General features: G+C 45.1%; 1 protein-coding gene across 5 annotated transcripts; it reads left to right on the top strand.

The window, feature by feature from the left end:
* Window positions 1-11182: 11182 nt before the first annotated feature.
* On the top strand, window positions 11183-104657 carry PRR5 (proline rich 5). 5 transcript variants are annotated; one of them, XM_074825601.1, is made up of 14 exons: window positions 11183-11557; window positions 12012-12094; window positions 12933-13013; window positions 13918-14167; window positions 14471-14545; window positions 34851-34989; window positions 51044-51157; window positions 61547-61627; window positions 68225-68273; window positions 68949-69006; window positions 73276-73367; window positions 75507-75647; window positions 100538-100676; window positions 103508-104657. In XM_074825601.1, exons 7-14 carry the CDS (start codon window positions 51054-51056, stop codon window positions 104056-104058), a joined length of 1215 nt encoding a protein of 404 aa, XP_074681702.1. In that variant the 5' UTR covers window positions 11183-11557; window positions 12012-12094; window positions 12933-13013; window positions 13918-14167; window positions 14471-14545; window positions 34851-34989; window positions 51044-51053; the 3' UTR covers window positions 104059-104657. The 5 variants fall into 5 exon arrangements, with proteins under 5 accessions (XP_074681702.1, XP_074681704.1, XP_074681703.1 ...); XM_074825603.1 differs by lacking the exons at window positions 12933-13013; window positions 13918-14167; window positions 14471-14545 and adding an exon at window positions 27721-27861; XM_074825602.1 differs by lacking the exons at window positions 12933-13013; window positions 13918-14167; window positions 14471-14545.
* The last annotated feature ends 38616 nt before the right edge of the window (window positions 104658-143273 follow it).

A 143273-nucleotide genomic window follows, 5' to 3' on the forward strand; every position in this document is an offset into this window, starting at 1 on the left:
TGCGCATGTACAGCATAGGTTAAAAAAAGTCCTTTTTGGAAAAAATGGGCTCTGAAGTACTAAAATCTTGAACTGTTGGCAGAACAAGGAAGAGCCTGTTCGTTACTCCTTCAGTCCTCAGGCTTTTGCTGACAATTATTTTGGCACATATAACACACAGACAATGATTGACCACACATTTATGCAGCCTCCTGAAAAAAATGAGGATTGTGCTGGTGTTTGATTCTGCAGCCTTCTCTGATGACCAGCATGGCAGAAAATAATAGAGTAAGTCTTGTGTTCCTTTACTTTTAAATTCATGTGTTTTAGTTTTATATCACTCTCCCAGCACACTTACTGGCAGCAGATGTGGCGATACCATTTTAATGTTGACTCCTTTGATAGCTTCAATCAGATCTGACAAGGAGTCTGTTCCTAACAGTTATTTGTTGGGGCTTCTTGGCTAAAGCATCTTCCCAATCTTTTGACAAATTCAGTGTCTCAACACTGTGAATCTCACACCCACCACCCCCAAAATACTGTCAGAGCAAGTGGCTTTCTTTAGAAATGTCTTCTTTCAAAGTTTTGCATGCCGAAAGTTCCTCTTCAGATTTACAAAGTCTAGCTTGTGGGAGGATCTGATGACGTCTTCTCTTTTTATCTTCATCTGCAGCATATCAGTTGTTCCTGCCCTGCAGACTTGATGGCTGAGCCCTCACTGCCTCTGTGTACTAATGAGGCTGGAAAGGGAGTTCCTGTGAGCAGGACTTCACGTCTGTGTCACTACCACACGCAAAGGCCGGGAAGTCAAGTCGAGTCACCGGATTGCCTAGCGCAGTTTGGAGAGTGACAAATATTAACTGCCATCTGCTGACGAGCAGAGACGGCTCCCCGTGACAGACAGTGTCTATTTTGCTTGTTCTTGCTTTGTAGATTGTGTCCCTGTGAGAAGAGAGTAGCTGGGTGAAGAGGCCTCTGGAAGGAGAAGGGATGCTCCTTCCTTTAGGGAGGGATTGAATCTGCTCAAGGAGGAGATTGGCTCTGCCCCAGGGTTACAGGGGGGATCGGAGGAAGTGGCAGCAAGGCCTTGGCAAGGCAGGGATTTGCAGCACAGTGAGGAAGCGAGAGTGCTGAGAGAAGCAGTGAGCAGGCCACAAGCTCTGTGCTGATGTAAGAAAACTTCTTAGAGAGCTGAGGGGACTCTGCAGACAGTTGCAACCCACTAAAACCCTCCAGAATACAGCCTGAGAGCAATGGCCTGTCTTTCTAGGATACAGTGGGCAGGGCGAGATTTGTTTATAAGCCTGTCTTACCTACTGTCTTACCTAGTCACTTGGCATCTTCTGAGCTAAAAAGTCAACAAACCGGGTTTTTGGTTTAATAAAGACTGGCTTTTTCTAAATTTGAGTGCCTTCTAGACTGTCTCTGAGGAGTTCCCTGTGAAAGAAAAGGTCTTGACAGATTCCTATCGGAGCTTGGGCTAGTCTGGTATCCCATCACACAGTCTGGTGGTTTTCATAAAATGAGTTAGCACCCTCACCTGATTTGAATTGAATCATCGTGGTAGGAAATGACACTTTGTTCTCATGTTACCAGACTTAACAGAAAATCCTGAGGCTGAATCCCTAGATCACCATGAAGGTAAGGAGCTTTTCCATCCTCTGTGCCTGGTCTCTGCAGATCTGCTCTCAGGTGCACAGTTGGACTGCCTCTGCCTGGGTGGAGGGACTTCATCTTTGCAAAGCAGGGGACACTTCAGTTCTCTCCTTCATCAGGGTGTTGTACGTGTCTAACACTGAGAAACAGCCTCCCCAAAATGTATCTTCAAGTTTTGCAACGCTTTGGGGTAGGTTATGCTTTCCTCTGTCCTGGGGAGTAGAGGGCACTGCCAGGGGCCTGGGCTATGGTCAGATGAAGTGTGTGATGGAAAGAATAATGCTTCCTTGTGTGGCTTTTTTTTTTTTTTTTTCTGCCTGTCTCTGTTCAGCTGGCACCCCTTGGGGCAGGAACTGTCTTGCATTGTGTGACTGTGTGATGCAAATCGACCGGATGGTCTTGCTCTGCGTTGAGGCTGCTCTGAAGAGGAAAAAGGAGCTTTTCTTTTCTCTGACTTTGGCAGATCAGGTGTCCTGCAGTTGTGCTGCCCCAGGTAAGCCAGGCGGTTGCGTTACCCATGTTGCCTCCCTCAGACACTTGCCAGCAAATCCAGCCCTGTGAGGCAGGAGTGAATGATCAACCTCTCCAAAGGTTGCTTCCTTAGCTCTGCTCTCCCCTCCCATCTCCACAGCTCTCTATGGACTGAGCCTGCCCTGAGCAAGGCAGAAGCACACCCTCCACTGCTTCTTCAGGCGTCAGCAGAGCTCTGGTGCTCCATCCTCCTCTCTGAGTTTAGACTTAGCACCGGCCTTAAGCTTTGGCAAAGGCAGAGGAAAATTTCTTGTGGAGAAGTTCTTTTCTGCCCATACTCACAAACATGCTGGTGTATATTAAGTCCATACTGTCCATGTGAGACAGAAGCACAGTAAAAGGAAAATAGGTACCTCCCACAGGAAAAAAAAAAAACAAACCACACATCAGTGTGCAGATGAACTTGAAAAATGTTATACAATATCACTCTGAAACTCTTCAGTGGGTTTGTAGCTGGTCTAACCAGTCTTTTACATCATGGAATCTTCCCCTACATATTATTCATTAAACAAAGGTATTTATTAGAGCAGAAACTGCAGCACGTGGCATAGATAACATCTCTAGTGCAGGGGGAAAAAAAGCTTTAACCATTCTTTAGAACACACCTTGCTTTTGTGTGAATGGCAGGTACTGCTCCTCCAGCGGCAGGGACAACGTATTCCTGAGGAGTCCAGGGAGGATTTCCACTCTTGGAGCAGTTGGGAGCCAGCAAATGCCCTATTACTCCTTCCACCCACCTCATTCCTCTATGACTGTTGCCCTTAGTGTGCTTTTCTACCTTGTTTTCCTGCAGGTTCCACCCAGTGGGCTTCCAAGTGCTCCTGAGGGGCAGCCTTTTAAATCCCTGCCTTTCACTTTTTTTTTTTCTCTGATTTTAAGGGGTCCACCCAAAGGTACAAATAAAAAAGCCATCCTGCTGGCAAGCGGGCTTACATTTGGCACGTAGGAGGCTGTAGAGTCACTTGGAAGGCTTTACAGTTGCACAGCTAAAAGGAGATTGAAAACCCCAGTTTAGATGAAAGCAGAAATGATTCTTGTACCTGTGTATGTTTTGGCTGCCTGATAATGGCTGGATGGGAGCAAAGGCCTTCTCCAAAGGAACTGAATTACATTGGCAGTGTTTACTGTTCTAGTGGCACACAAGCCTTTCTTACAGTTATTTGCATAGGTTGTTCATCTTTCTGTATTGATAAACGTTTTTCTTGTGGATAGCTTGAAGAGAGACAGTTCAAGGAAATTTGAAAGACAAAAACCCCTTGATGACTGCACATTGCCCCGTGATCAAGGATATTTGTCTTCCACAAAACGGTTCTTTGAAATGTTGTCGTGTTTTGACCAGGGAGCAGAGTTGCACATGATAGAAAAGCTGTCCTTTAAGCAGGAGCATAGATCTCTGTGTATCTACCTAACCACACGGATATGCCACTTGACAGTTTGAAAATATAACACTTGCAGACTTCGAATCTTGACCGAGTAGCAAACTACCTCCTGACATTCTGGTTTGTACAACTCCCACAGTCTTCAGCCATTCCCCAAAAGAGAGGATGCTCATGAACAGCTGGCATTTTCCCAGTCTATATTTATTGCTCCTCTCCCCCAAACTGAGCTGTATCAAGGTGTCTGTAACGCTGCCTCCATGCCTTACATACCCAGTAGAGGCCAGCAGCTTAAACCTGAGAAACTCCTGACCCACAAATATATTGAGTTAATTTGTCATTGCTGTTGGAGAGAGGTCAGCTACGGGTGCTGCTGCAAACAAACGTTAGGCAAGGTATAAATGAGATGGAGTGGGTCTAAACAGTCCTGGGCAGGCAGTCATCATGCAAGCAATGTATCTGGGTACACTGAGAGGTGAAACTTGGGGTTTTTTTATTGGAAGCAGCAGTGGCTGTGCAAAGACAAATAGGATATGCTGTTGGAGTCTTACAGGAATTTCAGATCTTTTTATGGTAATGTTTTTGAAAGAACTGTTACAACAATGGGTATAAGGCTGCAAATACATAGGAATTGTAATTTTATTACTTTTAGTCTAGCATCAGATTTGTAGTGTTATTTATTAAAGTCATTTTGGTATATGGATTTTAAAGAAGATATTATTCCCTACAGCATTACTAGTGTGCTGCTATTAATATTTAAAATCTGTTACACAGGACTGCTGTGAGTTTGATCTTCAGGGTATTCAAAACAGTACTTAAAAAAGAAAACAGACTCTCTTAAGGAAGAGCCTCAACACTGTAATAAAGTCTTTAAAAAGGACATCAGAAAATATAAAGTGAAAAATATTAAAATGGAAGTATTATTGTAAGTGCTTGAAATCACTGTAAATAATACATGTGGGTTCTTTTAGCCAAACATTTTTCCTTAAAGTATCTGTCATTTCACACTTGCCTCTGAGTGTCTCATTGTTCTGGGAGATTTAATCGTGATGATTATGTACCATCTCTTCTCTGACAAAGACCCTTAGCACTTAACAAACCTTTAATGATATTATCAGGTGTGAGAACCACTTTTGCAAGAGGGAAATGCAGCCAGCACTGGCATGGAGTGTGGTGACTGCTTAGTAGAAAGGCAAATGTGCATCACAGTCGTGGAAGGAATAGCTGAATTGGATCCAGTGGTGAAATAAACAGTGGTCCCAATTTATTCATCACCTAAAATCTTAGAAAGGGTGGCCAGAGAAGTCCTATAATCTAGTTCCCTGGACCAGAGCGAGATACTGATTCAGAAGGGCAAGAGCATGACAGCAGGAAACCACCTGCATCATTCCCTGCAGCAGAGCAGTGCAGAAACAGTTTTTACTTCCTGCAACACTTTTCAAGATTCAAAATACTATATATTGTTTTCTTTTTTTTTTTTTTTTTGTTAGCCACTTCTCTTAGCACTTTGAGGAAGTCATCAGCTACAGTCCCAGTCCCTGCCCAGCAGCGAGAGGCAGGAGCAGTCTAGACCCATGTGGAGCAAGATGGAGGTTTGAGAAATGGAGAAAGGGAGGGAGGGGAGAGCGGTGTCTGCAGCCCCGTTACCCGGTAAGGGAGGGTGAGCCTCCCACAGCCCTTGCCAAAAGGGGTGGGAATAGGGTGAGAGGGCAGCAACAGCTTATTTGAGAGGTGCCTTTTGCTGGTGGATCTCGTGCTTTGGTTGACCCAGCGCTGAGGGATCTGGTGGAGTTGGGAACGGTCAGTGTGAGGTTCATGGTTGGACTGGAGGAGCTTCAAGGGCTTTTCCAACCGAGATGATTCTGGGATTCTGGATCGGATGGGGGTACTCCCATGATTCATGTCATTGCTGTGCAGTTCCCTGATGCCCAACAGGAAGATCAAGAGCCTGTTTCTTTGCCCAGTTCATAGCTAATGATTCACACAAGATTCAGCAGTTCCAGAGACAAGACAGAGACAGGTCCTCCCTCAAGCAGCTGAAGTCACAGTTGTAGTTTTGCTCCTACAGAAGCTGTGGGAGACCCGCCTGCAAATTCAACACTGAATCAAAGCAGGAACGTGGGTCCCTGGCATCCTGGAAAAGTGTTTTCGGTCTTTAGGTGCATCGTGTATTCTCAGGGCAGCCTCCCTGATTTGGATCAAAAAGTTTCAGTCTGGATTTGAGACTCTTTTCCTAATGAAAACTTCATTTGAAAACTACCCAATCCTGGCTAGTCTACAAGATAAGATAAAAACAGGAGGAAGGATAGTGTCTCTCTCCCTTCGGTGGTTCACAGCCATCTCATATGTGGGTTGGTGGGTTTGGGACTGTGGGTTCCTGCCAGACTTCGCCCAAGCATGTGTTTAAGCAACACTGAGTGCAAAAAGAGCCGAGATCCCAGTCGGCATCTCTGCAGAGTGCTGCAGTACTGCTACCAGTGACTGTGCTCGGGGCTGACATTGCACTGAATTGCATCAGCAGAGATGCTGGGTTTTGAAATGTCAGCTGAACTGCAGCTCCTTTTCCTTCACTGCTGACTGTCAACTTGAAACATCTGGTTTATTTCGTATATCCTCCAACGCTGGCCAAAACAACTCCAAAAGAAAAAACAGTTCTACTGTTCAAACCTGTTTGTTTATGCTGAATCCCTGGTGGCAGCCAGCTACTGCTGCACTTAGATTTAATTTACCAGAACACTTGGAGATATCTTGAGGTTGGAAAGTTCCTGGACCACTGAGAAGCCACATGAGATGCGATACAGGACGTCTAAGATGCATCTCTGTGGTACGTCGCTGATTTGCTCCGTGCCCTTCAGCAACTCATACCTGCTTTTACATCTATTTTGGTGTAAGTATACTTACATGTATTTTGATGTTTTACCTATTGCAGCTATTTTGCAAAATAGCTATCGATGTGTCGTAGTTTAACCCCAGCTGGCAACTAAGCACCACACAGCCGCTTGCTCACTCCCCGCACCCAGTGGGATGGGGGATAGAATCAGGGGGAAAAAAAACAAGTAAAACTCACAGGTTGAGATAAAGACAGTTTAATAGGACAGAAAAGGAAGAAAATAATAATAATGAAAATAATAAAAGAATTAGAATATAGAAAACAAGCGATGCACAATGCAGTTGCTCACCACTTGCTGGCCAATGCCCAACCAGTTTCTGAGCAGTGGTCCCTGGACAGCCTTCTGCCCAGTTTATATACTGGTCATGACGTCATATGGTCTGGAATATCCTTTAGCCAGTTGGGATCAGCCGTCCTGGCTGTGCCCCCTCCCAGCTTCTTGGGTCCCTCCAGCCCGCTTGCTGGAAAGTCCTTGGCTTACTATAAACATTACTTAGCAACAACTAAAGAAAATCAGTGTGTTATCAATGTTATTCTCATACTAAATCAAAAACACAACACTATACCAGCTACTAGAAAGAAAATTAACTCTATCCCAGCCGAAACCAGGACACAGTGTCTCAACTGGATGCTTTGAGAGAGCCAATTAATTAATGTTAGTGAAGCATTTGGTATTCTTGGATAAAAGGCACTACAGAAAAACAAATTATTATCCCTGATGTTGTAAGTTGGATTCCACTCCATTCCTAAATAGTTGCTTTATCTAAGGCTGATAGCAAAACCCAACAAGCTCATAAAAAAAAAAAAAAAAAAAAAAAAAAAAGGTAAGATACAGTTGCCTGAGGGCATCCTTAATCAGGGAAGATCTTTCCTTTTCAGATGAAAAAGACATCTACAGTGAACAATTTCCCTAGCCAAGAAACAATAAAGAAAAGGCTTCCCATGCGAAGTTAAATAGGTGGTAATTACTTTGCGGCTAGAGAAGGGGTGTGGGAAGAAGGCTGAGACAAGCATCCCACTTGTGAGCCACTTAAGCTCTGAAGGAAGCCAAAGCCCTATGGCTCCGTTAAGAATCAGAAGTTAGAGGTCCTTATCCCAGCCCTCCCACAGCCGAGAAAGTAATTTAGTCATCTCTAGGTAGGTTTCCTTTACCACTAGCTGCGACTGTACGTTTGTACTAGTACTACCCTGTTTAAAATTTTGTGATTATGGCTCATCTTCGCTTCCCCCGAGCTTTCCGTCCTCAGCAACTCTGACAACAATCCCTTGTGTAATTTGAGGAGATGCAACAGCAGAGACACGTAAAACGGGTGTGCACACAAACCCCATCGCTGTGTGCAATAAAGTAAATCCGGCCTCGTGTTAATTTTAGCCAGCTGGTGAAAACTGAGCTTTCTCTGTGCTCTTACTTCATTGTTTAGAAAAATGACTGGTTGGCGAGGTATTGTTCTTGCAGATGGAGGGAAACTTCTGCCTCCAGTAATATCTGTGGAATGAAGTTGCCTGGAGTGGGCATGCTACGGCTGTGTGAGCTGGTAGTTTTCCACAGCCTTTACCCACTATCAGGACATCAACCTTTTTCCATTAACTCATCCTTTCTGCAGCTTTGTGGTTTCCTGTGCTTGTTCTAGTGTGAATTTCCTTCCATCCACAAATTTGTTGTGCAGCTTCTACTTCAGGAGGTGAGAGGTTTGCCCTTGTTCTGATAAGTGTGAACTGCTGAGGGCACCAAAAAAAAAAAAGTGCTAACCACTAATGCCCTACATTTCCAAAAGCCCTACATGTTCTTTCTGCTGCCAGAGCTGAGACATCAAAACCCCGTGCTGCCTCAGCATATCTAGGCACCAGGAAACGCTGGCTTAAAATTAACTTTACCAATCTCTCCTGTCTCTTCGGCAGCACCGGAGTGTCCAGCACGGCGTGGATGATGGCATTTCTCCCAGAGCTGTCTCGGAGCTCAGCAGCGCGGCTTCTGCCGGCTGCACCCACTGCTGGTCGCATCCCCAGTGGTTAACGTCTCTGGCAGGGGTGGCCCTGCTCCTTGCACATATTCCAGTTGATTTTTGCCCTTGGATGAAGTCTCCTCGGTGACACCACCCGCAGGAGGGAAATGGAGCTCATCAACCTGGTGATCTAAGTTACAACCACATCTCGGTCTATTTGTGTGTGATGCTGCTGCTCCCATCGGTCACCCAGTGCAGGAAAACCAAGTGAGGTGGAAGGCAGACAAGGCTTTTGCAGCGTGAGCGTGCCCTGCCAGCTCTGGCACGTGGCCTGCAGCAAAGCTGCCTTGGCGGGGAGGTGAAGAGCAGTGAGGGGCTCCTCCTGCACCGCCAGCCCCGCCGGCGGGCCCCACGCACCTCCTGTTTTGCTGGAAGTACCTTTTTGGACAGAAATCTAAAGTTGGCCCTGGGGAGGGAGGAACAGAAACACAAAGAATGGGGCCGAGCCGCCTGTTGATTTGACTTCTGCTGCCTTCCAGGGCTTGGTTTGGTTGATCATTTCTGGATTTATACAGGTACTGAAGAGGACTCGCTTTCTCTCTGGCTGTGTCCTTTAAGACAGGGAAAAAACCTAACAATTGGTCCCTGTGTACAGATAACTCTACACCAGCCCATTTTGCTGGCCTGGGCACCTGGGCTGACTACAGTTCTAACACTCCTAGTCTGCTCCTCGATGCACTTATGTCAGTGTTGAACTGGTGGGGAGCAGGAAAACCAGCTGACGCTTTCTCTGAACTGTTGCTCTCTCCATGTTAGAACTGTTACTGGTGTAGCTAAACTCTGCCCATCATCTCTTGCACCTACACTAGTAAAAAGTGTAAGCATACAGACCAGAGCTTAATAGTAAGATGTTGCTAGTGATATGCTTGTTTTTTTCTGAAGCAAGTGGATGTATTTGGCTGTTAGCAAAGGATTTGAGTGTATTCTGATGGATGTCACGTCATCTGTGGCACGGAAATTAATTTGAAACCTTTGTTTTTTTCCTGTTGTGAAAACCAAGCATAACTAAATATTTCTCACACCCAGATACCATATCAGGGTGGTATTTACACAAAGTAATACTGCAAAATGAGAGTGCTCCCATAAGGCTCCCTAAGAGAAGGGGGGTTGTGCCTGTGCCGTGTTTGGTGGAAATCAGCTGGGCTGGGGAAGGGGGCAGAGGTCGCTCATTCGCTGTAGCTGTGACCCTCGTAGTCATCGTTAAAATCAACTATAAGTACTGATTCTCTTGTTTTTATGCTTATGAGGGAGTACGTAGTTTTTAAAGCAAAGCTTTCAGAAAGCTTCCAGAGAGAATGTAGCCTGTACATTTTTGTTTTGTTAAGTAAACAAATTAATGTATTTGAGGCTTCCGATGACAAATTCAGATACCAGTTCCTACCAAAGCAGCATCGTTTAACAGTGATTCTGTAACACTTACGGATCAAAGACCCAGCTCAGGTTCCTTTGCATGTTAATGAATTGTGTTTTAATCATTCAGTTTAGACTTTCTAAAAAGGAGACAACTTAAAAGAAAACAGGTCGTGATGAAAATGTCTCTTCCAAGGGCTTTAGTTTGTCCTAGGGACCTACTGTTTGAAAAAATGCCAGATCTGGGGAAGAAACTGCTCCCTGATCCTCAGATTAACTCTTCTTTGCATGCAGGGACAAGGGCGATCAGGGACATTCCGTTCATTCCTCCACCAAAAGTTTAGGAGGGCAAAGTTGTCTTCCCCAGATTTCTGGGTCAGTTCAGCTGTGAGAAATCATGGCTTTCTTCTGTGCAGTAGAGTTTGATAGGTTACACGACCCTCAGACTAGTCACAAACTTGATTGTTTCACAGTTTAATTGCAAAAGACACAATGAATTCTGCAGGTATAAATACCCGGTTACAACTTGTGCACTGCTGTTGTTGTCTTTGCAGTCAGGAAATAGGCACATAGTTTATTAATTGCTTTTAAAGTGTAACAGTGTGCCCTGGACGTGGTGAGGGAGGACTCCTTTGTGGGGTCCTGACTTCTCCTCTATTCGATTCCTTCACCCAGCGTTACCATTAGGCCATTCATTAGTCTGAACACAAACTGGACTAAATCAATATAGCAAGTCTCTGGTGTCCAGCTTCCACTGAGATGGGAAGAAAGCGAAGCACGAGCAGCCCCTGCTGAGATCAGGCCCCGTATTTTGAAGCTGACAGTGCTGTGACCTGCTCTTATGGCCCTGACACCCCTACACAGCCATCGTTGGAGTCCGTCCCTGGGCACTGCCGTTCCCTGGGGCGGCTCAGAACCCAAAGCTGGTGCCTGCCCGCTACCCGCAACGAGCTACGACGGGATGTGGCTGAAACTGGTGGTGGCATCGGTTTGTGTAAAACTTCCTTTGCTTTGAATCCCCGCAGGACGCGCTTTGAATCCCATCGCTCAGATCAAAACTACCAACTCCGGACCGGGCGAAACCACAAGTTCTGACAGACCCCCGGCCGCAGAGCGGACTCCAGCCGGCACCGCGTGGGATTTCAGTGAAACCCTGGCCCGGGCCCGCGGGTCCCTGTGCCGGGGGCCCCCGGTGGGACGGTTGCCGGTCCCCGAGCATCGGTGAGAAACGCCACTTGGCTGGGAACCTGCGGAGGGCTCCTTTGTGCTCCTGTCCCTTCCTCGCAGGGATGAGAGGTTGGATTTGCCTCCTGCGGGCTGTTCCTCCCCTCTCCTCCCCGCCCGCAGCTCGCTGGGGCAGAGAGGGGCCCATCGGCCGGGCTTCGGCTCCGCGCTTTTTCCGCGCAACAACGCGGGGCTGCGCGAAGCGGCTCCGCGCTGCGCTCCCCTGCCAGGCGGCCACGGACACAGACCCTGCCCGCCCACCGCAGAGGGAAGGGGGTGCCGAGGGCTGCTCTGGCGGATTTGGGGGGATTTGGGGGTTTTGAGGTCTCGTTTTCCTCCTTGGCCCCGCCCCGCCCCGCCCCGCCGGCGCGGCTCCCGCGGCCGCGCATTGTGCACCGCGACGCTGCCCCGGGCGGCAGCACCGGCCCCGCTCCCTCCCCGCTGCGGGGCCGCCGGACACCCCACCCCATCCCCATCGTCCTCCTCCTCCTCTTCATCCCCATCCCCACCCTCCGGGCTGGGCCTGCGGCTCCTTCCCGCCGCGCACGGTGAGTTGGGGGGCGGGGGGGGGCGGTCGGGGTCTGGGGGAACCGGCCGCCGCCGGGGCTGTGCCCAGCCCGGGGGTTCGCCCCGCAGAATTTGGGGAGCGGGGGTGGTAAAGCGGGTCTGTCCCTGGGTTGTCGTCCCACCCCCAGCGGACACGGGGTTCTGCTGGGGGGGTGGCTCCGGGACCCTCCTGCCGCCGGGGGGCCGTGGCAGGGCTGGGGTCTCCCGTGGGGAGGGGGAGGCTGCGGGGGGGGCGGCCCCGGGGTCTGAGGGGGGGCTCCCGGCTTTGTTCATCGCTGGGAAGTGCGGGCGAAGGCGGCCCCGGGGCCGTTTAGCCGATTTCGGTTCATTGCAGACCTCGGGCTCACAGGTTTTGCACATTACGTGAATATTAAATCAGTGTTGGTGCGGACGCTCATCCTCCCCCCCCCCCTTTTTTTTTTTTTTTTTTTACAGTCTGAAATAGCTCTGCCAGGTAACTGGAGTTGACTCCAAACGGGATTCCTGGGGGTTGACTGCTCTGAGCCTTATTCACGCAAGTAAGATCTGTGTGCATGAGTAAGATATTTTTTTGCAGAATGATTTTGCACGTTTTCACCCTGAAGTGTACAATCTCTGATGGCTTTTGCAGAAGGTGGGCTTGTCCATTTTAATTTGTGTGTGTGTGTGCAGTCGCTGTTAATTTTGGCAGCTCGTAAGGGATCGTTGGTGAAGGTCCGGTGTCTTCGTTTTCTTCAAGAATACATTAAGTTGGCTGTGCGCCAGCGTTTTAATATTGTAGAAGCAACACGAGAGACAGCCTTAGAAAAAGGATCGAGGAAATGATTTAGCTTTTCTGGTGTTCATCGTTTCCAGCCAGCGTACTTTTAAGCATTTCGTTTTAAATTAGAGGAAACAATCAGCTTTTGTGTTTACCAGCATGTTGATTAATAATGGAAACATAGGTCTAAAGCTAAATTTTGATGCTTCATTTAAAAGAAGTGCTTTTCTTCTGTCTGACATGCCTATTAGCTTTGAGGAAAACAAAGACTGTGAGGCGATAGTTAGGCAGCTTTCTTACAATTTGAATAAAAGAAGTAGTTCAGTATAGGCCAGCTATAGGATCATGGACATGCTTGGCATCTAGTGCGTGGTTGGATGTAGAGCTGTGGTGCTGCCTCCCAGAACTGCTCTTTGTTCCTAACTTCTCCCAGAACCAAAGCACAGTGCATCTAAAACTTAGTTCTGGGAGTCAGGTGAATCCTGAATATAACTCTAGTTTCTCTGTGGTGGACTGTTAATATGTGACTTACTACGAAGCATGTATTGACAGGGATACACTGTTGATCGCGTGACTTAATGCTCCATCTTTCTTTTTCTCGTTAATAACCTAATTAGGGGAAGACTCTGGAAGGAATATGGAATTAAGACACGTTCCCAGTGGATACGCAGTAAGAAAGGCACTGCAAAGCAGGCAGTGTAAGAGGAATTTCCAGACGTACTCCTCACCCAAGACAGAGCCAGATTTTGAACGCTCTTTAGGCTTGTGCTTAGACTCTAGAGTAAATGCCTAGATTTTAGTGTCTTTCTTTTCAGTTCACAAACTTTTGTATCCATAGCTCTTTGGGGGACCTTGAGGGAAATGTATCTGTATAAACCAAATTCTGAGTCTTTAGCACTTAAGAAAATGAAACCCTGAGCACTGCAGAAAGTCTGAGCCTTGGGTTACAGTCGTACCTCCCCCTATTTCCATTCTAGAGGCATTTCCTTTTAATTTTTATGACAGATGGAATTATAGTTGTAAAATGTAGCCACAATAAAGAAAGCCAGTAAAATGACTTTAATTTTTTTTTTTTTAATGTAAAAGCCAGCGGGATTAATGAACAGCTCCATAAATACACGAGATAAAATGCAAAATGGGTAATAGAACTGGAAGTGGCACTTAATCTTTGAACAAAAATAATAGGTAATGGCTAAAAATAGTATTTCCTGTTTCAACAATAGAGTTAAATATTGTGATGGATATTAACTGCAACAAGGTAGACTGGTCCAGAGCTGGAGGCTCTGACCATTCGTATCCACTGACCTCCTGGCCTACTTCTTTGTTTTCCTTTAAAGTACCACTCTTGCACGTGTGTTTGCTAATAAACCACTAATGCAAACCAAAAAGCTGTTCTTTAAAGGGAAAATCGGAGCTTTTTTACTGCATAATAATCTCACTGTGATTTCTAGAACTTATCCTGGTCTCGTGTAGCTCAGCACAGACTGCTGAGCTGTATTCAGGTCGTGCCTCGATCTGCACGAGTGGTTGGTCCCACGCGTGGGCAAGAGCATCCTTGCACCAGAAAGAAAACGATCAGGTCTGTTTCTGATTATTTAACAGTGTTTGAAGTGTTTCAGCATCACTGCTAGATAAATGCCTTCATATTAAGGTCAGTGAAGAATTTGCCTCTCCGATAGCCCTGGCCACAGCCTCTCAAGGAGCTGTTGAATTATGAGAGCTGGTAATTATCTGCCTACATCTGTGGCCTGGGACTCGTTGACACTGAGCACAAAGAAGAGAAGAAAATGACAAATACTCATCCAGAAGCACGTCCTCTTGGAGATGTTTGCTTTCTCCTCTGTTTCTTAGGGTAAGACTGGCGAGTTTGGGGTGTGGAGAAAACAGTGACTAATTAGCTAGTGCATATCTAGCCCTTGAAAGATGGAAAATATGGTGTGGGGATGATTTGAATTAAGTGCTGTTATTCCCTGCTATTAAAGAAATTGCTTGCCTGCTCTGCGCCTCGAGTGGAGTCGTAGGCGATTTTAAAGCATTATTTCAACTCTGGTTTAGGTCTGTTTAAGCAGAAGGGCCAGGGAAAGTCTTTCAGTAGGAAAAAATAATAGGTAAAAATTTTCTTGTTTAAGCCTTTTTTTTTTTTTTTTTTTTTTAGTAGCTGCAAAATCTGTGTATATGGGAGGGAGGAAAAGGGAGTCGAACGAAGCCGAGCAAGGAGCTGTGGTGTGAGGTAAAATTCTGATATTGTTCTCTCATGCCACCCCGCAAATACATTTGCATTTAAGATTTCCGGGTGAGCCAAACCGTAGGGCCGGTGCAGAATGCTAAATGAAACCTGACAGCTAACTGGGAAAACGCTACGGAACGGTGCCGGGCATTCCCTTGCTCGGACAATCGAGTTGGAGATTGTTTCTTGTAAAGATTGTGGCTCTGAAACAAAGACAGGCGCAGGAAAAAAATGAGGCATTGATTGAATTCTGAGCTATTTTCTCTTGAAAGATGTTTACTTTCTGTCACATTATGCTGTGACTGCTGGAAGACTCACAGGAACTGTAAACCCCAAGTCCCTTCCTGCCCATCAACTAGCCACAATATACTCCTTTGTGTCGCTCAGGCTGAAATTCAATCTGCTGGGGGGGCTGACGAGTGGTTCGGGGCACAGTTTTGATCTGAAAGATATTGGGTGTCACCAGGGAGGTACCCTCCATGCTGCGCGTGCGAGCAGGCGAAGCAGCTGCTCTTCTGGGGAACTTGGTGATGCATCTCCTGTACAAGAATTAAATGTATTTATGCTCCATGGTGGCGTGATGTAGAAGCCAGGATGATGACAACTGAGGAAGGAACGTGAAAGGCATCAGAAGAGCTGGGTGGGTTTTTCCCTCTTGGGTGTCTGCAGTTATTGGCAATGAAGTGTCCCTCTGCAGACAGCCCGAAGGTGCAGAACAATCCGAGGAGGCTGAGGGGTGGAAACAGGAAAATAAAATGGACGGTAGGTTAACGTGTGTGAAAGAGCACCCGCAAAGTCACGGGCTGAAACAAATCAAGGGCCACGGCTGCTGCAGTGAGGCAGTAACACAAGGCAGCTCAGCTGTCCCCAATACCCCGGTGATGAACGGAGGAGTAACGGGCTTTACGTCTGCAGCGGGAATGCGTCTGGCTCCCTGGCTTAAATACAGGACACCTGCCCTTGGAAAGCTTGAGAGGGAAGGGAAAGAGCTGATTAGGAGAGTGAGGGGACTGATTTCTGAGGAATGAGTAAAAACACTTAGTAGAGATAGGTTAAGAAGCAAAGATACCAACAATTTCAGGTGTGGGTACTCAAGAGATAATCACTTAGCCTTTGCAAGAGGGTGCAACTAGACTTAACGGACTGCAAAAGAGAAGGTAACTTGAACATCAAGAAAAGCTTCTTGATGGAATGAAGCTAAATAATCTTCCATGAAAAACGCTAGTAGCCTTGTTGGTTGGGGTTTTGTAAAGCTCCGAGAGAGCCCTGGAAAGTGTTCTGCAGGGCTGACAGCTCAGGGTCGCATCTCCCCTGGCTGAACCATGCCTGGGGATTAGGGTGGAGGTTTTAGGAGCAAGGCTCTGTAGTTAAGCAGTACAACTCAGTTGGAGTCAGCTTCTCAGCTCCCCTCTGTGGTCTGCAGGAGGGGATGGCGGCGGCGTTCTCTGGAGCTTGGATTAGATGCCTGTGGGGAGGGAGATGGACTGCGTGAATTAGTAGGTCTTATTCCATCTTTTTAGCCTGTGTTCCAGGAAATACATGAACGCTTACCTTGCTGGCAGCTGACACGCATGCTGTTATTCTGTAAAACAAATGCTACAGCATCTCGTGTGCCTTTCTGACCAGGCAGCGAGGAAGGATGGGAGGAGGGAGGTGATGGAAGACACTTTCCTGTGGTGAGCGCAGCAGGCTGGGCTAGAAACATTGCTTGGTCTACACTGACTGTTAATCTGTGTCCTTGGACCCACGTTGAATCCTCCTCTTGAAGAAAAGCTAGAAAGCAACAGGCTCAGGGTGTTTTCCTGCTTTTAAGCTGTTATCGGGGGGGGAAAAAAAAAAAGATATTCTTGGACAGCAGTTACCTCTTCCCTTGCTGAGTCCTGCGGTAGACGCAACCTGGTGTACTTGCTGAAATGCCAAGAGCAGCTTCCGAGGGCTGCGTAGCTCTGCTGGAGTTGTAGGTGATGCACAAACGGCTTCGAAGGGCTGAGGGCCCTGATCCAAAACGCGCCGCAGTCGGGGGAGAGGCTGCTGCTTTGGATCAGCTCCAGCAGTTCTTCAGTCCAAGTTCTTATGTTTGCTTGGATTTAATCAGTTTCTTCAGGATTAAGGTATTTTTTAGAATGTGGTTCCAAGAATATAAAGAGGTTGCAATTTTGGACTTAATTAGTTTTGTGGTGTTACTGTGTACTAGTGATAGTGTTCCACGTCTGTCTTCAGATACGAGGTGGGTCAGTTCATGAAAAATCTGATTATTCACTCAATACTGTGATGTATGATAACGTACCTCTCCCGTGTGGTTTGGTGTCTTAACATACAGTCTTCCCTCCACCGGATTTCTTGTTGTATCCCAGAATAAACCAGAGTTTATATAAATTAGACATGTTCCTACTGCAGAACAGGTGGAGTTAGAAGTGCTTGAAGATGGTATGTTGTTGCTAGATAGGGAGGGATATTTTTATCCTGATTCATAGTGGCTGCATTAAAGATTTGAGACAGTTTGTCTTCAGTGTGAATGGTTTATTGGAGGTCAGGCAGGGAAAACACTGACAAACAGTTACAGTGCTGGCTTAGGGATGACTCTCCTTTAATTAAGTGTAACTTGAGTCGTAAAATCTCCTCATCTGCTGACTTGGTACCAGGTTTTTGCTTCCTGTGTTGTCCATTTGAAGTGGAAAGTCAGAAGAAAATAAACTATGAAATTGTGTTGTCTTGATTGCAGAGGAAATCAGAAAGATGAGGGAAGTTAAGCGTTCTTCCAGAAGGTGCATTAACCCAACTTGGATGTGCTCATCCAGCCCCTCCGTCAGCCAGTACTGCTGGTTTTCCTTTCACCGCTATATTAATTTTTCTTTCTGTAAAATATTCTGTTATGGTTCTCTCCAGGAAGAATGGAGGGCCACTTCTTTTTTCCTTTGATTAACTACTCATATCCTGATCTAGAGAAATACCAGTGAACTGGTTGAATTTGGCAGTTTTCACTGATTCCAACAAGTAAATTAACTTCCCATCCAGTTGTCGCTGTAGGAGGAATACCCACTGTTGTGTGCGTTAGTTCATACGGATCACTTGGGTTTATAGGATCAGTTACTCTTCAAAGTACATACAGAGAGTCTTGATTCCCTCCTGACTGCTCCACTGGTGGTTACCATGACTCTGTGGTCATGGTTTTGCTTGTTTGTTTTGCTGTGTTTTGTGGTGTGGTTTTTCTTTTTTGTTGATTTGTTGGGGTTTTTTAATTTATTTTAATTTTTGCTCTGGAGGACTAGGCAAAGGCTGCTGCTGGCAGGTTATCGGACTTAACAAATAACTGGGTTGGTTTGGCATAGCAAAACCTCTACTCTTAAATAAAGCATCGTTCCCGGTATAAATAATCCTGTAGTGTATCGTATCAGTGAGGTCTGAATCAGTTGAATTCAGAGTGCCAGGAAAAAGGCATTCTTGTGGTAATTCTGGCATCCCTGAAGATAGAAAGTATTGGAAAACTTGAGAGCGCTTGTTCTCATAAAATATCCAAGCCAGTTTTGTATAACTGAGAAGCAGCTTGGAAAGTTCAGATAAGAAGCCAGATGTTGGCCCAAACTTGTGATATTTGCTTGCACGGATCAAATTTGGCATTACAGCATGCTTCCCAATTAATTCTGTAGTGTGTAATTCCAGCATGAGTTGATTTTCCATTTTATTCTGCATGACTTTTGTTCATTCATCATTATGAAACAATTTCCTGGAGATACTCAGGCTGAAGTATGTGTTTGCATGACTACCAGAGTTGTCTGTGGTTATACAGACAGGAGAGAAAATATTAATGCAGGTTAGAAGATAATTTTTTTCCCATCTACAGCACTGTGAATACCTTGTTACAGACATCGAGGATTTCTCAAAGTTTACCAGAAGGTTTAATTTGAAAAATGGTCCCAGCCAGGAACAAGATGCAAGGTTTATGCTTAGCTTATTTGGGTATAGTAAATTCCTTTTGCTCTTTTTAGGCTCAAGTTTTTAACATTGATAATAGGCTACTGGCATCATCCCTTTTCACTCTTTTGCTGGGAAAAGAGTAGCCAAAAGAATATTTATTAGCTGGTTTAAATTTGATTAGCTTGATTTCCCTTTCATGGAGTTTTAACAGCGTTCAATGAGAGATGCAACTGAACTGCAGAGCCATTCTCTCCCCCAGGATACATCGAGGTCTTTCTTGAATTCCCATGAAGGTTTCCCAATTGTTCACATTTTAATCCTGGCCCCTCATAATTATTTTGTAGCATATGGAAAGTCCTGTAGCTGCTAAGTCTGGTAGCCTTTGTCGTGCTTATTTAACAAATAGTTCCAGTCCCTTATTTATCTGCCTCAGTATCTCTTGTTTATTGATGACTGGAATTTTTTTCTGCCTTTAAACCTTTAAGTTGGGGAGCTAAGACCACCCTGTGCTAGGCAGAGTACAAGCACAAAACAAAGGACAGTCCCTGCCCTGCACATTAACACTTTCTTTTTATGACTAAAGGCGGGAGATTCCTCTTAACTGATCTGTACTCAGCCCTCTCCAGGCTCTCAGTTGCCACTTTAGCAGCATTTAGGTATCCTAGAGAGTAAATCTCCAGTTTAGGGAAAGCAATCTAAAACCCAGCATCACTGTTGCAAAAACAAGCCTTGTTCTTGTTGGAAGCTGTAAAAATTTAAGTTTCTAAAGCCTACCTATCATCTGTGTGCTTAGGCAAAAACGGGATGCTGTTTCTTCTTCTTTGCCTTGCTTTTCCTCTCACTGAAGGAAATGGGCTGATGAATGCTCAGGCAAAATGTGCCCCTCCTATTGCCTGTCTTCTTTGCTTGCCTTCTTTGAACAGCTTCTTTATTCAGTGTTAAACAACAGGAGAACAAAACCACCACTGAAAATGAAGATACTCTTTTTCACAGGATTGCGTGATATTAGGATGTTCTTCTTCCCCCATAAATGGTCAAAGTAGAACGGTTCCTTGCTGGCCTTAAAACCTGTGATGGCAACAAGAATGGTGAAAGCACATTGAAATTACACATCATTGCATTGCTGAGCACGAGCTGCTCTATGTGGAGCACTCTGTGCCCTTTGGAGGCTACAGCCTGGAGTGGGATTTCTGTCGGCAGCAGAGGTTTGGAGGCAGAGCTTGGGGATGTCAGAGGGCCGTTAACTGAACTAGGCTCTTTTCTAAGCATTCCTTGGTTTTCCTTTTGTCTTCTGTACGGGTGCTTAGACATATGCAGACATAGATACCCAGGCAGCCCATGATGTTTAACAGACCGAGCGTGAAGGCTGACCCGCTGCTCTTAAAACAGCAGCCACCCCTCTGCAGGTTCTGCCCCGTGTCCTCCCTAGTGAGTGCCTTGTTCAGGGGATTAAATGGAACATGACCAAGGAACCAGCGCCAGGACAAGAGGGAATGGCCTCAAGCTGCGCCAGGGCAGGGTCAGACTGGCTCTTAGGAAGGATTTCTTTGCAGAAGGGGTTGTTGGGCGTTGGAATGGGCTGCCCAGGGCAGGGGGGGAGTCCCCATCCCTGGAGGGGTTGAAGAGTCGGGTTGACCCAGCGCTGAGGGATCTGGTGGAGTTGGGAACGGTCAGTGTGAGGTTAATGGTTGGACTGGAGGATCTTCAAGGGCTTTTCCAACCCAGATGATTCTGTGTGACTTCCGGAAGGATACATCAGGGATCTAGATGATGCCTTTCTCGTACAGACACAGCTGGTGGCCAGAAGGTATGGGGCTTGCCATTCTTTTGATCCAGGACATTCTTTTGGTGCAGACAGACCCTGGACAGCTGCTGTGTGGTGATCCTGTCGCCAGCAGGTGCTGGGAAGGGTGGATGTGGTTTGTGCTGCTAGGACGTACCCCCGAATGCCTCTTGCTTCATGCTCTTACAGGGAACGTGGGGAATGCTACATAGTCGTGAAGACCAATGGAGCATCTGACGCATCTGCTGGAATTCCTGCTCTTTCAGCCTGAGCTTTCCAAAGCCTGGTGAGATATATCTGCTAGAGCCCTGAAGAGCTCGGAATGGCTATTTATCCACGAGTCCTGCTGAGCAATGTTTGCATAACTCGGGGCAGGGGCCCCAGTGGTTTGAGCTTTGGGTATGACCCAACTCTCTGCCGCTGTATGATCCCATGTAAAGTCTAGAGGCATCATGTCATGGTTTGGGACGGCCGCAGTGATGAGGAGGACTCCTCCTGGAGGGGCACAGGGAGTTTAGGCTTTGGCTGGCCCCCGCAGCTCCGAGCACGCGTTCAGAGATCCCAGATACAAGCACATAAAAGCCTTTTGCTTAGGTTCCCCACCCCCTCGCCTTTTTTTTTTAAACTCCTGCATCTGCTGTGTCGCGCAGTCTCCTGCCTGCCTCTACAAATGAGAAAGTAACGGAGCAGATTTATTAAGCTGATAGATTAAAGAACAGGAAATAACAGTGGATTTAGTGGAATTTGAAGACAGTTCTGACCTCTGAGGAGCACAGCATGGTGTGCTGGAATAAAGCTGAAAGATGGTGCCCTTGGTCATGGTGTCCAAAGTCACGGGGGATGTTTGAAGTAATTTAAGAGAGACTCACTTTGCTTATGTTTTAAAAACACCTTGTTGTTTTGCTGACTCTACAGCAAAGCCCTTATCTTCCTACCTCAGAAACAAAGTACAAAACCTTTAGTATGCTAGTGATGCAGTTCCCTCTCAGACCAACACTTGGTTCTTAATTTATTAAGTTTTTTGCTTCCTGAGAGGAAGTCAAATGGATTGTGGTGCTTTGGGTGATAGCAGGGGGTGCCTGGGAATGGTGAGTCCGGTGCTGTCACAAACAACTCTCGGTGCTCATGGCTTGGTAGCTGCTGAGCGTGGTGTGACGGGCTGGGGCTTACCCTGTCATCTTACAGACTTGAGTAAATTCTGGGAGAGTGCTTGAGTAAGAAATGTAAGTGCAGGGTTTATGTGAACAAGTGTGGAGAAGTCGAGTAACACTCACGCGTTTAGACTTTTGCATTGAGTTTTTGGGGATGAATCTGGTCTTGAGGAGGGGATGCAGTTTGCCAGCCCTGCTGTACCTCAGTGCAGCTCCCTGGTACCGAAGCGGAAGGTGGGCGTTTGGCACAGCACAGCTTGATATGGCTGTGACCTCCTGCCTTGTCCCAGCGAGGGACAGTGGCAGCAGGGAAACGACCTTCCAGTTTTCTTTCCTCCCTCCCAGGAAAACCTGTGCCTTGTGACGTCACCCTTAAGCTAAAGCAGTTTAAAAACTCACCAAGTCAACCCATCACCCTTGCCAGAGAGCAGAAATCTGGTCTTCGTTTCCATTAATTCTGCTTCAGCCACGAAACGCCCTTTGTATTTGGCCCTTAGGGTGATATTCCAGCTGTTTATTTTAAAGAGCCAGTCTGGCTAACGCCTTCTTGGGGGAAGAGCTTTCCTCTGACGGGGGATACCAAGCCTGGAGAGTCCCTTGAGTCCACAGAGGACATTCATATTGAAATAGAAAGAAGCAGAGCTTTTTACTGAATCGAAAATCCCCGTCTCCGGTGTGTTCGCTGGGTGACTGCTGCAGCATCTCAGTTGCTGTGCTCTCGTGGCTCCCTGGCAGCGCCTGGTTTGCATGTTTTCTGTGAACACAAAGGCATCTGTGTTAATCTTTCATTTTCCGGGCGGGTCAGTGTTCTCTTCCAGTCTCTGGCCGCCTCCTTTTTCTCAGCTTTTTTCCAAGGTGGAAGTCAAATTTGGTAAAAACGAGGAACAAATATGTGTAAGGGGGATTACCCCAAGTTTTCAAGACTTGAGAATTACTGTGAAAGGAAACCAAGCGGGGTTATGCCCTTCTTTACTTCTGTTTGATTTCTTTATAGGAAGTCAGATCCAGCCCAGGCTGTGAGTCTCTCATAGCAAGACAGGCTCTTGCACTTCTTTCTTCAGCAAAACCTGTAGCCTTCTGGTCAAATCCCACCAACCTTAGAAAGGCAGCAGATTATTTCAGCTCTTGAAGGACCTGCCTGCAGGCTGCTCCATCACTGAGGAAGATGCACTTGGGGGGCTGTGGGGAAGGGAGTGTTCCCCTTGTCTTTGATTTTGTTTTTCACTTTTGAGGGCTATTTTTGTTCGTGTGTGTTTTTCACTTCCTTGAGCATCGCTATCATCTCAGAAACTAACTTTTTAGAGTATCTTTCTTCTCCTGCCCTTTAATTAGCAGATGAGAGCTACCAAACATCATCCCATGAATATTTCAGCAAACCCGGGACGTTCCTGGTGTATATATAAGGTAAACAAACAGAAGGAAAAAAACAGGAGTTTTTTATAGCAGTCATATAATATTAATAGTAGGCTTTCAACTTCTTCTGAGGCTTCAGAATTAATTTCAATGCAGGGAAGTAATTTTTTAATTACCTTTAAATAGAGCGCTAAGGAATACAAAAAGCTGCCTTGACTCTGTGTGGGGAACGGAGCAGCAACGACTCAGACCATCTTTCCTTGGGGACCGCTGCATTGTAGCTGTGTTGGTGAGGTCTTCAGTATTCAGAGTCGGATACCAACTCTGTGTGAAACAAATGGAGTCTGCCAGCCTTTTGTGGCGTCTTGTAAAAGCCTTTTTCTCCCTCGTTGTTTGAAAATGAAGGGAAATAGGGAGAAATTTTTTGAGTCGTCTGGTTTGCTGCTATGAGATTATGTTGAAACGCTTTCGCTACTCTTTAGTTACCCATGAATGATTGTGCCTAGAACATATCCTGAGAGAACATACGCTTCTGGTTTTGCTTATGCTTAATTACCTTTTTTTGTGCTGCCTTCCCACAGCACCTACCTCAGTCAGATATTGGTCTGTGAGTCTATGACCGAGGCGCCATAGTTTGAGAATAATGCAAAACACCCCAGCAAATAATAGTTCAAAATCTTTAAATACAACTACTTTTACGCTGTTTTGTGGGTGCTTGGGAGCCTGCTTGATAAAACTTGGGAGGAAAAATTGTCCAACTTGTAGTTAATTTTTATTGAGGTGCAGTTGCCATTTAAGCTCAGAGAGCGCTTTCCCCAAGTAAAAACTCTGAGAAACTGTGCTCAGGCTTGTGCAGTCTCTCGAGCAGCTTTCAGATTTGGGGTTTGTGTTCTTTGGGGTTTCCCCCTCTTCGTTCTCTTTGCGTCTGAACCCTTGGCAGCTTTCCAGCATTGTTCTCCGACCTGGCGTGGAGGAGCGGTGCTCTCGCCGCTAATCCAGCAGAGATTGAGCGATAACTTCTGGGAAGGGTTAGAGGCACTGGCTCAGGATAGGTTCAGAGTCCCCCGCCTGCCCACACACCTCAGCTTGTGGTTCTTCCTCATTTTATGTGCCTCTTTCTTACTCAGTGAAGGGAAGCACTACCAAAGCTGGCCATTGCTCTTCAGGATTCTTCTGATTCACATTTTTTTTGCAATTTTTTTTTTGTTTTTTTTTTGTTGTGTGAGTGGAATAATTGATGCTCCAGTGTAAATACTATGGCCCTGGCAAAAGGCTCTGTCTCTCCCTTCATTATAAACCCTACACAGATGATTGTGTCTCTGTATAATGCAGAACAGTGACAAACAAGACTGCAGGTAACTTCATCCTCAAAGCACTTAACAGCCACTAGTGCCTGCCAGCATGGTTTTGATAAACTCTACAATGTGCCTTAATATCCACATTCTTCCTTCTCTTTGGTTATCACTTAAATTTTGCTGTTGTAATGCAGAGTTTTCATAAGATTTCCCCAAATTTGGTTTCATGTGTAGCAAGATCTTCCGGTTGGGTTGGGATCTGAAATCTAAATCGTGTTGCCCTTCAACTACTTGTGATACTCCAGTGTTGCATTTGTTTTCATGGAAGCTTGAAAATTCTCCGACCCTATCATCTTTTGTTGAAGAAGCAGTTTTGTTCAGATTTTAAATGCCTCCTACTTGCGTAGGGTTGTTACCCACTTACAAAAGGGTTGCAGAAATAGTGTTAAAAAAGTTCGTAGGTTTGTGTTTTCCTTGCACCACCAGAAAATTACATTGAGGCTTTTGCTGAATGACTCAGATAAAGCGCAGCAAAGATGCTGTGCTGCCACCCGCTCTACAAGCTGCTGCTGCTGGTTAGAACATGGAGAGGCATCCTTTGCCCCAGCTCTTTCATTCTGCCCCTCTGCCAGCAGTTAAGTCTTGCATGTGTCTGCTTAGACTGCGTGAGACCTCCCTAACCCACTTCAGGCAACATCAGAAAGCTCAGGTTTAACTTCAAAATAGAATGGCTTCTCTTAGTGCTGGTGTGGCTGCTCCTCATCTGCCCCAGGCAGGAGGGATCCCTGGATCCATGACTGCTTTAATCCTCCCGCTTGCGTCTGCAAAGGGATCTGTTTGCACAGTGTGACAGCATCTAAGCAGAAGCTTAGACTGGTTTAAATAAATCCACTTAACACTAGGGCAGCAGTCATGTTTTGGCAGAACTAGAGTGTTTCTGTGAGCCTGGACAACATGTTAGTTTGCAAAATGTTCACCTTTACATTGCCTGGTATTGTTTTTCCAGCAGCTCTTTTCCTCTCCTCTGCCTGGGGAGAGGCGAACACTCGGGGCTTTATGAGTGGGTTTTTTGTCCACGTGTCTGGGAACACGCTCCCAGAGCTCACGGGGTGCTGTGCAGGCAGCAGGCTGCCCGTGGTCTCTCAGCAGGTGGTAACTCTTCCTTTGGAAACAAACCCATCCATCTCTTCATGAGCAAAAATCTCAACAGCCATGGAAATTTTGGTAGGAGTGAAGACATGACAGTGCAAGTCTCTCAGGACAACCTGGCAAATTAAAATGGGAAAGAAAAAGACACCACCACCCAGACTAAAAAGGGTCTTATTTTAAAAAGTTTAAAGTTGTGTAGAACTTTAGCCAAGTTGCGTACTAGTTGGGTGGTCCAGGATAACTTGTTGCTTTTACCAAGTGGAGGAGAATGGGGAAGAAGTTCTAGGTTTTTCTTTTACTGATGAATCAGGGTTCCTTTTTTCCTCCTTCTTTTTGTAGTCAGGATGTTTCCTTTTGGTTAAGCTGATACCAGTTTAGCCCTCAAGATGGTCTTGAGGCTTTCATGTCTGTATGCTCACAACAGCGGCGGGCTGGGACAAAGCACTGTCGTGGTGGTTGATAAAGTGACGTTGTATTCTGGCTGTAGAATAACCAAAGGGAGGCTCTTAGTCATATTGCTGCTGGTGCAGGTGTTACTTGATCATGACTGTACTTATTAGCAGAACCATTGTATTCCACTTTATGTAAGTACATGGAAATAGACACTTAAAATGTGTATATACACACACACACATATATATACACATATACATATTCTAAGTTAGTAAAAAATAAGAGGTCTGGTAGGAACTCCTTGGAGTGAGAAGATACCAGACTGGCTCTTAGGAAGTATTTCTTTGCAGAAGGGGTTGTTGGGCGTTGGAATGGGCTGCCCAGGGCAGGGGGGGAGTCCCCATCCCTGGAGGGGTTGAAGAGTCGGGTTGACCCAGCGCTGAGGGATCTGGTGGAGTTGGGAATGGTCAGGGTGAGGTTCATGGTTGGACTGGAGGAGCTTCAAGGGCTTTTCCAACCCAGATGATTCTGTGATACCTAGAGCCAGCAGCAGTGCTACAGCCTCCTTCGGTCCTCCGCTAAATGCCCAGTGTCAACTGGAATGATCTCAACGGACAAATATATATTAGATTTTTCTCTGATTAAATCGCCAGGCGTCCTGCAGGAACAGCTTCCAAATTGCACTCTCTTCAGCCGATAGGCTGGGTTTTCTTCCTTGATTTCCTTGCAGCTGGTGAGACAAACCAGCATCACACCTGCCTGCCATTCACCCGCCGACTTTGCGGGTGCCAGACCAGCTGTGCAGCAGCAGTTGCCATCTGTCTGGGGTGAGGACAGATTGCTGGTACAGAGGCTCAGGAAGTAATTAGAAGGCGAATTTAATTTGCTCTTCAAGCATGTTGAGGTCCAAGTATCTCTCCCTCCCCTCACCGAAAGAATTGGAGGGGGGGGGGAAGGAAGGAAAATTATAGGAGGGAAATAAAGGGAGGAGAGACTTGAGCTGCATCCTCGCCATCTGTCCACCTGGACGCACGCAGCTGCTCCACCACTGACAGGTTGCTGTCTCCCCACCCAGCACAGACAGCCAAATGACTTGCACCATGAACACAAACCACTGAAGATTAATCTGGGAGTAAATAGCCTGGTCAGAATAAACCGTACTCAGAGGCAGAGACTCTAGCTGCTCAAAAACCTTCAATATCCTCTTCCTTCTTCTCTCACTTCTCCCTTCTCTCCACCAAAGATTTCCCCAGAATTTGGGAGCCAAACAGAATTTCAGTACATGTGCTTTTTCTGGATCAAATCCCGTACCTCTGAATGCAGCAGTCTGGAACATTAGAAAGTTATCTAGAAGCAAAGGGGAATGGCCAGTCAGAGCTAAAGCGGGACTACTTCTGTGCTTAAAATTAGTTAAGGATGTGCTTAAATGCTTCGTTAGCTCAGGACCTCCATCTGCTACCTGGGGCTGCATGGTTTCTGGCAGTCCCAGCTCCAGGGGTATGTGGAAGATGCCCTCCTTTTATTTATTAAGAATATATATTTTGCATCAACTGCTGTGGAAAACATGGAAGACAGGCAAATGTGGACTTCAAGGTATCTCAGTACTCAAAAGCAAAAAAAAAATGGGTTCCCCCGTGCGAGGTGTGTGGAGCCCACCTCTCCTCTCCAAGAGCCGCAGGCTCCTCAGGGTGGTCTCACAACCACCTGGGTCCTGATCCAGTATCTGTTGACATCGATAGAAAAATACCTTGTGTACCCAGTATAAAAAAACCGAGCGCAGCACTGTGTTCTGTTTTCCTCTCCTGGTGTTCCGAATGATCATAGAGATTTTCCAGAGCTTGGTCACTGACAAGTGTCCCTTCCTGAGCCTGAAGGACCATTCGGGCCGTTGTTAATCCCCAAGAATAGCTCTGCACTCGAGTCATCACTGAGAAATTGAATGATGTTTAGAGGCTCAGGGTGTCTCTCATAACTGTTTAGAGAGGTGCTGATGGGACGACAGTTTTTACATCCCCAGTATTTGCACTGTAGGACTTTATTGATGGCAGGAGCCCAAAAACACAGCTGAGTTGAATCCAGGTGCTTTTTGTGATAGTTCTGTAATTGCTGCTGCTTCTATTCACATCCTTTTTTTTGAAGTCAGTTTATTTCCTGCATAAACCCTTCTCTATGCACTGCCTCTGGCATACCGAGTCCTGACGCTGCTGCACAGTTTATCTCGCCTCGGGCTGGTTCAGTGGTGGAGGATCGATGGAGCCACATGAACTTGCCAGCTTCTGGGTAAGTCCAAGCCCAACATCCACATCCCCCAAACTCTGGCAACGGAGAGATTAGAGACCGGGGCCGTCTTCTCCCAACAGTAGTTTATCCTCTGCTGTCCAGGCACGTCATCCTCACTAGAGAGGAGCCCAAAACTTCTTTCATATCCTTTCCCCCTTTTATTCTGCAGGGGTTCAGGCAGCAGTACCCGCTTTGAGAACGGCAGCAGATGCAGGCTGGGGAGCTGTGTTCTCATGTTACTGCGTTTCCTTGGGAAGCTTTTGACTAAGCAGCTGCCGTCTCATGCATAGTCAGAAGCTGAGTCTGAGAGTGTAGTAGAAACGTCAGAGGAAATATAAGAAGTCGCTGCCTCCAGCTATTTGCTACCTTTCTTCAAAATCTGCAGGGCTGGTGGAGCAGAAAGTTATCTCAGTATTGCATCTGGCAGCTTCCCCGGCACCTCACCTTCCCTGGCAGTGGAGCTGACACCACTGGATTTTGCACAAAAGCAGAGTGTAACACGCCCCCTCTGCCAGCTTTGCTTTGGTAGAGCAGGGGAAGGGGCAGAAGGGGTGGTAGTGTCGTTTCTTAAATTTCTCTTCACCATCTCGGAAACCATCTGTAGTGACCCTAGGATGAACTGCCTACTTATTGTTCTTTTGGTTTTTCTTTTTTTCCCTCTCTTCCTTCACATTATTCAGTGCAACTGGCAATTAATTCTGCTTTCAGGGTGTATGACTGTAGAGAACTACCTGTGTAAGGATCAGACTATCTGTTGTTGTTGTTTTTTTTTTTTTTCCCCCCTCAGCAGTCATGTGATCCTGGAAACTGAGAATTATGAAGTTTCACATTCCTTTTTCCTAATCCATGCCACCCAAGCAAAATTTTCTTTTGCAGCCAGGGACTTGTGAGCATCTCTTGTAACACTCTGCTACAGGTCATGCATATGTCTCTAATCTGGAGGCAATGCTGGCATCATTAGGCTTGGTTATCCCTACTGTGGCCATAAGTAACCCCAGCTTTGCTCTAAAAATAGAGAAGCGCGAGTGGCTTTTGCTCTGGTGTGTGCCTGAAAGGTGCTGAGCTTGGTGGTTTGAGCGGAGAAGTCCGTGTTGGTGTTGGTGGCCCTTAGAGCACGTCCAGCAAAGTCTACGGATTTGTGAAATGAGACAGATAAAGTTGCCAAGGGTGTTTGTGGGCTGTGACCTTGTCATTCTTTTTGCCATGCAGACTTTAAATTCTCGCTGCATGGGAAGTCGCTTCTGGCTCTGCTTTGCTGTCCGGTGCCTCTCTCCCCCTCTCCTGTTGCTTCTTTCAAAGCTTGCTTCTCGCTGGCCGTGCCAGGGAGCGAAGGGTCGGCTGAGAAGGCTGAGATATGTTTCCCTGAGCTGGTTAAGAGTCTCAGTTGCCCGGGATCCATCGGTCTTTTAATCTCTCCGTAGAGGGTTGCTGCTGTTCTTAATAGGAAGCTCCTGTTCACGGCGGATGTTTTTCACCTTGGCTTCAGAAGCAGCTGCCTTAAATGTGATCTGGCACCCCTGCAGAGAGAGGCTGAGCGCTGGGCTGGGAGAGGGGCCGGGGTTTGGATGCCTGTGGGCAGCACCTTCCCACCGCGCAGCGATTGCTTATAAATAGGAAGACAAATTGAAAGGTTCCCTTTTTGGTTTTCCATCTCCTGCAGTTCTTGGGAAGGAGGAAGGAGGCCAATAAGACATGTTGGCATTTTAGTGAAAGGCAAAGGCAGCTGAAGGAGAATGCCTCTTTTTTTGAGAAATGTTGCTGTAGAGATTGTGCCAGGCTGCTGTGCAAAAAAAAAAAAAAAAAAAAATATCCTGCCTGGACTTGCTTGGTTTTCAACTACAGGGGTGTCGGAGCTGACAGTCCCTGTCCGTGAGATTGCCTAAAGTGACTGAGCCAGCAAAGGAAACGCAGCAGGTGCTCAAGTGAAATTCTTCCAAAATGCCCTCGTTTACACTCACTGCACCCTTTCCCAGTAAAACCCTTCAAATGCTGCTTCAAAAATTCATGAGTTTGAGTGCTTTAATGGAAGCAAAGGAGACACCTTTCTGTTTCATCCTGAAACGGCCCGTGGAAAGTTCAAAGGGAATTTTTAGTGTCCAGTTCACCCACCCAAAAACTCTTCTCCTGGAGCTACCTGAAGCTTTAATGTTTTACTGAAATTACTGTGGGATGTTGACTTTCAAGTGAGACCTGCAAATGGGCAGCCTGTAAAACCAAGGCACTAATACATCAAATATGAATTTAGCTTAAAATGATGCACGTTATGAATAGGATTTTCCAGTCTTTTCCTGCTGAAAATGTTGAATATTTTTCTATCATTTTCATTAAAGCAGAGCCAGGGCAGTGCAGAAGGATGTAAAAATCTCGATCTATAAAGACATTTATGAATTTGAGGGGCGCTGCTGTCAGGATTTTTGTTTTGTCTGTTAAGTTGTAGTCACCCCTTGAAAAATGTGTTACTGTTCTACCTCCACAATTAAATTCACAGCCTGCTTGCGGTGTGAAGATGCTGGCAGTGATGCAGTTGCATTTGCAAGCTTTGCTTGGGAGGTGTTTTCACGTAGCTGAATATGAATTAAACTTGGGGTGCTGTGAAATCCAGTTCACAAGGTGCTCTCTGCAAAACGGAGCATCGCCACCGGTGGCTGGGCACGCACGCTGGCGGTTATCTGCGCGCCGCTTGTCCCTGCCATCCGTTAGTCCTTATGTTTAAGGTTTGGTCTGTGGGAAATGGAGAATGAGAGAGGGTTTAAATATGAATTATTGGAGTTTTGAGTGTGGGCAGAGGTTTTAAGTAGGAGTTTTGAGTGTGGAGAAAGTCATAATCTGAGATGAGAGGGGGAGATCTTTGGGGGCCTTCAGACTAAGCTGATCCTGTAATTAGCCCCTTAGTTTCATTTTTGGTCTTTGTATGTTCTTTTTCTTTGTCTCCATAGAGTTGAATTTGACACTTTTTAATGCAGAGCTTTCTATAACTTTTTCATCTGACTTCTTTTAAGAGTAACACCAAAGATTTTTGGGATAAATTACCGCCTTTAGGTTTCTATCTTCATAAGTTGATGTCCTCAGAGATGGAAAAAGAGATTAAGTGTCAGTGTTGGAGCAGAAAAGAAACTCAGCAATACATACAACAGATACAGACTGTCAGCAAAAAAAATTCAGCTGTGAGAAGTCAGCATTAAAAACAATCTTCTTATTTGTTTGAGGTACAATGTTGCCCCAGGGAAAGTCAATAGGGGCTTTCCTATCTGTTTCTGTAGCCAGAATTCATCAGAATGCATCCTTTAGTTATAATTTGAATTTATAGTATGAGCTTTAATTCCATTGAAGTGGAATATTTTTTTAAAGGAGAAAGATTGGAGAAGTAAAGCCCAGAAGACATACCGACATCTTTTATCTCTGGGGAAAAAAAAAAAAAAAAAAAAAAAGAAAAATATTTTATACCTACAAATCTTTCACAGGTCTGAAAGAGTGAACCAGGTGTTTGCGAAGCTGGGTAGAGCATAGGCTGAACCCCACGGTCTTGCTTGTTGGGACCAGTTGTAGACTGGCTTGTTAAATGGCCGAGGAGGGGAAGGCCGAGAGCGCAGAAGGCCACTTGCTTCATAGACTGAAATAAGGCTTAGCTAGCCCACAGGAAAATCTACACGATGCAACTCGAGGAATGAAGCCAAGAGTACAGATGGTACATTTTACATTGATGTCTTTTCACTTCATTCTTCCTATGCACTTTTTTCCACGCTTCTGGCTGATTGAGCCGAGCTTGCAAAACTCTGAAAATAGTGACCAAGCCTTTGCAGTTCCCAGCCATCGATATGCTTCCTGGTCATCGCAGCCCCAAATTAAAATCTTCTGGTGGAAAACGGTCCGTAACGGTGCTGCTGTGGGTTTTCACACAGCAGGCCTTGATCACGTCAGCCTGCCAGGCTGATTGTAGTTTAATTGCAATCACCATTTCCAGCCAGTGTGTTGATTCTTGGCTTGCACCTTTGTAGACTGCAGTCACTGAAATGATAGAGCTGATTTGCCGGCCGCTCACGGCTGGGCTGAAAGACATACGCAGTCATACCCGAAATTAGAGTCCGTGTGACTGATTTCTCTGGCCGTAGCTGGCTGAGCCGTAGGTGTAAGTGGGGCAACTGCGTCAGCTCCACTGAAATACTGATTTATAGCAGCTCTTGTTGTCAGTCCTGAGAAGGAACTGCCGCTCCCTTCACTGAGCAAGTTCATGCTGTCTGACAAATGAATTTCACCCGCACTCACAAATAATTTTAAAGTACGGTCACTTAGAAAAGGAGGGCAGTTATATTAATGTATTATGTATAATGCACCTGTGATGCATGATCCTGTGGTCTACCCGATATTTTTGAATATTTTCTAGCATTTGGACAACTAACCTCTCTGCCAGAAGTAGCATTTTGGATTTGAACAAATTCCAAAATAACTGCTTTTTGAGCTGCATCACTAGCTTTTCCTCCTGAGCCTCACACACAGAATATACCTGGAAATCACACTGCCCTGCGGCCCAGAGCAGTTTGAGCTGAATCTGGATTTGTGGCAGCTTTGGGGGTCTAAAAACCTCTGGAGTGTGTTTCTTTCCATGCTGGTCAGGAGGTCTCTAAAGCTACAATGCGATGGGTACATCTGCAAAAGTATTTTAGGCCTTTCACAGTGATTCTCCTCAGAGACTTGTATTGCCGCTTTCCCCGTAGCGAGGTGGAGGGATGGGGAGGTAGTATGCCCCTGAGAAAACTGTAAAGCAGTTCTGAAATTCTGCCCCTGGGAAATGCCTGCTTTAAGGCGTGGTATCAAAACTTGATAACAAAAGGCTGTATGAATTCTTGATTTGCTTTACCTGCCAAAATAACACACTGATTGCTCAGCTGGTGTGAGGAATATGCTTAATTACAGACTCCTGGAACTTCTGTACAACAGCATCAGGGGTTGGCTTTTTTCAGGCATTCTCTTTTTCCCTTTCCCCTGAACTATAAATAGTTTCATAGAGGATATTAGATGAAAGCAAGATAAATGTAATTCAGAAAGTTAAAAAAAAAAAAAGAAAAGGTATACTTCATGCATGTATTGACAGAATTGCTGAGCTTTGATCATCGAAGTTAGGTTGATTTAAATGAAAAAGGCAGCGGAATTTTATTCTGAAATAACCCCCTCAAATCCTGAAGAATAGCACTGTGATGTTGGTTTATTATCCTGGTTAATCAAATTATCACAGGTTATAAGCAAAATGGAGGATTTTTTTTTTATCTGCTAGCATAGAAATGTCAAAGCAGGATCTCCAAGCAAAACACTATTTTCATACCCATGAGCATCTCATCTTTTGAGAACCAAATAGTTGTTATTGCACTTTTTGTCCATAATCAGTGGGATTTCTCCTATACTTTAAATTAGAAGATTAAGAATCTTCCTCAATTTGCCTTCTAAGCAGAGAGGAGAAAAAAGCCAAAATTCAAGACCTATTATTTTAGGTACGTACTTTAATAGTATCCACTTCCAGCTGCGATCAGTTGGTCACAGCTTTTGGAAGCCCTCAAGGTCCTGACCGCTCTAGCAGTTTTGGCAGATGCTCCTCATACAAACCCAGCTGCATCAAGAAGGCTCTACTCCCATACAGCTTGCTTTGCTTGGAGTAGTTTTTTGGATACGAGTCCAACACCTCGCTGTGTCCAGGGGGGTTTTTGTTGGCACAGCATCTTTGTACCCAGTGTGCTATGCTCGTATCTTGTGCTTTTGCTACACGTCCCTCGCTGCAGATTTGTTCACGTGTCGTCTCCCAGCTGCACGTGTGTTGCTGAAAAAGTTGCTTTCCCTACCTTGCCCCCACCCAGTACTCAAAAATACCAGTTCGTGGCTCTGTAGCCCACAAGCTGCAGATAGTTTCTCCCATTCTGCAGGCTGTCATCTGAGCTCCTTAACGCATTGCAGTCAAAATGCACGGACTTTGCACAACACCCTTATTTAAACTAACACCTCTGATTTTGACTAGAATAAGTGGTAACAGAATGAAGCTCACACCCATAGAGCAGACAAAAGGTGGGAGTATAAGGGGATTACTTACTTCTCTCAAACACAGGAAAGATTAACCTTACAATATATATTTTTAAACACATGCAGTTATTTACATCATTGCAAAGTGGATCTGAAATACAACAAAACAAAAGCAAGAGGGGTTTGTACGGAGGATAAACGGAGCCAAAAAGGACATCTATATATTCCTAGTTAGATTTAGCAGTGTGTTAGAGCTGGTACTACTCTAGGCAAAGTGCAAGGCATGAAGAGCCCTGCTCAGAATGACAATGTGTGTGAATACTGCACTCTGTGTATATGTGTATAGAAATTTTTTTATAATTGTGTTTTATATTGACCAGTGATTTTTTTTTTAAAAAAAAAGCTTTAAATTATGAACATGTTTGTATTGTAAGTTACGTAATCACAAATTCTGTGCTGCACCAAGATACCCACTCTGGTGTTTTTTATTGTGTTAACAGTCATCTTGGGCACTTCGAGACCCAGGCGGTGACACTACAACTGTCATTTGAAGCCCTAAAGAATGCATTTATGCTATTTCTAAATGATGCATTTAAGACTGTTCTGGGCCTTATAGAGCAGCTGCTCTCCAAGGGTGACCACTGCAGATCATGCAGCACATTTCAAACCTTTTTCTGTCACCTCCTTAGTTCTGGAACCCAGAACTACTTGCACTGTGTGTGCTCACGGAAACTCTCTTGTCCTCTTTAGTGCTAAGTGTAACTCCTGGTGTTGGTGTCAACGAGTCACTCCCCTCAAAATAAAACAGAAAAGGGAAGAGTGCAAGAAGTGTTTAGCTCTGTCAGTGATGAGGTGGAACAGCACTGATTATTGCACTTACTTTACTTCTGTATGTGTCATGTGTGGGCATATTAGTAGACTCTTGAGAAACAATTTGTAGAATAAAAGTATTTGCAATACTACTTTTTGTTCATCTTCTGTTGCAGAGCTGCCTTTTTTGCAAGGGGCTGACTTTTTTCCAACCAAATTGTGTCGCCTGTCAAGAATTTTCATGTGACTCTCGGAAACCTGCTGTGGAGTCTTCCCTATTTGCTATTCAGTCCTGTTTTCTTCTCCCTTTAGCAGGTAAGCACATGTTTCTTCAACGCTATTTGCAACTGGAAAATGTTTCCATTTTCAGACACCTGGAGAGTTCATTTTGTTGGACTCACTAGGGTTAACGTCTCTTCCAAAATTTCCCACAGAACCCGCTGTATTTTCTGCCATAGAAAAATATCTGAGTAACAATGCAGTACTTCAGGATTTTTAACATCAGCTCGTGTCAGTCTATATCCCTGTAGCTTTAGCGCAGCTTAAAAAATGGTATGCATGAACTTTCAGCTGTGAATCTATTTACAGCTGAATCAGGGTTGTGAGCAAGCAATATAGAAAATTGCTTGAAATTCTGCTCTCTGAGAGAAGCCTCTAAATAACTTTATGTCCTTGGGGAAAAAAGCCCTGAAGTAGAGAGCCAGAATGGGTGATGCAAAAGCCCGGGTGTTACCCATCGCGACGACCTGGAGCTGAATGAGAGCGTTCAGATACTCTTCACCAAGATCAGAGTCAGACAGCCGTTGCAGAAACAGATTAAGCCGCCCCGGCTGCTGGTGCACTGAAGCAGAGGAGGAATTCTCAAATGACCTATATATGATTGATGTATATGTGGGTGTGGCAAGAAGTGGCACCGAACAGCTGAGCGGTAGTAATATCTTACACAGCTGCAGCTATTTCTGCAGAGGTGCTTGGCACAACCCTCCCGAGTTCCTTAATATTCTTTGCTAGAATTGGGTCCGCGTTTGAGATTCAGTGTTTTTAGGAAGGAGGAAATTTTTAAAGATTTCTTGAAATCACTTTCAGTAAATGCTAGTCATTAAAGTAGAGTGTGTGGGGGTGTGTGTGTGTGTGCTTTTATGTGAAAGGAAAGTAAATGTGCTTAATCTGTCTTTGGTGGTGTTCTGTTTTTCTTTTAGCTTTGTCATCGCATGTAGTAGCTCTTATTTCTTCAAAGCAACTTAGAAATTTTCTCAGAAAACAATTGCCAGTTTCCTGCTCCAAAAGAATTTTCTTTCTAAATATATTAAGAGACTTATTTTCTCTTAAAGATTTATTTACTTTATCACTAAGCTGCAGAATCTAACCTCTGCCATGGCCTCAACTTTTTTTTCTGTGTTTTGAGCAAAGAGGCCTTTTCTAAAGGGTTCGGCCTTGAAAACTTCTGTTGTGATTTACTTGGCGGTACTGCATGCTTTATTCCCAATTAGTGTCAGGTGGGAAATGATGGGAATGCCTATTCCGTGCTACCTCGTTGCAGTGGTAGCTGGATTTTGCTACGGTGGCTTCTTGGTCTCATCTCAGGCTGCAGGGGTAAATGGTCCCTTATAATCTTCAGCTCCCACCGAGGCCTTGCGCTGTAATCCAGTGCAAGGCTGTGACCTACAGCAGAGTTTAGCTCAGTCTTTAAACTCGACACAGATGTTTAAAAGGGAGAGAAATCACTTTTATTTGCGCTGCACTTTTGTCCCCCCAAGGATTTCCGGGGTGTTGTTACCTACTGCCAGCCTGCGTTCCCTGAGAAGTGCGTTAGCAGCACCGGTAGCGAGAGGGGTATTTGACAGCTGTGTGTTGTACAACGGGAACCTGATAGTCCCAGGTCGTGAAGAGTATGGGTAGAGGCACCGCTCTTCTCCTTCTAAGTGATTCCTCTGGAAAAGCTGAGGGAAGAATCTGGGTATAACTCAGTCGGGAGATCCCTGCTACCTCTGCCCATGTTATTTCAAGCATACCCAGAAGATTTCTGCTCCTGAAGTTTACAACCTTTTCTAAAACAAATACTCACGTCTGCTGTTAACTAAGTTAGCAGCCTACCAACTAATCTGTTACCAAACATGAGTTCTGTCAGCAGCAGCTCCAAATACAGCTGCTAGGAGGATTCAGCCATTGCCAGCAGAATTAAAAGCTGCTGTAATGCTTCACTGAAATATTTTGAAAAGCTCACTGTGATCACTCCATCTTTTTGTTCATTGTTAAACTTTTTATTCTTGGTATTCTAAATAACTGCCCCTCAGAGTAAACGAAGAGACATGTGCATGCCTTCGGTTTCTAGCAGAGCATTTGCAAACTATCCCACTGTAAACTGTTTATAGATTACTGTGTAATCCGTGACCTTACTATGATGGGCAGTCAGATCAGAGTTCCCACCACACAAGGAGACGTTATTATGTCTTGAGCAATTTAGCACCACCCTGACAGAGTGTTTGTTGGCTGGAAATACCAATGCCTACGAAAAAACACTGCCTGCCTGCTGCCAACCCAGCGTTTTATAACCACTTGGGGTTTTTTCATTGCAAAAGTCATAGCTTCTCACTTACTGGCAATATAATAGATTTTAAGTGATGCTTATGGATTTAAGTGCAGCATTGTATTCGAATTTTATATTCCAACAGTGTGCATATTTTCACAGTTACATTTATTATTTGCTCTTCCTTGTGGTATGATATAATTTAAAGGTTTTAGGAGTCTGGTCCTACTGTAACAGGGACCACAGAAAACACGTATGGAAGGTTTCAGGTCCCCGTTAGTTTACATCTGTGGGCCGTGGCCTTTGCCAAACAGTTGTATGTAGGTTTTACATTCTGGATGTGTTGAGTCCCATATTACTCCATGGAAATGTCACAGGTTTCAAATCCAGCACATGCAGAAGCCTTGGCATGGCCAGGACCTAATCAGAAACAGCAAAGTAATGTGTTTGCTGTGCTCACAAGGAGACAGTAGGAGAGTGTTGAGGTAACAAAGGACATCAGCGATATTTGCTGTGTCACAGCTGATAAGCACTCAATCTTTTCAAAATTAGTATTATGAGAAGTTCCTGGTAAAGTTTGAACTCTTGGTTTGCTCCCTTTTTTCTCCTCCTGCAATACAAAGAGGAGAAGCTGACAGTATTTTTATTTATTGTTCAATTCTCCTTGTCCACTGCTGGAGCAGGTGTCACTCTTAGTTCAGCTATTCCCTAAAATTTCAGCTGATTCCGTAGACAGAAGATGCTCTTAACCAGCAAATCCCATTTGCCTTTCTGTTGAGGCTGTTCCACGAAGGCTGCAAACTTTGCCCTTTTCTCTCAATCCCACAATGCAGACTCTCCTAGAAATACTCCTAATTTAGTATCTCCCTACTTGAAATACCAACTGAGCTTGTAAGTTGAAGACATCTCCCAAAGGCCTCCTCATCTAGGGTCAGAGCATGTACTTGAGGAAGTAAAACATTCATTAATTGGATGCCAGATTATTTACACTTGTGTCATGATCAGTCAGGCAGTAAGAGACTGAGGATGACATTCATCTCATCTAATTTTAAGTATTTTGGCTTGGAATATCATATCCATATCCGAACTACTCGCATTATGTTCTCTTTATAGTCTGTGGAGAGAACAGGCACGTCCCCAGCAGGACTTTCCTGACCAGGCTTAAATACCCTTTGTAGGATGCGATGAAGCGCACCCTGGATGTGCCCAGTTTTCGCCAACTCCAGAATGAGGTCTGGATTTTCCTGTATGTCTCTACTTGTGAGAAGTACATACCCCACTCCTGATGTCTGTCACCTCATTTCCTAGCAGCTAGTGCTGAATGAGCCTAAAAAATGGAAGGCCGAGCTAGAGGGACCTGAACTTTATCACAAGAGTGTCTTAATAGCACCTTGCAGTTCTGACCTCGCAGGTTACTAAGCTGCTGTCACTGCGGTCATGTCTTGTCTCTCTTTACAGCTCTTATGGAGAATTTAGTCAAAAAGTAGGAATTCTTTAAAATGTTATTCCCAGTTTTCTTCCATTTCTTATTTACCATCTCAGTAAAATACAGGCAGTAGTAAAGTGTAGATCAAAGTATAAGTATTCTGTCTATTGGTCTGCCTATCTGTACGTAAAATAACTATCAACTATATAACAGCTGAAGTCTTACATTTATTACATTTAATTTTGCTATAAATAAAGGAAGGTGAAAATAGTATCTTTCATTCCTCTCTTTTCCCCAACTTTACACAAATGTGAACAACTCTCATAGAGCTGAGCAAAGGAGGAGGAGTCACCTCACTGAGGTTTGAATTATCTTCCAAAAGTTAAATAATGAGCATTACCGAAATAAGGCCTTAAAAAAATCATATACCAGGCACAAAAAAATCATGATGTGGGCTTGAAAATTGATTATTTTTTACTTCTTTATAACTTGTGTTCTGCTTTTGAACTGAAATGGGACTGTTTCAGCACCTGATGTTGAAGACTAGATAGCATTTCTTGATAAAGTACTAGCAAAAGTATGTAGCTAAATGCAAGTGGGTCCTGGTCATATTTTCATGAAACCTCCTAACTAGGACTTAACAAAGTATCTAATAATTTTGGATGCCTTTGGGTTTGGCCCTCTCATAGGGAATAATTGTTACGCAGTATTAAGGATTCAGTCTTTAAAAATCAAGTCTTCTATACTTTTTTTTTTTTTAATGCTACAGGCTACCAACAGTAGAGTTGGAAAGCCTTTTGACTTTAAAAAAAAAAAAAAAAAAAGCTTCAAAACATTTGAACCAAGAAGATTTTCTGTTGAAAGCATAGGTAGGAAGCAATACACTACAGTAAATGAACAGTGAAAATTTTTGGTTTATTCCAGTACAATAAGTTTAGGTCCATTTACGTTTCATGTACACACTAAATTCTTGTGGTAAAACTAAGGAAACCCAAATGGAGTCAATGAACCAAAAAACTGGATTAAAAAACCTGTTTATCTTTATGCCAGTCTGAGTCAAAAGTTCAGTTCTGGATACTCTCCTTCCTCAGAGTGTTCAAATCTGGATCCAAAAGTTTCTGTTGGAGCCAATCTCTAAATGAGATGACTAATAAAACCAACATCATGACACACATATCTCCTTTTTAACATGCAGAGTATTAGCTGAGGGCCAGGGTTGGTTTAGATATATTTTATGTATAAAGTGATTCAACTCTCCCTTCCCTGTCCTCCTCCCCGTCCAGCCAAATCTTTGTGCTGGTTCCTACTCTGCATAGGCAAATATTGCAGAAAGGAAGATGGCGGCTTTTTTTTTTTTTTTTTTTTTTACCAAAAAGGTTTAAAGTTTTGGTTTACTTTTTTTTTTCCCCGTGTTCATCAGTCAAACTGAACAGACGACTTAAAAATTGATGGAAACGAATGGCATCCAAAGTGCCACGGTGCATTTTATAATGGCATTCAACTGTGATTACAGTCCCACAGACAAAACATTTTTGCATTTTCTTTTCTTTTGGTGATTGACTCTCTAGAAGGGATTCACCCCTTTTAGGAGAGAGAATTCACTGGTTTCATGACCTTTTATTTCTGCAGTAGAAACGGGTGAACTCACTTGAAATAAATACAAACCAAGCCAAAACATTACATAGGACAAAATTAATTCCAGATCTGACCTTTCTGAGTCTTAAGGGAAAAAAAAGAAAAGAAGAAAAAAAAAAAAGGTTGCATGTTTCTCTCTTTTGACTGGTGCCCTACAATTTGCAAGCACCAAAATATCATGGCAGGGACTAAAGCTTTATGGATGTGTGTCCTGGTGAAAAGCGGATGAATGGCAAAGCTGGAAGACTCGCAGTGCTATGGCTGCTCCTTAGGTGTGCACCAGGAGCGTGGTGGGGGAGCCCCTGCGTTACCAAAAATCATAAGCAAGAAAACTCTCCAAATCAAATAATAGTTTAGAAAGCCGACAACTCGCAGAGTTAGTAATTTTCCAAGTCCATCCTCTCTACGATGATTGGTTAGTAATTTACATACAATTGAAATACTGCTGACACAATGCTTCTACTACTGTGCATGCTCAGGGGAAGGGTCTTTGCCTGGGTAAGGGTCATCTTGACCTGTGGGTGTGATTTTTCTAGTATTCTAATAAGGGTATTCAGCGAAGGATACATGAACCTTGGGCTTGCTTGCCAAGTTGGCACTGTATCCTCTTCAAGGTCTCATTGCTCTGTGATGTCCTTGCTCACAGGTGGTTACCTACCTGTTCTGATTTAGGGATGCCTTTGGCTTTAATATATACAAAGAACAACTTTCTTGATCTAAGCATAATTTTGCTACACTGTTCTAAAAGTTTATCCTTCAACACTTGCGGCCACCTGGAAGTTCCCAGATGCCCTGGCTGGTTTGAAGCTGCTGCTAACACCTTGTAGCTCTGACCCACCTCACCACCACCGCTTGTGGTGGCGGCTGTGGCTCAAAAGAGCAGGAACGAGAAAAGCGGCGCTTAAAAACATAACGCTGGGTTGTCCCCCATTTGATGCCGGGCTGTGGAGAACAGAGCAGAAGTGTGAAGCAAGGAGGTTCTGTTTGCTTGCCAGGGACACGAGAGTGTCCTGCGGGAAGACTCTTCCCCCAAAGAGGGATTTTTGTCCCCCTCTAAACGGGGTGACCCGCCACTGCTCCTGCGAGCTGTCTGAGGGAACAGGGCACCAGGGATGGGCCCTGCCTGTTGCGTTTGCCCTGCTGCTGCTACCCTTTTCATGCTATCTGGAAAACCAAAAGATGGACATCTTCTATTAAAAAAACTCTCCATGACAGAACAGTGGTTGATTTATAAACGTTTGTGGGAGTTAAGCAGTTTCAGTCACGGGGCTGCCAGCCTAGCTGTCAGGCAGTGGGGTCACAGCGGGCCGCCCTGGCTGCCATTTTGTGTGGCCTCCCCGGAGACAGTGTGAGGTTAATGGTTGGACTGGATGATCTTCAAGGTCTTTTCCAACCGAGATGATTCTGGGATTCTGAGCCCAGTGCAGGCGCCTGGCCAGCACGGGGCACTGCGATGGCGGCATGCCCTGCCCTGCCGCCGGCATCGGGGCGATCGGGCCATGGCCTCTGGCAGGCAGTAACAAAATGGCTCCTTGGCAGCATCTCCTCAGGTTGGGCAGCGGTCATGTGCATCCCACCCGAAGGAAGCCATAACAAGTTGTGAGGGGGTCTGTCAAAAATTTAAAATCTGGTTAAAAGCAATGTGCCTGGGAGCATGCCTTCACAAATGGTTTGGTGCAGTGTTTATTGGGGTTTTTGGGGTTTATAGGGCTGTTTTCAGGGATTCCTCCCCACGCACACAGCGGTGGGAGCGCTCAGCGCTCAGCCCACGCTGCTGAGGGGGACACACAGGCCCCGCCCAGCCCGGCCGCCCTCCCGGATGTCCTCTTCACTTCAGGTTTTCGGCCCTTCAGGTATCATTAGGGTGAAACCTGGCGTGTTGCTCAGATGGGTTTGAAATTAAAAAAAAAAAAAAAAAAAAAAAGAAAAGGTAGGCGGACACAAATGGGTTTGTCAGATTTTAAGAGTCAGGGTGAGCAAAGGCTGCAGTTGCTCCATGAGGCCGAGCTTCATCCGTCCTCCTGTGATCCTCCCCTCAGCGATCACCCTGCCCCACTGAAAATGTCAATTCGCTGAGATTTGGTACCAACCTGTTTATAAAGGCCAAAGAATCGTAGAAGGACTCGAGACAGAGATTTGAGTGTGGAGCTCACCACAGTCCAGGCTTCCCTGCTCATGAGAGGTTTTCAGTTTATTTTTTCCAGTGATGTTCCCAAAATGGAGCATGCTCTGGAGGAAGCGGTTTAAGCAAGTGCTGCCTGCAAAACCTGGGACTACCTGGCCTACAGCTTTCTGTATGAAGGAGCTGTGCATCCTAGAAACATGGCCCAGGCCTTTTGGTACCAGGATCGCAGCGATCCCAGAGCATCTGGGAGCCTTGCTTGAGCTAGGTCCTTCAACCTTTCTGCTTCGGAGCGGGGGAGCTCAGTCTTCATGGGCTTTCAAACTGCTGGCCCTAGAGCAGCAAGCCTGAAAGACCCTGGATGGCTCGCGGCTCCAGGTGTCGTGAAGCCTAAAACCTTTGTGGTCCCAGCAGGGAGAGGGGGAAAAAGGAATTTTAGTTTTCCATACATTTAGAGAATTTGAGCTATTTTGCAATGGAAAGTTAATTAATATAGCCTGAGTTTGGAGAACAGATCATTGGAAATGACTAAAGGAAGCCTGGTGAGTGAGAAAGCTGGAGCAGCAGGACTCATCAGGAATGACAGGAAGGATATCACAAAGCTGCTGAAGATGCACAAACCTTCTGAATGACACCTCCGTTCTTCCACCACGTCCCTCAGCAGCTTGAAGAGGCTGGTGTTTATGCTGACTTTAGGGAGGGAGGAGTACCTCAACTAGTTATCTAGTGGTTGCTACCTTGTGAGAAAAAAAAAAATGTTTTCTGGAAGGAAATGTAATTTGCCTTACCTTCTTGATAACGAGGCATTTCTTCCAGATGATAACTCAAACAGTGATGTCATGTTGATGTCTGATTGAAGATTGAGACTGGCTAATGAGCTGGAGAGTGAAAGGAGTTTTTCCAAAGCTTGCCGTGGAGTCTAAAAAATTCCAGCACTCTGCCCTTTGAGATAACTTATTTCCCAGAGCATCCTGAAAAAACACTGACGTGATACACACTGGGAGGTCAGTGCTGGACCTGCTGACCTGGTGAAATGAAGATTTAAAGGTACGAGTGTAAAATAATTTGTGTGATGAAGGCCTTTTTTACCCTTGCTGTTTCCACTGCCCGGTATCTCAGTCTGCAGGGACTGTCTCAGCATGTGTGTATAAAAAGATGGCAAAAGGTCCCCATTTTTTAGTTCGTAATGAAAGCTCCACTCTGCCGAAGGCTACGGAGTCCCGCTACATAGCTAGATGCTGCAATTTTGAATTATCTTTAAAAGCTGTCTGGCGATTTTTCCATTCAGAAAAATATCCTTGTGATGCCAAGGGAGAATGATAAATTTTCTGAAAGAATTCATTTGTATGGAAGGCCAGGCTTTTGTGACTTTTACAGGACTTCAGGATTTGTTCCTGAGAGCTATAGTACTGTTTGAGAAACAGAAGCGTAGTACCACCAGAGTCAAAGATCCCCCAAATTTGCAGAGCTGTGTCTTGCATTGCTCAGTGCTGAAGTGACCTCCCTGACTTACGCACAGGAGGTGGCAGTAATCTCAAGGCATGGTTCGTGTTTCCAGCCGTGCTCACATTCTCCCAGAGAGTATCTCACCAGTGGTATCATGGCTTTGAGTGTAAAACCAGGGTATTGCTCATAACTAACAGCTGGCCACCAGTGCAGTTTATTAGAAACTTAGCTAGTTGCCGAAGCGGGTTCTTTGTTTTGGTGACCTTCCAAGGCAATCAGAGCCTTCTTGGAAGACCTTGAATCAGAAATGTTTGGATATAAGAAAAATAGCACTGCACAGCACACCATTCTGATCTCCCAGGGTTCACAGATTTGGAAGGCGCTGTACCATATATAACTGTAGAAGACAGCACTGAGATACTGTAGCTGCTGCATCAAGGTCATGGTGTTCTGGGATCCAATTAAAATTATGCAAGATAGGCAATTTAGGAAAGAATTCACATAGAGCTCAGGAAAGAAAAAAAAATCATATGCGTTATGAGCTCAGTTACTTTGTAAGATTAATTTTCGACTATCTCATGATCTTGTAATAAGAGCATGAATTATTTTAAACGTTTGATTTGCTTATTGATCAGAACTCTTGAGACCTTGCTTTCTAAATCACAGTTACAGGTTTGACTTCCACTTAACAGCAAAGTTGTGGGCTTGCCTTGGAGTATACGCTGGCTGCAGTGGGTTGGGAATTCAGTGGGTGGGCGACAGTGAAACCTGGAACAGGCCCGTCCGATGCTCAGAAACCCACCTCCTTCCCTGGAGGTGACATGAATGGAAGGTGACAGTGCCGTAGGTCCTGTCATCCAGGGCATTGATCCTCACCTCCTCCAACATAACCATAATGCTTATTCAGATCACTGCGCTATCTTTAATTCCCAGAAACTATAAAGAGATAATGAGGAACGATACTGCAAGCTAGGGGAATTGCCATTTGATGGAAAGCTTGATATTTTGGATGGGGGTGTAACAGGCTTATTCCTATCCTGATTCTCTCCTAATTCCTATCACCTGAAGGACAAAGATAAAAGATTTAGCTATCTGCTGTATTTTAAGAACTGCTTGTATTGTTACGCTCTAAACTAAAATCTGCTGCTGGCAAAGGGATTTCATGGATGCTTTGAGCAAAGGTTTCCTTACAGGTATTGCTAGATTTACGACCTGCGTTAGATTATGCTGGTGACTGGGGACTTATTCTGAGCTCAGGGCCCTGTTTTGCCTGTTGGAGTACAAACACCGAGTGAAAAGGGTAAAGAAGAGCTAAAGAAGAGCTCATAGTCCAAACAGGCAAGACGAAGACTTGTTTCCCTTAGAGTCAGACAAAGAGTGGTTTGCAAACACTGTGTTAATACCAGCATTTTGGTCTCTTTTTTTCTTTTTCCTTTCCCCTTCCTTTTTATTTAAAAACTTTGCTGAGGAAGAATTAGCTAACCAAGAAAGGCAAAAAAAGGAAGAGGGAGCACAGGAGCAAAGGGTGACAGAGAAGTAGGAAGGGAGCAAGGTGAAGAGACTGAGAAGCTCAGTCAGTGACCAGATATGAAACGTGCAGCAGAAAACCGTGAAAAGAAGCTAGATGTGGATGGTTGCTGCAGCCCGGCTGTCCTTTGCTCAGACACAGGTCTCTCTCTTCTGCTGGTAAAGTCTCCTGGGCACATTCACATGGTGCTGCCTCCCACTGAACAACTCTGGGAAGGGAAGGTGCAGGAAATGGGCCCCCGTGATTACGGGTGGCCTTGTGGGGTGCAAGGCACTGCAGCAGCCGTGGCTGCCTGCGGGTCAGGGCTGAGGCTTTGTAGGACGGGCTGCACAGGCAGGTGTTGTTGCAGAAATGGTGAGGGGGGCAGAGCATCCCTTTCTGGCAGCAAAGGACTCTTCTTAGATGTCACCTTCTGTTTGCTTAGGAGGGAGATACTTGCGTCTTGAGCGTTTTTTTCTTTTTCACAGCACAAAAGACAACACCCCTGCGTGAGTTGAAGGAGCAGAAAGCCCAGCTCTGCCTAAAGGGAGACAACTGTGGTCATGTGGGAACAACTAGTAACAGAAGTACAGGAGTACACAGGAGGTGCTTCAGAGGTTGGGGAGATGGCCCAGGGAGCCCAGGTGCCCTCCTATAAATCAGTGTTTGACTGTGGTGAGGGCAGAAATAAAGCAAAGGACTAGCAAAGCAACGCCTGTCCCGTGAGCAGCCTCAATAAAGGACAGGCAGAAACTGTCCTTGAGAGTGTCTGTATCTCAAGGTTGCAGAGAGTCAGTGGGATGGAGGGGGAAGGGTGCAAAATAGTGCCTGTTTGGTTTCATACTTTCTGTATTCTCTTTATTCTTTGTTTTCTGATGATAAAAGAGCTTTATGTGGATATTGTAGGAGAAGAATTGATGAGTCATAAAGGTTTGCAACTTCATTTCCCCCCCTGCTCTTTTTATTTTTTTTCCTGATGGTCACATCTCCCTCTTCCTTTCCGCCTTGCCCCTCCTCTGCTGGCGCAGCAGGACGTGCTGTGCCTTTAAGAAGTGTGGTTTTTCAGAAGACTAATTCCTCAGCTTTGGCATGTGTTGAGGCATGCCCTAAGTTTTGTGGTGTGGTTTATGAAAAACTAAAGTGCATTTGTCTAGGGAGGTTTTTAACTCCTTTCTGCTGTAGATACACTTCACCTCTTTGTTCTTCGCTTGCAGAGCGTACACCATTCAGCATTTCCATAGGGATTTCTGCTCTCTTCTCCAAAAGAGGAGGGGAGATAAAGTGAAGCAGCGAGTTTGTTTTGGTTTTTTTCCCAATTAAAATTTATATTTATTGACTTGGGTTTTGCACGGCAAAGCTCTGGTGGATAAAGCTGAGGTAGCAAATTCTCTTGCTGATTATATCCTCCCACTGGCACCAGTATCGCTGCAGCGTTAACCTGTCATTGCAGTAGCAGAACGGTGTAGCCAAAGACACGTTGACCTGTAGCAGTCATAGTGTTGGCAGCTTTATTACGAATTTCATATATTGTGAATTTCTTCATGCTCCCGTTCATGAATGTTACTTTTTTCTTCCTTTCCCCTCTCATCATGGCCAAAGAGAAACTTGTAAGGAAATGATACGATTGTATTGTAAAAATGAACATAGCGTTATGTGAATAAAATGATGGGGGGTTTTCTTTTATTTGTTGTTTTGTTTTGTTTTTTTTTTTTTTGAAAATCTCATTCTTTTGAAACCAAGTGTATTTTTTTTAGCATTTGCTAGGGGCTGCAATGCAGTCTTCAAACCACGGCTCCCAGTGAGAACGTTGTTGCAGGCATTACAGGCATACCAGGAGGTAACTATGGAGTTACCCTTGGTGATTATTTTAAAAGCCGTGTTTGCTACGAGGTCCTGGATCTGTATACCAACGTTGTCTTGTAATAACAGCATAAATCCTCTTGGGCTGTCAGCCTATATTCATGTACCTGTACGTTGTTTTAGGCCTCCAGATAGCAAGTCAGTCCAGGTGAGCAGAATTCCCCTATGTCTCCGGCACCGTGGCGGCTCCAGGACTCACTCTGCAGTCACCCGCAGGATGTGGGCCCCACAGATGAAAGAACAGTTTCTAGTAGAGACAGGCCTGTTTTTATGAGGAGAGATGTTGGAAGGGAAGGGAGGGAGCAGGAGGTAGGGCTGGATGTGCCTTCCACACTGAGGTGCTTGTGTGGCTTTGATTAAGTCACTTAACCTTTGAGCTGCAGGTTTCATGTGAGTGAAATAGTGGCATTAGCACTGTGCATGGCATGCTGGGATTAACTGAATTAACGTAACAGTACTTTACAGTCTCAGCTCTGTAAATGTGCTGAGTGCAGTTGTTCTATTTAAGAAGCTTGTAGTGCTTGTTATTGAGCCTACGGGAGGGCCCCCGCCAATCCCCTGTCCTCCCCTCCCTCCCAATTAGTCCGGTCAGTGCTCTTATCCCTCTCCATGACCAATAGCGAGCAATCTCTGCTGCTTAGCCTCTCGATCTTGAAGCAGTGCTGTATTGCGACAACTCTCTTCACAAGTGGCCACAGAGGAACGGTCGCACCGCCAGCCCCGGTGAGGAGCTCTGTCTTCTGCACCGCCTTCCGGCCGCCCGGGCCCAAGGCGTCCCCGGCTGCCCCGTCCCTGCAGCATCCCCTCGGTAGCGTGCTGGAACGGGAGGTCGAGGTCCTGGGATCTCTTGACATCTCTGCCACCTGCTCGCGAGGTGGCCTGGGCAAGTCACGTCACCTTTCTCTTCTTCCCTCTTAACGCCGAAGTGCGGATCCCAGCTTTTACCTTCGTACCCAGGAGCTGCTCGGGCTGAATTAATGAATGCCGTGAAGTCAAGGATGTCCGTGGACGCACAGCACAATGTAAATGTGAAGTATTGCTCTGTAATTATGGGTGGAGGTAGCCCTTGTTGAGAATGATTTATTTTCTCATAAATCAACATTTGATCTGGTGGAATCATAGGAAAGAGGAAGAAGTGTAACGAAAGCCCGTCCTCTGTTACCTCAATCTGAAATTTTTCAGGAAACTGGAAGGCTGCCTCTCCCATGTGTTTTGTGCATGCGCTGACTCTGAATCTAGTACTGGTTACTGAGATTGATGGGGTGGCATAAAAATAGTCTGACTTCTATAGGTGTAATATTTCAACATACAGATGGAAAGAGGTCCTTTTTTTTTTTTTTCTTCTCTTGGGATTCAGCGTTTTATGAGGAGGCAGAGTGCTGCTTTTTGCAGCGTTGTCTGACGTGTCCAAGGTTGACACAGCAGCTCCTTGGGTTCAGTCAATTAGCTAGTTGGGGATTTTAGGAAGAAAGCAGGTGAAACGTTATTATGTAGCTGCTGACATACCGGCGTCATCAGGGTACAGTTTATAAAGTCTCCGGCGCTGCTGTGGGATCAAAGAGTTAAAAATTCCAAGGGTTTAATCCAGTATAACAACATTTTGCAAGGCCCATCAAATTCACAGCAAGTGAGAAGCAGAAAAGCAACTGAGTGAGGAGGAAAATGAAATTAGATGGAATTATATGGCCACAGGTTTATCTTAACTAGTTGTTTCACTTAACAGGGTAGACGCACGTTCATCTGAGCCCTCAGCAGACACTCAGCCGGAGTTGTGCTCCCCTGCCCTCGCAGGCTGCGTTATCCCCAGGAATGGAGTGCCCTTCATCCGCTTTGAACAAAGCAGTGTTCTGCTGTATCTATTTTTGGTCGCTGATTTGTATGCTGTAGAAGCCCTCTCATTCCTTAGAATACAGCCATATATTGTTGTGTTTGTTTTCCTTTTGCTGCTGCGTACATAGTGGATTGTTGTTTGTTTGTTTGAAGGATTTAAACATCTGGAAGAGGCCAGGGATAGCGATGTCTTTGTGCACAGGTTAGAGTGGAGCTGCAGGTCCCTTTCGAAGCGAAACGTTATGTGGCATCTACAGTGATGCTCATTTGTATACTCGGGGGTTTTGGTGTGGGAAGGACAATCAATAGAACACTCATGCAAGCAGCTGGATGAAACCGCTGCTGCTCAAACTAGCACAAGGTAAAAATGGATTTATTTCCCTAGGTGGTTCTGCAGCTGGTTCCCATGGAGGTAATACCAAATATAAATTTTGGAAGTAAATACTTATATGCAATAAGCTTAGCTGAGTTTGGGTGAGTAGTGAGAGGAATCAGTTTTTACTGAGATGTGTCAGTAAATGATGCACACAGGGCAGATCTCGCTGTGAGAGATTCAGTTCTCCAGTATTGTAAGCTTTGCCATATTAGTTGGACACGAACAAATTCAATTAGAGCCTGAATCTAGACAATAAGTTATCACAGATTGAAACAGTAAGAGGAAAGGGGTGGGGGGGAAAGAAAGGGTAGGTTCTATATTGCAGCCCCTTTCCGGTGAGTGGAAGGTGACTCTGCCAGGAGCCCTCCCGGCTTTTACCCGACTATTTGCAGACCAGTGCCGTAGCAACAGAAGAGCAGCTCTTATGCTCTGGCTCAGTCTATTGCAAACAATTTCTTTTCTGAGAAAGCTAATCGCTGTTTTGTTACATTACTTCCCAGCAGATGAGCCAGGCGCTTCTGAATTTAAACAGAACCACAAGTGAGTGACAGCGAGCTAAGCATGGGCTGGAGTCTTGTAGCAGCATATCCTTCAGCTCCAGTGCTGCAGTCAGAGAGAGAAAGATTTTTCCTTTGAAGATAAGACACCTGGGGCTTTTGTAGAAATTAAGTATGCCCCGAGTCGTGCAGCTGTTATCTCGATTTAAAAAAAAAAAAAAAAAGGCAGAGAAAGACAAAGCGTCTGGCTCTTCTACGCACCACCAAAAATTCCTCAAAACGCTAAAAGCGAAACCAAGCACTTTTCATTCTGCAGTTGTGTTGCTTGCGAATACTTTCCATCTTGTGGCTTACGTGACACTCTGGGGCAGAGCAGGCTCCCGGGCGAGCCGTGGGGCTGTCTGTGTGCGTCCGGGCGAGGGGGAGTGCGGGAGTGTGCGTATGTATATGTATGAGCGAGGGAGAGCGCGTGTGTGCGGTGTCGTAACGTGGCAGGGCACAGGCAGTTATGAAACTTTCCAATAAAGTCTCAGTGCGTCAGTATTGGTTGCTTGGGTGTTTTTGTTGGTGGTGGTTTTTTTTTTTTTTTCTGCCCGTTGCCCTCCAGTTTCATTTCCATTTATGAGGGCAGAGAGGGAGAGGTTGAGAAATGGTAGCAGACCCCCCCAGGGCGCTGGGGGAGCCGAGCAGTTCCCACGACAGGTGGAACACGCCGCCGCCGCGGCACTGAGCAGGAGTCCCGGGTCGCGGTGCCCGGGGACAGGGGGAGGGGACGCCCTCGCACTCGGGGCAGCTGCGGTTGCAAGGGGCCCCTTCAAAGTGCTGCAGCAGCAGCCAGAAGTTCCACTTTTATTTTTTTTTGAAAGGACTGGAGAAATTATTAACCACAGTTGATGACGTCAGAGTTGATCTGATTAAAGGTTTGTTTTCTTGCTGGCAGAGGTGTGCTCCGTAGAGACTGGTTCTCTCTTCTTTTTTTTTTAAGTTTCTTTTTTGAACAGCAAACGGAGGGAACTGCTCGCACTGCTGCCGCTGCTGCTGCCGCTGCTGCTGCTCCAGCTGCGTGTGTGTGTGTGTAAACAGGATGGTGTATCTGTAGCCGCCACGCGCAAACACACATTTGACCATGAGGACTCTTCGCAGGTTGAAGTTCATGAGTTCGCCCAGCCTCAGTGATCTGGGCAAGAGAGAGCAGGCAGCCTTGGATGAGCGGGGGACCCAGCAGCGACGGGCCTGCTCCAACGCTACCTGGAACAGGTAAGGTCTCGCACGATGTGCCGACTCCCCCGTAGCCTCTCCGCGCTCCCGCGGCCGGGATTAACGTGTGAGTAGCCGCTCCGTCGGCTCGCGGGCTGGGCTGCCTTGCTCCCAGCTCGGCAAGGTGACGGCACGTTGGGCTTCTGCGTTAGCGTGTCACGCGTCTCCGAGTTTGCGTTCGAGTAAAAGACGGGAGCGGCTTTTTTCCCCTTGCTGTTAACCTTTCTCTGAAGGCTGAGAGCAAAGAGCCTTTTCCTGCAGATGGCTTAGCCTGTTCTTCCCTGCCAGGACAAGGACTTATTTCACATGGTCCAGCTACTAGATATTCTCGTTTGAGGTTGATTTGGTTTATTAGTTTTAAAAAAAATCTATATATACAACTATTAAAATACATTATTTTATCTGCATAACTATATATATTGCTGGTTGTTGGTACGGATACGCAAAGTCTACTCAGTTTACTCACATTAATACAAATATCTCTGTGTACGTGCGCGCGCAAGCACGTGCGCTTTGGACAGGGAAAAATAAGCCCTGATTGTTTTCTTTATTGTGTTTACACATCTGAATTTTATTAGTTTGACAAAAAAAAAAAAAACCACACAAATATTTTGTTGAGAATGTGTCACTTAGCACAGATATTCAGAAAGCATCTTAATGACCGTTTTGGTGAGACTCTTAAAGATGAGTCTAAATCTCTCAGTTGTTAGGAATTATATTCTTATGTCCTTTTTGAAAATGAAATGTCATCTCCTGGGTCACAGCTTGGAAAGCATAATTTGTAATGTTTTATAATCCTATGGCAGTACAGCTGGAGGACGAAAAATACGAGTGAACTATAGACACGTTTATGAAAGGTATTTGAGTTCTGAGCACAAAAAAAATAATTACAAAATCCCACATCATCTGTCCCTCTCACCACTCAATTTGTGGTTTCATGCCTGCATTATGAATTAGTTGTTTACTGCCAGCAGCACACCTAGCACTGAAACTGCACCGTTCACAAAAGAGTTTCTGCTCAAATATTGTGCTCTTCGTATGACGCGGAGTTGCCCCCGAGGTCTGGATGGTGATGGTAATTAAAGGCTGGGTTGGACCACCTTGGCTTATGCCAGTTGGGGTTTCACTCGGCCAGTAGCCCCATGGGAAGCAGCAGGGAGTCAAATGCTCCTTGGTGTGAACCAAGGTGACAGAATACGATCCCCAAAGCCTTTTTGTGATGGTGTGCTGACAGCTTTTGTTGGCAGGGATTAGCGTTTCCAGGTCTTGCTTGCGGGGAGGGAGCTGTGCAGGCGGATGTGAATGGAGAGCAGGTCAGGCACTGGTCTTGCTCCAGGCTGAGGGGCTGCTGATCCTCACATCGGAGGGTTTTCCTAAGTGAGCCGGAGCAAGAGTTTGTTATTTTTAATTTGGACAGGACAGTTAGCGCTCTGGCCAGAAGTGGTTGCTGATCAGCAGGCTAGACATCCACACATCTCATCCGAACAATTAGCCAACTGTCCCGTTGCCTGTTCCTGGAATAGGTGCCCGCCAGTCGTCCTGCCACCAATTTTTTGGTGAGAACTCAGGCCTAAACGTGCTCTCCTGCCACAGGTCACCTTTCCCCCGGGCGGGTAGCGCCGGGCCATCCCTGCCGTTTGGTGACACGGGCCTCTGAAGCGCCTCAGGAGGCTGGCAGGGCGGCTGTCCTGCGGTGGGCATCGCGTGCCTGCACAAAGAGCTGCCCACAGCTACGGCCAGTACCGTGGATTATGAACCCGCTGCACCGCATGAGCAAAGGGAAGGCCCTTTCTTTCTTATTTAATAGTGCAAGGCTTTCTCCTGGGTGGAAGAGAGTGAGGGTAATTCTTCTTTCAGGCGCAAAAAGACTTGTATCCTCGCTGGAGCTTATCCTCAGGAAAGCTGGGGCTTAAATGATGTTGGATTAGTTATATTAAGAATTTATCCACTGTCGCTTCTGCCTATCACTAGTGCATGCCCATCTTGGCATCAGTAACAGGGTCTGGTCTTGAGGGAGTCGGTGTTCAGCTCTCCTGGAGAGACCCTAATGTTGGTGTGGCAAACTGGGCGTCTCAACCTGGACTCCCCAAGAATCTCAGGTGGGTTTTGAAAATCTTGGGCTGTGGTTGGGTTTTTATTTGTCCCCTGCAAAATTAAAACGCCCCAACAGAGGACTAGCACGCCATACATTGGTTTATGGGAATATTTCTTCCGAATGAAAGGATTGCCTGTGCTGTTTCGTTCTGTGCCACATCGAGCGTAAGAGCTTGCTGATGGAGGAAGTGACGATGCACCAGCAGAGCTCTTCCCTCTCACCAAGCCTGGCTGTTCTATATTTAATTGTCTGCTGGTTTCTTGCCTAATGTTAACAGCTGTGCCTGGGTGGGGCAAGTGTGTATCTGCTTTTGAAAGAGGCTTTGAACCAAGTTCATCAAAACTGATGTGGGGAAAGTCAAAAGCACAACCCCAGAGCAGGCCCGGCCCCACACGAAACTGCGGGTCCCACGCTGAAGGTCTGAGGTGGAGCGAGGACGCTGCCTCGGCCCTGCCGGGGACCCCGCTGAAACTGCGTTTTGCTGGGGGGGGTTTCTGCCAGGTAGCAGCTCTGTCACTGTGGGCTTTTTCCTGAGGAGGATGTGTGGCTCCCCTTCTGCAGCCGGCTTGCGTGTGGCTACAGCCTGGCTGCCCAGCCACGTCCCCTTTGCCACCGCTGCGCTGTCTCAGCCCTCAGACTGTTTATATCGGAGGATTCCTGCTGCTTTCTTACACCAAGGGAGGGCAAACTGCAGGAGCCTAATCGCAGGGTTCAGGGTGCAGCGGGCACGTCCCACTCAGTGCTAGCAAGGACGGTCTCTTCCTCCCTGATAACTTTCCTTCACCTCCAAACTAAAATGCTGTAAAACTTCTCGACGCTGTTAAATCAAAGGGAAATCGGTGCCGAGCAGCTGTCTGCTACTATGCAAATTAGACTTTAGAGCACGGCTTTTTCTGAGCTTGCTTTCCCAGGAACCCCAAAAGATCTGTACATCAACACACCGGCAGTGCACGTTAACTAGCAACCAACAGCAACATAGTGGAACAATACAGTTTCGTTACAGCTCACAGAATTTGCATTGGATTAAAATAGCTTCGATTTTTTCACTAGCATTGTCTTCAACTCCTTTTCTCCCCCTTCCTTTACTGCTTCAGGCGAAAAATGAGGGCTGAATGCTGACTAAACCAATTGGACTGAGAAACCCAGGGTTTTTAATCTGGAGCTTGAAAGCTGGGGGGCGGGGGGGGGCCCTCTCAGGGCAAATAAAATCCATCGCGAGGTTTTCATTCTGACTGAGCTAGCACAGACTGCCTAATCAGGAGCTGGTACTGTCTGAGTTGTGCCGGGGGAAAGCCTCGAGTCAAAGGCACTTAGATCCCCTTTGGTGTAAGAAAATGGGGAAAATTGACGGAAACATGAAGGAGATAGCAAAGGAAAGGCGAAGAAAACACGGATGAGATGCCTGGGACATTAGTGAGATCAGCAGTAAATCCAAGGAGACGTACGGAATCAGAAAGAGTTTTATGGTTTGGGCTAATTTTTACAGGGTTGTAATAAGCACAATAACTTGCCGTAAAGTAATTTTTACAGTCATGGGAACCATATTTCATCTTCTAATTAAAAATGAATGTTTTTTCAGATCACAGGGAGGCTTTTCTAGTGGAGAAAACATTCCAGACCAGCGTATTTATCTACGACTTCTACTGGGATATTTTCTTTCTTCCAACATTTAGTGTTTATTTAGAAATATTTTGAAATATTTCTGCCTGTCTGAGGATCACCTTCTTTTTCTTGACCCTTTCTTTGGAGCTCTCTTGGGAGCATCTGGCCGTGTGTGTGCACGGGGGGCAGACAGAGCCGAGCTGTGGGGTAGGGAGGAGGAACAGGGAGGGTGAAGGGGACTTCCCAGCAGGTCGAGCCACCGCTGCACCGTGAAGCACGTGCCAGCCTTGACTGCAGTAACAGAAAGTGGTGGTGGTGGAGAACTGCTGCTCCCCGTGGCCCTCCAGACATATTTATACTTGCTTGAATGCAGGTATAATTGGAAGCCAAATTCTCCTTAGTCCTCTGCTCCGTAGATATATTAACTCTTAGTAACACCTCAGGGAAGTCCCTTCACCTGTCTGTCTCAACTTCTTTACACGTAAGAGTAATGTTTACAGTTGGTGATGTTAGTGAACTAATGCCTCTCAAACTCTTTGAAGACGGAGTTTTGCAAACCGGCTTAATTTCACTTGTATGATCCAGTGTGTAATTGCAGCCTATCCCTCTTTGCAGATTGCTCTACCTTGGGTGGAAATTTCAGAAACATAAGTGAACGAGCAGCTGCAAGCTTATTTTGAAAGAGTCGAGGCCTCATGGAAAGCCTGTGGAGTAGCAGCTGGACTGAAGCTGTGCTGAAAATGGGCTCTCCCCAATTGGATTAAGCTAATTCCGATAAATGAGGTTTTATTTTGGAGCGAGGGTGTCTTCAAGGAGGTTCTGATGCAAGTCCATCAGGTTAATTATTGTTAATTAGCTAGTCCCATAACTGTCCAGAGGAAATGAACCCTAATTCACTTAGTCCCTTTTGAAAATGAAGATGTTGCCTTTAACTACCCGGTACTTGCAGGGTGTGATTATTCACACAGTATTGGTTTTGCTCAGGGACTTCACCTGGAGCTCTGGAAAAGGGAGAATTTGCAAACACTAAATGATAAACACTGCGATATTTTCACTCGTGCTGTTTGCGTACAAAGGTAGTGACTGCTTTAGAGAACCAAAATCATCTGCGTGCTGTGCATGAAGGATAACGTGGGCCAGGAAGCACTGAGCTGGGAGAGCCATGGCCAGAGTCGAAGCAAACAGAAGGTCAGGATTCAGACAGACACGTGTGAGCCCAACTTTGCAGTTGTTCCTCAACTCTGTGGACAAACTGATTCTGACCTGGCAGAAAACTGTGTTTTAATCACAATAGTTTTTTCTTCTTGGCTGCTTAAAAATGTCAGTGAAAGAACAGGGGTGGGTGGTAGTTCATGAAGTGCTGGAGGGAGCCACCCTCCCACCCACCGAAGGCAGTGGTGTCTGCCTGGACAAATAGCAGCTCAAGGGAAATGTAGGGTTTGGTGGTGTCGAGCTACATAGGTAGTGGCTTTCTATTATGCAAAATTCAGAATAATAAACCCCACCCTCCCCGTCTTGGCAGTCGCGCTGTTAGGCTGGTTGGGAGTGCTGTCAGTGAGCATCTAACTTTGTGCTCTGGGGCTTGACACCTCCCGGATCCCTTTGTGCTGAAGCACACGGTGGGGAAGGTCTGAGCTGTGTGTGCTGGAGCTGCCATTCCCCATGTGAGTCGTGGAGCCGCCGTCTCCTCTGGAGGATCAGGCAAATCTGCAATGAGTAGTCTCTCCAAAGAGGTGACATTTCTTAGGCTGCTGGGTTGATTTTTGTTGCTGTGAGTGCCTTCTTGGTTGTAGGTAGGGTTTTTTTGGCAATCTGTGGCCACTGTGGGATAGATAAGTACAACACCTTGCCGGAGCCGTCTAACATTCTGTCTTCATTCTAAAGGCAACCTCCCAAAACAACCCTGGTCTCTGCAGGTTTCTGGTCCTGCTTTCCCCTCCTACAGTCAGCCTGCTCTAGCCATGCTTCTCTCTTCCCTGCCCACCCACTGACCCGTGGGAAGCCTCTGCCCTGCTGCTGGTCTCTCAGAATGTCTTCTTCTAGTTATAGTCTTCAAACCAAGAGTGACCCGTGGCATATTTTTAATGGAAAGGTGTCTGCACAATATATCTTAGTGCTTGAACTCGGGTTAAATAAAACTGCCACAGCAATTTACTCTGATTCATACCAGTTGAGGAGCTGGCTAATGAATTGGTGGTGTGCTTTCAAGAAATGCTGTCATCCCATCACAGATCTGCCTTTTCTCACGGTGTGAGGGTGGCTGTAGCTTGTTTCAAAGGTGCGCTGCTCAGGTGCACAGAGCTTCCAGGTCCCCCTCATTCTGGCAGAAGGTACTAGCCAGGGAGCATTAGGAATTGCTCATTTTCTTAAGCAGAAGAAAGTGCAGCGCTGCAGGAGTAGGAGGTTACATCTGCGCTTCTGCGGAAAATGTGTGTGTTGGTACAGTACAGCAAACCAGAAGCATTTATTAACCCTGGACATACAGTGGGAGGTCTGGTCTTGCTGGGAGACTGGAACCTTATTCAGTACTGAGCTTGGGCAATTCAGGAACTGACCTTTTTGGGGGCTCTTTATTGTCTCTGCAGTGCTGTGTTCTTGGGCACACATTTACACACGCAGCAACTACAGGGAAGGTGTTCAGAGTAGTATCAGTGCGTGAGAGCGCCCATTAGTAACTTAAATATTGTAAAAGAGTTACAGAAGGGAGTTTACAGATCTTTTTCAGTTCAGGTTAACGATTAAAATATAAGTTTAATTACATATATTATTGACTTAAGCCTCAGTGGAGGCTGGTCGCAGTCACAAGTAAAGGTGATCCACCCACCTCAAGCATCTTGCAGGACTTCTGTGTGAGCAGCAGCTCAGATTTTCTTTACACCAAAAGGTTGTACCGTTCTGACTAAATGCTTTTAATCACTCACAGAAACCATAGCATTACTTTGATTTAAGCAAGGGTTGGGTTCGTTTCTTTCATTACCTTAAGGTCACTAAGAAGATTTAAGCTAGGTTTTTATTACCCTGACACCAGTTTATGCCACCGGTAGCATCCTGGTTATTCTGACTCCTCTTTGTTGCTTCTTGAGCAAGTGTGAAGGGCCAGATTACGGCGATATTCCCATGCAGCCTGGGCCTGTGTGCCTGCACCCTGCGTGCCAGCGCTGCGATGGCAAGGAAGGGTGGGTGGTCAGCGTAGCGGGGCCAGGACTTGTGTTCCAGACAAGGCAGTTGTCCCTTAGTGCAAGGGAGATCCCAGGCAGATGAAAAGATCACCACCAGGATGTTTTATGTAGGTACAGTTCTACTACACACTTAAACGCTCTCAACCTGTCCCCCTTAGTTCTTGTCAAAAAAGCTTGTCCTCTCTTACTTTTTTGAGGAATAATAACGGACCTGTTAAGCTGGAAAGAGAAAACCTCCCCCTCGTTTAGAAAGGAGTGCCAGAGAGAAGGGGAGAGAGCGTGTTGACTTTTAGGAGAGATATTTAGTCATTCTTCTCTGCAGAAGGCTGGCAGGGAACATTGCAAAGTTCATTTCCGAATCAGAAGAGCGTGTAAAGACTGCTTGTTTTACTCACTACATTAATCGTACTTCACATATTACTCATAATATTAAAATACCCAAGTCGCTTCGCTGTATACTACAGACATTTAGCTGCCAATTTTCAATTAATCGTAAATTGAGTGTGTCTGAGCCAGCCAAAATAAGCTGGGTTGGATCATGAGTCTATGTCTGTGCACGTGGGTGTAGGGGGGAAAGAGGGACCACTGTGCCAGGGGGAGTGCTTAACACCTTGGAAATATTGTCAAAGGAGTGAAAGAGAGAAGAGGATAATGGTTCCTATTTTTATCTGCTTGTGCATTTCTCCACAGTGGGTCATACCCTTCACCTGCCACTTTTAATTTCCTTTTTCCACAGAGGAACGTGGCTGAGCTTTCCTAACAGTGCATCTCTCCGCCGCTCGGCGTTGTTGTGTGCCTGCATTTTGAATCTCAGGGAATAGCGTCGGGTTTACCTTCCAGCCCAGCCCTCTGCTCCTGGCAAGCGTTGAAAGGGATTGTCTTACCGTGAACCTGGGAAGGTTTAATGTGGGTGCCGGGGGTCCCCAGGGCCCCCCCCCAGGGCCTGCAATGCTATCCCCTTGCAGTGGGAGCAGCCACATGGGGCTGGCTCTGGCCCTGAGCCCACCAAGCTTGTCTGTCAGTGGGAATCAGGCTTCCTCCCTCTGGAGACCTCACAAAGATCCCGCCTTTAGCTCTTTTTCACAAGACAAGGCAACCCTAAGTCCTGGTACCTCCAGGATGGGCAAATCTGGTCCTGATTTTACTTTCCAGAGCTCCAAAGCTGGTTGCTGCTCCGTTGCACCAGACTCCAGTGCAGTGTGAGCAGGGGGAGGTCAGCTGCAAAGCTCTGAAAAACGATATTGCGGAGTCACTGGTAAAACCAGCTCCCCAGGAGGGATGTGTATGCTGTAGCTTCTCATTCTTGGAAGATCTTTTCAGATGTTCTAGGGGTGAGATTCAATTTGGTGGCTCCTAAATACACCTCCTGAGCATCCCTGAGGCTGGTTGTTGTGTTCCTAGCTCCTGCTGAGTACAGGCTGGGGAGGGGACAGGCAGAGTGAGAGACACCCAGGGAGGTGGTGCAGAGCAGGAAGGCTTCTGCCCTGTGTTTTTTGTAATATGCCTTAAGTTGTCATCTCCCCTCCTCAGATGCAGCCTTAAATGGGAGGAACCACTTGCCAAAATCTGTATTTTCCCTTTGCAGTTAGCAGGATGGTGAGGGAAGAGGAGAAAAAAAGTGGCAAGGATGGCATGTAATACTGCTATTGATAATCACACTCACTGCTTTTCTTATGATTTTCATAAATGCATCTTAAAATACCCTTTAGTGGTCAGTGTCGTCATCTTTATTTGACACACGGGGTAACTGAGTCAGAAATGCAATAACTTGCAGTCACTGCCAGTGGTGGGAATGGCCATTTCAGTAAAAGCAGTCGTACTGGAAATGGAGCAGCAGCAGAAGGAGCAGTGGAGCAGATGAAGGCTTCTTTCTTGTCTCTTGATCTCAGGAAGCTAAAGGATCTGTGTGCATGTTGAGTAAAGGCTAAACTCAGCCTGCAGGATTTTTTTGGTCACTAAAAGATGCTCCTTCTACCCCAGCTGAAACCTAAAAGACCTTCATGTTTTGGGGAACTTCCACTCCATAGTTGAATGCGGTGGAGGTTGCCCAGCGGTTCCAGGAGTGGAGGGGTGGGGATGAGCTGACAGACGGAGGGACCGTGTGAGTCTTCTTCCCTTTGGGAGGCAAAGCGGTGAGGCTATGAAGGTGACACTGGGTCGGGGAAGGGGAAGGAGACTTCTGCTCCCTTCTACTAATGCTGGAACAGGTTTGGTCTCACCTTTCACCGGCATTTCTTTACCTTTGTCCTCAGACATAAGCTCAGTGATTTAGACTCATGTGTCATCACACTAATTGTGTCAGGTGTATTTCAGGAGCATTTCAGAGCTTCATCTTGAAGCACATACTCATTTCAGTAACCCTTTGAGGTGCACTCTTGTTAAGTTCCTGGGACCTGTCGGCATCCCTGCTAAGCACGTGGTTGTCAGGTACCTGCAGTACCTGGCAGGTTTTTGCCATTCAGTGCCCTAGAATTTAGGGGGCTGGTGACCATACACCCCAGGGACGGACAGCATTGGGTACGGGACTTTCTGTGGAGCTCAAGAATTTTGTGGTCTCAATCCTGTCTTGGGTTGCGTCTGGTTGCAGCAGAAAGTCACCACCTTTAAGCAACATCTGCCTGCGGCACAGTTACAAATTACATTGAAAATGAAAAGGGAGTATTTTTGGTAGGACAGATGGTTGGCTTATGCTGAGCACATCGCTGCCTCTCTCGCCGTCCTCCTTAGAAACTCTATAGACGCGTTGTTCTTTCAGCACAGCCTTGGTTTTCCGTTAGATGAATCAAGAGCATAAATCTTTGTGAAATGAGTGAGTGGTAATCAGAAACAGTCTTTGTAACCAATTGCCCCTTTTCTGTTGTTTCATTTTTGAAAATGAATGAGAGATTGGTTAAATTGACTTAAAATTCATAATTTTCCAGTGTTTCTTTTATTCTTTTTTAAAGAACTAACCATTCTTGAGATTATGTTCTAGTAAAGGGATGCTATAGTTGTGAGCTAAAGTTCAGGTATAGTGCCCAGCCTGCATAAATGCTGATTTGCTGATAAAGAAATCAAGTAACCATAGCTCAGACAAGTATATGCCAACAATACTGGGAATAGCATCACTGATCTCATAGTGAAGCTGTTAATTGTCTCTGGTGAGCCATAGAGACAAAAATATGCTTTCAAATGTACTTAATATATTAATATATTAAGAGTTATACTTCATACACTTCAAGCACCTAAAATATATAAGCCTAAGTTTTCTGAAATTACTGATTTCAGGTTGTCACGTCCCGTCTCACACAGGTGTGCAACTGTTAAAGTTGGAGCAAATCAAAAAGAACTAATTTTCAGAGATGTCATCTGTTTTCTAGGCAATAATTCCCTTTAAGGCATCTGGGATGGGGTACCATCAGTGACTTTTAAAACGGTCCTGCAGTGTCTAAGCAGAGACGTTAGGCTTGTTGTGGAAGTGATAGCCTTCTCAAGTGTGATCGGGTGCTAATGCCTCCTCGTGTCCTCTTTCAGTATCCACAATGGAGTAATCGCGGTGTTCCAGCGTAAGGGTCTCCCAGACCATGAACTTTACAACCTCAATGAAGGAGTCAGGTAAGACACTCATCTCTACACAAGGTGTTGTTAGCCAGCGTGCACAGTACTGTTTGCTAACACTCGCATTTGAAAACTTCTACACCAGGATTAATAGTTGGGTTTTTTTTTTTTTTCCTCAGTGGTAGTTTCAACCGGTACGGTCAGTTTGGCCTCAGCGAAGAGCTGATGCTGACGTGTGTCAGCACCTCGCTGCCTGGCGAGAGCCAGGTTCCTCCTGCAGAGGAGGTGTTTAGCCATGTGGAGGATGGATTATTTCAGAGTCTGTCTTAACATACTGAGTTGAAACTAAGGAAGGGAAAACCTGGACCCCTGTACTAATGCAGCCCTAGTCCACCACAACAATGCTGCCCCTTCCACAGGTGCCAGGCCTCGCTCTGAGGTGCCTCCCTTGCATCTGTGGAGGGTGTAAAGCCTCCAAGTGCTCAGGGTCACATGGCAAGGAATAGTGTCCTGCCTGGTGGTCCCTTGCATCGAGCTGCAACTTCCACACAGGCTGAGCATGCTGTAGATGTCATAAAGCTGTCTTGTCAGCTCAGTGACCTGAGGAATGCAGTTTAAGTTCCTATTTCTTTCTCGTATTGTGATGATACTGTTCGCAACAGACTAAAGACAGACCAGTGATATGTACAATGGAGACTTTATTTCCTAAAAAAAAAAAAAAAAAAGAGGTGAAAATCCTACCATTCAGTTTATTTAAGCTAGAGTTGCAAAGAAAAGTTTACCAAGAGATAAGGCGATATCTGGATTTGCAGCACTTTTTACTACTTTTTCTAGCACTTACTATTTACTAAACCCTCTCTCACTGACAAGGGCAAAGTAGCAGATTTCCTTTTAGAAATTTGTCCCAACGCTTTGAAGAATAAACGGTGGAAAAGAAGCTGCACTGACAAAGGACAGACAGCTTATTACATGCCCTGGCCATCTTCAGATAAGAGCCTCAGTGATTCCCTTTCCCTTACTGTTTATTCCCACTCTATCCAGGCACTGGAGTCTGACAAAACCCACAAAATATGCAGATATTCTGGAATTATCTGTCCCTGTGTGGTTCCCAGTCTGGGATAGCTGGTGCAGTCTGGTTCCTTTAATTGGGGGAATATCTTCAGAGGAGTCCAGGTGGATGACATTTGGCCTCTGATCTCTCTTTTCCCCCTCTCTCTCTGTCTTTTTAAAATCAAGAGAAACTTACTCTCCAGTTATTTCTTACTTCTCTGGGGAGAAAATGACATGTAAAGAATAGCTTTTCTAGGATGGCTGTCAGTTAGCATGATCCATCAATCATTTTGAGTTAGTTATTGGAATAATGGTTGATCGTTATTACTGTAAGTGCAGTTAGGATTCTTCAGCTTTATCTGAATGACAAAAAATGGTAGTTCTGGGCTGAGATTTCCTGGCCCAATGCACTTGCCTCAGGATGCTCGTCTGCTGGTGAAGGACAGAAGAGGAAAAATCATCTGCTGATATGACAGAGACAAATATAATCTTGTATGAACCAACAAATAGAAGATACATAGATGTTATTTGGTGAAATGTGCCCAGATTCTGCTTTTATTTACCTGGGTATAAGCCCTACAGCATGATGATGCTTGCTAATATAGTTGTGCTGAATTTATTGCAACATCCCAGGCAACCAAACAGGCAAGCTGACTGCAAACAGAGTGATTTTTTTTCCATTTTTTGGTGGGCTTTGCTGCCTCATGATAGGCCCATTTCTTTTTGTCAGGGTAAGGATAACGCTGCTTTGTTGTTATCTCAGCTGATCGCTCAGGTTTGCTGTGCTTGGGGGAGAACAACGTGACTCATTCCTGAGCTGATGGACAAAAATATTGCGAAATCTCGAATGAGCCAGAAAGCTGCTGTTGTAAATGAGGCATCAGCAGCGTAACTCTCCTGGGATGAGAGAGCCTTTGGCGAGGTGCAGCGTGGCTTTCGAGACTGGGTCTTGTCTACTGCTGCTTTGAGGTTGGTTCCTCTTGACATGAACAGCCTTCTGATTTATTGTCAAAAGGCGTCCATCCTCTCAGTGACAACTCTTGAGTTTGTTTTTGTCAAGCTTCTCGTGCGTGTCCCGCCTGCTTCATTCACAGAAAAAAGCTCAGATGAGAAAACCGCGAGTGGGCGAGGAGCACACGACAGCCGGAAGATCTGTCTCTAGAGCAGGGCATGGTAGTGGTATTTTTTAAGCATGCCCGTTCCCACGTGCAGCCACAGCCTCTTTCTTTCCAGAAGCTGCTGCACTCCTGCTGTGGGCTTCATTTTACTGCTGACCGCAGTCGATAACGTTTTAGGGCCTCCTGACTATTTGCAACCAAAGCCCTTTTGCCTCCCTTAAATTCAGCTCAAAACCTAACTATGAAACTACGGATTTGACACAGACCAAAAATATGTGGTTTAATCCTGTGGTTATTTAATTCAAAATAGCTTTGGGTTAATGTTATTGAATGCAAAAATATTTGATTCATAAACATGACCTCAGAAGTGGAACAAGTATGTATTTGCCTTATGATTGTTTTAGGTGCATTTTCCCCACAAGTACCTGAATAAAAAGAAACAAATAGTCATTATTTTCACTGGGCAGAATTTGAGTGTGGAAGCATTCAGGTAATTGGCTAGTATTAGTAACTTTTTTCAATGGTTACAGGACAGTGAAAGAAGTTATTTTATTTTACCACTTTAATTAGAGTAGATTCAGGGATACTTTTCATAATTAAACCCTGAATATCCAAGTTGACTCTCAGACCAGGTGTAAATGTTTGAACAGTTAGGTTATGCCTGTAATATTTGCACACCATTGTTTTGACTCAGGACTGTCACGTATATTCATTCCACTACTGTGTGTCACATGTGCAAGCAAATACGTGTAACTTCCTTTTCTGAACATACGTCTCGAGGCTTTGAACTCTGATTATGTGTGCACTGATTATTTAAGAAAACATCAGTGGGTGCAAATCTGTACAGGACCATTTACTTTTTTTCTGGGTTTGGCTCATAAAAGCTGCCACTCGTTTACACCAATGCCTTTTGACACCATTCTTGCATTCCGGCGTTAGAAAGTGGCCTTAAATATGGACTTATGTAGCACTCAGAAGCCCTGTTACCAAGAAAACCAGTGTGTGGTTTCAGTCTCTTTCCTATTGCTGTAACTCCCGAATAACTCTGCTAAAGCTAATGAAGTACAGTCGGGAGGTGAGAAGATACTCCAGGAACTGGGAGTATCACCAGTGTGTGGCCTGTACGTTACTATTTCTGAGCCCTTACTGGGGGATTTAATAGGGGATTGATGCAGAAGTCAGGTAATAAAAATCTATATGCATGTACTTAGTATTTCTCTTGGTGCATGTGTGTGATAGTAGTAATCGTATAGTGCTTTTTCCTTTTTCGTTTCATGTACCATATGTCATTTCAGAGTGTTTATTTACACCACTTGTAAATCAAGGAAGAAAAAGAAGGAAAGGGAAACACAGTGGAAACAGGATGTCCTGTATTAAAGCTAATACATATTTATAGATGCCTCTTTTCTGAGTTTCAGGATACTGATTTGATGCAAACAAAGCACATTTTAGTGGTATTTCCTCTTTTGCAGCAGGAGTTCAAACCCAGTAAAATCACTTGTTTCCATTTGCTTCATTTAATTTTATTTAACAGATATTACAGAGAGTTAGATTTTCCATTCTGAGTCACACTGCAAGAGTTAATTTCAAAATGAACCAAAGAAGCTGCAGCAGGAAGATACAAAAAAGTGAGGAGCTGTTTTAGCATATTTTAGCAAATGTGAATTTATATTATCATCTTAACTTTTGAAGTCATTAAACAGGCAATGAAGACCTGATACCAGTGATACAGGAGCTTCATAGGAGCGCAAAGTGACTGGCTTCAAAATCAGATGCACTTGAAGCGAGGTCTGCTCTCTGATCAGGGATCTCTTTTAGGTTTAATCCAATTTTTACCTGGATTCCACCATGATGTCCACATAAGGTTATTCAGTAATCTGAGTTATCCAGGATCTGACAGGTGACAACCTAACTGATTTTTGTTAAAGGAAATTAAGCAAGGATGAAAAAATTGCAAGCGATGTCTTGGATCCAGTTTTGTTGTGGATCTCTTTTAAATTAATATGGGTGCAGAGAACATCAAACACCAGTGTTCTGATGTGGCCTGAGGGCCTGACTATTTCACTAGAAATTAATTAAGTAGCGTGAAGTATCTGTATTATTAGGGATTCAGAAAGCAAGGCACATTAATTGTGTTGTCAGTTCTTCTACCCTGTAAACAGAGATGCAAATGTAGCCGTAGTGCTGCTTGGTGTGATGCACTCCAGTGCATATCATTAACTACAAGCTGGTCATTTGGTTCATCTGCAGCTGAAAAAATGAAAATGTGGTGGGATTTTGTTTTATCAGAGGGCTAGTTATTGGATAAGTAGAACATTGTTTTGTATTTTCTGCCCTAGATGCCAGGAATTATCAGTAGAACCTAAAATATGAAATGAGAAAGTCTTTGCAAATCACCTCTTCAAGGCTACGAGGAATGTAGGACCAGACTTCAAAGAGCTGCTAGCTTGAGGAGAGGGTAGAATATTAAGAAAAACCTGTCAGCATAAAGTATCAGTATTTTTTTGAAATAGTGGCACAAAGAGATATCTGGGAATAAATTACCAGAGAACTCAAAACTGCAACTTTCTTGTTATTTCAACCAAAAAAGGGTTTATCCATCCATGTTCAAAGTAAGAAAAACCTTTAGTGCCATGGCTTGCGATCCAGAAAAAAATCACACCACTTGGAGAGTGTATTTCCACCTCCAGTAAGCATGCCATGGTCTGGCTGCAGCATCCTTGTACTCATTGACATCCTGTTAAGGCTTTACGACTTCAACAGTCTTTGGGGGAGGTCGGTTTTAACCCCTGCCAAGGGATTGTCAGCAGGTACTGTTGAGGATGGAGTCCCAGGGCACTGCAAGGGTTGTCCTCTCCCATATGTTGCCACAGCGTGCCAGGGGACTAGCCATACAGTGGCCATTCATGGCAGTGACAGACCTATGGCCAAAGCCTGAGCTGGCTTTGAAAATTTTTGTCCATAGGTAGTTCATCTGAATTAATCAGGTTTCTAGCTGAAAAGGGTTTTGATGCTTAGGGGCGTCTGAAAAGCCCCTTCCTTTTGTTTATTTTCTATTTCATTTATGTCTAGAGTGTTTCCACAGGGTGCTATGAGATCAGTGTGGACATGTGCTTAAGGATAAATAAATAAGATATTGTATTTCGGCCTCCTAAAGATTGACCTGCTCCTCCTTTCCCTGAACTCTCAGAAGATCTCAAGAGACTGTGCTGAAGTGTGTTGGTGTTAAAAAGAATGGCTCCAACTCCTGCAGACTTTTTCATGGAGCGTAGGGATATGCTGGACTTTTAAAACCAGACATGTATTTGTTTGTTAGTTAAATAATTTGATTAATTAGTTATTTGTTAGTTAAAGACATAACCCAAAGGGATAGATGATAACATGCTACTGAATGTATAATTTACATAACTACCCTAATTGAAGCGTGTGGTTAGATTTTAAGTGGAATTTGACCTCATTTCTTCATGGGACCTGGGGTGGTCACACAGAGACAGGTTTCCAAAAGGGCTCTAGGCCAGATTTGCACGTGTTCAGAAAACCCAGCTGGGGCTACAATTCTATAAGGTCCAAGCTGTCATTTATGCAAGTCAGCAGTGACCTGAGCGCAGAGAAGCATGTCTAGCATCCCACGTGTGGGACTTAAATGACGTACAGCTTTCTAGCAGTGTAGTGAGTTTTACCTGGATACAAACATTGGGCTTGCGGATCAGGTTGAATTCGGGTTCTGAATTTGAGGCTTGTTTGCGAGAGATTTTTTGCATGGGAGTTTGGTTTGCTCTCTGAGGTTGCCTTGTAGGTTTTAGTGTAGTGGGATCATGAAAGGCAGGGTTAACTGTTACATTCCTACCTGCTTTTTCACTGAAACCGTATGAAACTTCAGCTGTCGTGAGTCTCCTGAGTGGAAGATCGTGACCCTTTCAGTGAAAACTGGCCGAGTGTCACACCTGCGACAAACCCCACAGAATGTCATCTTGCTTCAGGTTTCTCTCTAAACATTTTGTCACAGCTCTTTTTTTCCACCTTGGGCGGGACAGGGCTGATTCGGCTCTGAACGTGTCAGCCTAAGTCACACGCTCAGTTTTTGGCTCAGCCCCACAGATGGTCAGAGAGCACCAGGAGTTCTCCCACGTCTGCAACACCAGGTGCCACTGAAGCCCTGGCTCAGCGGGACAACAATTCAAGCATTTTTAAAAGGATTAGATGTAGGATGGAAAGCATCCTCTTTCCGTCGAATCTCAATTTTCTTTCATATGTACTCAGGCAACTGAGCCATCTAAGAGCACAGCAGATATTTTTCAACACACAGAAATGCTGGTTGGGAGTCTTGGTACTGTTGACCCTGTTTGCTCTATTGTTAGGCATTATTGACAGGATTTGTGCTCATATGAAAATATTTTGCTATTAGTGACTTCCCCTTTTCCATGCAGTAGACAGCTAATATGATTTGCTGATTACACAGATCCTTTTCTTATTCTTTTTAATACAGGCAATTATTGAAAACAGAACTGGGATCCTTTTTCACTGAATATCTACAGGTAGGCATGTGTTTTCTTTCATTTAAATCAGATTTTGTTGTATGCTACTGAGCAAAATCATTTTACCCACTCTAAATGCTGGTCTGGAGCCCCTTGAAACCATTCAGAGATGTCCACTGACTTCTCTGTGTTCTGTCATCTATTGACTAATGAGATTTTATATCTATATATAGTTAGATAGCGAAAGCCCAAGCCGTGGAGTGGATTTGTGCAGTCACTGTGTTTCTGTATGACATTGCTGTCTTTCAGCAGACTCCAGACATTCTCTTTTAATTTAAAATTGAACTTCCCGAGTAAACCAGTTAAGTTTGTTGCAGTATAGCTACTAGGAAAGACATTCAGTGGTCAGTACAGACTGTCCATTGAAGCAGTATCCTTTCTGCTTCTCTAAGACAAGAGAACATGCTTTGGGGGTCAGCCGTTTGAAGTTTGAGAAGCACTTTGTACCACGCAGAATATGTGCTGTGTCCTGAAAGCAGTAGGTGATTATATCATCATCTGACGAGTGTCCCAAGTGATTTAAGCAAGATGGACACAGGAGGAGTCCTTTGATGACTGACTGTTAAAATAAAAGACGCCCGTTATTGTCAAAAGTTAAGAATGAACAAAATGTGAGATGAAATGGCTGTAGGGAAGTACAGAATTGAGTAAAGATAGTCTGTATTTTATTTACAGAATCAGCTGCTCACAAAAGGCATGGTGATCCTAAGGGACAAGATCCGGTTTTACGAAGGTAACTTGGATTTTAGCATGGCTATCTATGTCTGTCGCAGGAGTTTTAGCAGATGCGTTCTGGAGGCAGCGTGATGCTTTCCGCTCTCTTCCCGGGACTGTGGGTTAGCTTGTGTCAGTCTGTTGTTGTGTCCTGCCTTGGTGTTCCCCTTGCCCTTCACCGGGGAGAGGCGCTTGCCTAGAGCAGCAGCGAGGGACTATAGGAAAGATGACCTCCAGCATGGACACTCCTCCTCCTTCGGTTAGAGCCTGCTCAGCGTTAAGGAAAAGTGGAAAAATAGAGTGAGATATCTTAATAAACAAAAAACTAAGCACCGAGATTGCAGTTAGGTGAAGTGTCTGGCTAAGTCCAAAATAACACTGTAGGTTATTTTAAGAGTTATTCTGGATTCACGCGTACATAAACGAGGTCAGCCACTGTCTCTTTTTTGGAGTCAAGGCTCCATTTGTCTATCTGCACCTTCTGGAGATGTCCCCTTATAGAAGTAAACATCGAGGATAACCTCCCCCCTATGTGTCATTTTACAGTCACCCTCATTTTGTGTCTTATGCTGTTGTACAGCATTCAGATGTGCCGCTGTGTCCTAGATGTAGGCATACAAGCTGCACCAGGGGAAGTTTAAGTTGGATATTAGGAAAAACTTCTTCACTGAAGGGGTTGTCAAGCCCTGGAACAGGCTGCCCAGGGAAGTGGTTGAGTCACCATCCCTGGAGGTATTTAAAAGACGTGTAGATGTGGCACTTAGGGACAGGGTTTACTGGGATTTGGCAGTTTGGGGTTGGACTTGGTGATCTTAAAGGTCTTTTCCATCCTAAACGATTCTATGATTCTCTACGTCATCAGAGGGTGAAATGGTTTCAGAATATCTTCAGGAATTATTGCCCACGTAAACAGCCTGAAGATCTTTGGGCAGTCTTGAGGCAATTTTAAAGAAATGCATCTTTCCTTTTCCAAAGCTGCAGTCATAATACCACTTAGTCTAAATACACTGTTTAAACAGTAGCCTGGAGACAACCATTTCCATTACTTTCAGCTATCTATAAATCCTAAATGTGACCTTTCATTACTGACAGTACAGTTGATCAGATTAAGATGGTGCTGTGGGACCCAGCTTTTCTGATGACAATAGCCCTGAACACTGCAAAAAGGAGAACAAATTTCACGTTAAAAAATACCTCCCAAAAAGTACCCAGACTCTTTAAGCTGAACAGAATTCCTCAGTTACATGAAATAACAGCTTGGAGAGCACAGGGGAGCTGTAAGGATCTCAAGGCCTTCATAGCTGCTTTGTAAATCATAAAGGAAGTTGGTTTTTAGGTATCAAATCAGCAAATTAGATGCAGAGACCTACCGAAGTCCAACCCCTTTTTTTTCTGGTTTTACTAGCTTGAAAATCAAAAATACTATCTCTGATGTTTGAGATCAAAGCTGAGATGAAAAACTGAAATGTGAGACCACTAAATGGCTTTCAAATGTAGGAGCATGTTTAGCAAATACAAAATTTCAGCAAGCTGTTAAGTTTATTTTGGTTTTGAATTTGGTATATCATTTTGTGGTTGCCCTTTAACATCTGGTCAGAAATGGTGGTAAGGTGAGAATTAATTTTTTTTTTTTTTCCAAGTCCATCCTCGGAAATTCCAGCTCACTAAAAGGGGCAAGTTACCAGGAGAGGGTAGCTGTAATTTAGGACTCTCATTCAGAGGCAGAGGTTTTTCTGACAGACAGCTTTCTGTTAGCTGTTGACTGATGTGAGTTTCCAGGGTTGGAATTTGGGTTTCCTGGCAGCAGAGGCAGCAGCACCCCAGAGTCCATCCCCTACTCAGTGGCCCCACAGCTCCCAAAACACCTGAGACAAAGTTGGGAGAGCAGAAATCTCGAGAGCTCCCATTCTGAGCTGGGCTCCCTTCCTGGGTCTGCAGCAGCAGCGGTCCTGCCCTCAAACCTCAGGTTGTCCCACATCCCGTGGTTTGAGTTTACCTATCCAGTTGGTGTTGAAGTTTTCAAAAGAGGAAAAAGGTCACTTCAGAGCCCACTTTAGAGGGTTTTTGTCCTGCAGGAGGTTTTGAAAATTTTAGCTTTTGTTTTGAAACGATGATTTTTTTATTCTTATATTTCTTTCAGAAGTTTCAATTAACTTGTAGAAGCGCTGTGAAAAGTACTATATGCATTTTTACATCACACAAAACTGGCTATATTGTGCTTCCTTAAAATAAGCATTTAGAATAACCCAGCTTCCTGGAAATGCTTATGGTAAATGTAGGGATCTTTGCCTGACGGTAAAACAAACATATTCTTGAAAGGACACGGTAAAACAAACATATTCTTGAAAGGACCTGGAGTGAAAGATGCTCATCGTCAACAAACCGTAGGAATTCTTCCACAGCCCCCAGCAAAAAACTGCCTGGCAAAGGCAGTTAACTCGGCAGCCTTTCTGAGCTGCTGTACAGAGATCCATCACTTCACAAACCAAGCTGCCCACAGGATGAAAAGAGTGTGCGACAGTAGAGGCATGTTTATCTCAACAGGGTAATTTGACTTCATGCAATTCTAGCAGCAGGATTTGAAAAGGACCAACGTTCAGCGCCCACACCTGGAGCCAGATTTGTAAGGGCTTAGTTTCCACTTAACCTCAACTCGTGGGCAAGTAACATATTTAACTCTTTTTAAAACTCTGCCCTCAAGGCATAGAGCGGTTGGGCTCCTCCTTCATGACTGGATTTAGATCTTTGAAACACTTTAGTGTTTCAGACACTAGTATATGGAGGTTATAATGCAACAGTATTTATTATTATTATTATCACTGCTACAGCTGCTAGGAAATTTTGGACCTGGTTCCCTGCTGTGTGAACTAATGCAAGACAAATTTTTAAAAAACACCCTTTTCAGTCTTGTGCATGAGTGTGTAGGACAGAGAGAACTCCTGCCTGGTGGTGCAGAAACGAAGACCTTGGCGTGGTTCACAAGCCAGCAGCTGCAGTAGAGCATGGTGATCCACATTTGTCACTGAAAGTCATCAACCCAGGAATAATTCAGGAGTTGCAGATAGGCTGGAGCTGGTGCTGTTTGTCACGTGCTTTATAATGCAGGGAGATCAACTATCCCATAATAAGGATTGGCACTTGGCTAACTTTGAGCATAGATGCTTTCATGCAGAGTCTCTTTGTGATATGTGTGTAATTCTGGGCAAAGTGTTCCCTGACTCAGGCCCTAAGTAATGCTGTAATACAAAAATTAAGAATAGTATCTGATTCTGACACCAATAGTAATATTGGTTGATTGCTATGGAATTTGCTTCCTGGTAAGTCATACTCTTGTCTGAACGCCTCATAGTCAGTGAGGTGTTTCTCTCCATAGTACTTGCTGATGGACATGCAGTGGCACTGCTCTCCTTTCATAGTTGGGGCAGGGGCGTTTTTGTTCCCCAGAAAGCCAAGGTCCCACAGGCCCTTTGGGGAACAGGGATCTGAAGCCAGCAGGCACCTCTCAAGCCAGACTTCCCATAGATCTCAGCTCCTGCATTTGCTTCTGTGTTTTACAAAATGTTCTGTGAGGAACTTGGTGTCTGACTTGGTTGTATGGCCTGGCCAGAGCTTCTCCAGTCTCCACTGGGGAGGCTTCCACTGGGGACAAAGGCCTTGCTGGCCACGTGGAACTTGCATCGTAGGAGGTTTTGTCTGCATCCTTTAAAAGTTACAGTAAAAAACAGCTGCAACACCATTGTCTTCTTCCATAGGTCTTGGGTGAGACTTTCTATGTAAAGTGGAGATACAGGGAAGATAAGGGATCGATTTGAGGGGACGCTTTGTGGAGCATCTCCACAGAACCCAGCTTGCTCTGCTGCCTTGCAGCTTGGAGGGCAGAGGGGAGCACGGTGGGGGAGATTTCTCTGCAGGAATGCTTCCAGGTTTAACCTGCTGTCTCCTCCTCCTACTGCTCTCCTCCACGGTCTTGTCGAGTAGCTATTACTTCAAGAAGAGGAGGAGGTAACCTGGGCTATTAGTCTTTATTCTTTACAGGGGTTTTCTGAGTAAGCTTTAACCTCAGAGTCGCTGAGTTTACTGGGACTATTAGATGTGTCACCTGAAAAGACAAATACTGAATGATCTGATACACCGACAGGAGTACTAATTCCATACTGCTAATAGTAGCTGGTACATGATTCATCTTTGTGTATAATAGCAGATTCACATTGTTACCTCCATGTTTCAGTCTCTGCAGTTAGCTGATTACAACCTAAACGGTTCACTAGTTTGTTTTGTGTTTTTGCAGGGCAGAAACTACTGGATACCTTAGCTGAAACCTGGGATTTTTTCTTCAGTGATGTCCTGCCCATGCTTCAGGCTATTTTCTATCCTGTGCAGGTGAAAAATTACTCTGTTACTATAGAATCTTGAAAAACTGGAAAAAGCAACTTTACTGGTTCATCAACAGATTGATGCAATCCTTAACTCTCTCTCCTTGGGCCAACCTCCCAGTGCAGCTGTTCTGTATAGTCATGTCATGCAAATAAGTTACTTATGCAAACAGGTTTGAAGTGCTTGGGTGAAAAAGATGAAGGGGAACTCTGAGAACAAAAGTGGAGTGCGGGGAGGATGCTTAGTCCTCCTGCCAGCTCACACTAAAAGTCAAAAAAGGCTGTGAATGATAAACTGAAGTAAGTGGAGCTGTGTTGACTTAAATATATGCATTTCGTTCTCTACAACATGAATTTGTCTCTGAAGTATCTCCACTTTTGAAACGAATTGCATTTCTGAGATCAAATTCTGTGCTACTCTAAGTGGACGGCAATAGTCAGTGGAGTTAGACCAGTTTACATGAGCACAGAATACGACTCTGGTAATTTGAAATCCACAATAGGTACTTGATCTGATTGGGATGAAGGCTCAGTCTTCTAATTTAGTGATGGCCACAGGGTGTTCTTTATCACTTAAGTCCCAAGGAAGTCTGTACCAGATAGGTATATGTGACCTCCTGGAGTTGTTCCTAGGTGCCTACAGATTTTAGAGGCAGCTTGGTGCCTAAACATATTTTGGGAAACTTCAGAAACCTCCCATTTTTCCAAATGGACTTTATGCCTAAAATGATTGTCCGAATGTTAACGATATTACCATTTGCACCTGCAGATAATTACAGGCATGAGGTCTGAATTCAGTGGAAAAGCTGCAACTTTACACAGAATTTGATTCTGAAAGAGAAGACCTCTATAAACATACAGGGCTACCTCACCCATTGACTTGTGTCTTACCAGTAGAAACTTTAAAACGATAGAAATAAGATGGTATTAAAAACCTGTTAGAACGTGATGGGAGATTTTTCTGAGTGCCACATAATTTAAATTCAAGGCATTTGGGCACCTAGAGATAGAGGTAGGCTCTCAACCTGGTTTTCCAAAGCTCTTGACTAAATTAGAACTCACTCAGATGTTTTTGATAATTGCACCAAATACCCGTTTTCACTGTTGTGTTCCTGAGGCCCTTGAAAATAATTTAGCTACACAAGTCTCCTCACCATTCAGATGGAAATAATTACTTGAATTTTCAAAGGAACCTAAGTCCCATGTAATTTCAAACAGATCTAGGTGCCTGATGTTCTGAGGTTACTTCCAAAAGCCCAGCTGGTGCTCATGTGCTTTTGTAAATTCTATTCATTAGCAAATGAAGCAGATTTGGGGCCTTCTTTTTTCCTTCAGTATAAATAATTAACAAAGTGAAAGGAATGGGTGGGGTTGGGTCAGGCTTCTTTATTCCAAACTAAGATAAGTCAATACCAGACTTTCCAGAAGCGTTAATATTTGGCTGGCAGTACTTACAACTGAAAGCAAGAATATATATGTACAGCCATATATACCCAAGGAAGAAACCCTGATGCCAGAAATTATTTTACACCTCCTCGCAAGGCAAGCGCTGTTAATCTCCGCAGGCAGAGCTAGCGAGGTATTCTTCGGATGAGACTTTCTTCAGTGAGAAGGTATTCTTGAACTGCAAAAAGGTGTCTTTGAAAATGCAGTATGAAACTTCAGTTCTGCTCCTGCCTTACAGTGAAGTCTGCCAAACTGTAGAGAAAAGGAGGATTCACAGGTGGGCTGAGTCAGGATTCCCACCAGAATTTGAAGACAGTACCCAGCCAGTACTCAAAATCTTGAGAAATAATGAAAATTCAACCCTTTTTCAACCCTGCTTTTTTTTTTTTTTTTTTTTAAAGCATATGATACATTTCATTACTGTTAAAATGCAAAATAGTCATAGATATCCTGTGCTCAGGTGTGATTCCCCAGCCCTTCATCATCTTCACACCCAGACTCAGCCTTTGTCTGCAGCCAAATCAGATTCACTGTGCAGACTTGTAGGCTGCTCTGTGTCCTTTGTTATGTTTCCTTTGCTTTTCATTCAGGTTTACTCTTCTTGTAATCCCTCAGAAGTGGAGGAAGGAATTTTGATGGAGGATTTGAAACTCGTTTTTACGCTGCTCATAATCCCTCTTGCTTTGTTTCTGCTTCTAAGGGGAAGGAGCCCTCGGTTCGGCAGCTGGCTCTTCTGCATTTTAGGAATATAATTACCCTCAACATTAAATTGGAAGATGCATTATCACGTTCCAGAGCCAGAGTTCCACCTTCCATTATTCAGATGCTGTTAATACTCCAGGTAAATTGGTTTCTTTTCTCAGGCTGTTTTTATCTGCCTTTCTGTACAGTATTGCTGAAGTCTTCTTAAGCAGTCTCTGATCTTGCTCATTCATTGAAAACGTCTTACCCAGAATGCCAGAGCTTCTGTGCAATTAAACGTGGTCCTAATATCTAAAAGCAGGGACTATAGAGATGTAGATTTCATGCCTTAAGATCCAGAGGGTCAGAGAGTGAAGACTCGTTTTGAAACTGTGGGCCTTTAAATACCAGGTTTTGCAAGCAGACCAGTGTATGTGGCAATAACATGACTTCCATTAAATGCTGCGTGGTGCTGCATTAGCAGTTCTGGATATGAAGCTGCATGTCTGGAGTAGGCAACAACATGAATATGCAGTTTATGGTTGAATCATGGTCATATTTGGTCACTGGCACCAAATTCTGTCAGAGCTGTTGATACCGAAACATTAAGACTGGATACTGGTATTTGCCTTCAGTGTTAGATTATTGGTTTTTTGATAGTGAGGAGAATCAAGAAGAGGAATTCCAGACAAAAGGCAAGTTTAAGATTTTTTTTTTTTTTTTTTGCTTAACTAAAGAAAAGCATAAGCTTGTGTTGAGGAGAAGGGTAATGAGGCAGAAGGGAGGGAGAGAGCCAGGAGTGGATTCTTCGGGGGTGAGGAAGTTGAGATTTTCCTGGCTGGTGACTTTGTTTATAAACAAATAGATTCACAGCAAACGAAAGGATATAGTTTCTCACACTTAAAATGTTTCTTTGCCCTTCGTTACCATATGAATTAGTTCTGTGTCTGAAATTGTTCTGAAGAGCAGGATAATCTAAAGGCCAGTGATGAAAAGGGAGCCAGGAGTAAGATTCTCTCTGCTGGGTCAAGAAATAATATTTGACCCCTGCTATCGCAGTGTACGTTTGTTGGAGTGTGTAATGGTGTGTTTAACCTGGTTTTCTCAGGAAAAGATACTTATGTGATAGGAGTGCCTGCTTGTCCCTTGTCTCCCTTCTCCCTAGCCTCCGTCTTGCCAAATGCTTCTTGAAGCTGCTGGCTGATTGTGGCACAATGACAGTGATATCGGAGATATTAAGATTCCTGGAGGTTAGTGTCTGGAGAGAGGAGAGGAGCCTCAGGGAAAAACTGGAGCACGGGCTTAACTGCATAATGAGACATCAAAGAATTCACATAATTGAACTGTGAACCCAGCAGTGTTAATAGACACCTGAGACTCCACGTGAGAGAGGACCATTGTGAAAACATTAATCCCAGGAAGGGTGTCTGTCAGGCCTCATCCCTTCTTAGATGCAAGGTAAACTGTCCATTCGAAACCAGGCTTCAGCAGTGTTGTTGCTCACAGATCTGCTAGCTTTTTTGTGGTTTCTTCTTATAAGAGTCTGTGCTGGCTATGGGCAGGATCCGGCTTTGAATGAATTCAGTGGTGAGGCGGGAATTGAGTAACATCCTGATTTAGAAAGTTCATAGGAGGTGATGTGGAGTCATTTGCCAGGATCAGTGCTACAAGAAACAGTTTATTCACAAATCTGCTTTCTTCAACAACCAGAAGTGTTAACAAGGTGGATGCCTGTTTAGGGTAAAAGGCCAAATCCATCCTCATTGCAAAGTTGGTGATGGAAATCAATAGTGAAATGAGAGGGGCTTTGCCCCTCGGTGTTTATTCCTGCACACGGTACCTATGGTTGTAGGGTGGGGATGGTGAAAGTCCTTCCTCAGCAGTAGCTCTGCCAAACGTGTGGTTTAAAGGCTAATGGAAATGACAGGAAAAGGTCAGAGGAAGATCTGGGAATGAGCTATTTACATGCTTAGCAGTGTTAGTCAGTAACTGGATTTCAGAGCAAAGTCTTTTTCCCAAACTCAAATGTCACAGACAAAAGCAAATTTTATACATTTGCAGCATGATAATGGAATTTTCTTGACTTACTTTAACTCAAACATGTGAATAGGACTGAAGAGACGTAACAATTCAGCTGCTCAAAGAGCACATGGTGGACGTTTGTGTGTGAATTTCCCAGCCTGAGAGATGATGTCTTGACATGGACATTGTCTAATCCCTATTTCTGCCTACGGTGGATATCTCTGCTGTAACAAACTCAGTGACACTGGAGCAGACTCCGGTGGCTAGAAGATGAGTCTGGTGATGTCGACCCTGGACCACGTGTTGAACTTGGTGCTAAGTTTCCCCGTTTCTGTCCTTGACAGCCATGTGCAGCTGTGTTACGTAATTAAGGAGTAGGTCGTGTTCTTCAGGACAGCAGCTGTAATGTTAGCTGAAGGTCACAGGTTGAAAAAGGCCCATGCTGACACGCACCAGTCTGTCCTGTTAGACTGGATTAAAGCGGCAGAGATTTGGTAACTAATGCAGGGTGCATCTGGTATCACTCATGTTTTAGCTTGTTATGGTGTAGGAGAAGAGCTCGGTCAGTTTGTCAGGAGAAGACACTTTCCTTCTGGAGGGGAAGGGAAGCTTTTTGAAGAGGAAGTGGAAGCTGCAGCAATCCTTGGACTTTTTCAGGAGGCGGGTGCTGATTTGGCAAAGCTCAGTAAGAACACGTTTTACCTGAGCTTGGGTTAGCTTCGCTGGCTTCAGCATGTGAGTGATTTCATTGACCTCTGTGAAGTGACCGACCTAGTGCAAGTCACACACATTCCTTGCTTGCTCAGCTGGCCGTGCTCTGGCCAGGAGAATAAAACAGTCCCTGCTGAAGACCTCCTGAATAAAAGAACTGAAATGAAGTTGCACCCCTTACTTCATTGAGTGATTGATTTTTCCTTCTTCACATCAAATCTTTCTTGCTGCCCGCAGTAAGCTGTTTGTTGGCAGCGTGCCTACCAGCCATGCATTTAAGACCCTAGCATGTGGTACAGCACCCACCCCAGTCCTCTGGCATGCAGTGACATGAGAGACGATAGACATTGGGCAGAAGGGGTCCCCAACCTGACACATACCTCACAATTTGCCCAATATATCTCAATTTCTTTGTGTTTAAGAAATCAAAGACTAAAAAAAAAAAAAAATAAGGGTGGGGGGAAGGAAAATCTTTTCTCTATGCAGTCGCTTTTTGAGGGAAAGAAGAACCTCCATTTCTGTTACAGGTTTTGTAATAGCAGATTGTACATCTCAAGCTCTGTTGTAAGATACCCTCCATTTAGAGGGTCAGAAATTAGTCCTCGGGTTAATTATTAGACTTGGGTTCTCCAATCCAGCAGAGCTGCTTCTCACCAGTGCTATAACCTGGTCTAATCACAAACCAGCAATCTATCGGGAAAGCAGCAGTCCCCCAGAACTGGAGGAAGGAGTGATATTCCTGTGCTGTAGAAGTCAGTGGGAGTTTTATCACACCTTGGAAGAAGGGCCTTGTACCACTCAAACTTCCAGTTGCCAGCATAGTCTGACCCAGTTACAAACTGAAATGTTAATCCTTTGTGGCTGCTTATAGGCAACGTAAGCTGAAGTGCCTCCAGAATGCTCCTGTTGAAGTTGCAGGGCCTTCAAGAGCAGAGTCGTGACTGAGAGAAGTAAAAGAACTAAAACTGCTTTTGGGCACAGAGCGACGCACAGGAACTCACGTAACTACACGGAGTTGTCAGTCTTGCCTCGGTGACCTTTCTCTTTGGGTGAAATTAGGAAGGTGGAGGGAGAGGGATAAACAGAAGGAGAGATTAGAAAATAATTTTCTTCTTTATGATCTGTGAACCAAAGAGAGCAAATCTACCACCGGAGGATAAACAATCCGACTTACTCCCCAAAGCATGTTGTCAGAGAAGACCTTTGCCACTGAAACTGGAACATCTTATCTCCAGGTATCTCTCCTGAGGTCTGAGAGAGTTGGAAGAGAAGAATTAAAGAGTGTTTATCTGCATCTTTTGGTTAACATCAGGATTATTTGAGTTCATAGAATCTCTCTGGGTGACCTGTGGTATTTAAAACCCCTAGAAGAGCACAGCACAATATATCTCATGCTGAGGGATGAGGCCTCACTAAACATAAACTCTGAAGAGAAAAATAAAACCTGTGGTTTCCTTTTTGGCTTCTCTGAGCTTCATTTGAACTCCCTTGCCTGTTGTCATTCTCTGTAAAGGAAGACAAAATAAATACATAAGACTGCCCAGTGGGACCTATTTGTTATCTCTGGAAAGTTCCTAAATGTAGGCTCAGCTCCTTGCACTTTAAAGGGGTGGAAAAGCACATTGCAAGAGCTGAAAGCAAAATGCAGAGTGCTGTTTTTCCATCCCAGCAGCCGCATAGCAAACCAAAGGCAGCGTCGTGGTTAAAAGCAAAACAACCTTTGCTATGAGAAAACTGCAGGGTCCTGCCTGTGGAACAGCAGATTTGCTGTAACGCTCCAGTGTGTGTCAACTGGGGTCAGTTCTTTATGGCCATGGGTTTTGGATTTGGCAGTTGCTTTTGAGAGGTGGTCTTACTAAGTCTCTTAGACCTGAAGCACAGGTTGAACAAAGGGGTGTGGGCATAAGGTTTCAACGTGCTCTTAATTTCTCTTCACCTTTTTCTGAATTCCTGGTTTATAAGACACAAAAAGTAGAAATCAATAAATAAATGTATCGTAGACCCTATTGAAATATAAATCACCGTATCAAAAACCTGTGCTTCCCCTGGGTTGTGCATAAATGTGTTTTCTTCCTTCCTGGTGAAAGGGTGGGCTTGTCTGTCTCATTTGCATCAGCCCCATGGGCACGTAAGGAGTCAGGCAAGAAATCTTGCAGCAAGAGCACTGCCTGACACAAAGGGAAGAGTCCTCTATTGCTCTGTGTTGACAGATGTGAAACTGAGAATCTGGCCCTCAAGATTTACACCTTAGAATATTTTGTAGAAAAAACACTTCTAAGCAATATCCTGCCTTACTGTCTCTATCAGCAAGTGCAGTTTGCAGTAATTAAACTGGCAGGGGTTTGTGTTATCCTGGGATGAATTTGTATTGCCATGAGTTTTAACAAGGCACAACATTCATTTGTTGTAGGAAGAAGATCTTTTTGAAAGAAAATCTTGACCTTTTTGCTAGTGAGGAGTAGTTGTCATGTTTGAATTTGAATGTCTTCATATGGTTTTTATTATTGAGCTAGATTTCTGGTGCTGGGAATCATTTCCACATGGAAGTGGCAAAAATGCTAGAACAATTTCATCTACATGTTGGGGTGTTGCCTCAAGGAGAGAACTATTTCATCTACTTGTTGGGGTGTTGCCTCAAGCAGGTTGGGATGTGCCGTGTTAATGAGTATGAGACAGGAACCTGGGAACTGACCGGAGAGTTCAAAAAAGTGACAGCAGCAGTAGCCTGAGTGCAGTGCAGGGGAACCAGAAAGGCCTAAACGTAGGTTAGAGCGGTGCTGATACTTCGGTGGGCCGACGGCGCCAGGCAGGAGTGCTGCGTACACTATTTGTACTAACCAAGGCACCACCTTCACTCGCCTGCGTGTTAGTCGAGCAATTCCCCTGCCATAGCCTGGTGAGGGCAGGAGTCGGTGACAGTTGGTGGCTATCTGTTTTTCATTTACAAGCTGTAGGTTTATAGTTAAGCAGGGAAACCACATCAGATGCCTTTTCCCTCTATAATGGTTTTAGCTCTCTTTCCACCTGGCACTTATTTCATGGCTCACCACAAGTATGTTTTCTCTAGGGGCAGAGATAGGGGGAGAGAGTGTGGTTGCTCTTAACCATTCTGTAAGCCTGACTGACGGGGCAGTTTCAATAGTAACTCAATGCAGCCCGTGTTTCTGCATCACAGATCTTGAAAGGTCTGCACTCATGGGCCCTCTTTGTACCTAAGACCAATGGAAGTCCATTGCCATACGGAAGGAACAGATTTAATTTGGAAATCGAGTACCCTTCAAAACTACCTCTCAAAGTATTTGGCAACACTACACGTTGCCACTTCTGTAACCCTCAGAAAAACAGGAAAGCAACATAAAATGTTGTTGTTTTGCTTTGTTATATGTGAACCTGTCTCATGAACACCGTGGCATAGTAATTCAAATGTGCATCTTGTCCCTCCTCTTAACAGGAAGACAGTGTTCAAGGGAACGTGCCCATAACCTTGTCCATACCAATTAAACACCATTGTTATAGAAGGCAATTTGCAGTGTGCAGAGTCCCTTTGGGCGGATGCTCACAGTGCATTTTAGGAGTACCTCACGTTAAGTAAGATGTCACTTCAGTGAGGGACACCAGTTAGTTACCCAAAGGTACGGCTTCAGCTGGAGCTGGCCAAACGCTGCAGCAGTTGTCTAGAGTGCCCTGAGTTAAGCTGTTACTGTCCCTTGTGTCCTCTGCTCTTACTGCCCATTTTCTGCCTTCCGCTGGGGGAGGTGAGAGTACTTGCTTGTCCTCCTTTAAAGAACTCAACACTTGGGGCTAGAGCAGACATGCATGGAGTTACCGTCTCCCTGCTGTCTACAGCACCCAAGACTACCTTAGCCCGCGATAATTTACTTGTGCAACTTAAGCATGAGTTGTTTCAGCTCAAGTCAGTTAGATACATGTTTAACCTTGGTGAAACCAGGTTGTCTTTCCTCAAATATATGAATATTAGGAAGTATTTCTTTGCAGAAGGGGTTGTTGGGCGTTGGAATGGGCTGCCCAGGGCAGGGGGGGAGTCCCCATCCCTGGAGGGGTTGAAGAGTTGGGTTGATCCAGCGCTGAGGGATCTGGTGGAGTTGAGAACGGTCAGTGTGAGGTTAATGGTTGGACTGGAGGATCTTCAAGGGCTTTTCCAACCCAGATGATTCTGTGATAAATATATGTCTGTCCCCTGGAGTTTGCCTCCATTAATGAAACTGGCCTATTAAAACCAGTACAAGTTCATTGGCAGGCAAATCCTTAATCCATAACAAAATAGAGTTAAATCAGTAAAATCATTCCTAACTTGAATTAGAATGTCCCTGCAGACCCTAGAATTTTTATCAAGTAAGAGGGAGAAGGTTTTAACTAATTGCATTAGTTTGTGCAAATGTCTTTTGTGGACCCTTTTGGGCCAGCACACTAAAACTGGCATAAAAGATAGCATAGAAATTTTGACTGTTAAACAACTCTGAGCAGGAAACGTTCCCATGGTGCAAGAATCCTTTGAGGCAGGGTGCTTTAATGCTGTAATTCATGGGTTGTCTACAGGGGGAACATAAGAAAGTTAATCTAAGCTACCTTTTAAAGAAGATTAATTAAACCTCATTAAAACTCTGTATGGACACTCATTCTGAGAATTAAAGGGGTAAGAAGGGAGGCGAGTTAAATTAATGACACTTCAATTCTACATCAGAGGCCTAAGCACCCTTTATCTAAACAGCTTTCTGTTCTTTAGTGAATTATCATTTCATTTTCCTGAGTGTCCCCAAGTAGACAAAGCCACAAGGGAATTGCGGCTGTTGAATCGCCCAGGGCACCAGAGCGGGGGGTCCCTGGGAGGTGGCAAGTACTTCTTGGCTGTTATGGCCAACCAAAGAGCAGGGAGCCATCCCAGGTGCTCCCAGCACCGTGGGTGATACCCACCAGCTATGGCAGCGGCGACACCCGGCACAGGAGGGGAGGACCCTTTGCTCTCCGTGGCTGGGCTGTATCCATGCAGGTAGCAAGGTCAGCCAGTGCTGGGGCTGGGGTCACCGGTGCGTGTCTCATCCCTCACGGTGGGTTACAAGGGGGGTGAATCTTGGGAATTCCCCAAGAGCAGAGCCGCAGGGGGAGCCGAGTCACCACAATGACTCCGAGGAACAATTGTGCTGGTGACTTTATTAACTGACCGCTTTAATAAGTGAATGGAGGCAAGCTGGCAACAGTCAACTGATAACTGTCCAGAGAACAAATATAGGCACTTTGGCCATGAGACTGTTTTCCTCATAACCCATCAATGATCACCCGATTGCAGTTCAGTTCCTACAAAACTTATATTCATGAATATATGTAAGAGAGAGAAAGCACAAAAAGAGGAAAAAGAGGAAGAGGGGATAGGAAAAGGGGAATCACCACCCTTGGATCCCATGCTGTTGCAGAGTAGCCAGCCTGGTCTGTAGGTGGTGGGTTGACACAGACACACGTGGGGTGTTGCCTTTATAGTCTTCCTTAGGTGTGTGCAGTAGGTTGTTCCAGAAGGTTCTCATTTTCTCTGGCTAGTACCTGCGCAGTTTGGCAAGTTCTGTCTCTGGGCAACAACAGGAGGGAGGGGGAGAGAAACAGCCCACTGTCCCACCTCCTCAGAGCTCGCTCCACTTCCCCCCCACAGGGCACCCACTCGAGTTGTGGGAGACACCCTCTGTACCAACAGTTTCTTGTTTACCAACAGTTTGTGCCAGTGCAGCACCTCCTGTTCTGTCCTGCTGCGATTCACCGGGCCCTGCTCACGAGAAGAACAGCAAAAATCATTTCCACCAGAAAGACTGTGCAGGGCTGTTCCGTAGTGTTGCGCTGTGGTGGTTTGACCTTGGCTAAATGCCAGGTACCCACCAAGTCACTCTATCACTTCCCCCCCTTTCCCCTTTTTTTTCTCAATAGGGCAAAGAAGGGAAAGAAAATAAGATAGGAAAACAAAACAACCCTTGTGGGTAAAACAACAGCAGTTTTAATATAAGCAAAGCGAAGCAAAGGTCCGCGCGCGGAAGCAAAAAAAAGCAAACAGATTTATTCTCTACTTCCCATGAACAGGCGATGTCGGGCCTTCTCAGGAAGCAGGGCTCCCATACGCGGAGGGGTTGCCTCGGAGGACCAAGGGTGACCCCACCCCCTTCCTCCTTTCTCCCAGCTTTATACTGAGCAGACGTCATATGGTCTGGAATATCCCTTTGGTCAGTTCGGGTCAGCTGTCCTGGTTGTGTCCCCTCCCAAGATCTTGCCCACCCCGTCCCACTGTGGGGGGGAAATGTCAGAAAGAGCCTTGGTGTTGTGTAAGCACCACTCAGCAGTAGCCACAACACCAGTGTGCTATCAACACCCTGCCAGCTCCCGACATAAAACACAGCACCATGAGGGCTGCTACAGGGGAAAACCAATTCTGGCTCAGCCAGACCCGGTACATGCGCACACGAGCTTCCCCATGGTTTTCAGAGATGAGACAACGTGGTTTCCAGTCAGATCTGAGCTGGGTGTGGAGCGGCTTGGATAATCCCTTGTGCAGGTACCACCCTGCCCCTGGTTTGCAGTGCCTGGAGCGTTCTGGCTGAGCACAGGGCTAGCACAGGGCTAGCACAGGGCTAGTGGGGAAGCCTCCTGCTGGGAGATTTCGTGCCCATTTTCCTGCTTCTTGAGCCTTTCCTGCAGCAGACACGGGGCTGCGCAGCGCTCGCTGGATTTTGAACACTGGTGGTTGCTGGTCACACCGCTGCTTCTCCCATCATGTTGCTGGCTGCTTCGCCACCTTTTACCTTCCCAATGTTGCCTTCTAACTCTCGTCCTCCCCCGACCCCAACTTATTTTCCCACAGAGCAGAAGGGAGGAAGGCAGAGAAGTAGCTGGTGTCGTGTTAGTCACATGGAGGACAGCCGGGAGCTCATCCTTGCAGGCAGCTCTTTTCTCTGATCTCGGTTCCCCCTCCTGACTTTGACTCTGCCCATAAACCAGGTCGAGACTCAGTGGCAGCCAGTTGCAGAGCGCCAGGACACGCAGCGGTGTCCCCTGGTAGCGGTTCGCTCACACCGATGTGATGGGCAACTTTGTCAGTCATTAGAAAGGAGTAAACGAATTGTTTAGAAGCGCCTCTGGCAGCTGTTTGCTTTCCATCAGGAGTGATTTCTCCTGGGATTTTGGTGTTTGCTTGTTTCTGTCTGTGTTACAGAATTTTGTTATTATGGGAAGACGTGTTTCTATCTAAGCCAACAAGGTGATTAAAACAAATTATATAAAATGTTCTACCCTCTGCCTTCTCCTTAGAAGGAGCACTGAGAAGGGAAGGAGCTGTGAAAGGTGTGGAAGCTCCTGCTCTGCAGTGCCACCCAAGTGCCATCCCCAGGCCTTTCCCCTCCTGCTCGGTGGTTGCTGGTGCCAGAACCACCAGCCCGTGGGGACAGCGTGTGCCAGGCTGGTGGCACAGGGACCTGTGCAGAGGGTGACTGCTTTGTGGTGCATTTCTTCCAATAATAACAAGCCTGTGTGCTGCAGTCTGCAAAAGAGAGGGGAGAGATTGAATGAGTCTCTCGGAGGCATCCTTTCTCCCATGGTGAGTGGACAGGGTTAATTGTCTTCTATCAGGAATTTCACAGCCTGACCCTCAGCTCTGCTGCAGAAGAAAGAACTAAGTGGCATGGTAATACGTGACACATACTGTGAAATTCATTAACTTGCCCCTGCCTGATTATTACAAGCAATTAAAAGGTAAACAGTCACCTGACAGAGCAGGATTCAGATTACATTATTTGATTTAAACCATTATCTGTTGGGAGCCTCCTCCTGTTCCCAGTGAGCTACCAGGTGGTTGCAGCAAAACTTCTGCAGCACCAGGTGACGACGATGTGACAGGTCGTGCCTGCGAGTCGGGCGTGTGGGCAGTCAGGGCCAGCACCCCCGGCACGTCACGGCCTCGCTGCCAGCGAACTGGCTGGCCACAGTGTCGCTGGGAGGTGGGGTGGGGGAAACCAGGGATGCAGGGAGGGGAGGGGACTGCTCCTCACTCATGTGCTCTTCCAAATGGATCCAGAGGCCTCCGGTTTGAAGTCATTAGGCAGGGGATTGCACTTCAGTGGTGCAATCCAGCAGATGCTGGCAAGAGGAGAAGCTGTCGTTTAGCCTGGCTGAAATCTGTCAGAAAGGTGTTTTGCAGAATGCAGCTGTTGTACTTGGAGTGGCTCTCACATAAAACCAATTAAATTTCTTCTCCTTGAGCAGCTCAGAGCTGTCAGTTGCTTCAGTTACTGGTTGTATCTCCAAGCCTCCTTTCTTGCTAGCACAGGTAGGCAAGAGCCTTCATGCACCAGGCACTGTATAAACACAATGAAAATATGAGTTGGCACTAAAGATTGTGCAGCCTGATGCAAGAGAAAGTAGATGAGCAGAAGGAAACAAGGAGACAAACATACTACAAGTGATGTTACAAGAAATAGTACACCATTGGCCTTAGAGGTCTAGATGTCCTCTAGAGGCAATGTGATTCTTCTTGTCCTCTTGTTACGGGTTGCTTGTTCAGCTCCAAGAAAAAAAAATACATCCCTCATTCCTCCTGTATCACTCATGAGCCTTTCTTGTGGTTTCCTTGCTTAGTTGAAAAGAACAAAACCTTGGAAGAATCAGTGGGGTATTTCCATTGTTTCTCAAAATGTCTGAATCACATGAGGACAGATGTTTAGGCAGTTTGAAGCTAATGCAGCTCTGCTAAAGCCTGTGTATAGTAGAGGGGGAATTGGGAAGCAGTTTTGCTTGAAAAGCTCTAGAATATGGTTATATATGGAGCTGCGTTGTTAACATTTAAAACAGAAGCAAGGAGAAGGCCTGGGCTGTGGAGGTGGCTGTGTGATATTAAATTAAAGCACCAGCCAGCGTTGAGGGGAGAGGGAAAAAAAAAAGACCAAAAAAACCCGACTTTTGTTTCAGTCGTAGGGTCGTATCGACAAGAGGTGAGTCAGGGCATCTGTTGGCTTCAACCAGACAGGTTTCCACTGCAGGTAGATGTTGCAAGAATTGCTGAATGCTGCTGGATTTTGCCGGAGCGTGGGGTTGCCAGTGTGCACGTCCCGGGTGGGTGATGACGATGAAGGAGGGAAGGTTGGTCCTTCAGAGCCACTCCTGCGATCCCATCCCTAACTGGGTGCTGTTTGCATTTGGGGAGTGCACTGCTCAGTGCTCCCTGGCTGTAAACTCAGGTTTTGTGTGCAAACACCGCTGCGGGTGGGGTCTGAACCACGTGCCTTCGTAAGCCAGGCGAGATCGGGGCTCTGGAGGTGATGTGCTGCTTTCTGGCTCACAGCGATGAGTTGTTGGTGATGAAAATGGTGTCGCTACCAGAAATAGCAAAAATTTCTAAAATCCAGAAGGCGCAGCTGACATGTCTGCTCAGTCTATTCAAGTGTATTTCAGAAGAGCAGAAAATTCATGGCGTAGACTCAGTCACCTGCAAAGGATGAAGCAGCATGGAGGATGCTGAGGGATGAATGTTCATTAATGATTTAAAAGGGGAGTGTGGCTCTGAAAGGCAGTATCAGAAATCCTCACAAGTAGGTAACAGCAGTCAAGTTAATGTTTGCAGCTCTTCAAAAGAGTTTCTTGGATGTCTTTTCAAAAGAGCCTGGATGCACTGAGGGAGGGCTCTGCCATCCTTTTTTCTCTTTGAGTACCCACCTGAAAATAAATGCAAGATGGATTTTCTTGTAATAAATGTTAAATGAGAAAACATTCAGAGCCAAGATTAGGTAAAAGACTTCAATGCTCAGAGTTAAAAGTCATCAATTCCCCAGCAAGGTTAGATGAGCTTAATGTGTATAGATCAGCAAGAACTTCAGGAGGGAGCCTAAAAAGAAATGAAAAGATTTATTCTCTTGGACATTAAAGATCACATCTAATTATTTGGTAACTCACAGGGTGATCTCCACATGGGGCTGCACACACGCTTCCGTGCGCGTGTGTGTTTGCCTTTGAGTGTCATGTGGCAGTGCTAAAGCATTTGTAAATGCAGATAAACTAACTCCAGCTCCAATTTATTCCATAAACAGCTCTTCAAAGACACTCAGCTCTGCATAGATTCATTTGGTGGGTTGTTTCAAAGTCGCATTAGCTTATTTGACTGAGATGATTGCAGCTCTTGTCTGTGCCCAGGGGAGTCACTTAGGTGGGAATCAGACAACCTCTGGCCCTGAGACTACGAAAGGCAGAAATGCATACCATTATTTTTGTTGGATCTTTATTAGCAAACTGGCTGTTCAGCTTCTGCAGGACCCTAAGCACTGTAAGCCTCAGAGTAACTTCCTTACTTCTAATCACTTCATATCTTTTACTTATCTTCAGTCTTCATCTCCTGCTTTGTCTTTCGCAGTCTCATATAAAATGTTTAATAACAGTTTAAAGAAAAATAATACATTGGATTTCTGTGGGTCAGGAGAAGACTAGCTTGTTCTTAGTGTTTGATCCTTTCGGGAAAGAAAAATCCTATTGCTATCTTTTTGCAGCCAAGCCATTTGAAAAACTCTCACCAGCTGAACACAAACCGTGTCTGGGTGTTTTGTCTTCCTTATCTTTTGTCTGTGTCTCAGTGCCACCAATGAAAGAAAGAGAGAGACAGAGCAGCTTCTCACGCTGACATTGACATAACTTGGCACTTGCTGGAGATTAAAGGGAATATGACAAGATCTTTATTTCTGAGGCAGTCACAGGGATCTGAAGTGCTGACTTCTGTCAATATGGGAATGGCAAGCTTCTCTGCCTCTCCCTCCCCTGAACACTGTTGCTATGAGAAAAGCAGGAGGCAGAGATGAGACAAGACATGATTTAACCCTTCAGATATTCTAGGCTTTACCAGTGGCTTAGGATAAAATGACGAGAGGAAAAAAAATGTGAGGCAACGCTACCGAGGGCTCATAATGATACAACTGTGAATTGTGCAGCTGCATCTGTCCAACATGTGCAAAAAAGATACTGGTGCCCCAGAATGGACCTGTAACACACAGGGCACAGCCTCCCGTGGTTGTAAACCAGTATACAATCATTAACCTGACAGGGGTTATTTTGACTTAAAGCAATTTGAGAACTTAACGTACCGGTCCTACTTTCCACACTTCCCCCCGCGTGAGATATACCTGTTTGTGAACACACATAACATAGTCTTAGAGGTTGACTGAAAGCGAGTCCATTATGAATTCTTAGCCCCCTCCACCAGGCTGAGATAGCCCTCCGAGAGGGGAAACTGCTTTCTTCCAGCTTGTTCCAGTCTGCAAAGGTGTGGCCCCCATTTCTCCCCAGCCCAGTCACATTTTCTCGTTCTGCCTTTGGACTGCTGCAGACAAACCCCCACGGGGAAGAGGGCACATGTAGTTTAAGTGGATCAGGTTCAGCTTAGTCAACACAGGCTTGGACAAAGCAACATTAAGTCCCCGCTTGAAGCAGTTTTGATCCTGTTTTGAGTCTGTTTCCTAAAGGCTAAAAAATGTCTGAGTTGTTTGCTTGGGATGAAAGTGGCATGAATCATCAGGGAAACCGGGGAGGAAGTACCTGAAATTTTCTGTCCTGACAAACACAGACAAGTGGGCTAGAAGCAGGAGCAGGAGGATGAAACTCCCAGTCCTTGACCCCTTTCTGCTCCCAGTTAGTTTGAGGCAGGGCATTTCTTTTTACCCAGATGTCTCTTCAGAAGTGGTCAATTGATCTTGTAGTCCCTCTCAGTGAGCTCCCAGAGTTTACTCGACGTTTTTATGGGACTTGAAGCTCTCACATGGAGAGTCCTCCAGAATTTCTGAGCCCCATTGAAGCTAGTAGAAGAACATGAGCCAGCAGTGGGCCCTTGCTGCAAAGAAGGCAAATGGCATCGTGGGCTGCATTAGATGAAGTATTGTCAGCAGGTCGAGGTCATCTTTCCCCTCTACTCAGCACTTGTGAGGCCACACCTGGAGTGCTGTGCCCAGTTCTGGGCTCCTCAGTGCAAGAGAGACAGGGACATACTGGGGAGAGTCGAGCAAAGGACCATGAAGATGATAAAGGGGCAGGAGCATCTCTCGCGTGAGGAAGGGCTGAGGGAGCTGGGACTGCTCAGCCCAGAGAAGAGAAGGCTCAGGGGGATCTTATCAATTGTTGTAAATACCTGAAGGGGGAATGGGAAGAAGATTAAGCCAAGCTCTTCTTAATGGTGCTCAGTGACGGGCCCAGAAGTAATGGGCACAAACTGAAACACAGAAAGGTCCGTCTGAACATAAAGAAACACTGTTTCCTGTGAGGGTGACTGAGCACTGGCACAGGTTGCCCAGAGGGGTGGTGGAGTCTCCCTCCTTGGAGACATTCAGAACCCATCTGGGCATGGTCCTGGGCAACAGGCTCTAGGTGGCCCTGCTTGAGCAGGGGGCTTGGGCCAGAAGACCCCAGAGGTCCCTTCCAGCCTCAGCCATTCTGTGATTCTGTGAACATCAGGATTTCATCAATATAAGTAGAAAAATTCATCACTCTCCTTATGTCTTACCTGTTTTCACCGTTTCCACCCTTGCTGGCTTGGGCTGGAGCGCCAGCTGATGTCAGTCAGCAATAGTTCCACTTAACTGCAAATAACATTCAGAGTGAAGCTGAATAATTGTTGCCAACAGTCCTCTGATCCTTCTCTGTTGGACAGCAGAAGGGTTCAGCATGGCACTCGCCTCCTAAATAGGAAAGGTGCAACTACACAAGAAAAGCACTTAGGAAAAGCGCCAAAGTCACCATTCTCTCCCCCGCTCAGAGGACTCAGTAGTTAAGCTGGTTCTTTATTTCTGGAAACTAGTTATTCTATCAATTATTGACCATCTTCATCTTACTGGTTAAATAATTTCTAGCACAGATTGTTTATGCTTTAGGGCTACTGCAAAGTCCTATGCAGCAAGTTTTTATATCACTATTTGCCAGAAGCACCGATGTATTCTACAAGAAAGCCTGCACTGAGCGTGCCCTATTTCCTTTTTTAGCCCGTGCACTTCTCCTGCTACCACTGTTAGCAAGAAAATGTTGAATTTAGTTAACTTTTGGTCTGACACTGCATGGCTGATTCTACACACTGTGTTACCCTTGGTGTCACGATTGCAAAGGCTGAGAAGAATCCATTATCACATCTGATACCTCCATGAGTTTACTCATGAGTTTGCATTTACTCCATGTGTAAATGGAGGCCAGGTGCTCCTCCCCAAATGTAGTTCCGTTTGTATAATACTGGGGGATTTGCTCTGCAGGGTTGACTCCCAGGGAACAAGGTGGGCAGCTGGGGCTGGGGGAGCGCAGTATCTCCACCAGCTTGGGCTTCCTGATTTCTGTTGGAGCCTAGGGCATTCCTGCAGGGTGTGTCAGAGCAAGATCTTTGAGTTTTTCTGTAGCGTGCTGTGCACATCAGCTGGAGACGGCATCAGTTTGAGCGGGAAGCTCCCACGATGATGCTCCGCGGTGCAGTAGGAGCAGAAGCTCTGAACAGCGGTGCGGAGGAGAACAGCTTCAACTCTTTGAGCAGCAGTTGCTGCTCCGAGAGCCCCTGTAGTCTCCTCCAAAGCACGAGGCAGGGTGGGCTTGGTCGGTGAAAGTGCCACAGTGCTGTAGAGAAAACAGAAATTCTACACACCTGCGGACCACTCCTGAAACCTCTTCTCAACAACAACATAACTTCGCTGCCGTAGGTTTGTGTGTGAGCATTGCAAGAGCAGGAAAAATAAGATGATTAGCTTTTAGATGATATTAAGTATGTGCGCGTGTCTGTTCAAGGGAAGATGGAGGGATGCAGACCTCAATCCAGAATGTAACCCATAGCATAACTGGGAGCACATGTTGTGCCACCAGTGGTGCACATGGCAGAGACTGGTGGCCCATTTGTCCCCGGTTCCTCCTCACAGTGATTTCACGCCTGCCCTGAGACCACAGAAACACAGAATCGTCTCGGCTGGAAAAGACCTTGAAGATCCTCCAGTCCAACCATGAACCTCACACTGACCGTTCCCAACTCCACCAGATCCCTCAGCGCTGGGTCAACCCGACTCTTCAACCCCTCCAGGGATGGGGACTCCCCCCCTGCCCTGGGCAGCCCATTCCAACGCCCAACAACCCCTTCTGCAAAGAAATCCTTCCTAAGAGCCAGTCTGACCCTGCCCTGGCGCAGCTTGAGGCCATTCCCTCTTGGCCTGGCGCTGGTTCCTTGGCTCAAGAGACTCATCCCCCCTCTCTGCACCCTCCTTTCAGGGAGTTGTAGAGGGCCAGGAGGTCTCCCCTCAGCCTCCTCTTCTCCAGACTAAACCCCCCCAGTTCCCTCAGCCGCTCCCCATCAGACCTGTGCTCCAGACCCTGCACCAGCTCCGTTGCCCTTCTCTGGACACGCTCGAGTCATTCAATGGCCTTTTTGGAGTGAGGGGCCCAAAACTGAACCCACTCATCGAGGGGCGGCCTCACCAGTGCCAAGTCCAGGGGTAAGATCCCTTCCCTGTCCCTGCTGGCCACGCTAGTGCTGATACAAGCCAGGATGCCATTGGCCTTCTTGGCCACCTGGGCACACTGCTGGCTCCTGTACAGATTGGTCTGTGTTGCTCAAGTTTTAGAAGGCCAGATATGATGCAATCAGAGGTGTTACATGCGCCAAAGTGGGACAACAAGTAGTCATGGCCAGTAAGGGCACTGGTTTCCAAATCTCTTCCAAGGAAGGCTGCTGCTATCTCTTTGACTAAAATAAGAAGCAGATCTTGCCGTTTATGTGGTCACCAGGGCGTGCGCTGCAGTTTGCACACCCATATCAGTTCTCCACCAGCGGTGTTGGCTGAGTCATGTGTGTTTTCACTATAGATACTGCTCTGTGTCTGCCTTGTGGTATGTCTTGTGACTTTTAATTTCAGTTTTCCCTGGGAGTAGTCGGGCAACTGTTATTACCCACTCTTTGTCAGATTATCGCCGCTGCATGTTTCTTTCAGTCATATTGATCTGACCCAATGCCAGTTAAAGAAACGTGGTTCTTAATGCGTTTTTCTTTCCTCTGAGAAATTTGCTGCTTTCAAGCAGAAAATAGTTACATTTGTTAGTTCCTTTCCTGTGTGGTTAAGACAGGTCAGTACACGAGGCCAGGACCTCACTTTGCATCTGGACCTGACCCTGTAAATGCTTCTGGCAGCGCGTTTCCTTCCCGGTAGCAGCAGGTCAGGACTGCTTGAGCAGGCAGTAGGTTACAGCTTTTTGTTGGTAGTCCAGGGTGGAGGCCAGCCATCGAGGACACCCCAGCGGAGCCAGGCTGAGGACACCCCTGCAGACTGAGGGTCTGGGTGTGTTATTTGGCCATGAGCTGAGCCGTACCCAGCTGCTCCCTGTCCCATGGACAGAGGACTTCGCTCTTCGGGGCCATCAAGCCACCAAGAGTAACGACTGCTGAAACGACTTCATTATATAATCCAGAAGTCTGGTTTTTACTCCTTTCTTCCCTGAGTCCAGAAGTTTGGTAACCCAGGATCTAGCTCGCAGCTTGGTGTGTCCCCTGTGGCAGAGCTGCTCCCACATCAAGCACCAAGATGCGCTGTGCCTCCCCCAGTGACGTGTCCGCTTCTGGCAGGGTGCTGGGCTTGCATCCCCTCTGGCCTGGGGGAAGGCAGGTTTTATCTATGTTTTCTTTTGTTATATTTGATTTTTCATTGACAAGCTGCCCAGCAGTTTGACAGTTGAGCTGGAAGGCAGTCTTCTGCACCAGTACTCGCTCATGTGAACACGCTGATCAGCCGAGGCGGTAAAGCTAAAGTTTACTGCTACATCATTTAATCAATGATGAGTGTGTACTTCAGCACATCTGCAGTTGCAGGTGGACATAAAGGAGTTCCTACTGCCACGTCCAGTTGTTAGGGCACACAGAGACACTGGAGATATCTTTTAATGACTAATTTATTAGGTAAATGGTCCTATAATACTCTGTGCTAAAGGGAAGCGAAAAGCAACTGAGGGATATCACCATTTCTAGATGTTACTAGTGGTGGGTGCTGTTAGTCAGAACTGGAAACTGTACAGTGACCTTTTATAAGTAGTCGGCAAAACACTAAATTACCGCTGGTCTGTTAAAAGCAGTAACTTTTAATTTAATTTAACTTTTAATTTAGCCAGGATGTCTAATGAGACATACCAGACCATCAGCAGCGTAAAAAGTTTTTTATGGCTGTGATTCTTCGGGGATTGCTTCATGTCTGGTTTTTTAGCAAAGCCTGAGGAAGTGAAGTAAGCCAACACCAGGTGAAAAGTGGTGGGAGGTGGATGATTAATTTCTGGGCTCCTTTGCAGCTCGCAGCCTGAACGCCTCCCCGACGGGCTGGGCTGGCAGCCGTGTTTATGGTCACTTCAGAGCATTCATTTGGAAGCGCTGATACTATCCAGTTATATTTTAGGTGTTGTTTTTTACCAAAAATGAAAGGATTTTGGTTATGGTGATGAGTGAAAAGACAGAGCCGGAGCTTCAGGGAGTGTGCAGTGACAACAGTCTCGCTGCGCAGGGACAGAGGCTACGGGCAGGCTCACATCTTACACTGCGTGGGATGGGTGGCAGGTCTGCCCGCCTGCGTGCCACTATCACTGTTCACTGCCTGTGAGGAGAAGCACAGGGTGCTAAAATTTAGCATAACAGGATATAGAAATTTATAGTATAATAGGATATAGAAATAGGATATAGAGTTGTGATTGTGGTTGTTTTATTGCCATGGTAAAATACAGCAAGGACATTTATTTTTTTTTAATAAAAATGGTGGCAAATGTTGCCAAAACAGCCTTTAGGTTTCTGGCAGCTTTGCAAGCCATGTAGCCTGTGCTTACATACAATGTTGATAATGGCTTAATAGTATTTTTTGTTAAAACATATGTTCATTAAAAAATCTTCAAAGCAATCCATCTTTGTTATACGGTATGCGAAAGATTGAAGTAGTAAACCTTAGCCTCAGGCAGGTTTTAAGGTTGTGTTTGAGGAGGACTCTTCAAACCTTTAAATGCCTGCCTGGAGTGGCCTCCACTTTAGGACCACTTTAAGGCTTAGAGAAGTTCTATATATTGGAAAAGGAAACTGTGGCCTTACATGGGGTTACAAACCCCTCAGCTGTTCTTCTCAACATATCTGTTTATTAGCAGTGCCAAAAGATGAATTTATTCAGTCCTCTGTGCTTTCCTAAGAAGGCCTCGTGCCCTTTAAAAACTCAGTAAGAGTTTGTGGTTAACTTATGGAATTAACAGGGATGGAAATGTCCATTCTCGCTGACCTCTGGTTTTGACTCATGGGGTTTTGTTCCCAAACACAAGGAGTGGTTTGTTCCAGCAACACTCTCGAGTGCAGCAGCGGGGGACACGCACGCGGCCGGTGCCGTGCTCCGGCACACAGGGCTGTAACCTCAGAAAGTAGCCACCTCAGTAACGCGTAGTCTTTAGGGTATATGGCCCTTCTGGGAGTGCTTACGGATTTACAGATCAAAAAATGTAGTGCATAGGGTCCTTTTAATGCTTTTGAACTACTATATAGAATTCCCTCTTTCTAAATTATTTAATTACAGGTTACTGAAGTAAGGGACTTGGATACTGTGTTACATTCAGAAATACACGTCTCTGTTCTTGATGCTGAGCACAGACCTTTTCCGTTTGCAATGGTATTCACATATTCAGGACTCAAATCCCCATTATCCAGGCCTTGAGAGTAGGGCAGACTCTTGTCATAATATTACATTATAATCCTTCCAAAGATAATGAGGTGACTCTCGTTGCATTTCAAAACAGTGGGACCAAGATGAGGATTTGATCCAGCAGCTGCACTGTTCCAGAAGTACTAAGATACTTGCAGTTATTTGATATTGAGCTATTTTGGCCCTCAATTGAGAAATAAATAGGTCAGGCAAGGCCTTTGAAAGGAATTTAATAGATACATCTCACACTTGCAGGGAAGCATGAAACTCTCCTGCTAAAATGAAATTGGGTTCATGAAAGGTCACAGTTATCTTTTAAAGGAAATTTTTGCATGTCTGCAGAGCAAATATTGCATTCAAGATAAGGGTAGAGTCTCTGTTTTACTGATAATGCTCCAAGTTTTCTTTTTTCCTCCAAATTACAATACAGCTGCCTGCAAGCTAAGCAGCCAGCCTGCTAGATATGACTTTTGCCTTATTGCTATATAATGACATAGCAAACTAGTAAGGCATCAAGCAGTAAATACAAGAAGAACCATGAGCTGCCGAAATAACAGGAAAATACTTTTTTTTTTCTGTTATTCTATTGGTGACTTTTAAGTCCTGCCATCAATTTTTCTATCGTGACACGGATAACAACCCCAAGTTGGTTTTACTCTAAAGCTAATTTTTGCCTTTATAAACACAATCACTTACAGATTTGGGAAGGGGTCTAAAAAGGACTTCATATATGTTTAAGTATATGTAGATATCCATGTAGATAGCTGCAGGGATGTCTATACATGTCTGTCTATCGATCTGTATTAACAGAGAGATATATTTGCATACAGATAGTGCCACAGCAAGGCCCCCTCTGGCTGCTCTTCAGCTGCACCAGCCACGCCTGGGGTTCACTAAAGAAGTGAAATTGGAAGAATTGCAGAATTGGAAAGCCCCACTTCCTCAATAGGGTTGTGGGGCACCCCTGCCTCTGTTAACTGCCTTTGGTGTGTCGCAGCTAACCTGTTGTGGGCTGATGTATGAGCCTGCAGCTACCTTCTTCCTGGGCCTTGGTCCTAAAAGCTCATGAAGAGGAGCAGGGGCTGCCTTCTACCCTATGACCCAACCTGTGACAGCCTAAGCCCAGACCTTGGGGTCAAGACACTTCCCAGCCGTGTCATGTCGACCCAGCTGGCTCTGGGTCAGGGGACAATTGGCTTCGTGGGTGGCACGCAGTGACGGCAGCGTGGTGCTGCTCTGCCCTCGGGCAGGGTCTGTGGACAGGCAGAGGTGCCCCCAGCTTGCCCTGAGCCTGCAGACACTCCTCTCGGCCACTCGTAAATAAGTGATGGTGTCATTCAGGTCATAAAGTTTAGGTTTGGAAATCTGAGGTAGATCTTACTGAATATTGGGATGTACTTGTATTTGGTTAAATAGAGGCCTGGAGGATGTTGGTCATTAAATAACACAGCAGAAAGAAATGCAGGAAAAACACTCTTTTACAAGCTCAGGACATGGTCTGCAGCCTGTTACACTCCTGCTCTCACAGAAGCTCCACACCGAGAAAATGGTTTAAGGGAACTGCCCCATCGGGCGCCTGCAGGAAGACCTGGAACAATGGCCAACACAGGAAGGATGTCACAGGTGGATACGGCACGTTTGTGCCAAGGTGCAGAGCAGAAGAGGAGTCACCACAGCTCCAGCGGATGCCAGATGGTTTATGACTTTTCAGTATGTTTTGAAAAGCATCCCGTGGATGATCGCGGAGCTGAGGAATACGACCCATGGCGGGCTGGGTTAATACTGGGTGGTTTTACACTGTAAAGGTGGTATTTTCTGGCCTGTTCACTTCAAAGGTTGGGAATTAAAAGAGGTTGAAGTGAAAAGGGGGGTAGAGATTAGCACCGCTCTTGGGAGAGCAGGAGTGAAGGCTGAGGGCAAGACTGAAGAAGCAGCTGATGCAAGTGGATAGGGAGTTGGGATTCTGAGAGAAGAGATTGTTTCTCAGGAACAGCATCTGCAGGGCAGCAGTGGTGGGGACGAGGTGAGTCGGTGCCCCAACACAGCTGCTCCCCAGCCCTGTGACAGGGGGGGGTGTCACAGCAGCTAGAGTGTGAGGGTCAAGTCTCCATCCTGTCAGCTCACCCCAGGAGCCTACCCCAACCCAACAGAGCTGCTGGAAGCCTCCTTGTATCCCTGCCAGAGCAGCAGTCAGTGCAGAATACAGCTTGGGCTTTTGAGGTGTTCGTCAGGGAAGAAGGAGCCTATAGCTGAACAGATAATTCACAACCAAGAGGGAAACCAAAAGAATCACAGAATCCCAGAATCATCTCAGTTGGAAAAGCCCTTGAAGCTCCTCCAGTCCAGCCATGAATCTCACCCTGACCATTCTCAACTCCACCAGATCCCTCAGTGCTGGGTCAACCTGACTCTTCAACCCCCCCAGGGATGGGGACTCCCCCCCTGCCCTGGGCAGCCCATTCCAACGCCCAACAACCCCTTCTGCAAAGAAATACTTCCTAAGAGCCAGTCTAGGAAAACCAGAACTGTTCAGGTATGTAAGGCCGATAGGAAATCAGACAGTGTTAAGATGCCACTGGGCAAGGACACTTTTATCACTTGTACAGCGTCGCAGTTCTGCTAGTCATAAGAGTTATTTTGTGGGCAGCGTGGTACTAGTGAATTACTGGGTTTCGTTCTCCAGAGTTGATATTTAGCCACCCTCTTTCACAAGTATCAAAACCACTTAAACGGCAGAAGAGTAAATAAAGCCTTACTACAAAGTCTGGGCATGGGCAATGCTAAATATCCCTGGCTTTTGTCACTAGCATTATATATTATATAATATTATATATAATATTATATATTATATATATTTAGGGTTGACATAGCACTTAAGGATCTGGTGTGGTTGAGAACTGTCAATGTTAGGTTAATGGTTGGACTGGATGATCTTCAAGGTCTTTTCCAACCTTAATGACTCTGGGATTCTGTGATATCCCGTTTCAGAGACCAGTTGTGCAGAGGTGGTTGGTGTGGGAGCCCGGAGCGGGTGGCCTAACGTGCTGGCCTTTGCCAGTGGGTTATAAGCTTGATGCAATCATGAATATGTAATAAGGTGGCAGGTGTGTTGCCCTTCTGAAGGCTGGAAAGATCTTGGCTAAATCTCAGAAAGACATGAGGGGAAACCCTGGAGCAACACAACAAAAATTGAGACTCTTTCTCCTGTTATTTGAAATGTTTTCTCTGATAGAGGCCAACGATGACTTGGAAATAATAGATGCACCTTCACTAAGTCTTCTGAATTATTGCTATGTGATTTTTGCCTGGTTTAAATGAGTTGAACAGCTCTGGGCTCATTCTGCTATTACTTTGGTGTTTGCAAGCTTTCAGATTTGCTGCATATGCCCTTGGGTTCTTATTTGGATTTGTGATTCTCCCAAGGTTTTACAGGACATAGCGCATCCCCGAAGATTTTTATTCATTATTTAAAACCTGCAGAATTGGAATCCAAATTCTGTCCGTTCTCTGTTATTTTCCATTCATAAACTTTGATCAAGTAAGGCCAGGCGGCATTCAGTCAGCGCAGCAGCCAAGAGGTGAAGTAAGCCATTCACAAACACTTTGCAGGCTGATAGCCACCCGTAGACACTGGTTGGTGAATCACACCGAGCAGCCAATACCTCCTGAACATCGGGATCCTTTCACAGGCTGAAGGAAGTGTTGTAGTTTTACTCATTTGATCTGCATATCACTCTCTGGAGGCTTTTGTCCAACAGGTTTCTTTTTTACAATAATTCAGGGACGTATTATGAGATCTGGAGTTCTGCTAAATTCGAGCAGCCTTCTTGCTGAGTATGACATCTAGGATCTTAGTTCTGCCACAAGATAGGTCAAACATATGTCCACATAGGCACACACTAAAATATGAATGTACTTTGCATTGCAAGAGGAATCCTACACAGGAGTATACGGGGCTCTGCTCAGACAAGGCAGGAGCACACATGCTGCAGCTGTAAATGGAAGGGGGACTACAGTACCACGGGGTTTTCCTGTCACCTCTGCAGCCTTATAAGCCCATTTGTGGGTAGAAGAGCAGAGCTAACAGCTAAGGGCAAAAGATTTTGCCTATGGGTGAATTTTACCGTGCTAGTTATAATGTGACTTCTGCCTAGGTAGCGGCAGGTGCCCAGGAGAGGATGAGGAAAGGGATACAAACCTCTTCACTGTACATATTTCTTGTTGAAAACATCCTGGAAGAAATATTTCTAAGTCTCAGTTCCAGCTTTTTCTTAACCCTGTTGGTATTGCTTAGATGGCAGTGACACCCTGTGGTATCAGCCGCTGGTGCAGCACTCGGCGGTAGCTCGCTCAGGAAGTCAGAAGGTTGCAGTAACAAAAAGTCCAGGGTTGTTTGTAATTCATTTTCACAGACCTCATCCTCCATCCTCCCTGGCGAGTCTCTCTGGTTCGACTCCCATTTTCCGGCCTTACAGGGAGAGGAGTCAGCTGTAGGAACAAACCAGTGTCGCATCGCGGTGCGCCTTCGCTGTATAACTTACCGAAAACACTCACTGCTCTCTGCTTGCCCCGGTGAGCAAGGAGAGCTTGTGCTTGGAGGGGGCAGTGCTCACCTTGGGTGTTTTTTCTCTTTCAGGGGGTTCATGAGTCAAAAGGTGTGACTGAAGATTATTTGAAACTGGAATCCCTGATCCAGAAAGTGGTTTCTCCTTACTTGGGCACATACGGTCTGTATTCCAGTGACGGACCCTTCACGCACTCTTCCTGCATCTTGGGTAAGAATAACAGAATAAGAGTAACTTCACCAAAACCTTGGTCTGTGCAGGGCCAGGGCTCACACGAGAGGAGGCTGCCAGTACTAACACAGCGTGGTCAGGCTCCTTTTCTCAGGCCATAGCTCTTTGCAGTGTGCAAAGTCACAGTGAAACTTGCTCATCGTAACCGTGCTCAGTAATAAATCTGTGAATCTAGAGTGTGTTTAGCATTTCCATTCAACCTTTTAATGAGGGAGCTTTAGCACAGGATGCTCTATGGACAGCAAGAGGAAGAAGCAAGAAACCATTTCTAGAGTGCTGAGTAGTGGCTGTTAATTAGTGGACAAAGATCATACAAGGATGTTTAAAGCAGGGAAGAGAGTAGGAATTTGTCTTAGAGAAGACTGACTGATAAGCCTTCAAATATGTAAAAGCTTCCTGCAGAGTGGAAGGTACGAAGCTCTTCTCCATCCCACTGGAGATAAGAAAAATAGAGTGGACCACACATAGCAGGGGAAATTCAGATTGCACGGAAGGAAAAATCTCTTCATGCCACATAAACCGCCTCTGAAGGCTGTTGAACCTTCACTGGTAGAGGCACTGTATACCTGGCACATATACAGGCATCCCTAAGGAGCAGGGTGGGTAAACATGGTCCTGCCTGGTGGCAGTGAGGGACCTTCTTAAGTCCCTTCCAGCTTATTATCTAAGATTCTTTGAGCTCTGAAGTGTTCAGTGACTTCTGTGAAGGCAAGATTTGGCCAAGGTGAAGGTCTTTCGAATATCCCGGGTAGTAATTCAATCTGTTGAAAATGTGAGGGGGATGCTACCAGTGTAAATCAAAAAGGAAATGTGGTGGTACCTGAGTATTTTAATGTAAATACTGTGATGGTCTGCTTGAACAGAGAAAATGGGGGAAAATAAGTTCAATTGTGTGTTTTCTATGCAGTCAATTTAATCTGTTTGCTCGTCAGAAATGGCCAATAAGGTAGATGATTTTCCCTTGAAGCTGAGTGGAAGAATGGTTGTACTGCAGTAGGCGTTCAAGAAGCAAATCGGTTTTATGTGAATAAATAGAGGCTGGTTATTTATGGAAAATGGCTCAGGATTACTCCTTTGTATTCATTGCTTGCCATTAAAAGGCCACAAGCATTTAAGTGGACCTCCAAATTGATGTCTTCTGAATACAAGTTTTTGTATCTCAGGACAGAAAAAAATACACCCAAAGAGAATAAATCTCCGGTGAAATGGATTGTTAGAAAATAAATGTATTACACGACTGCAGAAGATAGGAAGGTTTTGGGGCCTGGGCACTTCCCCTTGCTGTGGTCTGGGGTGTAGATCACTAGCAGCACCCCTGAATAGGTCTTAGTGTAGTGAACCTGGATCCAAGGGACCTGAGTACGTAAGTCTCTGTTGCTTTTAAACTAATGCATCTGGATCTGTCCAGCTATTTTTGGTAGTGTGATTTAAAGCTGTGACACGCTGTCCTTGGGACTGGTGAGGCCACTGATCTCCTTTCTTCCCAGTCCGACCAGTACACCCAGCCTTCCCTTCCCACCAAGCCTTGGTGTGACCAAAAAGCCAGAGTTCCTGTGGCAGGGCAGCCCCAGGGAACCTTTTCTGTTTGCCAGGTCAAACTCCTACCAAAGAAAAAGTCCAAAAGTGAACTTGGCTCAGCTGATTTCACAGCTGAGGCAGCCACAGCTGCAAAATACAATCTTAAGTACAGAAAATGGCTGTTACAGCAGTACAGCATGTGATTGGAATTTAGGTCCAGGTAAGCACATAATTATAATTTTAGAAGAGACTGGCATTTGTAAAGGGAATTGTGTGGTTTGCAGGGGAACCTATACCAACACCCTGGTTGAAAGCAGAGAATTTGTATGGAGTGGCTGTGGTTGACCTCCAGAGTGTAACCTGACTCCCTTCTCCAGCCGTGCCCCTGTCATGGGGATGGAAAAGTGAGAGTGGCAGGAAGAAAGCTTCAAAAGTGAGACCTGTTGTTCACACAACTTTTACTTTTAGCACACGTGAGTCTGAGCACTGGGGTCTGCAAAAAGTTGGCACGATGGTCAAAAGATGGAGCTGCTGGAGAGCACTCCAGCCCTAACCCACTGGCGGAGGATCTCCGTGCTGACTTGCTGCCACCTGCTGCTCATTCTTTGGAAAGAGCCCCCTTGGTTAACAGCAGCATTCAAACAATCACTGCCGGATGGAGTGCAGGTTTGTTCCCCAAAAAGGTTGCTCTGGGTGCTGCCCTCGACCAGTCAATGTTTCCAAACACTCTCAGTGCTCTTGCCTTGTGTGGTCTCTGAACGACGCTTTGAATCTAAATTTTTCCACAATTATTAGTAAGACTGCCTGCCTTAATCCTTGTGCCCCAAATCTGAAGAAACTTGATTTTCCCAGGGTGGGTGGAAAAGTTAAATTTCAACGACTGGAAATCAGAGATGACCTTTATAGCCTGAACAAGAACAGAATTGCACTTTCTGTTCTCGTCTAAAGAAAGTCTTTGCAGTTGTATATCAGGTCTCCCACAATATTTACTGCTTTACTCCATCTGCTGAAGTTGTACGAATATAAGGGAATCTTGGCTATTGTTTGCAAAGGTAAGTTTGGGGTCTTCAAAGAAAAAGAAATCTAAAGAAAATCTAAAAGAAATTGAAAGAAATCTAGGAAACCTGTAGCCTATGGATCTACAAAACCAGCAAAATGTATTCTTTTATAAAAGTTTCTGTCATTCAAGAAAAGCTCGTGAATATTCAGGCCTCGACTTTTCATTTGAACACTCATAATTATTAGTACCCAGAAAATAGGAGATATTACTCTGGATCTTTCTTTGCTTACAGAGAAGCGGTTCTTCAGGCGTTCGAAATCGGGTGACATCCTCGCCAAGAACCCCGTGGTGCGATCGAAAAGCTACAACAATCCTCTGCTGACGCCAGTGGCCGAGTATGAAACGGAGGGCATGGCTGCCAACGGAACGGGCATCCGAAGGCACTCTGTTTCGGAGATGACCTCCTGCCTGGAGCTCCAGGGCTACTCCAACCTCACCACTATCATGGACAACGGTTCCAAGAGCTCCATGACAGCCACGAAGAGCTCGCTGTCGGGAGAGCAGGAGAGGCCCAGCGCTGGGTCGGTGCAGTGCTCTAGCAAACTTGGCACTGCGGAGCCACAGAAAGGACTCTTCCACTCCATGGACGACCCACACAGGTCTTTTGAGCTGGACAGGGACCCTTCCTTGATACCAGTTCCCTCTTCCAGCCCTGAGAACATAGTAGATCAGATTTTGGAGTCAATTGACTCCGATTCTGAAGGCATTTTTATTGATTTTGGCCGAGGCTGTTCCAATTCATCCGCGTACAATGTGGATGTCAACAGACAGAGCATCATGTGAAGGACACTGGGAGACAAACCTTGGGTTTTAATATTATATATGAAAGCTACTAACATGTTGAGTCGGACTGTGGGCGAGCTCTCTCTGTCTGGGTCAGAACCTCTGCTGTAAGTCATCCCAGCTGTACTGAAGTGCACAAACACGAGTTTACAGCAGGCGGGAATCTGCTGCGAGGGGGAAGGAACTCCGGCCACTTCTCCCTGTCCTCGTTGCTCTGCAGTCAGATTTCCTCTTGTCTTTATAAACTTAGGGATTACACAAGCTGACAAGTGTCTGGTAAAATGCTATTAGTGCAGCTGGCAGTGTTTGTTCAGTAAAACAGCCTAGCAAATAGCTGTGTTCACTTTTAATTTTCTCAAGAGATTTCCTGTAGACGGCAGGTCGTTCTTGAACTGTAACACCTCAGCCAGAGCAAAAACATACCCTTTTAAAAAAAACAAAAAACCCCAGAGGCTGTGGGCCTTCGTGCCACAGAATAAAGTGATAAAGAAGTCTCTTTTAATCTTTTTCTTGTACATCTTGTATGCACTCCTTTGCCTAATAGTGAGTTAGAGTTCTTGAAGAAAGGCAAATAAACAGAAATGTGCTGCCTGATGTCACGCAATGCCTCATGTCTCCTGTTCTGTTTCACAGCCAGTACCTTGTGTCTGTGGGAGAGTTGTCTTGAAACTGGCCTTTAAGGCCGTGTTAATTTGCTCTGAACGTGGCACTTCCAGGAAATCTGAGTGCTGTCAACTCCTGGAGCATCCATTGTGTGGAGAGATTCCAGTAGAATTCAAGTTATTACTTGTTTCCTAAATAAATAAAGATATGGCCTCTCGGTGGAAATCCTCATTATATATTTATATTCTTGAAGAAGTACAATAATGCATATGCTGTCAGTTATGTATTGATATTTGGGGAGTGTGAACCTTGCAGCTCTTCTCGTCCTGAGCCCTCCCAGCTCCTTGATTCTCCCTCGCAGTAACATGGTGGTGTGAGAGTGGTTTTACAGATGCTGAAGTGAAGTAGAAATCCTGATGCACGACAGATTTTTGATCAGATGGTTTTGCAGTGAAGAAGGAGCTACTTCAGGTCACTCCACTCCCTGGAGGAGAGAGTCAGTCGGTACCTCCTGAGCTGCTCGGCAGAGACTGGTCGTCGCTTCGGCCTGGCACATCTGGCACTTAGCTCAGGTGTTCAAGGACTCTCCAGCTTCGCTCTGCACTTGCACTGCTGACCCCAACATTTGCCAAACTCCCCAGGTTTTGATTACATTTCTAGGCTCAAGGCCCCACTTCTGATCCTTAATTTCCTTTGGCCTCAGTGCTTGATCTTTTGGAAGGTGTAAGCTCAGTCTTTTGCTACCGCCCTGCTTCACTGCTGGAGATTTCAGCTTCCAGATGGATGTGCAGACTCCCTGTAGCACCAAGATTTGAGAACTTCAGAAGCCAGTGGAGGAAGGAGCCCCATAAATGAGGCAGGGGGTTTGGTGTCTGTTTTGCTTATTTGTGTTGGGCGTGTTCAGCTGTACAGGCTCCCCTACAGGTAGGCACTGAAGTTAGGTCATACATAAAAGTTTCTTTCACACAGAGATAATAAATAATTGCTTTGATGTCCCAACAGTCTGAAACTTAACAGCTGGGGAACATGCCTGGATGGGACCATCCGCTGTGGGGCAGAGCCAGTGCGGAGGGACTTAGCACCAAGTGCAGAAAAGCAGTAGAACGTACCCTCAGCGAGAGCAGCTCCAGTGCCTGGGAGGATCTTTGAGATCCAATAAACAACTTGGGATGCAGGCACCTAACTAGCCCTCTGGATGTGCAAAGGAGTACTTCGCTCCTGATGGGGCTGAGCGTGCTGGCAGCTTCCTCACCTCTGAGGTTGATCAGGTTCCTGCCAACTGGTTGGTGCTACCAACAGGTGTTTAAACACCCTCCCCTATCTGGGGGGCCACGATGAGCCCACGGTCTCAAGGCACGGTGGGTGCCACGTTTAGCCCTGTGCAAACCACCGGAGAGAGGAGGTCTTGCTGAACTTGGAGCCAGTCATTTCCAAGTGTCCTAAAGTGTTACAAGCTCCTGTGCTGGTGCCCTCAGCCTCTACCCTCGTTCCTGAATTTTAGGTTGGAGAAAAAGAGTATCCACAGCCTTGTTCTAAGTGCAGGGAGGAGAAGAAAGATTCAAATCCCTACAAGAAAATTAAAAAAATAAAGTGGATCAAGGCCTCCGCACACCTTCTTCCTTTAAAGAACATTAAATGCGGTAAGAGTCATAAGCTTACTTAATTACTGGGGAATATTTAAGGAGAGTTTCAGCTGAAAGGAGAAAGGGAACTGCTAGGACCCTTCCCACCTGAGCTTTGGTGAGGTTCATCCCCTCCCCTGTGACAGGAGACCTTGAATCCCCTGGTATGCTGGTGAGGAACTAACCTCTCCCACCTTGCACGCATGAAGCTAGTGAATGAAAATCCTCTTCTGGTTGCTTTAGAAGGTTGTCTAGGGTTCAAGACAGGAGTATTCCTCACAGCCACCTCGGAAAACCTCAAAGAGAAGCAGGATTTAGGAGACAGTCTCATCTTCAGTGTTTCCTCTTGGCCGGGGGAGGCAGCCTGGCACCTGTTGTACCAGCCTGTTCTTGGACACGTCACCTTTCCACATGCTGCGTGGGGAACCAGCTGTCCTGGAGTGTCCTTGTGGCATCGCAGCCCGGCACTTCCAGTCCAGCCTTTACATTTCTAACTCTTACCCTTAAAGCGGGCTCTTTAAGGTCAAAGCTCTAGCAGCAGGAAGAGCTAACGTAGGCTTAGCATGTAGACTCTTTAGAAGATACAGACGGAGGCCTGTTCACCTGGGCTGTGTTGGAGAAGGGCAGAAAAGCAAAGCAAAGCAAAACCCAGCCCTGCCCTGCTCCACCCTGACCCCAAAACTGTGATTACCAGCTGTGATAGGGTTGATGAGTATTTAAGGAAGTTGGGTTCAGCCCTGGTGGGATTCACTGCTTGTTGTTAGGTGTTGGGATGATCTGCTGAGCTGAAAAAAGACTTATATTGAGCCTCTTTAGGATGAGGAGTATCTCAACTGGCTTCAACTAAGGTAAGTAAACCTGGTGATGCTGTAATGGAACAGGCAGAGCTCTGCTGCTGTTGTGGTTTAGAGCTTGCTGAACTAAACTTGCCTCTGCTAGCAACTGTATTTACAAAAGTGTTTTGTCTGCTGCGCTAAAGCTCTTCTGCTGGGGTAATGACTACAGAAGGAGCAGATGTATTCTGACTCCAGGGGTTCAAGCTGCAGTTTCAGGGCTACTTTTTAATTAAAGAAAACATTATAAACTCAGCAGGCTTGCTACGAAGAGCCTGAAAATCTGAAGTCAGAGTTAAGTTCCCTACTGCAATGGTGACAGGGTGGCATTTTGTCTCTCCTTCAAGTTTATGTTAAAATATGCAGGCAGATATGACCATAAGCTGAAAAACTGGGTGTGGTGATGTAGCAAGTTCACTATGAAAGCCACCATCTCTCTCTGTTGTCCTCAGAGATGACGTTTCTCATCAACTCGTTCCTCGAGAAGTGACGTGGCTGGGGGCACTGTGGACTCTGGAGGAAGATGTAGGCAGAGCTGCACTCGAGCTCTGTGCGTTGAGCCTCTGTGCAGGTCTGGTTTGTAGTTGCAGGCAATCAAAGCCCAGTGTTCAGTGACTTTAAACACTGCACAGATGTGAGACTACCCCAATTTGTGATCCTTCTACTAGTAATCCCAATGCAGATGAGTCAGGGATGTGGTTTTAGAGACAAGTCATGGAGTGATTACAAAGGAAGAATGTGTATCAAGAATAGTGCAGGTTCTTGCTAAAATATATTTATGAAGTGATGGCTTTCAGCTTTCAAATGCTGCTACGTGGCAGTGTCCCAGTGCACCAGTGATACTTAATCTTTGTCCCCAAGGGGGCATTCCCCGTATGCCAGATGTTCCTCTCCACCCTTCCTTTCTTCCGATAAGCTGTGGCATTTTGTATCCTAACCCAAAAATCAAAAGGTCTCTGCTCTTTCCCTGGTTGGGACAGGTTCCAGAACCCTACGAGGGATAATACAGAGCAACAGGTAGTGCTTAAAGCTCCTGTCATCTGGCACTGCAGGGTGAACATTAATGCAAGTGAAAGGAGCTGGGAGATGAACCTAATGAACAGCTGCTGAGCTCGGGAGAAGTAATCCAGCTCCCTGGAGTGCAACTGGAAGTAGCAGAAGAATTGGCTGCAAATAATGCTGCCTAAATAGAGGGGTTTTTTTGTAGAAATGGGGAAAATGACTTTCCATTATTCAATTAGCTCCTGGCAAGCTGGCTTTGATAGTGCTTTTGACTAAAACAAATTGCTGATGCCATCTGAACCACTAAGCTGTGGTGACAGAAGAGCTGTGGGCCACCTTCTAGGACCACCATACAGACATGTGAGTATATGAAAATACACCTGTCTAAAGGGACTGTCCCTACATCTCTAACCAGAGCTTTATTAGGATAATATGCTGTAAAAACATCTTGGAAATAGAGATGTCAGAAAGCTCTTAATGCTGTTTCAAGCTCTGTTCTGCAGAGGTGTGACTGTCATTCCAGAACTTTTCTCTAAGTACCAAAATTTGGAGGCGGGGAGCAGAAACTCAGATATCAATGGAGCTGGCAGTGCTGCAAATCACACATGCAGCCTTTTTAATAGTACACAAATCCTTGCCACCGTGCTCTCCAGGAGAATAAAATGCTTGGTTTACAATGGAAGTCGTTTGCACTTTTCCACAAAGGAAAAAATACACTTTGAAAAGGGGAATAAATACATTTTGCCTTGAAGAGCCTTCTGACAGCCCTTTCTCTTCACGTGGTGTGGTAGTAACAGCAGCAGATTGCTGTGCTCTGTGGTTTGCAAGTTCCTTGAGTGTTCTTCTCCTGCAAAGGAGGAGACGGTGCCTGGGGCTGGAAGAGCACCTCGAGCTGGGCACAGGGTGGAAGGTGCCAAGAAAGCAGCTGCGCTATTGTGCCTCCTAAAATCCCACTCGGGTTAGAGCTACTTGTGTTGGAGTTTGATTAACTAGCAGCAGGCTTCAGAAAGCCACAGAGCACCTGATGGGTTTTGGGCTGGTGCAGCTTAGTTGCCAGCCCACCCTTCGCAGGAGGGTGATGCGGAGAAGAGCTCCAGGGAGCAGCTGCTGGGGTCATCCAAGCTGGCTCCTAGTCCCTCCATAGGGCCTGGAGGACCTCAGCTCCAGCCTGTTTCCAGCAGATTAAGGAATCTCTGAGGGGTGGAGACTATATCAAATGATTGAACTCCCCAAACTATTGAGAGAAGTCCTAGGAAGTGGTTCAAATGTTTTGTGTGGTTCCAGGATACTGCAGACAAGCAGACACGAACTCTCCTTGATGCTGTGTGTTGGCCTCATTGCTCTGTCAAAATCAATGGTTAAACTCGACTGGTTTCATCAGACTCAGAATTAGGCTGTCATCTCCCTGAAATCCCCTACCTGGCTTCAAGTTGCTGCTTACTCCTCTGTATTGCCCTCAGAAGCCACTTTTTGGGGTGATCAGCAGAAAGGAGTTCACTTTGACCCACTATCTCAAGGTCATAATTACACTGACATTTTAATATTCTTCAGGCAGGTAACTTGGCTAGTAATTAAATAAGGAAAATAGCCTATTCTTTCACAAATGATGCACCCCTCAGGTCTCGTGTTGCATAATTGGATTAGCAAATTGGCTGCTTGCCTGCCTACAGCAGGATTGCCTACCTGGGAGAGGAGCTGCCAGGACGGTCTGCCAAAGCCAGAGGAGGGAGGGAAGGAGAAACTGGGGGTGTGAACAGCCGTGGAACTGCCGGGCTGACAAACCTGCCAGAAGTTCAGTGTTCATGAGCTGCCTTTGTAAAAGGAGGTATCAGAGGCTACGCTTCTATTACTGAGGGTCCGCATCAGCATTTTCACTTTAAGATTGCTAACTCTTCCAGAATATATTTATTTCCTCATTATTTTAGGATGAACTATTTTTTTCCCTTCCGAAAGCAAATAGTTAGTCTTAGGCAGAGTTTTAGCTAGATTTCAAAATGCATTCCCTTTATAAATCCCAGCCCTCTGAGCTCTGGGTTTGGAAATCAGGATTTGGAGGGAATTCTTAGGGCACTGTTGTTGTCTTTACAATGAAGATTAGTCTTGGGATCAGATTGCTGGGCTGGAACTCAGATAATGGGCTGGCTTAATTCCATGTCCTTTACAGGCTTTTTGCATAGATTTAAGTCACTTAATAGCTCTATACCCCTTCAGAAAAGGGGATAATTTCTTATCTGTCTTTTGCCTGAAGGATTGTCTGTTGCTTGAAGGTTTCATGATAATGCACGCACAACAAGAGGAGAAGAGGCAGTGTATCAGAGAACGATTGAATGTAAATCAGCAACGCAACCCTAACTTTTGTGTGTGTAACATCGTTGCCATCATATTCTTTCCGCGTAGCTGCATCACTGATTTAGGTCTGTACATGCTAATTAATTCTTATTTATGATCTGTTGCCTATCTACCTACATGCCTTGTTTGGCTTTCCTCCTCGGCAGCAATCTTCACTGACGTGTTTCCAACGACACCAGTCTCTGTTTCTTTAGCTGATGTTACCTCTTTAATACTCTGTGAGCTTTGAGTGGTTTTTTCTTCCTTCAGTCCGTGTTACTTACTGCCCATTATTCTAAGTAGTTTATGTCCCTCTGAAATTCCTCGTGTTCTGTCCTGAATATACTCAGTAACCCCCAGGAGCAAATATCCCTGCTTCACCCTTCATCCATCTCTTCCCATCAAAAAACTGAAAGGCATTAGGCTTGATTTCCAAAGATGAAAATTAATCTTCACACTTGCAGTAGTTTTGTGGAAAATTGAGATCATAATGTTCTTCATGATCACTCCAACTGTTTTTTCCATATACAGACGTAAAGGCTGCTAGTTTGTAAGTGTTTGGATCATACCCTCGGGCTTATTTTAAAATATAGGTATGGTACTTGTGCTCTCCAGTTCTCTAGTACAATGTCTCTTTCCTAAATACTCCATTTGTTGTGTCTTATTAAAGCCACTTCATTCTTAAACCCCATGCATATGCAGCCATCTGGGATGGTAACAACATTCAGGAGAAGCTGGTAACCTCTTGGGGGTATCCCCAGGCGATCTCTTTACAGGGCAAGATAGAGTAGTAAAGGTAGAAATGGAAACGCTGCACCTAAAAATTGGAAGCAGAATGGCCTGTGGGTGCTAGAGCAGAAACCATAGCATTTCCCATAGAGGAAAACCATTTAAAGGCAAAACTTAACTGACTTCAGATGCAGCTAAAACCTCGCCCCGTATCTGTGCCAGCAGCTTTGTAACATCCCTGTTCTTAAACCTTGTTCAAGCCTCCCTGGGGGAGGAGGGTGAACAGAAGTTATTCTGAAGAAAAAAACTGTACACAGCTCTGAGTGGAGAGTTTTGTAAGGCTTGTGAGGGGAAGAATTTGCCAGGGTAAGGGTGGAAAACATTTTCTGTTTCACTAGTTCAATTTAAATCCTGATTTGTCATACAAATGTTCCCAATCTTTGGCACAATTGGCTTTTAAAATTATTTTTAACTGTTTTTTGTGTCATCCACTCCAGCAGTGAGGAGTGGTGGCAGTTGAGTGCGTTGTACCACCAGCACACCAGGCAGTGCTCAAGTGGGTAAAAGCTTTCTGAAGAGAACTCCAGATTTCCAGGGCATGTTGACTGAGAGGAGGAAGAAAGGGCTTTGTTGCACGAACATTCCTGCAACTCCCCAGCTGCTGCTCTGCGCAGCGAGGGGGGAGGCGATCAGCTGCACTCTCCAGCATATGATGAACGCTGCCAAGAAAAACAAGCTTGGGGCATTAGTTATTTCCCAAATTCCCTCCTCCCCTCCTTGGGCCGAACACCAAGGACTCTGTTCATGCACCAAATGGCGTTTGGGTGCCCAGACCCAAGGTGGCATTTGAAGTTTTACCGTTCAATCCAGACACAGCCAAACCTATCTGTGTCGGTGCTAGTCCCCCGCCTCCTCTTTTTCATTGGCTTCCTATAAACTGATGAATTGCTGGTTATTGACAAACAGCTCTAATGTTTTTAAATTGGTTGTGCATGGGTCAAGCCCTGGAAGGGGCTGTAGATGCATCCACAGTGGATGGATCTCTCCAGATATCTTCCACCAGGCTCGTCCATGGAGCGTCGGGGAACCTTCTGCAATGGGAGCCTGCAAGCATCCAGCGCAGCTCAGAAGCTGGCCCTGTCAGTCTGCAATTAGCAAATGATGAAGAAATGGAGTAAAACTGATGCCACACTTAACAGGGAAAGAAACCACACGTTGATGTCTCCTGCTTGCACGTGCAGTCTGGAAGGACCACGCACACGGTTACTGCGCAGGTGCGAGTGAATCCAACTTTCTGTCAGCAAGAATCACTTAATGATTTGCTCACGCTGAGGAACTGACTTGATATTCTACCTTTTGTATCTTCCAAAAGTTGTTCATTAAGTGCTGTGTGTGGGAGGGCGTCCTTGGCTGGTAATGCTGCAGTTCAAGTGCTTCATTTTAAATGCTCACAGCGGATGTATCACTCTTGGTTCAGGTTGTAGGAGTATTCAAATATAGCACCAAGTCACTGCTAAACAGTCTCATACGTACAAAGATTTTTTTTTTTCCCTTATTATTGAAACTATCATATATTTTCTTCTGACTAGTTAAGTAGAGTTCAGGGATTTCTGTGTGTGGTAGGTGGGCTTTTTTACTTGGGGTTTTTTGTTTTTTTTTTTTCCCAGAGGATGCTTTAAATCAAACCTGAAGTCCTGCTTTTCTGCTCTTGGCTGGGATTATCTCTCTGTCTTTTCTAATACAGATGATGACATGGTTCTTATTTCTTCTTTTGTACAGTAAACTGGCCAGCTAGCTCATTGAGACACTGACAAAAGCTGACCACTGGCTTCACGTATGGAGATGCTCCTTCAGCGGTGTGCCAGTGGCCAGGCTGTTTGTTTAAGAAGGGAGAGATAACTGTGAACAGGCCTGACTCAAAGTGGCTATGCTGTTTGTCCTTTCCACTGCAATTTCTCTTTTTCCTCATCAGTCTAGCGGCCGTTGCCTTTCTGACCAATCTTGTTGACTCTACAAGCTATGAAGACAGACATTACAATAATCTTGTTGAGGTTCAGGATCTGTTTCTTGGGCTCCTTTTTGCATGGCCAAGAAGCCTGTTGATGAGGGAGGTGAAGATGGCAAGGAGATGCACCCAGAGCTGAGCGTCTCCTTGGAGCTACTCCTGCTGCAGCCCTGCAGGCTTGCAGAAGACAATTTCTCATCTCATATGGTCCAAAGTGAACAGTTTCCTCCAGCAACACCCCCTCCTCTCTCTTCTCCAGACCAAAGCTTATGTAAAAACTGCAGAGTAAGGAGTCTACTCAGCATAAACACTTCCCCTTTCAGCAGAGGCTTTTCAGGAGGGCTACTCCGTGCAAGGTTGGCTCATCCACTGCCACAAGCCAATGTTTTCCCAGTGCAGGAGTCCAAAGGCAATTCTTGGAGGGCAGATCCTTCCTCACAACTGCTTGGGTAGCAATCAGTCTTCAGACTAAGATCTTCTACAGTCTATTTCTGCAGGATTTCTATGGCCTCACCTCTGTGATTCCTTGGGTGAGCAGTGATATCAAGCCTACACCATCTCCTATTGGGATGAAAGGATCCTGCAAGTCCACTTCTTTGCCTCTCTCCATGTGCTCTCCAGGCCAAAATGCCTGGTCTATAGCAACAGACCAAATAAATCCACATTCCTGCCTCCAGGTGCTGGCCCTCAGAAAATCAACATATTTAAAATGTTAATTTAATACTGACAGTGGCAGTGCTAGTGCTTTCTAGACGATGGGGGCCTTCCTCGCTGGAGGGCTGTGGTGGAAGTAGGGTTTTCTCTGGTCCAAGGTGCAAGTCCTCTTCTGGGACACGCTTTCTGCTCCAGAGCGGTGGCTTGGTGCCAGCATGCACAGTGGAACAATACTCAGAAAAATGTTAGTGAGGGTTGTACAGTTTTGTGAGGACGGGTCCTACTGCCCCTAAAGAAGAACCGCCCCATTTATTGATTCCAACAGCTCAGTCCTGAGCCTCTCATATCAAGAAGTGTACATCTCGTAAGATCGCTCATCGATAGACATCGCTGCTTCTTCTCAGGCTCAGTGGTATCACAGCTCCCTTTAGGTGCTTCCTGGGTTTGCAGTGGATTAGAGCTCATTCAGTATTACTGTGTTACTATCCAAACTGTCCACTGGATTGCACCATTGCTCCAAATAAATGCATCTGAAAGCAATGCGGCATCTAAGAGCGGAGGAGCCAGCTCTGTATATAAAAGGCCTTTTGTGTTCTCACTTTCCAGAGTCCCTCGGAGAGAACAGCAGTAACATGCTGAGCTTGCTACAAGAAAATCAGTCTCTGATCTAACTTGTGTCTTCATCTGTGGGCTGACGGGGACTGAGAAACGCGACAACCTTAGGCCCCTTTGATTTCCTTGAGCCCTGGTTCCTGCAGCATGCTCAGCCATGCACGCCCTGGGGATGAGCTGGGCAAGAGCTGCAGCATGGTCATCTTCACATAAGAACACCCCTTCTGTGGTCTCTCCTCTCACGGTGAAGGCGAGAAGACCAGGCAACTTGGAGAACTAATTTCTCTTTTGAAAGACCCTGATGAGAGGAAGAAAGAGCAGAGAGGCAGCACAGAAAGGCGGAGTCCAGGTTGCCCAGCACAAGCAGGGCCATCTCCTGGGACGTGGGAGGCCCTTTTAATGAACTGGAGCACATAGCTCTTGCTTCCATCCTGCACATCACATCTCTAACCCTGGAACGCCTGGAGTTGCTGATATCTTCCCTCTACCTCAGCCCAGGAGCCGGCAACCTGAGACACAGGCAATGCCTTGGGGCTGCTAAAGCTCAGTAGCTAAAAGATCCATTTTTACAGAGAGATTCGATGACCCTCCATTTTTTGGGCCACATTTTGGATTTGGACCACACATAGCCCCTCTGCCTCAGACCCTCTGCAAGGCAGGGAGCTCTACCATCGGCGTTCAGGTCCACCAGTGGGTCTCCTCTGGGGTCTTTGGGGGAGGTTCCCCAAACCTGACCTGCCACAGCTTGTGTTTATATTGGAGATCTCTGGTCATCCAGTCATCTGGATCCTGCTTTGTCTTGCCTTGGTGCTGTTCAGTTGCCATAAGTCTCCAGGTGGGCCACGACTCCCTGTTGTGACTTGGTTGGGCTGCCTTGCAGCTCTGGTTCATTTCCTGTCCTGCCCATCACCTTCAAGCCACAGTTGGAGCATTTCTCTGGCCCATGTGAGGTGTCCAGGGAAGGCCCCACAGACTCCTCCACAGGCCCCCGGCAGAGCAAATGGGTAGGTAGGTTACAGAGAGGCGCGGAGGGGCTGGCATGGGGTTGAGAGCTGAGGGCCAGGGTGTCCCCAGCAGGGCAGTCCCTTGTTCCTTCCCATGGGCGAGTTTCCAGGATGCAAAATACTGTTACTAAGGTCACAGGCACTGCGACTCAGAGGCAGCCTCGCCTGATCCCCCTGGGTTCAAATGGCACGCTTTTGCTCTGAGTGGTGAAGGAAATGAGGCAGTTGACTTCTAAATTTCCCAGCATCTTTACTCGAAACACGTAGTTCTGTATCTGCAAATCAGGTACGTGAGACCAGTGGTTGTTACTGTGCTTTCTGCCTTGGCACAGCATTTCAGCTAAACATTTCAGCTTAGTTCCATTTCTTTCTGTGTGCCTGTGCCAGAGCTGTGCCCTCTGTGCTTCTGCATGTCTAGGCTGGGCTTTTGGTACCTTCTCATCTCCCCTGTGCCCTGCTGGTACCCCACAGCTCAGCAGAATACTGCCTGTTTTCCTCTGGTGACACTGCTCCTCTCGTGAATCTTAACTTGACTGCTTGTGTCTGACATCTGTGATATTAACTCCATGAACCTTTCTGACAATGAGATAGACTGTGTTATGCTGAGCAAAACCTTAATGATGAGAAAAACAGCAGGGATGAGCCACCTTGGTGGCTTTTCTGAGAGATGAGGAGGAGATAAGGCTGCTTGCACAGAGTCAGTACAGCTGTGGGAGTGGGAGAAGAGGTGGCACTGGAAACATGAGAAGAGCTTTTTGCTTTGCTTCAGGTGGTGCAATGGGCCAACGCAACTAAGGGACACCCATCCCCAGAGCACGCAAGGAGGGGAGTGATTATACTGCATCTGGACATTTAGCTCGTGTATATCTGGTCTTAAGGCAAGGCAGACTTCAAAACAAATTCAGGTGGAGGTGCTTAACTCATGTCTAGCAAGACATATTAATTGCTTTATGCTGTGCCCCAAGACCTTGACTAAACTAAAAAAAACTTCACTCCAATGCAAGTCAGTGGGATACTTGTATGTACAGAGAATCCAAGAATCTGTACAACGTACTCCAGCATTGTTATTTTAAGAAATAAGGGTAGAATGTGTATTTATTTTGCTGAAAACCAGATATATTGTGCAAACATGAAAGTTAAGCTTTGCAGTCATTGTTGAGTTGTAATTTAAGATGCCCTTAGGAAACGCTGAGTTCAGAAGGAATCTGTATCTTAAAAATATATCCTCAGCGTAGGTAGGAAGTAACCTAGCGTTACAAGTTGCCAGATATCTGTGATTGTTTGAGACTATTTGATATATCTGTTCGGTCTTTTTCAGGGATGCTTTGGATGATTCAATTAGGCTTGCAAGAAGGTTTAACGGTTTGTTGTTGATAAAAGCTCTGTGCTGCTATTCCTGGCTGTGATACAAAGAAAGGTCTGCAATATTTGTCTGAGTAATGACTGAATTTAATATATATCTTAGAGCATGAGATAATAGGTTTTGTGCTTTTATTTATATGCCATTCGTGTGGTAATATATTGAAGTGCATAGTAGCTGTTTTGTTTTGCAGACCTAGCTTAAAAAGCAAAACTACAGTTAACTCACTGATGTTGGGCCACCATATTTTAGATGCTATGAAGGTGATTATTGTGCTCAGTTTTTTAAATCTTTAGGCATGAGGGGAAGGAAGATATAGATAAAGGCAAGGGCAGGTGTAGAACTCTGCTGCCATTTTACAGTATCTAGAGGTAACGTGGGACAGCATTCTTACAGCCTAGGCACATGGTAATGTTAATTGTGTCCTTCCTTTGGGAGTTTCTGTTATTCCTCTTAAGTAACCAGCAAAAATGATCCAGAAGTTCAAGGGCTTGTCCAAGGCTATAAAAAATCCGATCTAAATTCATGATTGAACAGATTGTTTCATAGTCCAGTGAACACACAGTCCTCCAGGCTCAAGCATGAAGTAGAGAGCTGGGAGATGCAAACGAGACCCTGAGCCATGAAAACCTGAGGACACTTGTAAGGGAATTGCAAGGAGCTCCCATCAGTGGAAAGAGGCTAATTCCTGGCAAACTAAATCCTGATCCTCTTCCCTTTCAGAAGTCCTTCCTTTTTCTAGCTGTGCTGGAGGCTCACACCAAGGTGGCACAAGGCAGCTGCATCAGACGGTGCCAGAAGATGCTTCTGCCAGCTCCACGTGCTTGCAGCGCCCAGGCACCTTGGCTGAGCAAGCCTGCATTGAGCATTGCTTGCACAGGTTCTGCCAAGCAAAATGGTCCAAATCTGAAGTGGTATATTCACTTTTCAGGCTCTTTTCTGTCCTGCGCCACATAAGGATAACTAGGAAGAGCACAAGATGAAGCCTTTCACAAGTGGCTTTCACCAGGCTGGAGTGACAGTGTTCAACATTGTTCTCGGTTAGGAGGTGACATCATACTTCTTCCCAATGAAGGCCCCCCTCTTTCAGAAGGACAGACTGGCCTCCTGCAACCGTAAGTGAGGTTGCCCCGAGATATCTCAGGACAAGGTTTCCTCTCTCTTTGGAGGAGATGGAGGTGGCTCTGAGTCCTCCTGGAGAAGGAGCATCAGAGTTGAGGCATGGGACTGCAGGTCTCTGCTTGTCCAGGAGACTGAACACAGCCCTTTTTGAAATGGATGGAGTCCAGTCATGCTTGAGGACTCTCCAAGGAGTTGTGGTGATATCACCACTTGGAAAGATGCTCAGTGAAGAGGTGAGCAAGGCCAATGACGAGGAGTTCTGCTGGGGGTCTGGGAGAAGAAGATGGGAAGCAAAATCCTGAGCCCTACAACAAAATGCCGCCCCAACTCTGGCTATTGGTCAAGGCCCACTGCTGACAGAAGAGTTTTTCAGGGGTTGCTTTTCCTTGAAGGAGCAAAAGCAGCCCAGCTCAGCCCATGTCTTCCACCCAGCTGGGGTCTTGGCTCAGTGCAGCTCAGCAGCCCTCTGCAAAGTGGCCTTGGAGGTCATGCAGGGGCCTCTGCCCTTGATTCTTTGAAGGACCACTCAGTCCGGCGTAGTTCAACTCAACGCAAATGTATCTTGTTGATCCAAATCTCTCTTGTGTGGGTGCACCCCAGCTGCAAAAAAGGGAATCGGCCCTTGCCAAGCATGTAGTCAAATCACATCTTTCCCATTGATCCCCACCCGCTGCTTCCTTCACAGGCCTAACCAAGCTACAAAGAAGACAGTCCATCTGAGGCTCCAGATTATCTTTTGCCCAGCGCCTTTCAAAGCTCTAGTGGTCATCCACCTCCTGTGCCAGGCTACCCAGAGAGCCGTGCTCAGTCTGGATGGGCACAAAGGGAGTGCTGGCCACGGAAGGGTGGCAACAGGAACAGTGTCCTCTCAGGAACAGAGGTCTCTGCATACACCAAGCCAAAAAAATGTCAGGAAGTTCCTGCATGGGTGCGGGAACAAGTCAGGACATAAAAACTGATTGATTCTCCAGCATGTCATCAGCTTGGGGCTTGTGGCTGTAAGAAAGAGCTCTTGAGCACTTCTTAGGCATAAATGGGAGTCTCTGGTCAATGGGTTTCTCTTTGGGAAATGTGCCTCAAATGTTGCTCTCGGAGCAGGTTCTTTAGCTCTGCAGCAATATGCCTGCCCTGTTGTTACGGATAAGCCCTTGAGGAGGACCATCCCTGGGAGAAGCATTGCCAAAGAGGCTGGTGGACAGTCCATTCAGCTGGAACTTCCCACCATCTACATTTAAAAAAGAAAGCAAAACAATGGTGTACCTCCTGCACTTCCAAAAGAGGTGGCTTTGTTGTAACTGAACTTATGTTTCATTCTTCGGGAGAACCAAATCCTTCGTTGGCTTTTTGTGCCTTCAGGCTGTGACCTGGGAAATGCACCCAGTTCTTGGATAGGGTGCTCTGAAGATAAAGTCAATAGAACAAGGCTGGCTTTTATCTTGGGGGTAGTTTTGTCCCTCCCCATGAAAACATCACCCTTCACAGCCATTTTCTCGTTCTTGTACCTGTCTTGCCTCAAGCCCAGCACTGCAACCGAGTCAGCCAGGAGGAATCCACCAGAAGAGGAAGTTCACCGTGCCTGCACAGCAGCACTGAGTCAGAATTTTCTCTGTTACTAACAAAGTTATAGAGACAGACATGGGGCAGCCTCCCATGTGAGCAAAAATAATTGTATATGCAAAGGTTATAAGGTCCTTTCCAAGGTAATGGCTGTTTCTTGTTGCCCAGTAACTTACACTCTGTTTTGCATGAATGTATTCTTTAAATTTTTATTGCATTTTTCCCTTATATATTCCCACATACACTAGAAAATTTTCCACTGGGAACCCCACCCCTCGAGTTGTCCCTGTAGGGCAGTTAAAGGCATTGCCACAACCGGCCTTCCTCCCTACCTCTCTGCTGATCACAGAACCCCCCCAAGGTATCCCGCAGAGGCAGTGCTGGTCGCTCCTGTTCCTCTTCCAGGGCTGTAGTCAGCACTATAAAGGAACATCTGCTTTTGTTGTACTCAATTCAGAGCTTATTGGTTTAAATTACACAGGCTTAATCAACTGAGATGTGAATCTATTCCCTGCTAAAAGAGCACAGGCATGAGGAGAATGAGGTGGAAGGGGGGAAAACCAGACAGCGGTTCTAAAAACTTCCTAAAACAATCATAGTGGGATTTATCAGATTGGCTTTCTCAGTTTTCAGCCCTCTGTGGTTCAGCAGTGCAGCACATCCAGCTGTGAGGCTTGTAGAGCCAGAAGAAAACTGCCACAGCCAGGGGATGCAAAGTGCTGAGCTAATAAACTCACCCTACCAGTCACACTTGTTTTTAAAAGTAATTGTAAACCAACTGGACAATAGGAAGGTGGAGCAGGAGCTGCTGGTCCTTTCGCACGTAGCATAAGCTCTGTGTCATGTGTGCTGGTAGAGCTGACAGGAATGGGATCTGTGCTTGGCACGGACTGTAGTTTTGTGGGTAAGTTTGCTGGTCGTATGAAGGTCTGGTATTAGGCTGCATGGAATCGTGTGCTCCTACAAAAGCCACTTTGCTTTGTACTTCCAAGGGAATTGCAACAAGGTTTTTCTAGAAAGCACTTGAAAAAATACTTCTAATTACAAGTACTTGCTGTACGCTGGACTAATTAACAGCATGAGCAATGTGATGGAAATTCTTTAACCTTGTGAACTAGAGAAACGGGCTTGTAACAAACAAGGACAGCAGTGTTTAATCCATGACCTGACAAGGAAAGCAGAAGCATCAAACTGCACTCCCTTTGATCGACTTTGTGCAGCCAGACATCAGAGATGCAAAAAGGGACAGAATATCAAGTGGAAGGAAGGCCCCCCGAAAGCCTTGGAGTAGGAGCACGCTGTGAACTCAAAGCTATGTACAGAAGATCAGACTTTAAGTTGAGATTTTCAAAGAGACCAAAAAAGAGCAGAGTGGCAGTATTGCTTGTTTTTCATTCGGAGTGGAGCAAATAACTCTCAGGTGGGATTTTTCTAAGATTTCTAACCCACAGGAGCTCAGTCTCATCTCTCAGCTTCCACTGAGCATTAACAGAGCGGAGACGTGAGTGGGTATAACCAGCAGAATGTTTTTTTCTTTTTCTTTAGAAGCGTGAAGACTGTTTTGAGGCAGGAACTGGTCAGTGTCTGATGGTTGAATACGGGGGAGGAACAAGATGTGAAACTTGATTTCTCATTTCTTTTGTCTTCGGAGCCTTCTGAAAGGTCATGTGCTTTAAAGAAGGGCTTGGCTCTGTTTCCCTAGATTTAGGAATTGTAGATTTAGGATTTCCTAGATTTAGGAATCTAACTAGCAAATCATTCGGGTTCTCAGCAGTACTGGGTCAAAGCTCTTCAAACTCATTATCTGGTTCTTAAGTCAGAGAAGGGAACACTTCTTTTTTCCTTTTTGTACTCTCTGTGTGTCATATCTGGCAGGGGCTGGGTAGTACCATGAAAGGCTTTATAAAACCAAAACTGGCTGTTAATTAGGAGAGGCATGTACATCTGTCTGCATTTTGTTCAAGGCAGGAACACCAGCTGCAGACACATGGATTCTGGGAAGAGTTTCTCCAACCATGTTTCCCCAAAGCGTCCTCCTCTGATCCTGCCTAGAAACACCATCTGCAGAAAGCTTTGTCTGGACTAGAAAGTATTCTTTTTCAGTAGTACCCAGCTTACTATTTGATAGGGGTCCACAGTCCACCTATAAAACTACTGCCAAAAGTGTGGCCAGGGGTTCTCTGCAGAGAACATTTGGTTTTGCCACTGCTTTTCTTTCCCCAGATGCCAGGGGTCTGTTGGATTCAAAATGGGAAATCCTTTCACTAAAATGTAGTTGTAATACTTGCGAAGCAGTGCTGAGGCGTGGGGATGTGCAAAGGGCTCGAGAGACGGTGAAGTAACAGCAAATCACTGAATTCTCCCCCCTCCCACTGGGACCACTGCAAGAAGTGATGCAGACATGAACGCTGCAGGCTGCACACGTTGCCCCAGTTAAATAGAAGGTTTGAAATGAAGTTTCTTTAAGAAAAAAGTTCTCCCTCAACCTGCGAATCTGAGAGACAATGAGCAAAGATGTCAGTACCTTGTTAATTAGTAACACCAAATAGAACTCTACGGCCTGGGCATGCTCCTAACCCAACTCAAAGTCAGTGGATTAATTCTATTTTATTCCACACACCCCCCTCCATTTTAAGTTAAATCATATTTTAAACATGTAACAATGTGGGGGGAGAGAAAGGAAGAGATGCAGTTCAGTTGTGTAGTTAGTTGTATGCAAAGAAACAAGAGGTAAAACCATGGTGAAAGGTCACTAGCTAGCACCAGTTAATAAATGAGATCAAGGCCATAGAGACATGGTACTTAGGAACTACTTATTTGAGCTATGAATCTAGTCTTCTACTCATATTGGTTACACCTACTGACACATAGTAAAGCCCCTTGAGTTTTTGGGTTGTTTTTTTTTTTCTTTTTTCTTTTCAAGGCAAACCTGTAGTGGGACAGGAGCTCATGCAGTATCTCAAAAGCAGGGCAGTTGGATGCTTATTCTCCACAGATGGTTTGGATGCTCAGTGGCTTAAGAGTCTTGAATAGAAATAAAAATGTATGTCCCTTAAAGTGTAAGACCCAGCCTGAGATCTTCCCAGCGGCTCCACACCAAGTCAGAGAAGGCAACTGATTGTGCCTCAGCTGAAAATTAGAATCCACTGATCCATTTGTCTAGTAGAATTGCCCTCAAGTCTACAAGCTATTTCTCACCCCCGCTGTGCACATGCTTTCTCCCACAAAGCTATCGTGTTCTGATCACTTGCTTTTTAAACTAATCGGTCAAGCTGTCTGCACTACTCTAGCTTAGCACTGATTCAGCTGTCTAGAGTTAATCCACCCTTAACCGGAAACTTTGCGTTAAGTCCTTCTTACATGGCATAGAAAGTGAAACTTCAAAGATAATGTGAAGGAAGCCAGGGCAGACCTAAAAAACCCAAAAGAGTAGTAGTTGTACACGGTCTCATTTCTGCTGTATATGGGAAATAAAGTAAATCTAGCAAAATAATTTAACTGGAAGGAGAGGGGCAAATTGAGGGCTATTTTCTGACTAGCTGCCAACGAAGGTCTGAGGTAGTTAGTTCTTTCTGAAGTGAATGGGGTGTCTTCAGTTATTCAGACGCAGCCCTTCACATCTGGAGGACAGAAGATACAAAGACTTCAGACTGCTTTCTGCTCACCCTTGTAGATGATTCAGCCAGTATTCCGTGTTTAGTATCCCCAAGTTATGGTCCCGCCAGGTTATAGCAGTGCTGAAGTGGACGGTGCTGGAAGGAAAAGGAGCTAAGCTGTGCAGTGCTTTAGTTGGTCCCTTCTCCAACATGCGGCAGAACGCATTCAGCAATTTGTTTAATGCCACCGGCTGTTGAGAAGTGGGAGAAAGGGTTGTTGCTACTAGTTTTTACCAAAGCTACCTGATTGCATCAGCAATAGCGTGGCCAGCAGGGACAGGGAAGGGATCTTACCCCTGGACTCGGCACTAGTGAGGTCACACCTCGATGAGTGGGTTCAGTTTTGGGCCCCTCACTCCAAAAAGGACATTGAATGACTCGAGTGTGTCCAGAGAAGGGCAACGGAGCTGGTGCAGGGTCTGGAGCACAGGTGTGATGGGGAGCGGCTGAGGGAACTGGGGGGGGTTTAGTCTGGAGAAGAGGAGGCTGAGGGGAGACCTCATGGCCCTCTACAACTCCCTGAAAGGAGGGTGCAGAGAGGGGGGATGAGTCTCTTGAGCCAAGGAACAAGCACCAGGACAAGAGGGAATGGCCTCAAGCTGCGCCAGGGCAGGGTCAGACTGGCTCTTAGGAAGTATTTCTTTGCAGAAGGGGTTGTTGGGCGTTGGAATGGGCTGCCCAGGGCAGGGGGGGAGTCCCCATCCCTGGAGGGGTTGAAGAGTCGGGTTGACCCAGCGCTGAGGGATCTGGTGGAGTTGGGAACAGTCAGTGTGAGGTTCATGGTTGGACTGGAGGAGCTTCAAGGGCTTTTCCAACCGAGATGATTCTGGGATTACAGACTAAATTGTCAGCACGTTTGTATACCTAGGCATGGATTGACCAGGGCAGGGGACAGCGGGAAAGAACTTCTTCCATTTGCTCTCCCCACACATTTTCTGCTTGCTGGCTCGTACTATATCCTGTGCTCCTGCACTCTGTCCTGTGCTCCACGTAAAAAGGAGCGATCAGAAAGCAGACACTGCCTGCACGCGCTCCCCTGCCCTGCTCCAGACACCTCCTAGGCAGCAGTGTCATCTGTAGCGTGGACAAGGGAGCACTGCGTTGCTGGCAATCAGATGGAGGTATGTTTTATTTTAACTTCTCTGATCGTTATGTTGGAAGTGATTCAGTAGCTTAAGAAGTTTAGCGACAAGCGAGGTACATATTGCCACGGTGTCAAAATGCTGCACTCTGCTTCGAGTGGTCGATCTGTAGCTGTAAATGCCCCAGCCTCTTCCCAAATGCTGCTTCTGCTTCGAGTCTCTCTGCGGTCACCTGTGTGCGGTGTCCTTGAGCAATAGCAGGACATCCTTGAGAGTCATGATTTCTTCTTGGCACTCCTCCATAAAGCCACACATCTCACCTCCAAATCTTTCTACATGACCCACTTTATTGCAAAAATATCTCAAACAAATCAGCCAGCCAAAATGAGCCATAATTACTGAGAGCAGATGTTTCCTAAAAAGCCACGTGAAGACCCAAACTGAAATCACCTTTGGGAAAAGTGCTAGCTACACAGCAGCTAACCTCCGAGGCCCTTTGATTTTATTTCCTTCTTCTTTTAGTCATTTCTTCCTTTTAGCCTCTTGTTCACAATCTAATTCGGGATGTTTGAGGGCAGAGCATGCCTGTGTATGAGGGCTACTGCATATAGCACGTTTCTGCTCAGAACCCCTCCCATACCATTCTCCACTTCTCTTGCAAGGACTCCTTTTTCCCTCTTCCAAGCTTTCTAATGACTTGCAATTGCCTTCACTCCCTTTTTAACTCTTTGGGTTTGAGGGTTTTTTTTCCCCCCCACTCAGTACTAAAGTTATTAGGGTTTCACCAGAAGCTTAGGTGCTAGAAGCATCACCTGATGCTTCAGACAGGATTTGGCATTTTACAGCTACCCCGTTAAGCAAAGAAGTGTCACCCATTTGAGTATTGTGCCTCGTACTCTGCTTGGGTGAGTAATATCAAGTGTCCACGCATACCACGCTCTCCAGAGAGCTTCCCCCTTGCTCTTGGGCTCCTCCTGCACAGACACAGCTTGGAGATGCATGCTGCCACCCAGCGCTGTGCTGATTCACTGATTTATTGTAATTGGTGCCTTGCAACATCCTCCTGCCACATCCAAAACCTCCTGCTCCACTGAGCCAACTCCACCTCATTCCTCCAGCCTTAAAGACTGTCAAGGCAGGTGGAACCCAAAGTTATGGACTAAATGAACTCAGTAGACATTTCGGAAGGATGGCCCATAGACTAAGACCCAGGAAAAGGGGTGGTGATTCCTTAAAATGTATTTGGAACCTGAGCATAACGTAAATGGTATGGAATAAGGGGTGGAGACTGTCCTGGTTTTGGCCGGGATAGAGTTAACTTTCCTTGGGCTGAGAGGGAGCACAGCTGGAGGGCCGAGTCCAGATCGATCACTGGAGCATCCCATGTCATGTGATAGATATGATGGATATTGACAGAGCAATGCCACGGTATTTCTAACTGTTGAATGGTGATGCCTGGTGCCTTGTGCCCTGAGCTCACTGGTGCTTGTCCCTGGGCATTCATCTCCACAAAATAAAAAGCACGCTATAAAATAAAATAACACTGTCAAGAAGGAACTACGTTGGAGGCAGACTGCAGGGAGGGAGAGAGGTTATCAAAACTTGATTCCCTTTTGGATTCTCTCCTGTTACGGGCTGCACAGGCCTTCCTCTTGCCCTTTAAATATTTGGCAGCCAAGTATCATGTGTTGGGGTCATCCTTCTGGAAGGCCATCTCTTGTGTACAGACTTTTTTGAATTGGTAGAAGACACCATAAAAATGGCTTAGTGACTTTTGACAATGACTGGGAAGGAGGAACTATTTTCTGTCGGTATTACATTATATGTCAAGTAAGAACCACAAAGAACTTGCTGACAATTCATCACTTGGAGGATTTGTTCATTAATTCTTTTCTCGGTGTGAATTTTGTCCTTTGGGAGGAATAAGTGTCCCAAAATTTGTGTCCAGAGAAGAGGAGCAGAGTGGCAATCTCATTTCCATTGCCCCAGCCGTATCAGTCTAACATGGAGCAAGAGAGCTGTTTTTCCTTTGGTCTCCCCGCTGAGGTGGTTGCAGTAGCTGGTGGTTGTGGTTCTCTTGGTACAGATTACAGCCTTCTAGAACTGGATTGATACCAAAACAGACTACATCAAATCTGTTTTAATTATCCAGCTGATATCATGGTACTGGTTCCTTACATAGTCCCTGAGCCAAGGCTCTCGGATGCTATAGCTGACTTGACTTTTGGAGGTGAGACAAGTGACTATTGTGTGTGGAAACAATAAATTGATTTACAAGCCAAAAGAGCTTTCCTATCCAGAGCTGCTAGGCTCCTCCAGATGGACAGATGAACCATTAGCAGTACAGAAAACATGGCGTTCTTAGGCGAAGATTAACCTTTGATAAAGCATAAGCAGAAACAGAAATGGGGTCAAGCAGTAATTTTCACTAATATTGGACTATGTTGCTCTCTTAAGAATAAAAAGTAAATCGACACGTTAAGCTGAGAGGAGTTTTCACAAAAATTTCTGGCAAACTATGGAATGAAGTTCCTGCCCTGACTCTAAATGGACAGTAGGTTATCTATGAGGAAAAAAAAAGAGTATTTTATGCATTTCCTCAATCATGAATGAGGGCACATAATGGAAGTTTCAAAAAACATTTGGTTTTCATGCTGTGCTGATCCTCTTGAAACCAGCAAGATTTAAATGGCCGCTATGCAGATGAAGAAAATCCCATTCTTTGATCTTTGTGCAAAGAAGTGCACGAGAAGCCCAGACCAGGGATGAAATTTGGAAAACTATATCCCTTACTCCATTAAGTAATTCCACCTAAGTAGCACTAATGACGCGCCAGCACTAATGTGAGCATACAAGAATCTGCTCAAAGGAGGAAGCTCCAGCGCTCCCTGCCTGCATGGACCCGTTCCTCTTATTTTCTAAATGGCAGGCCTGGTTTTGATCTCGAGATCGAAGAACAGTGATGTTTTTGGGTTGTGGGAGTTTTTTTGTAAAGAAATATTTATCTTTTCTAATATGCTTCTTCCTCTCCAGAAAACTTCTTAAGCTGTATCTCCCTTTCATCACCAAAGCAGGAAAGATGCTTTCATCTTCCATCTCTAGTTATACTTCTCTCACTTCATCTTTAAAAAAGCAAAAAAATCCCCTTTTAGTAGCAATGCTGTTCAGAACTTTGGGCAATTCTTTGCCCTTGGTAATCTCTCTGTCTCCTGAAAGGAAACAGGTAAAACCTCTAATTTGAAATGGATGTGATAAAAGATCTGTTCTCAGCTTGTGGGATGCACAAAGATAAATATGTACTCTGCAATATTGGCCTACACCACCTAACAACTGCAGAATGGAGGATGTAAACCGCAAAGCGGGGAATCTCTTAAGATAGGAAAGTAGCAAAGATTCTCTTAACTTTGATAATTATTTTGTTCTACCCCGAAAGAGAAAGAAAGAAGGAAAACAAAACAACCACACAAAATTGCTGGGGAACCTGAAAGCGCCTTCGCAGCACTGAGGGCTGCCACACTAGCTTGTGTTGTACAAAGGGGATGCTGCTGATTTCATTTTCCACAGTGAAAGAACAATTTAAAAAATGTTAAGGCATATGCAGATGTTCAACCTCTTTGGCCTAAATAACGTATTTCAGTAAGAACGTAAATGCTCTCCTTCTCTATTTGCATTTTTGTGGATCTTCTCCTCCACGGTACCTAAGATTTTGCGGGTGGTAAGTGAAGAGAGTTCTCCATTTCCCTAATCACTGTGAAGCACTAAGAGCCTCTCGAAGAGGCTGCAGCACTGAAAAGAACAGAAAAAGGGGTAACCTATTGTTGTTACTCGCACGTGTTTCTTTACCTTCAAGAGACACCGTGTTTGTGATTGTTTATCTGTCTCTAAACAGCTTTTCTACAGGTTGGGGTTTTTTTCTGTTTGCTGTTTATCCTATGTCCTGTACGTAAGGATTAACTATACAAGTAACACAGACCCAGCTCTTTTCTTACTACCTTTTAATCAAAGTCTTGTAGACCAGAAGAAAATTCTACTACTTTGAAGCGCCCACTCTTTTCCAACACTTAAATTCTGATTTTGGCTCTACTTACTTTAGTTTATGCCAGACCAGGGCAAACTGTACAAAACTGTTACTAACTCATATCAGCTGAACCAAAATAAACTTGGTTTCAATCAAAATAAGCACGCAGGCAGCCTTTTGCACAGGTCTGACTGATTCTGGTTAAAATCCTACATCTTGTTGGGCCTTGTTTAAATGAGATACTCAGAGTGAAAGACCTGAGCCTAAGGTGGGTTCTGGGTTTAATTACAGTGTCGGGGCCTGACTACAGACAGGAAAGCTAAAAGTGCAACAGCAAAAAAGGGGAAGAAAATGGAGACAGAAGGGTATGGGTTATATATTTATAAACTAGGTTATTATTAATAGTTTAAAATATTTTTTTTCCCACTAGAAAGTGTTTTCTATATATTCTTGTCTTGCAACTAAACGATGCTTCCTTCCCACTCCTGCAAGTTTTTTTCCCTCCTCCAGAGCCACAGTGCCTGTGACCTTGCGTTCAGGAAATACCAGCTGAGCCTTTTTTAGCCTCAGTGTAAATAGCCGAATTCAGTGCTGTTACATTTTTTCAGCTTTGTTTTACAAGATTTACAGACATCGAAACGTTACAGCATATTTAAGCACTGAGATCAGTTCAATTGTCCTTATCTTTTTGTTTAATAAATACACAGTGTTAACTCTGCTTTGTCAGGTTGGGGTATGTGAACGCACGTGCGTGAGAGGAAATTCAATGAGCTGCCGTGCTGAGAGCAGCAGATTATTTTTGCTCTTCTCAAAGCAAATAGCTGTGATTACAGTTCATACACACACACCAAAAAAGAAGGGAAAAAAAAAAGAGTACAGGCTCTTAATGTGTGTCAGACTCTGGATTTCCAGTTTGCTGCTTTGACACTTGACATGGACAGAACTGTGTGGTATTTTTAAATTCATATGTTGGACTTTGAGAAACATTCACAGCCACGGTGATGCTCTCTGCACGCTCTTGGTTGTTAGCAGCTCGATATAATAACTTTACATTCACCTGGTGAATCTTGCACAGAGGCAGATTTACTGAAGGCAAAAATCTGTCTCAAAATGCTAAAGCAAACTTTTGTATATTGAAATAATCTCAGACCAGACATAACTTGATAATGTCATACAAACTGACAGACAGAATCTTCAACTAAGGTACAAGTTTCGATTCTGAAATAGATAATAATGACATGAAACAAACTGCCTTTTTGAGGCATAAAAGAACTACCAGAATTTTGGAATTCTAGATGGTGAATTTTAGATGTTGAGGTGTAAGGTGCAGTACAAATGTTATTACTTCTTTATTTTTTATTAACGCTACATGGTTTTATGGGGAGCATCGTTAGAAAATCAAGATCTGGTTGAATTCCAGGGCTTATCTGGAAGTTCAGGACTACTTAGTAAAACCCTTTAGTCCCATTCCTGGAAGTGCATGACTAGCTTCCTAATTCAGTTTTGGAGATTGCTTCCTCACGTATTACGTTAACAGCTGATTGACACTTTTGTTTTTACTGGCCCACTGTAGCACAGGTTTCATGTAGTCTATTTTATTTGATTACCCTGGAGGCCAAGATCTGCTTGACTTCTACTTTCATCTGGCTTTGTTTGGTATAAAGCAAAATTGAGCTCAGTCCAGCAAGATGCTGAGCAGCAATTTGTATCCAACAGCCTCTCCGTCAGCCATGTGGTGGTGGTGAAACACAGAGGGAAGAGCCAGCAGTCAACAGGAACAGGGGAAGCAGGAGCCCACAAACAACTAACAGCTCTCGCTCAGTTTTCTCTCTTTTCGTGCTACCTGGCTGTTGCTCCAACCCTATCTCCTATTCTCTTCATACTTATTTCTCCGGACTTCCCTTTACTTTTTGCTTTGATTTCCACACACCACTTCACCTCCAGAGTAAACCCATGAAAGGAAGAAGTCATGATCGTAGAGTTGATGCTTGCCATCACCTTGTCTGTTTAGCCCACTGGGTTATAAATATGTTCTGCCGAGTACTTTGCAAGGCAAGGATCTGTCCCTGAGCGCTTGTTAGGCACCGCTATCCTAATGTTCGTTAAAAACTTTATGCCAGCTGACGATGTTATTATTAGCACTAATTGGTGCAGCTCGGCTTACTTCAGTTGACATGAGGGCAATTGGCAGTCTCCAATGTTTAAGAATCACTCTATTTGTAACAACACTTCATGCAACATCTTCCTATAACCTCTCACATCTGCCAGGGGCATTTGCAACGTCATCAAAAAGCCTCCTCTAGCTTTTGATCACGATAATGAAGCAGTATAGGTTCCAGCAAAGAAATCTGCTTTTCTTAAATAGATTTCAGAATAATGCTGCCTTTCATGGTACACAATTTAGTATTTTTAAAGATTGCTTTGCAAAACAAGTATCTCCAGAACAGCAGTATGTGAACAGAGATGAATGTTTTACATACTGGGACAAGTCATTTCAACTATGCCTGTGTCTTGCCAAAAAATAGCAAAGCTAAATGAAATTGATAGTATGGAAATGATAACACTCTCTTCTCTTGCCAAATGCTCATTTCTAGCCCTGCGTGTACTCTCCTACAAGCTATGGAATTCTCCGCAAATCACATTTCTTCTTAAACATGGAAAAAGAGATTCAGAGACATGGAGTCTTGTCCTTTTAAAGCATTAATGAGAGACAAAGTGTTAACATAAATGAATGGGACAAACCCAATATTTCACTAGAATCTATGTAACATATGAAGGATGGATGCACTTCAGCTTTAAATAATTACAGACCCCTTTCTGTTGATAGTTACTTAAATTACTTGAAAGATGGGTGAGCTCCGTACAGGGGGATTTGTCTAAATATAATTGATGATGAGCTACTTAAATAGGCTTTTGGTCTGTTCTTCAACTTTCAGTGCTTTTCTCAAGGTGACCGATCATAATTTACAGCAATGGATTGCAGCAATTCCTAGAAAGCCGGCAGTGCCATTGATTTTGACCTGAGCTTTCAACTGGCGAGCTACCAATTACTTCTGTAAAGGCTTCAGCTGCTCTGTGTGGAAGCATACACGGCGCTGGCTCTTTGGCAATTTGAGATGGCGAGATAGCCAATGTATCAATTCTCTTCTATCGATAAAGCTCCTGGGCCGTAGCTGCCGTAGTGCTGCTTCTAGATCTGGAGATTTCTGATCATCTCCGATTTAATGACTTCCCTAAGCAGAGGACTTAATGTGCATATATTATTTAGCAGTAATACCCAACTGGCAACAGACACAATAGATACTGATTGATGGGCTTACAGATACACACTAAGTATACGCTGTGCCCGAAAATTCTCCTCTCTTTTTGGCAAAGATGAATCAAATGTAAAGTATCACAAGGAAAATATAACAAAGCATACTAGGCAAATCTTGAATGAAAAATCTAATTTAAATTCACCATACAATGCTTGGTTATCTGTATAGGCTTAGAGAATTTTGTGCAAAGTGAAAGGTTTATTTGCACAAGTTTTGGAGTCTTCCTTTTTGTCTTGGCTTTTTTTCCTGGGTACTGAGGAATTTATCTAGCTTACAGCTTCTAAAGACACTGTGTAAGTTCTAAAACTACCTCTAATCACAGTAAGCAGATTTGCAAAATCCTTTCTCTTCTGTGCAAAGATCTTCATCAGACATACTATTCAACCACCAAGAAAGCTATTTGTTGTTATCTGCTATCACTGGAAACTCCAGCTATCTTTATTGCTAGAATCAACCTTAAAAAAATAATAAACTGCCATCCTACGCTAAAATGCAGGCCCACGTACAGGATAAGGAATATTAGTATGACACACAGACAAGCCTTCCTTTGGGCCAAAATGTATTTTTAAGTTATTTGATCGTAATTGTATTGGTTTGGAGATTTCTGGTAGGATGAGCTAGAAGATAATACTTGGCCTGCACTGTTTGGAAGGCCTTCTGGTGAGAGCCTAACTCATCGCTGCCGCTGCTTTGCTGCTTGATGTTTGTGTGTTTCTTAGGTTGTAAATTCTTGTGGGCCTGGTTGCTTTCTGTTCTGCATTTGGGAAGATTCTAGCACAGTGAAGCCCGAGGCTTGAGTTCCTCCAATGCATATAAAGAAATAAAAGGCTATAGCCCAGAGGTTGAGTAATACCATCTACAGAATACATAGAACCTCTCTTGTAGCCTTGGGACTTTCTGAAGAAAGTTTCTGCGTAAGCACAGAGATTTTCAAAGAATTTCTAAGCACTCTGTACCTTCCTTTTAATTTTTCCTGCTTTATTTCCAATGGCTTTTGGCTTTTTCATGTGCAGTGGTTGTTCACAGTAATAAGCCCTAAGAGAAAAGGCAGCGTAATGCTTCTGAAAATACAACAGATGCTTGTAATATCATTGTCCTCTCTACAGGGATTTCTGTAAACTGATTCCTTGCTACACTCAGCATGTTAACACAGAGGAGCGGAATATTGCTTGTGGAATTTATAATGGGACCAGGGATTCCAAAAATTGATCCACGGGGTCTTATAACTACAGAAGCTCCAAACTATATGTTATCAAGCTGCCTTGACTTTCCTGCTTTTCAAACACAACTCAGTTTGCATTTACAGCCTGTTCTGAATAATCTTCACTTGGTATATCCTGACTCTGAGACTGTCAAGGAGAATGATTATCTGCCAAGTACCGATGTGTTTGGGAATATTCAGCACAAATTTTGGTGTGTTATTTAAATGAATGACTTCTTTTGTCACCCTTGAAATATGCAGCGTCACTCTGGCAACCTCTGTATCCTGGAAGGTGTGCGGCACAATGAGACATGTAAAGGAACAAGAGGCAGACAGAACGGCATACGTGATGAATGAGAAAAATAAGTCATTAGGAAAGCCTGGGATAAAAACAGAAGGGACAAAAAAAATCCCTCTCACATGGGGGTGAGGTGGGAAAATGGGGTTGGTTTCGTTTTCTTCTGTCTTGGCAGATTCCTGGGAGTGCATGCAAGGGCTTAGAGTGAAAATACGCGTGAAAAATGCAAAAGTCCGTGAAAAAACATAAACTCCTTGTTTCCAACGTTCAGTTCTTTTACGGCATTATTTTGTCTTCTCTGACTCCCTGTTATTTTCCACTGATTTCTCAAACCTTCATATGAATAAAGCGTAACCCCCACACTGCTCTGCCAGGCTTTGTAGCTGCAGTCATTCTTTCTGGCCCAAAAGCCCCTTCCTCCCCATGAGCTCTTTGGTTATAGAAAATTATTTTCAGCCATCGGAAACTTCAGCGGGTGCCCACAGTCTCTCTTGCTGCATTCCTGCCGCCTCCTCACCCCACTTGCAGACACTGATAAGCAATTAGCCATCAGCAGGCTTCTTTCATCAGCTCTGCTCTAAGCCCCATCATTGTCTTTGCATAAGGCCTCTCCTGCATTTGGGGTTTCCTTATTCTTTTTTCCACAGTGGTATCTTTAGATCGTGAGTAAATGGATGCTTTTCATATTATTTTTTTAATTAAAAACTCTGGTATTGGAAAGTGGGATATTTCTGTAATAGCGTGCAGCTTGGAATTAATGTTTTCAAGAACAGCGCATAATGCTCATTTGCTTTTCAATGAATTATGATTTTAAAATTTACATGTTATAAACTTTTACAGTCCTGTAATTTGGAAGAATTCAAATCCCAGTGCAAACCTCTGCATCAGTTCATTTTTGTTGTTTTTTAACTCTCCTAAATTAAATCTGAACTTTCTCCTTTTGCTACATGTGACTACCAATAGAATATGTACAGGGAATGGAATGGAATAGAATAGAATGTAATAGAATAGATTTCGGTTGGAAGGGACGTACAAGGATCATCTAGTCCAACTGCCTGACCAATTCAGGGCTGACCAAAATTTAAAGCACATTGTTAAGGGCATTGTCCAAATACCTCTGAAACTCTGGCAGGCTTGGGGCATCGACCACCTCTCTAGGAAGCCTGTTCCAGTGTTTGACCACCCTCTCAGTAAAGAAATGCTTCCTCATGTCCAGTCTAAACCTCCCCTGGTGCAGCTCTGAACCATTCCCGTGCATCCTATCAGTGGATCCCAGGGAGCAGAACTCAGGACCTCCCTCTCCATGTCCCCTCCTCAGGAAGCTGTAGAGAGTGATGAGGTTGCCCCTCAGCCTCCTTTTTCTTCAAACTAGACAAGCCCAAAGCCCTCAGCTGCTCCCCCCAGGACATGCCTTCCAGCCCTGCCACCAGCTTTGTTGCCCTCTTCTGGAAGTATTCAAGGATCTTCACATCCTTCTTAAATTGTGGGGCCCAGAACTGCACCCAGCACTCAAGGTGAGGCCGCACCAATGAGTAAGGGGGATAATCCCCTCTTTTACCTGGTTGGTTGTGCTGTGTTTGATGCACCCCAGGATGCCGTTTGCCCTCTGGGCTGCCAGGGTACACACTGCTGCCTCACACTGAGCCTGCTGTCACCCAGCACCCCCAGATCCCTTTCTGCAGGGCTGCTCTCTATATTGTGCCCAGCGTTGCTCCATCCTAGGCGCAGAATCTGGCATTTTGACTTGTTAAATTTCAACCTATTAATCATTGCCCAATGCTCCAATCTATCTAGATCCCTCCTGTCTCTCAGAGTCAACAGAACCTCTCAGCTGGGTGTCCTCAGCAAACTTGCTAATGGTGCATTCCACTGCGTCCAGATCATTGATAAATATATTGAAGAGGACTGGCCCTAGAACTGAGCCCAGAGGAACACCGCTGGTGGCTGGTTGCCGGTTGCCAGCCAGATGTAGCCCCTTTCCCTCCAGCACTTTGAGCTCCACCCTTCAGCCAGTTCTTCACCTAGCTCACCGTGAACCCGCTCATCCCACAGTTGGGCAGCTTGTCCAAAAGGATGCTGTGAAGGACAGTATCAAAAGCTTTACTAAAATCCAGAAAACTACATCCACTGCCTTCCCTTCACCCACTAGGCGGGTGACCCTATCATAGAGGGATATCGGATCAGTTAAACAGGGCTTTCCTTTCGTGAACCCACGTTGACTGTGCCTGATGATTGCATTATTCTTTAAATGCCTTTTGACAGTACCAAGTATAGTCTTCTCCATGATTTTTCCAGGAACTGAGGTTAGACTAACAGGTCTGTAGTGCTCTGGGTCTTCTCTCAGGCCCTTTTTGTAGATTGGAATAACGTTAGCCAGCTTCCAGTCAGCAGGGACCTCCCCAGATTCCCAAGCTGATCAAGAGGGGTCCTGCCATAACATCCACCAGCTCCTTCAGAACTCTGGGATGAATCCCATCAGGCCCCATGGACTTGTGAACATAATGAATCTGGCCTAAGCTTTTGTTTTACCACATGGGGTTTTTTGACAGCCCTAAATACTTCCGTGGAAATCCTGGTCTTTGATGAAAATGGTAGTGCATGGGCAGAACAGCTTATTCCTATTTGTATCAGCATCCATTTCTATAGGTAGTTGTCCTGCAATAAGTACACCAACACAGCTAACGCCGTACAGTTTTTTTAGTGTTAAGATGTTATCTGTCATTTTCCTGGGACACATTTTTGCCAAAATATTTATATATTAGGTATATAAAAAGTGCCAAACACCATAAGCTTTTGAACTTAGCTGGGACATGTACTTGCTATTGTTAATATAAAGAGCAGTAGTAGTACCACCATCTTCTATATGCACCTGTTAATTGGCTGCTCACCTCATCCGCGTGCGAAGTCCCAACTCCATTCATCACATGTTCAGCTAAGACTAGAGTTCTTTAACTGCTCTGGACACTTCAAATCAACCTGCAAGTATACTGGCAGACTTCCTCAGCTGCACCTCCTCATCCTACAAAACCACAGCGTCCAGCATAGCTTTTTCTTGGTCCTTTTTTAGTTCACTGACGGATTATAGATATCATCCAGGTCAGTCTCTCTGCTTATCAGTCACACTCTCAAGCTCCCCATTATCTTAGTTGTGCAGTTAAAAGATCAGACTGTCTAGCATTGCTTTGGCCGTGTTATTTAGCTTTAAGTACATCTATTCCCTTGGCTGATGAATGCTTCTCGTCTTCTGAATCCCCTAACTCTTTTTTAATTAAAAAATTTACATGTTTGAGGCCACTGCAGGTAGGATACAAATTTGAGAACTTGTATGACAGCATCACTGGGTTTTGTAAATACTGAGTTATTTTTCACACGTATCAGAAAACGAGAGCTGCCAAAATACCCCAATCGTTCCCAAATCTAAAATCTTCTCCAGATTACATTTGCAGAAAGATGATCCATAGCCAAAACTGTGATAGGATCAAGGCATCATATAGATAGTGTGCAAATTTATTTGGGAAGATACTCTCCCCTTCAGGATTACAGAATCTGTTTTTAGGGACTGGTCTTGTGCTTAGCATACCAAGTGCTTGTGCAATTCATCTTCCATGCTCCTGCTCTGACGTTCCCTTATCATGGGATGCTGGAAAATTGTCCAGAGCAGATGGGTGTTGGACAGCCTGTGAGTCTGAGCTTTGTCCTTTTGCATTACCTTTGTTATCCAGATGTGCTACTTTGAGATTTAGGCAATTCACCTTTTAGAAATTTCTGACGAGTGGTTCACATTTTCTCTACAACAACCCCTTCAAACCCCTTTAGAAATGATGGTTCTGACCTCTGCAATTCCTGACAGCCCTGAAGTATTCACCTTTCTGCACCTCAGCTTGCCCCTCTTCAGGCTGAGGCTGATAGGTAGGAAAGCTAATGCCGTATGTGTAAGCACGTTCAGGAAAAAATGCTAATAATCCCACACCACTGGATAGTGATTTGTCTTTTTGGTTTCTTTTTGGTGAGGCCCTGGGGAATTTGCATAAATTGAGAGACAGGTAGGCATAAAACGGTGACGAATGGCTCCCTTGGCTTGAACGTTAAGCAGCAGCTCCAGCTTGAGTGATGAACCAAGGGTATTAAAACGATACACAACGGTAAGAGGTGTTTTCTCAGGGTACTTCTTCAGCACTGACAATTAGCTCTGTTAACGGTGCATTTGCGGAGGAGCTTGCTGGACTTCTCAGACCCAGCTCAGGCCAACCACAGGACTGCCAGCATCAGCGGAACTCAGCCCATCTAAACGCAGCCGGAGTTTTTTTGCACCATGATTTACAACATGTGCTGCTTGGACGAAAGAGAATTGCAGTTGTACGCTGGCTTTTAAAAATATTTTCACTCTTGAAAGAAGCCTGATTGACAAAGAATATGAGCCATTGAATTATAACGCGCCAGATTTTACTAAGAACACTCTAAATATGCAAATTTATGGGAGGGGAAGCAATATTCTTACTCCTATTTAGGATGGGTTTGATAGACAGAAATAATTCTCTTGTCACTTGTTACAGAGAAGAATTATTAATTTTGCTTTGTCTGTAGAAAGGCAAAAGCCAGCAATCATGTTACAAAGTAGGTTGCATAAATTGGTTGACTTTCAATGCCTCTTTCCCCATCACATCTTAGGAAGAAGAAAAGATTTCTTAATGGTGCCAGGTTCCATTAGAAGAGTAGAGCAACATAGTTTTAATTGACGCATACCATGTCTTAGGAAAATAACAGGCAAACTCCCTGACCATTCAATTACCATATAAATAAGAATGCGCATACCTCCCCTCATATCAGCATCTTGCTTTTTTTGTTGTTGACAAAAATATGTTAATGGCTAAAAGCAGCTTTTCATTTGAATAATGACTTAATGCTTCTGTGAATTTCAGATGGTGGATTAAGCCCTTTCTTTAAAAGTTTGCAATTTCCCTATAGTTCACCAGCTGCCTTTGCTCAAGGAAAAAAAAAAAAAAAAAGGCAAATGGGAGACTTCAAACCTCAACACCTGCTAGGGTGCTGCTGTGGTTTATAAATCTGTTTAGGGAAATGAAGCATGCAAGTCCTCTGCTGTCTTTTGTTCAGAAGACTGTCATTGATGGGAGAGACGAAGCAGCCCAGTGCTGTGTGTTTTATGGTGTAGAGCAGGCCTTGTTTCGTGCCTTGCCAGGTGGAGGTGATCCTTTGCAGGTACGCACTTCAGATTTACAAGATCGCGGAGGAAAGAAGCAGCACTACCTTCTTTTGACTTGACCATAGGAAAGGCACCAGATCTGAATTGAAATGAATTAACGTGTGGGCCACTGATGTTAACTGTTAACTATGGGGAAACGGTACTAGCTGTGGTAGTTGCACGTGATGCCTCCTTCATCCTGCACTGCAGACCATTCCTGCTGCCAGGGGTGTTGTCTTACCTCATTTTTCAGCAGTAGGAGGATGGAAAACCCATTTGCTTCATAGGCAGTGGATTCCCATACAGCAGATGCCCCATTTTCACTTGCTCTTTCCCATACTTTGGACACCAGACATCAAACTGGCTTTGATCCAGCTAAAAAATCAGCCACACTCCAGTCAAAATGACAAAAGCAGTGGGCTATAGCACTTAAACCAACCATGAGACATGGTCCAGTAGTGTATAAAGATGTGGTTCAACAGCCAGCCTCTAGGCCCTTCTCAATTTCTGAAGGAAAGCTCCAAGTTCAAACAGGTATTGCCATTCAAATCACTTCCCTATTTTAGGAAGAAAAAGAAAGGCAAGACCATGCTCCCCACACCTCATTTCTGAAATAATTTAGACTGGAACACTGACTGATTAATAGGAGTTTTGAGTATGCCAGGCAAGGTGAGAAAGTGGTTTGAGGCTGGACAGTGCATCAGTGGAGCACCCTGCTCCGTAGCTATACGCTGTGATATACAGAAGCACAGGGCTCTGTGAGTGTGGGTAACCAGACTGAACTCGCTGTTAAAACTGCAGACGGTTCTGAATCAGCTGTTAAAAAAAAAGCTTCCACTAGATGGAAGGCTCTTTCTGCTTTCTCCTCATCTCTTCCCCCTACTCACCGAGTCTCGGACCTGAAAGCCACTGTGCTTTGATTGTACCCCCATGTCACTCGGAAAAGCACTTACATTGCGTCGGCAATTCACTCTGCAAGGGCCATCTTCTGTGCCCGATTTTCAAAAGGTGTACTTAGCACATCTGTCTGAAAAGTCCAAACTGTTAATTATTAGCTCCAAATAATATATGTGTTCAAGCTGAAAGCAGGAAAAGCATCAGGCTTTTCACAATAGTGATTTGTTTCTCCCGAGTGAATTTCTCAAAGTGTCTATGTCTTTCTATCCTTTTCACTGTGGAAGAAGAATCTACATCCATTTGTCTTGCTAGAGAGGAAAATAATCTATGTTGTACTCTACACTTGGAATGGTGCAGATAAAGGAATGTGTAAATAAATACCTTTGCTTGTATTTGCTGCCAGCAGCCTTTGTGCTTCTCTCCTAAGGTTCAATATTGCAGTAATTGTGCTATAACAACAGGACCTGTTCCACTGGTGCAGAAGGGGCTCTCCTGGTAGTGTAGTAAGATCTAGCTTAACTAAGTTCATCAAATAGAAAAAAATTAAGTAGGGTTCAAGCAAGCATGACACTGATATAGGAAAAAAAAAAATTAAAAAATCCAGTTTAAGTTCTCTTTACATACCTTCTATATTTTGGGGCCATTGATAGTACACTTGGATCCCTAATTTCATACATCCATTTTGAAAAGCAAAACACGATACTCCATAACAGCGTACAGAGAATTTCAGCATAATTGATAGAAGTCAACAGAAGCCATATGGAACATGAATAGGATTGCCGTGCTTTGTTGCCCATTATCATCTTGGTCTAGTTCCATATGGTGATTGAGCTCTGTTTACATGACTTTGATGTGTAGGCATCTATGTTATTGGAGCTGTTAACCAATTAATAAAAATCTACTGCCATATGTGCTGATTCTACGGTTCACTGTTTTATTTGCATTGGAAACTGGTTTGGGAAGAACTCTGTTCTCAGTTCTGTTCTGATGATAATAATGTCCTTTTATACAGAAACTGCACTCAGAGTCACACTTTTAAGTTGTGCTTATTGAGAGGGATGCTCTTGATGCAAAGCTGTGGTAGAAATTCAGATTGAAGCAGTTCATGACTTGAAACAACTTGAATCTTCATGGTCCATCACTTGGGAACAAATTCTGATTAATGATCTCATGTCAGAAAGCAAAGTTTAAGTCATCACCTTAGGTGCAATTCAGGTAGGTGCTAAAGTTGAGGTAGAAAGAAACTCATGAACAGGTTTCTGAACAAGGGCTGATGAAAAATGATGAAAATATCTTGATTTTGAGGTTGTTCATCAGCTGTTAAAAATTTAGAAAGGGATTTAAATTTCCCACTTTGGTTGAAGGGCAGATCTTTTATGGATTCCATTAAAATCTTCATGAGGGACAGGTTGTGTAACGTCTTCCTTCTAGAAAGTGTGAGACTTTATTGACACATCTGGCACGCGTTGAGAGGCAGGGCCTCGGCTGGGTGGACCACTGCTTGGGGCCAGCGTGCTTCTTTCTGAAGCCTGTGGTTGTGGAAGATATTCCTCAGAAAAATCCCTATCTGTAATCTTTCTCCATTGATCCTTACTTATCTCTGCCCTCCAGGAATTACCAGCCAGGCTCACTTTGCCTTTTGTTTACATTATCTACTAAAGCAACAAATGTATTTGTAGAGCAGTGCTTCAGTAGTACTTGTGGGTCACACCACGCTACTCTTGCAGTTATTCTATGCCTCATAATAAGCTTGTCTGAAAGAAGAGTATGGATGATTTGCCAGAGTAAATTTTTTTCTGCTAAATTCAGTGACACTAACCCAGCAAATGAGGACTTGTCCCATATTAGTGGTTATTTCCTTGAAAAGGGGAATGACTTTGAAAAGAGCCTGTGGATTCACAGGACTGCTATTACCATAGCTCACTAATGATAATTACCGTGGAATTTCCTGTTTGAGGAAATCCAACTGTGAGTTCATAAACATGTGTGAAAGCAATGGAGAGGGAAAAGCAAAATTCAAACAACTCTTCAGTCCCTTAAATCTTGCTTTCGATTCGCAGCTTTCCTTCGGCATTCAATTCTATTTTGTAGCAATGAAAGGCTCTGACAAGTTGCCTGAATGGTGGTAGTATTATAGAAACAAAACCAGAAGCCAAGCAATTCTTTTTTATTGGCGTGTCTTATTTTTTACTCTAAGTGGTGTAACAGGAATTTCTTCTCGCCTTTTAAATTAATGTTTTTGCTTTATTACCCATACGGTAGTACTGCACTGCCATTTTAGAAATTAGAGACGCATTGAGAATACTGGAGGTTCCACTGAATCCATGTATTTATGTTGCATTCACCGTGGTAACTGATACATTACACATCATAAATAAAAACACACGGTGCCCCATATTAAGTCATTTTGCGTTAAGGGGCTCTCATTTGCAACTTTCTCTAAAGCAAATTTTAACAATAGTGAATTACGTTCCTTAAGTGGACCTGTATATAAATTACAGATTTAGAGATGACAAATAGCATGCATTTGTTACTGGTTCATATGAAATGAAAAGCTCAAATATATACACAGTGTAGAGCCAAATTGGATACACCTTCCTATATAGTACTCTCTTATTTTGAATCTGAAAAGGTTGCATGACTTACTAAGCTTAGCCTGGTGAGATGTCACAGCCTTACTCGAAAACATAACCTTGCTGTTTCTGTTGATCTTTCCTCCAGTTTGCATAAGGTCAGCTGGCCTCAGTGTTGAGTCTTATCTTAGAGACCCACCCTGCAAACCTAGAGAGAAAACAGAGGTGATCTTTTACCAAGTAAAAATCTGCAGCCTAATGTTATTCTACTATTTAATCAGTAAAACTTGCTTTCTGTGACCATAGTCTATAATTAGCTTTAGATCCTACCTATGGAATACTGATTGTCTACCAGTGCAGATAAAGTAAGACAAGCAGTATGCACCTTGCACAGGCATTCTGCCAACAGGAGATGATGAAGAGCTGAGTTAGCACCGAAGTCTTCCAGCAACGATCCTACAGTCCTTACGGTCATCGCTGCTCTGATTTGAATTTTGCTGCTCAGAAGATATCAGCAACTGAAAGTTCCCCTCTTCCACATTTCTTTCACAAACTGAGCTCAGTGCCATAGGATGGGGTCCGTGTAAAGCCGTCTCTGAACAACCTGTTTATTCACACACGCAAAAGGATGCAGAGGGGCTGAGGTACAAGAGGGGAGAGTTTCATGCTGGCTGGAGGATGTGGAAGTACAGCGGTCCAGCCAAAAATCTGGACTTGCCTTACTGCCCTCCCATTTGTGCTACTGCTCTGAGGAATTAAATGTCACCCTCAGCAAAGACCTCACCATGGTCTCCTCCATCTGGAAAAAGCAGCCTGGAGTCTCGTATCAGTTTGGACCTATTTAAGAAAGGGGCAAAGTCCATGGAACGAGATTTCGTTTAAGACCAAACTAATGCTAGAGAAAAAGCTCCCTCTGGGTTCTGTAGGACAAACTTAACACTTTATTCAGTCATGAACTTCACTTCTACATCTCATTTTGAGGTGGCAGTTGGCATGCAATTGGAGGCAAGCGAAATGATTTTAAAATACTAAGATTTATTCTAAATCCATTGACTGGACATATTCATAAAGAGGAAGTAGAAGCAGTGTTCTTCAACTGTTCTTTTTGGGTTGCAGACAAAATGTTGATACAATAAAGATACAAACATCAAGAAATGCATTTGAAACAGAAAAGAGGTATGTGCAAAGCAATGCCAGAACATTCAGGCTGCGGACATAAAATCTCAAAGGTATGATAGTAAGTAAATATGGGAACTAGGCAATCTGAATGCATGGTTTTGCAGGAGAGTCCTGTGAGGTGGGCTCTGAAGTAAAAAAATACATTTGGCTTTTTCGGCCTGAGGAGTTAGTCTAAAATCAATCACAGGCATGCTGTGCCTTAATTTCAGGTTGGACCTAGTAGCCACAGCAGCCCAGGAAAGACACTGGAAAGTCTAGAGACTTTTGTGTGGGACCTGTGCTTGGTGAAAAAACAGAGTGATCCAAGCAGCTACAGGCTCTTTTATCTGACCTCATTAGTACACAAAGCTTTAGAAAAAACGC

Source organism: Strix aluco, chromosome 5, assembly GCF_031877795.1.
Source record: "Strix aluco isolate bStrAlu1 chromosome 5, bStrAlu1.hap1, whole genome shotgun sequence".
NCBI classification, from domain to species: domain Eukaryota; kingdom Metazoa; phylum Chordata; class Aves; order Strigiformes; family Strigidae; genus Strix; species Strix aluco.

Coding starts and splice junctions, on each gene's coding strand:
- PRR5 (XM_074825599.1), top strand. CDS start 51,027: ATGAGGACTCTTCGCAGGTTGAAGTTCATGAGTTCGCCCAGCCTCAGT. Junction 51,158..61,546: donor TCCAACGCTACCTGGAACAG/GTAAGGTCTCGC, acceptor GTCCTCTTTCAG/TATCCACAATGGAGTAATCG. Junction 100,677..103,507: donor GCACTCTTCCTGCATCTTGG/GTAAGAATAACA, acceptor CTTTGCTTACAG/AGAAGCGGTTCTTCAGGCGT.